The following is a 106,256-nucleotide window of genomic DNA, read 5'->3' as shown; positions in this document are numbered from 1 at the left end:
ATCTATCAATCTCAGTGACCCAACATCCCAGCCTTTTGGGGGAGAGAGTTTCAGATTTCCACTATCCTGTGTGTGAACAAGTGTTTCCTAATGTCACTCCTAAATGGACTAATCCTAATTTTAAGATTCTGTCCCCTTGTTCTGGATTTCCCCACCAGAGGAAATAGTTTCTCTGTATCTACCCTATCAAATCCTTTTATCAATTTAAACACCTCAATTAAAAAAAGAACTAGTATCAGTAATGGTGGCCATGAGGCTACCACATTGTCGTAAAAACCGATCTGGTTCACTAATGTCCTTTAGGGAAGGAAACCTGCCGTCCCTTCCCGGTTTGGCCTATATGTGACTCCAGATGCACAGCAATGTGGTTGATTCTTAATCGCCCTCTGAAATGGCCTAGCAAGCCACTCATTTGTACAATCTCACTTTTTAAAAAAAAGTCAAAATAAGGATAAAACCGGACGGACCACCCAGCATCGGACCACTAGGCACCGGACATGACAAAGGCAAACCAGGCCCAGTCGATCCTGAAAAGTCCTCCTCACTAACATCTGGGGACTTGTGCCAAAATTCGGAGAGCTGTCCCACAGACTAGTCACGCAACAGCCTGATACAGCCATACTCACAGAATCATACCTTTCAGCCAATGTCCCAGACTCTTCCATCACCATCCCTGGGTATGTCTTGTCCCACTGGCAGGACAGACCAACCAGAGGTGGCGGTACAGTGATATACAGTCAGGAGGGAGTGGCCCTGGGAATCCTCAACATTGGCCATGAAACTACCACATTGTCGTAAAAACCGATCTGGTTCACTATGTCCTTTAGGGAAGGAAACCTGCTGTCCTTACCCTGTCTGGCCTATATGTGACTCCAGACCCACAGCAATGTGGTTGATTCTTAATCGCCCTCTGAAATGGCCTAGCAAGCCACTCATTTGTACAATCTCACTTTTTAAAAAAAAGTCCTAATAAGGATAAAACCCCATGAAATTACATGGCATCAGGTCAAACATGGACAAAGAAATCTCCTGGTGATTACAACCTACCGCCCTCCCTCAGCTGATGAATCAGTCCTCCTCCATGTGGAGCACCACTTGGAGGATGCACTGAGGGTAGCAAGGGCACAGAATGTACTCTGGGTGGGGGACTTCAATGTCCATCACCAAGAGTGGCTCGGTAGCACCACTACTGACCGAGCTGGCCGAGTCCTGAAGGACATAGCTACCAGACTGGGCCTGCGGCAGGTGGTGAGCGAACCAACATGAGGGAAAAACTTACTTGACCTCGTCCTCACCGATCTACCTGTCGCAGATGTAACTGTCCATGACAGTATTGGTAGGAGTGACCACCGCACAGTCCTCATGGAGACAAAGTCCTGTCTTCCCACTGAGGACACTATCCAGCATGTTGTGTGGCACTACCACCGTGCTAAATGGGATAGATTTAGAACAGATCTAGCAGCTCAAAACTGGGCATCCATGAGGCGCTGTGGACCATCAGCAGCAGCAGAATTGTATTCCAGCACAATCTGTAACCTCATGGCCCAGCATATTCCTCACTCTATCATTACCAACAAGCCAGGAGATCAACCCTGGCTCATTGAGAAGTGTAGAAGAGCATGCCAGGAGCAGCACCAGGCGTACCTGAAAATGAAGCTACAATTCAGGACTACATGCATGCTGAACAGGGGAAGCAACATGCTATAGACAGAGCTAAGCGATTCCACAACCAACGGATCAGATCAAAGCTCTGCAGTCCTGCCATATCCAGTCATGAATGGTGGTGGACAATTAAACAACTAACAGGAGGAGGGGGCTCCTCAATGATGGCGGAGACCAGCACGTGAGTGCAAAAGACAAGGCTGAAGCGTTTGCAACCATCTTCAGCTAGCAGTGCCGAGTGGATAATCCATCTCGGCCTCCTCCCGATATCCCCACCATCACAGAATCTTCAGCCAATTCGATACACTCCACACGATATCAAGAAACGGCTGAGTGCACTGGATACAGCAAAGGCTATGGGCCCCGACAACATCCCGGCTGTAGTGCTGAAGACTTGTGCTCCAGAACTAGCCGTGCCTCTAGCCAAACTGTTCCAGTACAGCTACAACACTGGTATCTACCCGACAATGTGGAAAATTGCCCAAGTATGTCCTGTCCACAAAAAGTAGGACAAATCCAATCCGGCCAATTACCACCCATCAGCTTACTCTCAATCATCAGCACAGTGATGGAAGGTGTCGTCGACAGTGCTATCAAGCGGCACTTGCTCACCAATAACCTGCTCACCGATGCTCAGTTTGGGTTCCATCAGGACCACTCGGCTCCAGACCTCATTACAGCCTTGGTCCAAACATAGAAAACATAGAAAATAGGAGCAAGAGTAGGCCATTCGGCTCTTCGGGCCTGCTCCGCCATTCAAAATGATCGTGGCTGATCGTCTAACTCAGTACCCTGTTCCCGCTTTTTCCCAATATCCCTTGATCCTTTTAGCATTAAGAAATATATCTATCTCCTTCTTGAATACATCTAATGACTTGGCCTCCACTGCCTTCTGTGATAGAGAATTCCACAGGTTCACCACCCTCTGAGTTAAGAAATTTCTCCTCATCTCGGTTCTAAATGGCATACCCCGTATCCTGAGACTCTGACCCCTGGTTCTGGACTCCCCAGCCACCAGGAACATCCTCCCTGCATCTAGTCTGTCTAGTCCATGGATAAAAGAGCTGAATTCCAGAGATGAGGTGAGAGTGACTGCCCTTGACATCAAGGCAGCATTTGACCGAGTGTGGCACCAAGGAGCCCTAGTAAAATTGAAATCAATGGGAATCAGGGAGAAAACTCTTCAGTGGCTGGAATCATACCTAGCACAAAGGAAGATGGAGGCCAATCATCTTAGCCCCAGGACATCACTGCAGGAGTTCCTCAGGGCAGTGTCCTAGGCCCAACCATCTTCAGCTGCTTCATCAATGACCTTCCTTCCATCTTAAGGTCAGAAATGGGGATGTTCGCTGATGATTGCACGGTGTTCAGTTCCATTCGATAATGAAGTAATTCGTGCCCGCATGCAGCAAGACCTGGACAATATCCAGGCATGGGCTGATAAGTGGCAAGTAACATTCGCGCCAGGCAATGACCATCTCCAAAAAGAGAGAGTCTAACCACCCCCGCCTTGACATTCAACGGCATTACCATCGCTGAATCCCCCACTATCAACATCCTGGGGGTCACCATTGACCAGAAACCTAACTGGACCAGCCACATAAATACTGTGGCTACAAGAGCAAGTCAGAGGCTGGGCATTCTGCGGCGAGTGACTCACCTCCTGACTCCCCGAAGCCTTTCCACCATCTACAAGGTGTAGTCAGGAGTGTGATGGAATACTCTCCACTTGCCTGGATGAGTGCAGCTCCAACAACACTCAAGAAGCTCGACACCATCCAGGACAAAGCAGCTCGCTTGATTGGCACCCTATCCACCACCCTAAACATTCACTCCCTTCACCACTGGCGCACCGTGGCTGCAGTGTTAACCATCCACAGGATGCACTGCAGCAACTCGCCAAGGCTTCTTCAACAGCACCTCTCAAACCCACGACCTCTACCACCTAGAAGGACAAGGGCAGCAGGCACATGGGAACAACACCACCTGCACGTTCCCCTCCAAGTCACACACCATCCCGATTTGGAAATATATCACCGTTCTTTCATCGTCACTGGTTCAAAATCCTGGAACTCCCTTCCTAACAGCACTGTGGGAGAACCTTCGCCACAGGGACTGCAGCGGTTCAAGAAGGCGGCTCACCAACACCTTCTCAAGGGCAATTAGGGATGGGCAATAAATGCTGGCCTCGCCAGCGACACCCACATCCCATGAACGAATAAAAAAAAATTAGATCACCCCTCAACCTTCGAAACTCAAGAGAATAAAAGCCAATTTTATGCAACCTGTCCTCATAATTTAACTCTTTAAGCCCTGGTATCATACTGGTGAATCCACGCTATATCCCCTCCAATCCTTCCTGAGGTTGGGTGCCCAAAGCTGAACGCAATACTGCAGATGGGGTCTAACTGAGGGGCTCTGTACAACTGAAGCTCAACTTCCTCACATTTGAATTCCAATCCCCTTGAGATAAAAGCCAACATTTCATTTGTCTTTTTGATTACTTTTTGTATCTGGTGTGCATCTTTTAGTGATGTGTGCACATGGACACCTAAATCCCTTTGCTCCTCCACAGCTCCTAGTCTCTCACCATTTAGGGATGATGTGGAGATGCCGGTGATGGACTGGGGTTGACAATTGTAAACAATTTTACAACACCAAGTTATAGTCCAGCAATTTTATTTTAAATTCACAAGCTTTCGGAGGCTTCCTCCTTCCTCAGGTAAATGTTCAGGAGCTCCTCGAAGCCTACGCATTTATACATATAGAACAATACATGGTGTTTACAGAATGCCCCTGCAACTGCCCGTTGCCAAGGCAATCACCGTGTTCAGACAGAGAGGTGTCACCTGCAGAACCCCCGAATACACATTCAACAAAAAAACAAACAGGAAAAAAAACAGAGAGAGGCAGAAACATCCGGAAGGCAGAGAAAGCCAGCAAATGACCCATTATATTAAAAACAGATAACATTTGTTCGCTGGTGGGGTAACGTGTAGCGTGACATGAACCCAAGATCCCGGTTGAGGCCGTCCTCATGGGTGCGGAACTTGGCTATCAATTTCTGCTCGACGATTTTGCGTTGTCGTGTGTCTCGAAGGCCGCCTTGGAGTACGTTTACCCGAAGGTCGGTGGATGAATGTCCATGACTGCTGAAGTGTTCCCCGACTGGGAGGGAACCCTCCTGTTTGGCAATTGTTGCGCGGTGTCCGTTCATCCGTTGTCGCAGCGTCTGCATAGTCTCGCCAATGTACCATGCTCTGGGGCATCCTTTCCTGCAACGTATGAGGTAGACAACGTTGGCCGAGTCACAGGAGTATGAACCATGCACCTGGTGGGTGGTGTCCTCTCCTGTGATGGTGGTATCTGTGTCGATGATCTGGCATGTCTTGCAGAGGTTACCGTGGCAGGGTTGTGTGGTGTCGTGGACGCTGTTCTCTTGAAAGCTAGGTAATTTGCTGCGAACGATGGTCTGTTTGAGGTTGGGTGGCTGTTTAAAGGCGAGTAGTGGAGGTGTGGAGATGGCCATAGCGAGGTGTTTGTCCTCATTGATGACATGTTGAAGGCTGCGGAGAACATGGCGTAGTTTCTCCGCTCCGGGGAAGTACTGGACGACAAAGGGTACTCTGTTGGTTGCGTCCCGTGTTAGTCTCCCGAGGAGGTCTATGCGATTTTTTGCTGTGGCCCGTCGGAACTGTCGATCGATGAGTCGAGCGTCATATCCCGTTCTTACTAGGGCGTCTTTCAGCGTCTGTAGGTGTCCATCGCGTTCCTCCTCGTCTGAGCAGACCCTGTGTGTTCGCAGGGCCTGTCCATAGGGGATGGCCTCTTTGACGTGGTTAGGGTGGAAGCTGGAAAAGTGGAGCATCGTGAGGTTGTCCGTGGGCTTGCGGTAGAGTGAGGTGCTGAGGTGCCCGTTCTGTCGCGACACTACAGACTTCCTACAAAAACTCAGTACCCACGGACCAGTTGAACCAGGAACACTTCTCACCACGATGGACGTCTCGGCACTATACACCAGTATCCCCCACGATGACGGCATCGCTGCGACAGCATCAATACTCAACACCAACAACAGCCAATCTCCGGAAGCCATCCTACAACTCATCCGCTTCATCCTGGATCACAATGTCTTCACCTTCGATAACCAGTTCTTTACCCAAACACACGGAACAGCCATGGGGACCAAATTCGCACCCCAATACGCCAACATTTTCATGCACAAGTTCGAGCAGGACTTCTTCACTGCACAAGACCTCCAACCAACACTATACACCAGATACATCGACGACATTTTCTTTCTATGGACCCACAGCAAGGAATCACTAAAGAGACTACACGATAACATCAACAAGTTCCATCCCACCATCAAGCTCACCATGGACTACTCCTCAGAATCAGTTTCTTTCTTGGACACACGAATCTCCATCAAAGACGGGCACCTCAGCACCTCACTCTACCGCAAGCCCACGGACAACCTCACGATGCTCCACTTTTCCAGCTTCCACCCTAACCACGTCAAAGAGGCCATCCCCTATGGACAGGCCCTGCGAATACACAGGGTCTGCTCAGACGAGGAGGAACGCGATGGACACCTACAGACGCTGAAAGATGCCCTAGTAAGAACGGGATATGACGCTCGACTCATCGATCGACAGTTCCGACGGGCCACAGCAAAAAATCGCATAGACCTCCTCAGGAGACTAACACGGGACGCAACCAACAGAGTACCCTTTGTCGTCCAGTACTTCCCCGGAGCGGAGAAACTACGCCATGTTCTCCGCAGCCTTCAACATGTCATCAATGAGGACAAACACCTCGCTATGGCCATCCCCACACCTCCACTACTCGCCTTTAAACAGCCACCCAACCTCAAACAGACCATCGTTCGCAGCAAATTACCTAGCTTTCAAGAGAACAGCGTCCACGACACCACACAACCCTGCCACGGTAACCTCTGCAAGACATGCCAGATCATCGACACAGATACCACCATCACAGGAGAGGACACCACCCACCAGGTGCATGGTTCATACTCCTGTGACTCGGCCAACGTTGTCTACCTCATACGTTGCAGGAAAGGATGCCCCAGAGCATGGTACATTGGCGAGACCATGCAGACGCTGCGACAACGGATGAACGGATACCGCGCAACAATCGCCAAACAGGAGGGTTCCCTCCCAGTCGGGGAACACTTCAGCAGTCATGGACATTCATCCACCAACCTTCGGGTAAACATACTCCAAGGCGGCCTTCGAGACACACGACAACGCAAAATCGTCGAGCAGAAATTGATAGCCAAGTTCCGCACCCATGAGGACGGCCTCAACCGGGATCTTGGGTTCATGTCACGCTACACGTTACCCCACCAGCGAACAAATGTTATCTGTTTTTAATGTAATGGGTCATTTGCTGGCTTTCTCTGCCTTCCGGATGTTTCTGCCTCTCTCTGTTTTTTTTCCTGTTTGTTTTTTTGTTGAATGTGTATTCGGGGGTTCTGCAGGTGACACCTCTCTGTCTGAACACGGTGATTGCCTTGGCAACGGGCAGTTGCAGGGGCATTCTGTAAACACCATGTATTGTTCTATATGTATAAATGCGTAGGCTTCGAGGAGCTCCTGAACATTTACCTGAGGAAGGAGGAAGCCTCCGAAAGCTTGTGAATTTAAAATAAAATTGCTGGACTATAACTTGGTGTTGTAAAATTGTTTACAACCTTTCAGGGAGGTGCTGCTCAGAATTCTATTGTGTGAATGGACATCTGCAGACTGAGCTGCATTTGTAATGCACAGCGGGAAGTTAACCAATGTATTTATGATTATATTACATTATCAAGGTTGATATTTTGCCACTGCATTTACTGCAACAGATGTGTGTCTTTTTTATCAGAAATACATCAGGTACAAATAGTGATATTTTTTCCTGATTGTATAACTCACTGACGCAAATTGTATCATGTCAGTGTAGGCCAATCACTTTCGCAAAGCTATTGCCCCCTTAATGAGTATCTTTGAGCCTGTAATTCATTAAGACAAAATTGAGAAATGCACAGCAGGTCAGTCAGTATCTGTAAAGAGAAAGGACAGGTTTACATTTCGAGTCTCATACCTAACATTAATCTGTCTTTTCTCAGTACAGATACTGACTGACCTACTATGTATCTCCAACATCTGTACTTTTTCCTGTAATCCATTGTACAATACTTGACAAGTTCAATAATAGATTCCATGGTCCACTCCATGAACTTTAAACAAATTAAAATCCTTGTTGCCCTTAACACTAGTTTAATGCTCCACTACTTTCAATTTGTTTTATTCATTCTTGGGATGTGGGTGATGCTAGCAAGGTAATTATTGCCCATTCCTAATTGCCCTTGAGAAGGTGGTGGTGAGCCGCTTTCTTGAACCGCTGCAGCCCATGTGTTGAAGATGCGCCCACAATGTCTGATAATCTGTTGTGTTAGAGTATTACAGCCAGTGTTGCATTTGAAACCAACAGCTCTGTGGCGTATAGTAATCAGGCTGTTCATCCCTTGTGTTCTTCATAATTTGTCGTTCCAGTAAAAACCGGATTAGATGAAGGATGCAAATTAAACTGGCATGATGCCTTTCTGAACACTGCTTTGCAAATAATAACCAAAGAACGGGAAGCTACCCAGAGAGCTGGGATTCAGGAGTTTCTGACTTAAGTTGAGGCAGAGATTGCTGCATGATAGTGCGGATCGAAAATAGTTTTTATTACTAGAAAGAGGAGAAAATCTTAAGCTTGGTACCTTTAATGTGCGAGAGTTGTTGCCATGATATTCATACAAGGGAGTGCTTTTTTTTTGAATCAAGAAATTATAGTGTCAGATGACCATATAATACATAAGTGACAGGAAACAAGATTATTGATAGTTATTTTCTCCATGTTAACTTTAATTCCATAAATTGCAAATGGTAACCTGCAGAATCTAACATGTAAATTTTACCTTCCTCATACTTTTGCTTAACAGACATAAAAGGGGACAACTTAGATTTTCATTAGAAAGAAAGCATTTATATCACGCCTTTCACGAGCTCAGGACGTCCCAAAGCTAACAGCCAATCAAGTACTTTAGATGTGTAGTCACTGTTGTAATGTAGGGAACGCGGCAGCCAATTTGTGCACAGCAAGATCCCACAAACAGCGCATTCTCAGTACTGCACTGGCGTGTCAGCCTGGATTTTGTACTCAAGTCTCTGGAGTGGGACTTGAACCCATAACCTCCTGACTCAGAGGTGAAAGTGCTACAATAATTTGTTGTACACCTGAAGTATTTTATATGGTGAAGCTGATCAGCAGATGAAATTGCGGAAATGAAGGTCTTCGAGTTGGTATTCCTTCAGTTGGAAAAACTGGGTAACAACCATGTTTTTCAAGCATTTTAATATGAGATGCTAATGAAATTGTGCAGCACCACTAAATGTTGTATTTATCTCCTGATCACTCGACAACGGTCAATATTACTGGAAAATAAGAGCATAGGACAATTGTGCGCATTACACATTACATAGAATTTACAGCACAGAAACAGGTCATTCAGCCCAACTGGGTCTGTGCTGGTGTTTATGCTCCACATGAGCCTCCTCCCACTTCACTCCATCTCACCCTATCAGCATGACCTTCTATTCCTTTCTCCCTCATGTACTTATCTAGCATCCCCTTAAATGCATCTATACTATTTGTCTCAACCACCCCCGTGGTAGCAAGTTCCACATTCTAGCCACTCTCTGGGTAAAGAAGTTTCTCCTAAATTCCTTATTGGATTTATTAGTGACTATTTTATAATTATGTGGCTGTAAAAGATATGTTCGGGATTGGGGGGGGTGGTGGTGAGATGGGGGAGCGAAGAACAATGTAGGAGGACTGAGAAATGTTAGCAAGAATTTATCAAGCAATGTATGAAAAGTGAAAATAGCAATTTGCATTATACATGGCATGATGGGAAAGAGAATGTACTGCAGGAAGGATTTTCCGCGGCCAGGTCACCATGTCTCAAACCCCACTGCCCTTATGTTTTTCTCTTGACAATTTTCTCCCCTCACCGCCTCTCTTTGAAAGTATTGATGTCTTGGTGGGGTGTGATTCCTTGGGCACCCTCTGTTACCTTACCCAAGTGGCCATTATTCTTGTGTGAGCCTAGACAGAGGGTGTTGGCAGGCTATTTAAGTGCGACGAGCACCACAGCTGCGCCCACATCCACATCTGTGCACTTCTGGCAAAGGTTACTGGACGGCGATCAGCACTTGGAACCCTGCCTGCTTTTCTCCCTCCCTACTCCAAGGGCACTGAGGATAATTGTAGCATCCTGATATCTGCTAACCCATAATAGATCAGGAAAAAAACTTGCCACTTTTCTGTATAGTTCAGCTACTCGCTGGATAAGCTCACTGAGCTATCGGAGGAGCCTTGTACTCTTATATTTCAAGGCAAAGCTTGCACGTAATAAATGGGCATGTTGTGTAACAGTTGGTGGATCCTGAGACCTGAAGGTACCGTCACTGAGCAAACAATGCTGCATTTATTTGGGAAGAAGAGTTTGCATAATTGGAGAATGTTGAACAGAACAGTACAAGTGGTAAGTCATTTACAAATCAGATACTCTAGGAGTTGCATGCTATGTCCATAGACACTGATTGCACAATAGGGCCTGTAATGATCATGCAGTACTGAAGTGAATGTTAGCTCATGTACTCGTAAAGTACCACCTGTTCTCTTCACAGAGCAAGGAGAACCCAGTATGTTCTCACCACAGCCAAAGACACATGACACAAATGCACACTAAGCATCACTACCTTCCTCCCCCGCCCCCCCCCCCCATCTCCCCTAGAAGTAGGTATCAGCCTAGTTACACAAAATGAGGTTGATGTAGAAATCAGTGAGAATGAGGAAGCAAAGGATCAGGTACAGTGCACTGGTGATGATGTGATAGCACTGGTGGTGGCTTATGAGAGGGCAAATGATGTTCCATGTCCCTAATGAGTTGTATAGCAATGCAGACCTCCATAGCCTGCTCTCAACTGGCAGTTGTTAGACTAGATAGACTGGATTGTGGGTATTGCTTTTCTCTTTATATATGTCAGAAGGTGATCTGGGTAGTTCAGAGGAGTTCAAACACACCCAATCTTGTCTCACATGAGAGATGAGCAGCACTGCAATCTGTCATTGAGCACTTAGCAACATCTGCAGTGGAGACCTTATTTACACAGACCACTGGCACTGTAGGAGCATCGCTCTCGAAAGTTCCTACTGCTGCTATGGAGGCTTTAGGGTCAAAACACTCTCATGATTACCTCTAACTCCTTGGAAGAAGAGCTACAGGCAAGCGTAGTGAGTTTGTCGGAAATCCCATAGTATCATGTTCCATGCATACATAGTGCGTTGTGAAGAGATGCCCCCCACTAGTGATCTGTGTGTAGTAGCACAAGTACAGCTGATTGACACTGATGTATGCAGCAGTTTTGAAGCACTATATAGCCCTATACAAGTATCTGTAGGCACTGCCACTGGGAGCACTGAGCTCACAGCAACAGAGACCCTGACACTGATTCAGATTCCTCAAGGTTAGTTGCAAATACTAAGTTAATGGGTTTTCTGTGTCTTCTGCAGCTCTGTGATTGTCTATATAATCATTCTGTTTACAGAGAGGGGGGCACTTACCAGAAGGGAACCTATACAATCGGCACAGAAAATGTTCACAATACAGAAGTTCACCAAAACACAGTAAACACACACATCACTAGCATTGTGCAATTTATTGTCTCTTTTGCAGTTTGTTGTTCTTTCATTGTGCAGACAATGAAGCATCAGTTACCCAAAGGTTAAATGAACAACATTTATGCAGTTACCAGCAAAAGCTAAACTGGGCTAGCAATACCAGGGATGCGATTGTAAATATATCCAAAATAAAATAATACAGGCTAATTTCAGAGCTCACAAGAAGAGTTGGGCAATATTTTTCTACCTCGTGATTATTGCCCCTTGACTCTTCCTCTCTACTGCCAAAAACCCTAATTTCTGCCTTCATGTCGTGGATTGATTCCCTCATTCATAGCCCCTTCTTCACCTCTTCATAAACCAGTTAATCCAACAATCTGTGTCTGAGTCCTCTATAACATACAACGGTCCTGTCCCGCCTCATTCTATCCCACCTCTCCCCCCCCCCCACCCAGTCCTTGCTAAACTCCACTGGCTCCCAGTTCCTTAGCATATCAACTTCAAAGTCTATTCTTTTGTTTTCAAATCCTTCCGCTATTGCACCCAACCTTATCAGAATGATCTCCTCCAGCCGCATGAACCAGCAAACATTCCCCTCCACTCATCCAGCTCTTGAGTACTGCTCATTCCCCCTCCGCCACTGCAGCAACGCCCACATCCCATGAACGAATAAAAAAAAAACACAATCTTTCAGTCATTATGCTTCTGTTTCTTTGGAATACGTTCCTCAAACCACTTTCCCTTGTTCTTTCTCTTTCCTCAAGAGCCACTTTTCAAACGGTGCCATGAGATCTTTAGCATCCAACTAGACAGGCAGAGCGACCTTGGCTTTAATCGCATCCGAGGGTGCCAGCACTGCTGCGTGTGACACTGAAGTGTCATCCTTGATTATTTGTTCGAATCCTGGAATGAGAAGGCACAAATTTCTAACCCCGAAGCCAGAATACCATCCCCCAAGTCAAACTGATGCACCTCAGTATTGAGCACACTTGTGAATCGACTGTGGTTGCATGTAATGTGGCAATAAAATCTCATTCACAAATTTCAGATGCAACTTAATTCCAAGTTTTTTAATTATGCTTCATGCAATTGTGATCAAAAAGTTGAACAAAGAACATCAAAATAAAAGCAAGAGATTGTAAAAGTGTCTTTGGCTATCAAGTCCAAGGCCAATTACAGTCTACACTAATGTGGCCTCACCTATTTTACCCTTTGGTGCCTCGGGCAAATGGACATCCTTGGGAGGGGTTCTTGCCCTTTTGGATTTGGACAGGCTTTTACTGACAAATATCTGGAAAGCTGCCCCTTCAAGGCAAACTTTCACCACTGAAACTCTTTAGCCCAGTGAGTAATCAGAGTTTTAAACATTTACAAATATTGAATGTGTTGCCAATGCAAATGTTGTTATTTTGAATACCAGAATTTACAGGTTTTGGCTTTTCAAAAAACAAACATTTGCTCCCCTTGCCTCTCAGGTATGGTATGCTAGCCTAGTAGTTATGGGACTGGACTTGCAACCCACAGCCCATGAGTTCATAATCCAACAGTTTGTGGGCTAGCAACAGATAAAGTTGTTAAAAAGTCAGTTGGTTCATTAATGGCCTTCAGAGTCGGGAACCTGCCACCCCTAGTCAAGGGTGGAGTTAGAACTGTGCAATTGCACAGGGTATTGAATGTGTTGATCTGGTGATAAGTTTAAGGATTGAAGTAAATCAATCTATTGCAAACCTTCCTTTTCACAATCATGCGTGTGAGGATTTAACACCAGATTAAGTCAGTAGTATTTAGTATCGTCGTCTAATAAAATGTAGGAGCCCCCAAACCAAGTCTTCGCATGGGCCCCCCGCAAGGCAAACGTCGCCCCTGCCCCTAGTTGGTCTGGCCTACATGTGACTCCAGCCCAAGCCATGTGGTTTACATTTAATTTCCCGCAGGGATGGGGCAATAATACTGTCTTGCCAGTGTCACCCACAACCCAAGGACAAATAAGAGAAAAGTGTTGACTCGCACTACAGTATTGCTCCAGAGCTATCCCACCTTTACCCATTCTCAGCTTTTCTGAGCTAGAGAATCTCAGCATGCTATTCAACTGTTAGTGGCCTCACAGCCGTGCCTCATCCTATCCACATTTGACATCTACACATGCACTCTTTCCAACAGGAGTTCATTGCCTACTGCTGCCCACTGAGATCAGCTAACCCAATAGAGACCAGGGATTGTACTTGGAATCTTTCTGGTCTGACGAGCTCATCAAAGTGCATTTGCTCACTGGACAATTGGAGAGTTGCTGGGCCTCCCAGTGCTACACTTGGCATGCAGCCCCTTGCCCAGACTCTCCCTCGGCTCACATCCTGACTGCTGCCCCATCTCGAGATGTTGGCAGCTGCCTACGCTGCTTCAAGCCCCAACCCCAACCCCGACACTGGTTTTCTGGGAGTTTTGTTTCTTCTTAAGCATCCATTGCACATGGGACTTTTGGTGGGCATGTTGGGATGATTTAATAGTCCATTGTTTTTCCAGTATCAACGACTGCACAAACTAAATGGCTGATATCCTGTGAGCTAATGGAATTAACGAAAATTACAAATGGTTAAAGGCACACCCTGAATTTCCCCCTTCAAATTGGTGTAAAGAAGCCATCATCGGTGCAAGTGGAACTGGGGTGAGACCTGGTTGTTTGGGGTAAACAATGAGCAGGAGGAAGTCCTACCTCGCCACACTATCCCTGGCAGAATGGGACAACAAAAACATTCAGCTTCAAATTGAGAATGAAGTTGCCTCAGGCGATAAATAGGTTTCTTGTTATTGTTTTGCCAAGGAATAATTTTAGACCAAAATGACAGTTGATAAGCATCTGAAGCAATTTCAAACAAAAGCCCATCTAACAGTTCCTCATAAGTTCTTTTATTAAGTTTTATTGATGACAATTTGACTTGGACTCATTGGGAGTGATTTTCATTTGCTACTGCCCCATTTATGCCTGGGGGACCTGGGGGTAGTAGCAGGACCAAAATTGCATGGACGATTAACCTGCCGACTTACCACCAGTTCCGATTTTCAGGCGGACTTCGATTTAGGCGGCCAGAGCTCCAACTGGAAACAGGCGGCGGTCTCATCAGCATATGCAAATTAAGATCAAATGTGGCCGTTAAGACCCCGCCGCCATTTTTCCCTCTACCCGCGTTGTTATTGCTAATCTCTCAACCCGCCCACAAAACATGGGCAGTATAAGATGGGAGGCAGTCATTTCCAGCAGCATTTAAAGAGATGCTCACCTGCTCTCAGCCAAAAACATTAGAATGATTTGGGAGAAATTCTGATAGTGCTTTTTTTTCGCTACTTAGTTCATTTTAAAGTGCGTGTATTGGTTGTACAACGTTCTGAGCTCTCAAGGGGCTTCAGGCAATATCCGTTTTTCTTCATAGGGGTGGTTCAGGCAATTCCACTCTGGCAAGAGGAAGAGGAGAAGGAGCAACAGGAGATATAAAACAACAGCCGCAAGGAAAGCAAATAGATGGAGGTGTGCTCGCAGGAATCCTTACCCTCCCAACAGAGTGTGTAGGCCCAGGGCCTGTAGTTCTCTGAGGAGCAGTCCATAAGGAGGCTTCCTTTCTACATGGCAGCTGTCACAGAGTTGTGTCACCTTCTGCAGCCTCCTGCCAATGGTAGCACAGCATTGCCTGTTGCAGTCAAAGTCACTGCCGCCATGGGCATGCATGTGAAGCTTGGAAAGAGCTGGGCAAGCAGGCTCAGCCATGGTTTAACAGGCTGAGGGGAACGTCCCTGTACTATGTAGAATTTGCCCATTAAGGACAATACTGGCTAGCCTTACCGTGGCAGACTGCTACACCTTTTTTCTTCTGTCCTCCTATGTTCTTTGGCCATTGGGCACAGTATTGATTCTGTCTGCCACCTTATGCCAAGCAGAATGAATGGAGCTGACGTGGGGAGAGTGCTATGAGTCTTTGTTGCATTTGTTGCCAACACATGTCCAAAGCAGCATTTCTTGGTTTATGCCCAACAGGGCTTAAGGATCCCTCCACGTACAACTAACGTACTCACGTCCTAACCTACGTGCAGCTAAGGTACTCAGGTACTAACCCTACAAATCTGACCTGGGAATGCAAGAGTAAAGAAGTCTTGCTGCAATTGTACAGGGCTTTAGTGAGACCACATCTGGAGTACTGTGCACTGTGATCTCCTTATCTAAGGAAGGATATACTTGCCTTAGAGGTGGTGCAAAGAAGGTTCACTAGATTGATTCCTAGGATGAGAGGGTTGTCCTATGAGGAGAGATTGAGTAGAATGGGCCTATATTCTCTGGAGTTTAGAAGAATGAGAGGTGATCTCATTGAAACATATAAGATTCTGAGAAGGCTTGACAGAGTAGATGCTGAGAGGTTGTTCCCCCTGGCTGGAGAGTCTAGAACTAGGGGGCATGGTCTCAGGATAAGGGGTCAGCCATTTAGGACTGAGATGAGGAGAAATTTCTTCACTCAGAGGGTTGTGAATCTTTGGAATTCTCTACCCCAGAAAGCTGTGGATGCTCAATCGCTGAGTATATTCAAGACTGAGAACGATAGATTTTCGAACTCTAAGGGAATCAAGGGATATGGGGATTGGGGGGGAGAGTGCAGCTTAGGTAGAAGATCAGCCATGATCTTATTGAATGGCGGAGCAGGTTCGAGAGGCAGTGTCCTAGGCCCAACCATCTTCAGCTGCTTCATCAATGACCTTCCCTTCATCATAAGGTCAGAAATGGGGATGTTCGCTGATGATTGCACAGTGCTCAGTTCCATTCGCAACCCCTCAGATAATGAAGCAGTCCGAGCCCGCATGCAGCAAGATCTGCACAACATCCAGGCTTGGGCTCATAAGTGGTAAGTAACATTCGTGCCAGATAAGTGCCAGGCAATGACCATCTCCAACAAAAGAGAGTCTAACCACCTCCCCTTGACATTCAACGGCATTACCATCGCCGAATCCCCCACCATCAACATCCTGGGGGTCACCATTGACCAGAAACTTAACTGGACCAGCCATATAAATACTGTGGCTACGAGAGCAGGTCAGAGGCTGGGTATTCTGTGGCGAGTGACTCACCTCCTGACTCCCCAAAGCCTTTCCACCATCTACAAGGCACAAGTCAGGAGTGTGATGGAATACTCTCCACTTGTTTGGATGAGTGCAGCTCCAACAACACTCAAGAAGCTCGACACCATCCAAGATAAAGCAGCCCGCTTGATTGGCACTCCATCCACCACCCTAACCATTCACTCCCTTCACCACTGGCGCACTGTGGCTGCAGTGTGTACCATTCACAGGATGCACTGCAGCAATTCGCCAAGGCTTCTTCGACAGCACCTCCCAAACCCACGACCTCTACCACCTAGAAGGACAAGAGCTGCATGTACATGGGAACAACACCACCTGCACGTTCCCCTCCAAGTCACACACCATCCCGACTTGGAAATATAGCGCCGTTCCTTCATCGTCACTGGGTCAAAATCCTGGAACTCCCTTAACAGCACTGTGGGAGAACCGTCACCATACGGACTGCAGCGATTCAAGAAGGCGGCTCACCACCAGCTTCTCAAGGGCAATTAGGGATGGGCAATAAATGCCGGCCTCGCCAGCGACGCCCACATCCCATGAACGAATAAAAAAAAAAAAATTGGCCTACTCCTGCTCCTATTTCTTATGTTCCTATGTTCTTAATGCTTGATCCAGACACTGGCTGTCTGAATTAGGAATTAATTCCATTTGCCAGTTTTGACTCATCAAAAAAATCCAATCATTTACCAGGAGGTAATGTTATTTTTCTCTCTAGTACAGAATGAGGCCAGTAATATTTGGCTTACAGACTCATACTCATGACTCCTTGGGTTCCAGTTCAATAAAGTATCATGAGATCAGGAGCAAAGTGCAATCATTTGCTATATGAGTACACAGGCCACATGAAATATGAAAGTAATCCCCTTAAATAAAAGTTAAACAACATCACATTTACTTCTTAGCAAAGCCTCATCGGTTCCTACGAATATTCAGCACAAATTTTAGCTATTGAGTGATCATAAGAATTCCAGCCTTTAGTGCCCAAACTCTATGATTCTACTTATTAAGTGAGATTATTTCAATGGTTTTCACTTCATACTTAAGCTCAACAGTTAGGAAGTTTGGATGCGTGCCAAAAAATGAAATTAAGAAAAGAATACTAACCCCCTGGGTGAGGAGGTTACAATCCAGTGGCCCCTGCTGAAAAGTGAGTGTGTGAGTGTGTGTGTGTGTGTCGATACTGAGTGAGGGCAGAGTTGGGATGCCCTCCATGGTTGCATAAGCTACCGGAATTCACGGTTGAGGGTCACACAGAGAGAGTATCCCTTTGGATGAGACACCAGAGGGCTGCTAGTGCCTGTGGAACATCTACCTACCGAGATTCCTGACTTCAGGAAGGGAGGGGTGAAAAAAAAACACTGAACTTAGCGAAAACTCACAGAGATATGCAGGCACATATGGCTGGAAGTTTCTTTTGCATTACATTTATGTGACGGACAATTCCATGGGAAGCACTTGACTATGACCATGGGATAAATGTGATTGTGACAAAAATTAAACATTTTTGTCCAGGACCGTAGGAACATTAGGAACAGGAGTAGGCCATTCAGCCCTTCCAGCCTGCTCCGCCATTTAATTAGATCATGGCTGATCTATACCTCAACTCCAAGAAAATGGTTTTGTCAGAAGTGGGATTCGAACCCATGCCTCGAGGGGAGACTGTAACCTGAGACCGCTTAGCCATCTTATCTAGGATGGATTCTTTCTTGGTCACAGCATTAGCAGGATTAAAATTGGTTACTGCCAATCATTTCTGCAAGTTGCGGAAAATATAAATTAAGGTCTGTTGTGCCGAATGCCTTGATAGGTGGATCAATTGTCTTTCATTGGGGACTCACCTTGAAAATCATTCAGAGTGTTTGCAACTGATCCATGGACCAAACTGTTCAGTTACAAGCATTTGGTGGGGCTGTTTACAGTCCAGGTTTGTTTGGCAGCTGTATTTGTGTGGGTAAACTTTGTTTAGAATCCTATGACTCTCTGAACATCAAAATGTATTTATGAGATATAGTTTTAGTGTCCTTTGTCCTGGGATATCTTCAAAGGAATTTGGAGCTTTTTAAAAAAAATTGTTCTTGGTATGTGGGCAACTCTGGCAAGGCAGTATTAATTGCCCATTCCTAGGTGTCCTGAAGGCATTAAGAGTTAAGCACAATACTGTGGGACAGGAATCACGTGCAGGCCGGATGGGTAGAAGTGATTATATAAACATGCATTGTGCAGCTACGTTGATAGAGAAGGAAAGTAGAAATGCAGAATTATAGGCAACTACTGAGGGGTTGCTAATGATGCCCATATGCCGAGAATGAATAGAAAATAACTGATCAAACCTGGGACCTTCTTGATTACTATGGCTCAGTACCACACTTTACTAATGGGCAGACGCTTAGTCGATCATGTCATCCTCCATGTGTTCAGGAAAAAAGAACAAATCACATGGAACCTGTAGCTTGCAGGAGTCCAGTAAGATTTCTGACTGTTTCTGCCATTCAAGGGCCGCAGAGGCCGAGTTTTCCGAAAGTGTACTCCCAGTTAATACCTCGCCCGCTGGGAGTGTATATCGTAAAATTGCGGGCGCACTCACTAAACTTAATGGATTGCAAAATTGTGGGGTAATCGCCCTTGATTTGCCGATTCATGGGGCCCGATTTTAGCACCCGCTACCGGGTGCGTTCTCGGCGGGGGGGGCCCGAAAATCCCGAAATCCAGGTGCGGGACCGAATCGCGCCTCGATCCCGCCCACTTCCGGGTTCCGCGCTGACGTGCGGGGGTACGTGCGCAGCCCCCGCTGGTGGGAATCCCGCAGGCAATTAAAGCCAACGGGATGCCACTTGAGTGTATTTACTTTGCTTGTTCAGGTCATTAACTGACCTGATTAAGGGACTGTGTGTGATTTTGGATAAACATGGGACTGTTTCACACACTGGGGGAAACACTCCCAGCTGGAATGGGCGTGTTGCAGCTGTCAGCCTGTGGCAGCTGCAAAGGTCCATTTGACAGGTGGGGTGGGGGGAGACCCTCAGCCATTGCAGGAGGCCACTCTGTCACTTGGTACAAAGTTTGGCCTCCACCACCCTCCTCCTGATGGTCGAGGTCACCAACCTGCACACTTACCCCGGGGTCCGGAGACATGTACCTACCTTGCGGACCCCCTCAGATGTACATCTTGCGGATGGGGGCCGCCGTAGCTGCAGTCATGACCTCCTCGGAGGGCGAACAGCATCACCAGCCTCGCCATCCACGCCGTCCACCTCTGACACGTGGAGCTCCACAACAGAGTGCTGTGACACATTTACCTGCACAGCAGGAGGGAGGGCTACCGCAGAGAGAGATGCGTCGCAGAGGGCACTACCCTCGCCACACGTTCCACAGACCGAGGCTCAGCCTCCTGGACCTCCCTGAGCAGCAGTGCACACGGAGGCTCAGAGTCAGTTGACATGTAGCCGTGGACATCTGCAGCCTCTTTCATGCCGAGCTGCTCCTGGCTGGCCCGTGCACCATCTTCCTACCTGTCGCTGTCAAAGTCACCACTGCCCTCCACAACTTCTCCTCCACAGCCTTCCAGGCTGCAACCGAGGACATCCCTGATGTCTCTCAGTCATCTGCGCAGAAAAGCCCTGCAAATACACCTACACCCACTCTGCAGTGACACACTGGGTGGCATCAGTGGTGGGTCCTCATAGGGATACCCAGGAGCGGGCATTATTGCACAAACCGGACAGGATTTGCGAAGACATGGCAGTAGTGGTGCCAATATAATGTGTGATGTGAGTTGTTCTTTAATTCAATAGAAGTAAGAACCATGACGAACCCGCAAACACCCTTGTGCATCCCTTTCATGCTCACGACACGTTTGCCTTACGCTGCCTACTGCACATATCTGATGCATGCCCTGTGGCTGCAGCACAGGTGGTGGCAGGTTGAGTGAGGCTGGCCGTGAGAGAGATGCACGAGAGGGTGAGTATGGGATAGAGCCATGAGATTGTATGAGGATTGGGTTGCGTGGTAGTGGCGGGATGAGTACTGGCGAGGTGAGTAGGTGCAGGTAAGATGAGGATGAGGTTTGCGTGGGTATGAGGGGTGATGCGACAGAGTAGTGTTGGCAGTGCCGAAGGAGATGTGGGGTGGGGGTAGTGTTGTGGCAGACAGAGTGTAGGGGAAAGACTACGTGTGCTCACTGTGGCTGACCTACTGCGGTCATTGGAGCGCCTCCTGCACTGTATGCAGGTGGACGATATGTTGGTGGTGTAGGTGAACCCCTCTGCCACCTCGAGCCAGGCCTTCTTGGTGGCAGAGGCAGGCCGCTTCCTCCCGCCCGCCGGGGGGAAGATCTCTGTCCTCCCCCTCCTCCTCACCCCATCTAATGATACCTGGGGTGAGGCATCATTAAACTGGGAGCAGCCTTCCCCCTGGGCTGCTCCATGCTGTAATTTTTGCTGTTTGTGGCAGCATCTGTCAGTGGAGGACTGCCCCTTTAAATAGAGCGCCTCCAGCTGACATGCGCAGCCCGCCCGACGCGCAGATCAGCGTTGGGGAACCCGGAGGAGCAGGTAAGTGGCTCCAATTAGTGTGTTGCCTGCTACGATCGCGCGGGCAACCCACTAATTTCAACGGGCGCGTTTTCAACGCGCCCGCTGGCCTACCCGCCGAGAACCCGCACCCCTGGTAAAATCGGGCCCATGCTCTCAGCAAGGCTGATAGCACATATTAATAAAAATCAGCCCCTCTGTGTCGAAAGGTTGGCATCACACGAAACAAAAGGAGATAACTTCAGGAGAGAACAGACCCCGGCAATCAACATTTGCTGCTGGAATGGAAACAAAATATCCTAGAAATGCACAGTGGGTCCGTCAGTATCTGTAAAGAGAAACGACAGGGTAAGTTTTCAGATGTAAATCCTTTCTCTGAGCTTCCTCCGTTCTAAGGGTTATACATTGAAACAATAACCAGCCTTTTGTTTTCTCTCCAGATGCTGTGCATTTCCAACATTTTCAATTTGTGTTTCAGATTTCCAGCAGTTGCAGTTTTTTTTCTTTCTTATTTTATTTTGCTACTGTTAAATTTTTTGGATTCAATCCAAGTATACACGTAGTTCCAAGAAAGCAAATACTGGACTCATTGTTTGTTGTTCGTTAATCAGTGATAATGAAAAAAAAAGCAAAGTCTCTTCGGAATTCTTCAGTTTTCTGCCTTATAGCGAGAGGTCATCATTCTCTCTGAGGAGCACACAAATTGAGCTAAGGTAGGAGGTCAAGTTTATCTCCTTCTTGAGGTTCCTTACTGCAAACTTCTCTCTGTCAAGACGTACTGTTTATTATCCTTTTGATGTGATATAGTTGTATTGTTGAGATTGATTTTTTGCAGGAAATGGAAAACGCACAAAAAGAACCATTGGTCACACCACATCATACTGAATCTTCAGTGATGGAGGAGAACGCACCACATCACACTGAATCTTCAGTGATGGAGGAGAACGCATATCGTACTGAACCTTCAGTGATGGAGGAGAACGCACCACATCGTACTGAACCTTCAGTGATGGAGGAGAACGCACCACATCGTACTGAACCTTCAGTGATGGAGGAGAACGCACCACATCGTACTGAACCTTCAGTGATGGAGGAGAACGCACCACATCGTACTGAACCTTCAGTGATGGAGGAGAACGCACCACATCATACTGAACCTTCAGTGATGGAGGAGAACGCACATCGTACTGAACCTTCAGTGATGGAGGAGAACGCACCACATCATACTGAATCTTCAGTGATGGAGGAGAACGCACCACATCGTACTGAATCTTCACTGATGGAGGAGAACGCACATCGTACTGAACCTTCAGTGATGGAGGAGAACGCACCACATCATACTGAATCTTCAGTGATGGAGGAGAACGCACCACATCACACTGAATCTTCAGTGATGGAGGAGAAGATACCACATCATACTGAACCTTCAGTGATGGGGGAGAACGCACCACATCACACTGAATCTTCAGTGATGGAGGAGAAGATACCACATCATACTGAATCTTCAGTGATGGAGGAGAACGCACCACATCACACTGAATCTTCAGTGATGGAGGAGAAGATACCACATCATACTGAATCTTCAGTGATGGGGGAGAACGCACCACATCACACTGAATCTTCAGTGATGGAGGAGAAGATACCACATCATACTGAATCTTCAGTGATGGAGGAGAACGCACCACATCACACTGAATCTTCAGTGATGGAGGAGAAGATACCACATCATACTGAACCTTCAGTGATGGGGGAGAACGCACCACATCACACTGAATCTTCAGTGATGGAGGAGAACGCACATCGTACTGAATCTTCACTGATGGAGGAGAACACACCACATCACACTGAATCTTCACTGATGGAGGAGAAGATACCACATCATACTGAATCTTCACCGATGGAGGAAAGACTCTCTTGTTTTAATAACGTAAAGGTAATCAGACCTAAATCTAGTGACTGCCCACATCTCTAATGGTGTCCAATAGGGGAGATTTGTTTTTCTTTTTGTTTCAGCTTCAAAAGGTCACAGGTTAAATGTGAGTGAGACCCATTTTAGTTCAGCCATCCAGAAAAGCCCTGCAGTCCTTCCATTATGACATCCTACTTTTTTCAAATAACTCCAGGGCTTCTCCCTCTAATACTCTCCCCATTCCGAGCATTGACCACTGTGTGAAGAAAAGCTTTCTGATATCACTCCTAAATTTGCCTTTTACTAGTTTGAACCTGGGTCCCATTGTTCTAATCTCACCCTTTAGTTGATTTATCTTCTGTATACCATTTGCTACCTACTGCTATAAGATCACCTTCTCAGATCCCCCTGTCTTTAGGTTGTGAAGCCCTGGTCTCTCCAGACTTTCCTCATACTTGAAGAATGGTGGTTAGACATGTTGAATGGCAAGTCTACGAGGAACCTTTGATCTTTTTGAAGCTAGGGATCAGCCTTGTGACTCTTTTCTGAATTGTCTCCAGTATTTGAATATCTCTCTTGTACCTCAGTGACCAGAACTCGATACAGTAATCTACCTTTGGTTTGACTAAAGGATCACACAATTTGAGCATAACTTCCTCTGACTTGTACTCTACTGTTTTGATGATCTAGTTAATCATTTTATTGGCTGTGTTGATTGCTGCTGTGCAATGATTTGAGCACAAATCCACTAGGATCTGTAGATCTATTTGAACTGCAATGGCCCTAGAATTCAAGAATTCCTGAAACTGAAAGTACAGGTGAAGACAGACCTTGATCTGAGATCACCAAACATAGCGAGACATTCCCTCCATCTGCTTAGTCCAGAATAAAATAAATGGACAGGCTCTGTTAAATCACCAGGATTCAGATATGTATTTCCCATTGGGTTTAGATAACACTGCTTCCTGTTACATTGAATTGAGGTGATAAATGTTGCTATATTGTTGTATATGCAGGTACAGAACGGCATTTAAAGCAATGGGCGCTATTCATACATGTTATGTTGATGCCCACTGCTCAATGGTGCCAATTAAGGGCTTGTTATTAAGAGCAGATTGGCTGGGTTTTTCCAATGGGTGCAGTACGTTCTCAGATGGCGGCTGGTGCTTCTGACCTGAATTGGAGCTAATGGGGGTGATTTTCGTTTGGAGCGTTATTTGGGTGGATGGTGTATAGGCGGCAGCTGCCCAGAAGAAACAGTGTAGGTCCTGATACATTTCAGTTCGGGGGTCCTCATTATAATATGGCCAGTGAGCTGCCAATGCAAAACATGCTCCCCAACAGGCAGCCCACCAATCTGGAGGTGGGAAATTGGGCAGGATGGACAAATGCGAAGGCCCTGCAGCAGCACCTTAAAGGGGAGGGTGTAGAATCCTCTGGGGTGAAAACAAACAGCACTTCAGAGTGATGGGCAATGTTTTTGCAGAAACTGTAGCAGCAAGGACATTAAATTTGGACGCCTTTAAGGCTCAAAACCCACGAGTGACTGTCATAAAAATGTGTCTCAAACCTCCACCCAGCTCTCCCTGATTGCAGGTGAGGATCCTTTAATTTAAGCCAACAATGGCCGCTTCCCAACTTGTACCGTCCATGGTTAGTAGACGGGAGCAGGAAGCAGCAGTAGCAATGTGGGCAGAGAGGTAAGTGGCATTGGTGGTCCTGGCTGTCCAAGGAAGGTTACCAACCTGTGCCATCTCCTGGATGATGAGCCCCAGAGACAGTCTTTAGTCAGCATTGTCTTCCCTGTGCCAGTCTAATGACTACACTGAAATTTCTATTCTAACTTGCAGGCCATTACAAGGATGAGGGCTATTAGCTTGGCAGAGCCATGTAACAGAGGACCTCTGTGGTGGGCTTGGGGACAATTCACTACATTAAAGATGCTAAATAAATGCAAGCTGTTGCTGTTAATGATTGTTACCTTCTTCCCCTGATCTAATGCACTGGGACATTTGCGTTTTAGTGGCTGCACTGATGCCAACCCTGTCTGCTTGTTGACTGATGTCCTGCACCTACACAGTAACTCATCAACATGAGTATGTGCTGATACCTCTTTGTGTGTTGCAGACATATTTTAACACAATTATCTTCCATAAGCATTGAGTGATTCAACATGACATTTGTTTGAGCTGAACCAGACAGAGCATTGATATATCCTCAAATTGTACATGTCATATATGCATGAAAGAAACTAATTGCTTTTGGCGCTATTATAATGCAAAATATATTTGCAGTTAGTGAATCGATGACCACTTCCTGGTACAATTGTCCTCCGGTAACATCCGTTTCTGAATGTGTTTTATTTTCAAAGCTATTTCTGGCAGCCTTGTCCTTCGCTGTCTTTGCGAAATTGTTCTCTGAGGGCTATATGAAGAGTACAATCACACAGATAGAGAGACGCTTTGATATACCAAGTTCCCTAATTGGTATTATTGATGGAAGCTTCGAAATTGGTAAGTGTTGAATTTTGAAACGTAGCAGTCTAAATCCAGGATTAGAAATCAGTTACAATTAACTTTTGCATTTGTCGTTTTTGGTTAAAGGGAATCTGATGGTGATTGTCTTTGTGAGTCACTTTGGAGCAAAGTTTCATAGGCCAAAACTAATTGGAGCTGGAATGGTGGTCATGGCCATTGGGACATTTATAATAGCTTTGCCCCATTTCATCATGGGACGGTGAGTTTCCTAAACCAAGTGTTTATCTATAATTACTCTAGATTTTATTTTTAAAATGTTAGGCATATTACTGAATGTTCCATTTGATATATAAAATTGTTGACATTTGCACAGCTATGACTATGAATCAGCAATTAAATCTTCGCACAATTCGACATCGAATGTGTCCTTGTGCTCAATAGATCCTTACAACAAGCTGAAGTCAGAATCCATGGATACGTCGTCACTAATACCTAAACTGGGCAAGTAAAGTTCTGTCAGATTTTGAAGAGTTTATTGTTTTATTCTACATTGTTACTTATATCCATTTTACCTGGATGAAGTATGTATGTTGTTGTCTCAGGTTGTGAAAACACAGTCAAATCTGCCCTGTGGATATACGTATTCCTTGGAAATCTCTTGCGTGGAATTGGTGAAACACCAGTTCTTCCTTTGGGTGTCTCTTATCTCGATGATCATGCCAAACGGGAAAACTTTGCCTTCTATCTGGGTGACTATGGATTTTCCGAATGAATCGTTACAAACAGTACTTTTAGATGCAAGGTATAGTAGTGCATTGATTGGCTTCTAACTAAACAATCCTGTTCTATTTTAGGATGTATGTACACATTAGGATTTTTGGGACCAACATTTGGCTTTGTGCTGGGATCATTTTGTGCCACGCTGTTTGTGGATATTGGATTTGTTTCCTCAGGTAAGGACCATGAGACTTTTCTAAAGTTTGACAGCTAACTTGATTTCTAAATGTAAAAGCCTTGGCTACTAAATCTAAAAGAGGGACGGTTTTCTACATTTAAGAGGAGGTTTGATGCATGCACAAGGGAAAAGGGAACAAAGGGATATGGGGGCAGGTTGGGAAGAATTAATTAGAGTGGGAGGAGGTTGATGTTGGGCGTAAACACCGGCATAGACCTGTTGGGCCGAATGGCCTGTTTCTGTGCTGTAGATCCTTTGTAATTCTATGACGATACAGACTGGGTGAGCAGCAACCAGGAAATTGGGCAAGAAGGTCGTTTCATTCCTTACCCAATGCACGGAAAGCACAATTTTCCAACAGAACAAGCTGTCTATGCAGCAAAGCTCTTGCACAAAGGCGGGAGTCTCCGCCGATTGACCATAAGTGGGTAAAAACAAAATCTAGCCTGAAATGAGTGAAAGCTTCATTAAGGGCCACAAAAGCACACAAATGAGTTTAAATGACCTGAAGGTGTGATTTCCTAGATTTCTCTCCAGGAATGTGCTATGTGATGCCTCATCCCATATAAAATGAGTGTTGCTGAGCACGCACATAACACCCTTTGAGGTGTGTTCTTAAAGATGTGCTGGAGTGTTTCTTGCTGGCATTTTGCTTCTCGGAGTTATGATTCCTGCATTTTTATCGCACTTTTCCGCTTTTCTCTTCATTTTCGGATTTCTGGGAGCTTTGTGGGCACATCCTTACAGATGTAACTGCAACCATAGTTCCAGACTTCCATTGCCACTACAAAGATTGTCCCACGTTAAGTTTGGCTTGCATGTATGTTGGCACATTCTGTGCCTTGTATGCAACCTCAGGCGAGCTATACATGCAGACCCTGCTCCTTTACTCTGTGCAGATAAACACTGAATAATCTTATATTGGGAGGTATCCTATCGCTGTCAACCTTTTTGCCTCATTTGTTTCCACCTCCTCCCTTGCGTTGTGGAAAGCTCTCTCTGTTAAAGGCCTAGTGCGGTCAATTAAAGGGCAGGTGAGCATCATTTGGGCAGTCACAAAATCTGTTGCTGCTAATCTTGCAAATTCATTTAGCCATATGGAGGAAAGGAGTGGGGGAAACTCAACTGCTGGGCATCTTCTTCAAATTTCCTTTCCTACTCCAGCAGTTCAGTTCTACTATCATAGAATCATACAGCACAGAAGGAGGCCATTTGGCTCATCGTGCCTGCGACGGCTCTTTGAAAGAGCTATCCAATTAGTCCCACTCCCCCCACTCTTTCCCCAATAGCCCTGCAGATATTTCCTTTTCAGATATATATCCAACTCCTTTTTGAAAGTTGCTATTGAATCTGCTTCCACCGCCATTTCAGGCAGTGCATTCCAGAACATAGCAACACGCTGCACAACAAAAATAACTTCATCTCCTCTCTGGTTCTTTTGCCTCCTCTTTCTTTCCTCCATATGGCTGAATGGAATTGAAAGATTTGCAGCAACAGATTTCGTGGGTGTCCTGCGTCGCTGGGTCAAAATCCTGGAACTCCCTACCTAACAGCACTGTGGGAGTACCTTCACTACATGGACTGCAATGGTTCCAGGAGAAGGCTCACCACCACTTTCTCAAGGGCAACTAGGGATGGGCAATAAATGTCAGCCTTGCTAGCAATGCCCATATCATGAGAATGAATTTTTTTTTAAATGAAAACCATTTGTCCCTTTAAACAGCAGCAGTAGCCCTTTAACAACTGTTGCTGAGGCAGGCAACAGTACTCCTGCAGTTGGTGAGCACCCAGGGCCAGTCCCCACATGGGTCAGAACCTTGCGACTAGTATTTAAATAGGCTGGCCTCAGGAGGTCGAAGGAGGTCACATTTTCTGAAATCCTGTGAATACAATACTTGCTACGTCCAACCAGAGTTGCCAAACCTACACAGTTGCATCTAGCCCCGTCTGAGGCTCCTCCTAAGCCTGACTGACTGTCTATTCCACAGCCGACAGAAATGTATGTTTAAGAGCGTTCATTGTAGAGCATGTTCTATTTGGACTTTGCATGACTTCTATTTGCGGCAAAGCAAACAAACAAAAATAGCATCGGAGCTGCCGTGTTGGAATAACTGGCCATCGTTTTGCACGGTGCTGTGCCACAAAATGGTAAGAGATAGGCTTGTGCCTCGAGTTCCCTACCAATCTCCAACCACAACATTTGATAAGGCGTTGGGCACAGGCCAAATTCTTCCCTGGATAGAGCGAGAGGAAAATGAAGGAAGTGGGGGGGTTCCATTCTGTAGTGCCACAGGTGTAGGCCTTTCTCTGATACCCAAGTTAAGCTGCCTTCCTCCAAGCCAGGAAAGAGGCAGAACATGGAGGAAAAAAGTATTCAAATGAAGATGATATAAAGCAACCTGCTGTGAACTCACAAGAGGCCTTAATTGGCCTCTCCGTGTTTATTTGCACTGTGGTTGTCTGGCAGGGATATCAAGAGGTACATTGTGCCGAGATGCTAAAGAGAGCTTTTATAAAAATAAGGTAAAGTACGCACCCCCCCCCCACAAAAAAACAATAAACTGTGCACTGCGGACAGTATCTGTACACAGAACGGTCTTTTCAAATGGGAATATGTGTCCAGTTTAAATTATTTGACAGTACCACACAGAGTGCTTGATGCTGCTGTCAGACAAAGCAAAATGATTCTATTAATGTGGGTTTAACACGTATTCAAATGCCAGCTATTGTTGTAATGCACAAACAAAACAAAGCCAAACCAAAATCTTAAATGGTATTTGACATCGTGACAGGGATACAGACAGACAGCCCAAACAATTTAATTCGAAAACCTGCCGGATTAAAACCTGCTGGTGTTCAGAAATAAAAATATGTATTTGTGATTCAAAGCCATGCAGCATGATAGGGAGCAGAAATGTCTGTGGGAGGCAAGTCACATTGAGTAATTTTATTCTTTCTTTGTCTGAGGAAGTTGGCAACTCACCAGATAGAAACCTAACTGCTTTCTGTGATTCTGTGTTTCACTATAAATGTGCATCTGTTTTCCCAGGCAGTCTAACAATTACTCCAAAGGATACTCGATGGGTCGGTGCCTGGTGGCTTGGCTTTTTACTGGCCGGAGTGATATCCATTCTTGCTGCAATACCATTATTTTTCTTTCCTAAAACCATGCCTATAGAGGGAAAAGGAAAGAAAAGACTATGCAGGTCCATGAAACGGGCAGAGGAAGAGGACTATAGTGGGCCTAGCCACACTTCTCCTCGGTCATCCAAGCTTTCATCAGTGGCAAAAGGCAAGTCGCTGTTTGTTCATTAAAGAAAACAGCAGGATTTAATAATAAAAACAGAAAATGCTGGAAATACACAGCAAGTCAGGCCACATCTGTGGAGAAAGAAACAGAGTTAACGTTTCAGGTCGAAGACCCTTCGTCAGAACAGTTCGTCAGAGTTCTGATGAAAGGTCATCAACCTGAAACGTTAACTCTGTTTCTTTCTCCACAGATGCTGGTGGACTTGCTGAGCTTCTCCAGCATTTTCTGTTTTTATTTCAGATTTCCGGCATCTGCAGTATTTTGCTTTTGATTTAGCAGGATTAATAATTTGTTCAGATTATATGTATCTGAAGTCTTTTTTTTGTTGAGATAAGCTGGTGAACTGCTCTGGCTATTATTGTTGCTTGATGAGGACTTTGGGACGTCCTGAGGATGTGATAAGGTGTTTTCTTTCAACTTCCTACCTACTGGTAGATCTCCCATGGCATTGCTCACAGTGAGACAGAAGACACACTAAAATATAGCATCTAAAGTGTGACACGGAGCGAGACCCTAGCAGGAAATGCACGTTATATGCAAGATTTTTAATATGTTACAGATGACGTGCTATGGTTAGGATCCCAGTGAGTGCTATGGCCCATTATTATAATCATAAACTAAAAGGAACTTTATGATAGCTGAAGTTTATAGGGAAGAAGACAACAAGTGATTATTTTGCCGTAGTAACCTTGTGTGACTCAAGTTCCTCCACAATCTATTTATTTATGTCTTGATGCTAACAATCTACTGCCCTCAGGGTTGCAGCCTACCCCCTTGTTCTTCCAGTCAGTGGACAGAATTTAATGCTCTCTCGGTTGAGGCCAAGTGTAACAGCAATCTTTCTGTTTTAGTGGAAGGTTAATGCTGTCATCTCAGATGCCACAAAAGATCTGAAATGTTCCACCGTTAAATTTTTATTAAGTGCCATTTGACATCAGTACAAGGATACGATTTGATACTCCAAACAATTTCATTCAAAAATCGTCTGGATTGAAAGACATTGGAGTAGAAAAGTCCATTGGAGGCAAATCAATTCGAGTAACTCTCAATCAAAAGCAAAATACTGCGGATGCTGGAAATCTGAAATAAAAGCAGAAAATGCTGGAAATACTCAGCAAGTCAGGCAGCATCTGTGGAGAGTGAAACAGAGTTAATGTTTCAGGTCGATGACCTTTTGTCAGAACTGGAAGAAATTTGAAGTTTAAACAGTTTTTAAGCAAGTACTTGGATCAAAACCTCTTTAAAGGGAGGAAATAGCAGAATATTGTCCAAAGGAGATGAATTGGAGCTCCAATTTTCTAATGAGGATTAACTGTGGCCTTGACTGTAGACTAGGTAATTTGCAACTTTTCTTCCCACTCCCAAACTAGACCTAACAGTAGCGATGACTGTTGGTACTGACTGTGGGATAGACCTGTATAACACAGGCCTTCTATACAGTGTGGTGACTGTGGGATAGACCTGTATAACACAGGTCTTCTATACAGTGTGGTGACTGTGGGATAGACCTGTATAACACAGGCCTTCTATACAGTGTGGTGACTGTGGGATAGACCTGTATAACACAGGTCTTCTATACAGTGTGGTGACTGTGGGATAGACCTGTATAACACAGGCCTTCTATACAGTGTGGTGACTGTGGGATAGACCTGTGTAACACAGGCCTTCTATATATTTGTGCTACATGGTAACTTGATTTTTTTCCTGACATATTCATTCAATACCAGTATATTAAAGATCAGTAAATTTGAGGTTTCCATAGATTAATTTGAGCTGGCTCTCTTTTACTTTTTCCCACTTTCAAATACTTTCTCAAAACCTGTTTGGTCAACCGTGCATTTGGTCACCTCTTCTAACTTCCCCATTGATGCTCGGCATTCATTTTTCTCCTTTGTAAAAGGTTTTGTGTTGTTTTTCTACATGACAGAGGTGCGTTGATTCTGATAATCAACTTTAAATATTGTTTGCTACTACCGTTAATGGCAGAAATATTGAATAGTTACATAACATTAGAAGAAGAGATCAAAAAAACATTTAAGATAGAAAGAGGGGAGATAATTGATAAACTAATCAAACTAAGGAAGCATAAGACCCCAGTCCGGATGGATTGCATCCACGAATATTTAAAGAAGTAAGGGAAGAGACAGCAGAGGCACTGTTTCACTAGAAAAGGGAATAGTGCCAGAGAACTGGCAAACAGCTAATGTAATTCCTATATTTAAAAAGAGAGATAGAAAACGTTCAGGGAACTATAGAGCAGCTAGTTTAACATCGATGGCAGGAAAGATAATGGAATCTTTATTCAAAGATGTAATCGAAAGATATCCAGAGAATGAAAATATAATAAAGAATAGTCAGCATGGATTTCAGAAGGGAAAATCATGCTTGACCAACCTTATTGAATTATTTGGAGAAGTAACAGAAAGAGTAGACAAGGGTAATGCAGTAATGTAATATATTTGGATTTTCAAAAGGCCTTTGATAAGGTACCACATAGTAAACATTATGACTAAGGAGAGAGCATGTGGAGTCAGGGGACTGGTAGCAGAATGGATAGCAAGTTGGCTACAAAAATCAGAAAACAGAGAGTAGGGGTTAAGGGTAGCTACTCATACTGGCAAAAGGTGGGAAAATGTACCACAGGGATCGGTGCTGGGACCACTGTTGTTCACAATTTACATTAACGATTTGGACTCAGGAACTAGAAGTACAATTTCAAAATTTTGGTAGGAAGAATAAGGAGGCCACTTACTGCTTGGATAATAAGAGTCTAAATGGGATCGAGGAGCAAAGGGATCTAGGGGTACAGGTCACAAATCATTAAAAGTAGTAAAGCAGGTTAATAAGGCCATAAAAAAATGCAAATCAAGCACTTGGGTTCATTTCTAGGATAGAATTGAAAAGCAAAGTTATGTTAAACTTGTATAGAACCTTGGTTAGACCACACTTGGAGTATTGTGCACATTTCTGGTCTCCATATTATAAAAAGGATACAGAGGCAGTGGAGATGGTACAAAAAAGATTCACAAGGATGATACCAGAATGCGAGGGTATACTTATCAGGAAAGGCTGAACAGGCTGGGGCTCTTTTCTCTAGAAAAGAGAAGGCTCAGGGGTGACCTGATAGAGGTCTTTAAGATAATGATAGGGTAGACGTAGAGAAAATGTTTCCACTTGTGGGGGAATCCAAAACTAGAGGTCATAAATGTAAAATAGTCATTAATAAATCCAACAAGGAATTCAGGACAAACTTCTTTACCCAAAGAGTGGTTATGGAACTCGCTACCACATGGAGTAGTTGAAGCAAATAGCATAGATGTATTTAAGGGGAAGCTAGATGAGCATATGAGGGAGAAAGGAATAGAAGGATATGCTGATAGGGTTCGATGAAGTAGGGAGGGAGGAGGCTCATGTGGAGCATAAACGCCGGCACAGACCAGTTGGGATGAATGGCCTGTTTCTGTGCTGTAGTTTCAATGTAACTCAATGTATTACTACTTCTATTACTACTACTACTCCTACTATTACTACTTCTATTACTGCTACTACTACCACTGAATTCCCATCTGTCAGCTCAGTAACGACGATGGGGCCAAACTAATTCACTCCACTGTTGTCAGTTCTGAACCAGCCCTGGCCGTGTCAGTCACCTGTATCCCTTTCTGTGACAAGTAACTCTTGACATTGTCTATCCAGCACTTCCTTGGTCTTCCTCGGCTTCTTGTTCAATGGACCTCTGTGTGCAGGGACATGAAAGGTATTCTAGCTGTTTCCATTCTTGAAACATGCCCAAACCATCGCAGTCATCTTTCTTGGATCTTCTGTGTAAGCGACGTTTTTGTCCACGCCATGTTCTTATTTTAAATTATATTCAATTAAACATTATATAAAAATTATGAATAAAATAGAGGAGATATTTACATTATTTTTCAAACCCTACTGCAGCTCATCAGCCATTTCAAAAGATAAAAACATTTCATTTTTTTTGGTTGCTAATATCTCTTCACTTGGGTAGTAATGAAAAGCGAAAACTCAAATACAAATTTCCAGTTTAACTGAAAATATTCTAGACCTTAACATGCCATGTTTAAAATCCTCACTCTTTTGTTTTATCTTTTAGTTTCTTATATACAATATTTTTTCTCCAGTAAAAAGGTATTTTGTTTCCATGTCATCAGTACAGAAATAAAAATATACTGCAATTTTCCTATAAAAATTTATTTTTATTTTTATGTAAAACTTTCATTTTATTATTTTCAGATTTCTTGCCATCTGTGAAAAGCCTGATATGCAACCCAATCTATTTTTTGATTCTGCTGCAAAGTGTCCTTCAAGTCAGCAGTATTATGGGGATGTTAATTTTCAGACCCAAGTTTATTGAGCAGCATTATGGCCAGACAGCATCAAGAGCCAATCTTTTAGTAGGTTTGTACTTTGTATTTGTTGATTTATTTTGTTCTGTTCAGCTTTACCTGTTGGGAAGCTTGGACTTTGATAGTGCTGTTTAAAAAAATGTTCATTTAATAAAAAAAGTAATTAGCTTCAAAATCACAAGGGTCAGCTGCCGATGTATTGGGGGGTAAATTTTCATTATTCCCACCTGGGTCTTGTGCATCAGCTGGGCAGAAAAGAAAATCTGGCATAGAGGCTCTAATTGAATGGTGGAACAGGCGCGAGGGGCTGAATGGCCTACTCCTGTTCCTAATGTTCGTATGCCGGATTTTCCTACCACTAATTTCAACGGAGAGGAAATCAGGCAGCTTCTGTTTCTAGTAAACGGTCCTCACTACCAGAGTTTTCTTTCTGCGTTCCGCCCAAGTGATGCTTGATGTCCATGCCGTAAAGACGAAAATCTACTCTTTGCGATCGGATCGAGGAATCGGGCGCAAGAAGTCAGTGAACCCGATTTGCGATACTCGCAATTGAGAACTTTAACAGCCAGGAAATCGGGTATTGCAATGAACTGAATGTCTTGCATTTATATAGCGCCTTTCACGACCTCAGGACATCCCAAAGCACTTTACAGCCAATTAATGACTTTTGAAGTGTAATCATTGTTGTAATGTAAGAAACAGAGCAGCCAATTTGCCCACAGCAAAGTCCCACAAACAGCAATGTGATAATGACCTGATAACCTCTTTTAGTGATATTTGTTGAGGGATAAATATTGGCCAGGACATCAGAGAGAACGCCCCTGCTCTTGTTCAAAATAATGCCATCAGATCTTTTACACCTGCCTGAGAAGGCAGACAGGGTCTTGGTTTAACTTTTCATCTGAAGGAGGCACTCTCCAACAGTGTAGTACTCCCTCAGTACTGCACAGCAGTGTCAGCTTAGATTACATACTCAAGTACCTTGTGTGGGACTTTGAACCTACAATCTTCTGACTCAGAGGCAAGCATACTGCCACTAAGCCACGGCTGACTCTAAGCCCCATGCTCGGTTTTCCAATCTGCACTCCTATTGCGCGAGACTCCATACCAGGAGTGGAGACTCACGATTTCAGGGCTCTTGTCCATTAATGAGTAAGGCTTTATTCACATTCCTTATTAAATTATTGAGCAAAACTGTTAAGTATGACTCACAGCAGTGCAATCATAGAGTTTTTTTTTTAAAATGCAGGCATTGCAATCAGATGCCTGGAATACGTATGTTCTATGAAGCTGTTAGGCAATCGAAAAAAGAGTGCCCTCTGATGTCGAATGAGCAGGCATACTCACAAACAACATGATGCTGCTGGCACTGCCTTGTTCCTGTACAGTTGAGTGGTCCTTAAGCAGATACTTTAACGAGTGAAGAATATTCTGTTTGGAGAGAGGGGAAAATCAGGGATTAGGTCTGAGGATTTAAAATTGTAGCATTGGGTCCACTGATGGTCAATACTTCGTCCAATTCGCACCGCTCTGAATTTTGGAACCTTGGGATTTGCTAGACAAGAAGATGCTGCACTTTAAGTAAGCCATAAGCCTAACTTCAATTACATTGTTATGTTAAGTAGAGCTCTTGCTCAACTTCTTGGCCACAAGCGTTCTGCTGGACAGTATGCTAGCGGAACCCACCAGAGAAGGTTTAGGGACCTGTCTACGTCGGGGCTCCATCAACTCTGAGAGTTCCCGGTCGTCTGTGCAAGGGGCGGAACCTTATTCCAACACCTGCCCTGCTCATTAGCAACAGATTTCTTGATGGTGTTCTTCAACAGTTGCTAAGCCCCCTGTTTTACATATTGTTGGGGTTTAATGCCTGTTTGAAGCTTCCTCCCAGGCCGCCTAAAAAATGAGCCCCACAAATTTAGCAGTGGGACCAATGCCTGCCTAGATTGGGTGTAACCTGTCCCACTGCTAAATTAGTATACTGTCCGCCCATTTTGCACCCAAAAACAAAATTTCCAATGGAAATGAAATACATGAGTTTTCTCTCCAAAGAATGTGCAGCAGAAAGCCTGCTACTGAAGCTAAGCTGCCACCTTTCACCAACCCCAGCCCCCCTCGTTGTTTGTTACTGTTCCATGGCTCTTTCTAACTAACACCGATATTTACATCAGTGACGTGCCTTAATTCCTACACCAGGCTTCTCTTGCTGACCCTGTATGGCACTGTGCAATCTAACAGTAAAAACCCAACTGGTTCACTATAGGGAAGAAAACCTACCCTTCTTACCCAGTTTGGCCTGTTTGTGACTCCAGTCCCACACCAACATGGTTGACTCTTAACTGCCTGCTGAAGTGGCCCAGCAAGCCACTCAGTTGTATCAAAAATCATTTTTCAGGAACACAGCTCACCACCGCCTTCTCAGGACAACCTGATCTGGGCAATAAATGCCGGCCTTGCCGGTGACGCCCACATTCCGAGAATGAATTTTTTTAAAAACTCCCTTCTGAATGCACACTCAATCCCTTCCCCATATAGCGAAGAAACACTTTGGCTTTCAGCCCGACCTGCCCTTTCCTGTTGCTCTCCTGCCGCCTTCCCTAGCTCCCCTTCGCTTGAAAGTGGTGCATCACCTATTGTTCCTTCTTCAAACTCATTACCTAGATTCCATGGACTGCTAGGATCTGTGCTGATGCTGGTGTAGTTTTGGCACAAAATGCGATGTGTTGTACTTTCGCTTCTATCCTTGTGTTGATAAGAATCTATAGGAAAAGAGAAAAGAATTAGAATGGGTCCCTGCAGCAGTCCTTTCAAACAGAAGTTTACAATACATAACAGCAATAATAATGTGCATTTATATAACATCTTAAATGTAAAGAACTCCCAAGATGTTTCATCAAAAGGCATAAGGATTCCGAGCCAGGAGGGGAGCAATTAGGAAGGGTGACCTAACGCTTGGTCAAAGAAATTAGTTTTGTGAAGGTTTTTAGAGAAGGATAGAGAGTTGAAGAGGCATAAAGTTTCAGGGAATGAATTTCAGAGGGTAGGAGCCAGACTGAAGGCCCTGCCACCAATGTTGGGCAAAGGGATCCAAACCACCAAACAAAAAATTATTCCTTGAAGCATAACATCTAAAATAATGCAGCTTCCACTTCAAAATTCAGATTGTCAAAATGGGTAGTGCAGCTTTAAGTCTGCACTACTTTAAAGTGCATATGTGCTAGCCTTGGCTCAGTGATAGCACTCTTGTCTCTGAGTCAGAAGTTTGTAGGTTCAAGCCCCATTCCAAAGACTTGAGCACCTAATCTAGGCTGACACTTCAGTGCAGGACTGAGGGAGTTTCACACCGTTGGAGGTGCCGTCTTTTGGATGAGACATAGAACTGAGGCCCCATCTGCCCTCTCAGTTGGATCTTAAAGATCCCATGGCACTATTTGAAGAAGAGCAGGGGAGTTCTCCTGGTGTCCCGGTCAACATTTATCCCTCAACCAACAACACTTTTATCCATATTATCTGGTCTTGTATCTCATTTGCTGTTTGTGGGACCTTGCTGAGGGCAAATTGGCTGCCATTCCTTCCACAGATAATGTACAATGTAGCTTTCCATAGATCTACCCTAGGCATTTAATCTCCCAAGGCCAAGTTCTGCGTACGTACTTCTGTTATGTTTGAGGAGTGTAAAGAAATGTCAATGCATGGACTCTTAAAACTAGCTTGACGGGCTGGCTGTTGCCTTTGTAGTGGCTGTTGCCTCTGGGACCTGTGTCCGAAATCTAGTAGAAAATACTCGGAATCAGTTGTAAGTTATTGAAAAATAACTTTGTGGTTTTATTTATTTAATTCCTGACTGTAAGACATATTTCCACTGATTCCTGAAGCAGTGCAACATCTTCAGAGTTTTTGACTTGCTAACACAAGTGATTGTAGTTCTGTAATCGAAATTCCATGGCGTTTTCTCCCGTCTCCTGCTATGGTCCCAGCAGATCCCCCAGAAAAGGGGCGGAAACCCAGCCTAACGGGTTACGCAGTGTCATCACCATTTTTAGAGTGTTCTGCTGGAATTCCGACAGGAGACTGGGAGAGCCTCATGGAATTTTAGGGCCATTGTTCTTTAGTTCTCCACATCTCTTCAACTCTCCTTCATAACATTCTACCTCTTATGGAACAGCTAGCTTATAGATAATACAGCGACGAATGCTGAGAGGTAGATTTTCTGTCCCTGGTGTGAACTGTGGAGGAAGTGGGCATTGTGGGCTTTAGGCCCGATGATTTGCTTCCAGGCAGGCCACATTCAGACCTCCATGGCCTGCCTCATTAACATTGAGCTGCTGGCATATGCAGCAACTGCATTGGGAACTCACAAACTTATGAGCAGAAAATCTGGTATGCTACAAGCTATCAGTATCTGCAGCTGAGTCTTAATGCTTGTGGAGGCAATCTTGTTTCACCTTATCATCAAGATGTTAAGGAGCATGAAAACAGATGAGGTTGCCCAAAGCTTTACAGCTGCTACCATGAAGGTGCTGCTTGATCAGGAGGGCGACAGTCTTTGGAACATAAGGGCATAGGTCTAACAGATGTATCATGCAAAATGCCTGGCAGGAAGTGGCAACACAACACTGAGAACAACATGTGATTGCAAGTCAGAAAGAAGTTAAAAGATCTCACAAGATCTAAAAAGGTAAGTCCAAGAATAATTTTATTCTCTAAAGTATGGTAGCAAAGTATGCATGGCACGATGCATTGTTTCAAGTCTCTCACCCTATCTGTCACTCATATTACTGTTTAACATGTATGTTCCCTTAGCCACAGGGAACCCTTGAAACCCTCAGTAGCTGCCTATAATTCTGCATTTGGTCAGAACCTTGCACTCTACTTTCCTTCCCTATCAATGTAGCTGCATATTTATATAATCACTTCTATCACTGCTTGTACAATTACCCTAACTTATTCCAGTATCATCTTCTAACAGTATGAACTTCTTACCTCTGCTTTCTCCTTTTTAAAATTATTCTTGCGGATCTGGCCATCACTGGCAAGACCGGCATTTTCTTGCCCATCCATAGTTGCCCTTGAGAAGGTGATGGTGAGTCTTGAACTGTTGCATTCCGTGTGGTGAAGGTACTTCCACAATGCTATTAAGTAGGGAGTTGCAGGATTTTGACCCAGCGATAATGAAGGAATGGCCAATATATGTCCAAGTCAGGATGGAGTATGACTTGGACCTTGTAGGTGATGGTGTTCCCATACACCTGCTGCCCTTGTCCTTCTAGATGGTGGAGGTTGAGGGGTTTGGAGGGAATTGTCATTGCAGCACAATGCTGTGCATAACCGCTGAGTACCCAGATATGTAAGGGATGAGGGCCACGCGACCTCAGTTGAAGAGACTACTTTGTAGCTACTTGGCATGGGATGTGTAGAAGGGTTGGGGTGATGGGGAAGTTAGAGGCCCCACCCTCAAGCAGAGGAACAGTACCATTTTTATCATGCTCTTTAATCTCACTCAATCTGCTCACTCATTGCTACCAATGCATGCATTCAAGCACAAGAATGTGTGCTAAATTCTAACGGAACTCACTTTGCATGCAATTCAACCATTGCAATGTATCTTCTTATTTTTTTTCTCTAGACGTACAACAGGAACAATCTCAACAAACCACACCCCAAACCTCTCAAACACTTCACAGCAGGCAGTGCAACTGAACCGCACCTGCCTAAGCACCAGATCAGATATGTCCACTCTGGAGATTTATTTAGGGAAATTTTCAGGGTGCCTCTGGTGATTCTCAAAGCACAGGCGAGAGGGGAGATGGTGGGGTTGATGATGGATGCAGAGGAGGTGCAGGAACCTGCAATCTGAAGGGGCAGCTCAAGTCATCCCTTAGCTGAGGAGCCAAGTGATGAAGATTCAACAAGGATGCTTTCTGAGCACAGAAAGAAAGAAAAAGAAAGAAGGACTTGCATTTGTCTAGTGTCCTCATGACCTCAGGACGTCGCAAAGCGTTTTACAGCCAATGAAGTACTTTTGAAGTGTAGTCACCGTTATAATGTAGGAAAATGCAGCAGCCAATTTGTACACAATAAGATCCCACAAACAGCAATGTGATAATCACCAAATAATCTCTTTTAGTGGTGTTGGTTGTGGGATAAATATTGGCCAGGACACCGGGGAGAACTTCCCTACTTCTTATTCTAAATAGTGCCATGGGATCTTATATGTCCACCTGAGAGGGCAGATGAGTTCTTGGTTTAACATCTCATCCAAAAGATAGCACCTGAGATAGTGCTGCACTCCCACAGTATTGCATTGGATGCCAGCCTAGATTTTGTGTTCAAGTCTCTGAAGTGGGGCTTGAACCCACAAGCTTCAGACTTCACAGTCGAGAGTGCTACCACTGAGCCATGGCTGACACCTATTACAAGTATGATACAGTCAATGAACACTGCGGCCATCAATGTGGAGTAGCTAAAGGGCACTATATATGAGTCCTCAGGCTTCCTCTGTATAAGGATGATGGTTCTGTTCAATATGTTATAGTCCATTCTGGATTGTGTGGCAATTCCAGAGACATCTGTAGTGGGGACCCCTCAGACACAGGCCTGCCTTGGCCTCCATTAAACAACCATTCTCTCACCTGGTTTACATATGCTGGCAGTTTAGATTGAGAAATGCATCACCAAGTGCTTCACAGTTTTCATTGGTACCATTAGGTTTGCGCCACGCAGGTCAGCGGGCACGGTGCACCCCAGGGACCAGCAGAAGGGACATGGCTGGAGCTCGGTAGAATGAAGGCGCAGTCTTTCTGCACAGTTCCACGGCCGGACTCTCCCACTCACTCACCATATGTCAGAAAGTGCACAGGACCAGGCAACCCCTACATCCATGGACATAGCCAGTAGCTCAAGACCTCAGTCCCAAGAGCCTTAAACTGTGCACTCAGCCACCTCACTGGCATCAGCCACTGGGGCTGCATGTAGAAGGAGCAGCAGATTAGACTCAAGGACACATAAGTCAGATAGCACGGTGATGCGTGGCAGTAAGGCCATGCACACAACCCAGGGAATAAATATTTAGTAGAACTTAAGCAAAGAATATTCTTCCTATTGCCTTGCATGATGGTTATCAGAAGGAAGGAAGGAGATAAATGGGACTTTAGATACGGTCAATATTGGGCAGGGTCTGCTTGGCTATTGTATGGGGCAGATAATTGCTTGCACACTGGGATCAAGTTGGACCTAGCATACACCTATGAATGGCAGATTTGTGTGACATCCTCAGTGGGGGCCTGGAAAGATACGGACATGGAGAAATTGAGGGCAGTGGTGATCTTCATGTCACTGGCAATGGTGGACCATGGCTGGACGTCTGATTGAAGTATGTGATACAGCTCTGTTGTCACCTCTGTACTGAAGCTGTTGCCTTCTGATGCACTGTTCCTCAGGTAAATTGAGGTACTATCGCCTCTGTCAGCTTGGAGGGTAGTTGATGGTGTGGTAAATGTGTTTGCGATATCTGACCTGCCAGGCATCCTGGCTTCATTCTTCCTCTTCTTCCTCCAAGAAATATAAGTACAGTGGGATTCCCATAGGAAAGCCCAATGCTGGCATTTTAAATTAAATTGAAAGGAAAGAGGTGCAAACTGCACGTTAAATAACCCTTAGCAAAGATCCACCATCCAAGCAAAAAATTACTCCTTGGAACATAACTTCTAAAATAATACATTTTCCAACTCGAAATACAGATTGTCGAAATTGGGGAGTGCAGCTTTAAGAGAAGTCTGCACTCCTTTTATACTTTTAACGTTCTTAGACACTGTTCTCAGCAGGGGATGTGAGGTAAAAGATGAAAGTACAGATGCTGCCTGCCGTGAGCAGATACTTGTACTGCGCGGCACCAGATTAAAATGACCCTCCTGCTGGTTTTCGACAAGACCACCTTGGGCACATCGTAAGGCCCGAGTGGAAGTGATATAAAATGAGGGAGAAAATCGTCATTGCTCATTCCTTCCCACTCTTCAGAGCCTTAGTGCTGACTTTACACTGCTGAGGCTGGTGTTAAGAGTGGGGAGAATCTGAGCTTGTGCATTCTGAAAGCACTCAGAGTCTTGCATAGATTTACATAGGAAGTACAGCACAGAAACTGGCCATTTGGCCCAACTGGCCTATGCCAACATTTATGCTCCACTCTAGCCTCCTCCCACCCCTCTTCATCTATCCCTATCAGCATACCCTTCTATTCCTTTATCCCTCATGTGTTTATCTAGCTTCTCCTATTCGCCTCAACTATTCCTTGTGGTATCAAATTCTACTTTCATAGAATCATGGAATCATAGAAAATTTACAGCACAGAAGGAGGCCATTCGGCCCATCGTGTCCACACTGGCTGAGAAACGAGCCACCCAGCCTAATCCCACTTTCCCACATTTGGTCCATAGCCCTGCAGGTCACGACTCTTCAGGTGCACATCCAGGTATTTTTTAAATGAGTTGAGGGTTTCTGCCTCTACCACCCTCTCAGGTCCCCACCAACCTCTGGGTGAAAATAAATTTCCTCATTCCTGCTCTAATCCTTCTACCAATCACTTTAAATCTACTACTCTTTTGGTGAAGAAGTTTCTCCAGAATTCCCTATTGCATTTATTGGTGACTATCTTATTTTTATGGCCACTAGTTTTGGTCTACCCCACAAGTGAAAACATCTTGGCCCAGATTTTCCTGTCAAAATAACGGCGAGGCTAACGGCTCTAACCGTTATTTATGGGCAAATCGCACAGCAACTTCAGGCGAGGGCAGATGCGCGGTTAAACACGAAAATCCGGAAGTTGCCGTCCGAGATGCGCCGTTCTGCTGTCAGCTTTGTGAAAACAGCATCTCGCTCTCTGACTCACCATTCAAATGCATTGAATGGCCTGAAGTTCCCGTACTTGCACAGTAGATACGGACTAAACAGAAAGTTAGGGCTTGTCCATTTCAGTCTAAGTATCATTTATAATGGTGAGATAAGTCTTAATTATTGCCAAACAACCTCTCTAGCACTGAAAATTAATATTACAACTGTGGAGTCTCATTCCTTCAGCTTTTAATTGTTCGAGATTTTAAAAAAATTAATTTACTTTTTTTTACTTTTTCTTTTTTCTCTCCCTCTCTTAATCTAATCTTTCTTTCCCTCTCTTTATTTCGCTTTCTGTACCTGATTTGACATTGAATTCACTATTCCTGGTTCAGACGCTGCGCTGCACGTATCACAATCCTTAAATCTGATTGGTTAAAGAGATACACAGTTGCTTGCCCTGTTCACACAGATCCCAGATGTCCTGTCGGGGGCACCCACACTGTTTCCATCTCCCACTTCCAGCAACTTCCAGTGCAAGATCTCATGGAGATTAAACGGGCGAGGGCGAGTCTGACTAACGGCTCGTTCACCGGCTACAGCATATTCTGGCCCCTTCTCTAAAGAAAAGAGCCGCAGCCTCTTCAGTCTTTCCTAATAGTTATAACCTCTCAGTTCTGGTATCATCCTTGCAAATCCTTTTTGCACCTTCCCCAGTACCTCTACATCCTTTTTATAATATGGAGACCAGAGCTGTGCACAATACTCCAATCAGAGCATGGAGCGCTGCCATTTTCAATGAGCAGACTAGATTCAAATCGTCCAACCTATCAAAATTTGTGATGGAAACAAAAGACACCCTGTTGTCAACTGTCAACTGAATGGTCAGTTAGTGAAGATATTGACATGTGGTCAATGGGTTTTGATAAAATATTTCAAACTATCGAGATGTGTGAAACGCAATAAATGTTGAACAAACGAGTGCAAAGTGGGTCAAAAATCCAAAGTGTCCTATAGCTATAATGATTATCACGTGAAAAGCAATTGAGAACACAATTACCGGATGAATAGGCAGTAAGCAGGAATAGTCCTGTTGGAGTAAATTGCGAATCTCAATGTAACGGCGCTGAATGGAATAATGATGGCATGTGATTGATTTGGCTGCTATTGTTCATATCACAGAAAGTGTACAACCCAAACGGAGTGATAGTTGGAATTTAACGACAATACAATATATAAAGGAGTATTAGAACATTAACTTCCTCTCAGTTGATGCAGTCAATGGCCCTCAGCTTCTGTGTTTGTTAACCCACGATCTTTCATCAATTGACTTCACAGGGTGGATGATGGTGGGCTACCGACCGCAAAAGCAAAGAAACCCCAACCGTTATTTTCTATCCCTTCTAAACGTCGCAGTCACTGATATTTGGCAACCGATCGGGCTCTGAGAAATCAATTTTTCAAGGAATAGTGTAAGGAAACAAAACCACGGGAAAGAAACTGTAATGATTGGAGTAATACGGTACTAACATTGCGCATCTTTTCCCAGGAATTGTCAGTGTTCCTCCTGTGGCGATTGGGATTTTCTGCGGAGGGGTTGTGATGAAAACATTCAAGTTAAATGTGATTCAAGCAGCTAAGTTCTCCATCGGGGGTTCTTTTGCTGCGTGGATGCTTCTCATCTTATTTTTTGCAATGGGTTGCAAAAGAGCCCCAGTGATGGGCTTGACAATCTCCTATGAAGGGTATGTATTTTTCCAGATAAAATTAAAACAAGGGCAAGGCAGTCCCAGTCCATGTGAGTGTGTGTGCACACATGTGTGTATGGTCTGTGCCTTTTGGCATGTTACGTGCGTGTGTCGGTATTCAGTACTCATTGTCCATTGTTTTTTTAAAATTAATCAGTAACCATGGTGAATGGCCAAGGCCTATAGTGCAAGACTCCACCGAAGTCGAATAAAGTAGAAAGAATTAGTAGCAAGATGACAGCAAGCTTGCTTTAAGAAAAAAAGAATTTATACAGCGCCTTTCATCCCAAAGCACTTGACAGAAAATGAAGTACTTTCGAAGTGTAGTCACTGTTGTAATGTAGGAAACACAGCAGCCAATTTACAAACAGCAAGCTCCCACAAACAGCAAAGTGATAACGGCCAGATAATCAGTTTTTTAGTGATGTTGGTTGAGGGATAAATATTTGCCAGGACATCAGGGATAACTCCCCTGCTTTTCTTTGAAATAATGCCATGGATTTTTTAAGTCCACCTGAGAGGGCAGACAGGTCCTCGGTTTAACTTGCCATTTGAAAGATGGCACCTCTGAGAGTGCAGCACTCTCTCAGTACGGCACTGGAGTTTCAGCCTAGATTTTGTGCTCAAGTCTGTGGAATGGGGCTTGAACCCACAACCTTCTGACTCAGAGGCAAGAGTGTGACCACTGAGCCATGACTGACACAGAAGATGGCTGTAGATTGTAGGAGGGAGGAATAATGGGAGAAGTAAGAGGTTCCACAGATTTGAAGTACTGGGCAAGAATGAGTTAGACAGCGAGGCAGTGCAATGGTCTTGGTGATAACACTGTGAGGATGCAGGGAAGAAGTAGAGTGTTTTGTGCAGGTGTTTTCAGCTTAGCAGGAACGAGGGGGCATATTTACTGGAGGATTGGCCAGAGTTAATTTAAAAGGGGGAACAAGAAAGGTTGTGATAGTCAGAGAAAGAGAGAGGTTGAAGGTTGAAGGTTAAAGGTGAAAGAAAGATTGCTTATGAGGTCACAAACTTCTTGAATCCTGTGTGAATGGTGTGCTCCGATAAAGGAGCAATGCTGAGGTCCTGGATGGATTTGAGTAAAGAGATGGTTCTTTCTCATTTTCTAAATATTTCTTTTATATAATCTCTGTGCTCTCGATGGAGTAGGTATCTTTCATAAGGCATTATCACGCTGCTATTACTTACCATTACTCTTGGGGTCGTTTTCATTTTTATTACTAAGCATGTTTCACTTTCATACTTTACAACTGACAGTACCAGTGATCTAGGTCACGTTTTGTAGAAACAAGAACAGCAAATGCTGGAAACACTCAGCAGGTGACACAACAACAACTTGCATTTATATAGTACCTTTAATGTAGGAAAACATCCCAAGGGGCTTCACAGGAGCGTAATCAGCCAAACACTGCCAATGAGCCAAAGATGACAAATAGGTCAGCTGACCAAAAGATTGGTCAAAGAGGTAGGTTTTAAGGAGCGTCTTAAAGGAGGAGTGAGAGGTGGAGAGGGAAGTTCAGAGTTTAGGACCTAGAGGGCTGAAGGCACTGCCACTAATGGCAGGGCAAAGGAAGTGGGGGGTGCATAAGAGGGCAGAGTTGGAGGAACACAGAGTTCTAAGAGGGTTGTAGGGCTGGAGGAGGTTACAGAGATGGGGGAGGGCATGGAGGGATTTGAAAACAAGGATGAGAATTTTAAAATCGAGGCATTGGTGGAGCAGGAGCCAATGTAGGTCAGCGAGCACAGGGGTGAATTGGTTCGAGTTAGGATATGAACAGCAGAGTTTTGGATGAGCTTAAGTTTATGGAGGGTGGAAGATGTGAGGCTGGCCAGGGGAACATTGGAATAATCAAGTCTTGGAGAGAACAGACAAGTTAACATTTCAGTATGGACCCCTTGTCAGAACTACAGAAATGTAGAAATCTAATCTGATTTCTGTCTTCTGATCAAATTTCATGTCATGACTAATGTTCTTCATTTTCTGTGCACTACTGGCGTGCAACAAGACACCATTACCTCTAAGATCTGCATCATCTGCAAATCATCAACTGTTGGATGGTCCACCCACAAGTGACATTTAAACATGTTCCCCCATTGCATTCTTTTGTAACATATTGAATAAATATGGTGACGATTTGGAACCTTGCTATTTTGCTCAATTCTCAGTCAATAGGTTTGCTGTACTTATTTCTCATCAAGTTTAGAACCTTTGAATATATTAGCACAATGTAGGATACTTTTCTCCCCAATGTATTTCAGGATAACACAGAGCTCACATGAGGAGCGCAGTTTATTCTCCGAATGTAATGCTGGCTGCATGTGCTCGAGGACACAGTGGGAACCTGTTTGTGCTGAAAACGGGATGACATATGTTTCTCCTTGTCTTGCTGGTTGCCGATCATCGAATGGAACAGGGATAAAGATGGTGAGAATATATTGTATCCATTTGATAAGATAACTGTAGGTTCATTCCAAGAATTAGTTTGCGAAGTAATGGAAACTATTTGTGACTGGATTCTAGAAGGCCAAAATGAAAATGCATAGATTTATTCTTTAAAAGTAAAATGAAACGTCACCACTTCAGGTCTTTATAAATTTTTTTGATATGTTAAAGAAGAGTAGTAACTTCAGCATTTGGAAAAACAAACTGTGAGTGTCAGGGTATTGATCAAAGGAAAGTTAATCCCTGGCTTTAATAAGATAGAGTTTAAATGAACACTGAGGGATGAAGTTCCCCTTAATACACAGGAGTGTGTTAAATGGAAGTTAATTTTTCTCACACTTGCAAGAATGTGCAACTTCATTCAGTGAGCTTTCTGTAAACAGACTATATCTTTATCTGCTGAAATTATTGTGTGAGGGAAAGATGAAACCCCTTCTTCAGGGCTGAAGAGCAAACAACTAATAAACATAATGTGGAGATGCCGATGATGGACTGGGGTGGACAAATGTAAGGAATCTTACAACACCAGGTTATAGTCCAACAGTTTTATTTGAAAATCACAAGCTTGTGATTTACAAATAAAACTGTTGGACTATAACCTGGTGTTGTAAGATTCCTTACAACTAATAAACATAGGCAGACATGGAGCGATGATTCTACAGAGGGTGAGTTCAGAGGCTACCATCCACTGCCCTGTGGAAGAATAGATGCAAGAGGCTCTCTGAGTTGAACAAAAGTGCCACAGTAAACGATGAGGATTACTGCCAATTATCTTATACTGCTATATATGGATGTCCAAGGAGGTTGTTGTGTATCCAAGAAGGTATCAAGCATATTTGACTGAATTGCTTCATAAAACCATATTGTATCTGAATTTATCTAGGATCCTGTTAGTAATGGAGCACCAAAAAGAAGTAATGAAGATATTTTAGAAGTAGTAGGCCATTAGAAAAAAATGTATTCTCGGGATAAGGGCATTGCTGGCAAGGCCGGCATTTATTGCCCATCCCTAGTTGCCTAGAGAAAGTGGTGATGAGCCTTCTTCTTGAACCGCTGCAATCCGTGTGGTGAAGGTGCTCCCACAATGCTGTTAGGTAGGGAGTTCCAGGGCGATGAAGGAACAACCGATATATGTCCAAGTCGGGACGGTGCATGACTTGGAGGTGATGGATTTCCCATGCACCAGCTTCCCATGTCCTTCTAGGTGATGAAGATTGCGGGTTTGGGAGATGCTGCAGAAGAAGTCTTGGTGAATTGCTGCAGTGCATCCTGTATGCCGATGGTAGAGGGAGTGGATGTTTAAGCTGGTGATGGGGTGCCCATCAAGCGGACTGCTTTGTCCTGGATGGTGTCAAGCTTCTTGTGTGTTGGAGCTGCACAAGAGAAGAGTATTCCATCAGACTCCTGATTTGTGCCTTGTGGGTGGCGGAGAGGCTTTGAGGAGTCAGGAGGTGAGCCACTTACCGCAGAATACCCAGCCTCTGACCTGCTCTAGTTGCTCTATATGGCTGCTCCAGTTGAGATTCTGATCAATGGTGACCCCCAGGATGCTGATGGTGGAGGTTTCAGTGATGGTAATACCATTAAATGTGATGGGGAGGTGGTTAGGCTCTCTATTGTTGGAGATGGTCATTGCCTGGCATTTGTGTGGTGCGAATGTTACTTGCCACTTATCGGCCCAAGCCTGGATGTTGTCCAGGTCTTGCAGCGTGCGGAGGAATTGCAAAAGTAGCTGAACACTGTACAATCATCAGCGAACAGCCCCACTTCTGACCTTATGATGGAGGGCAGATCATTGATGAAACAGCTGAAGATAGTTGGGCCTAGGATGCTGCCCTAAGGAACTCCTTAGGCTGAAATGATTGGATTCCAATGACCACAACCATCTTCCTTTATGCCACATATGGCTCCAGCTGGAGAGTTTCCCCCGAACTTCAGTCACTACAGTTTAATTTGGATTCCTTGATGCCACTCTCAGTCAAATGCTGCTTTGAAGTCAAGGGCAGTAACTCTCATCACCTCTGGAATTCAGCTCTTGTGCCTATGTTTGGACCAAGGCTGTAATGATGTCTGGAGCTGAGTGCCGCTTGATAGTATTGTTGACGAGTCCTTCCGTCACTTTGCTCATGATCAAGAGAAGGCTGATAGGGCGATAATTGGCTGGGTTGGATTTGTCCTGCTTTTCGTGGACAGGACATATCAGGGCAATTTTCCACATTGTCAGGTGGATGCCAGTGTTGTAGCTGTACTGGAACAGTTTGGCTGGAGACGCGGCTAGTTCTGGAGCACAGGCCTTCAGCACTACAGCCGGGATGTTGTCGGGGCCCATAGCCTTTGCTGTGTCCAGTGCACTCAGCCGTTTTTGTGATATCACCTGGAGTGAATCGAATTGGCTGAAGCCTGGCATCTGTGATGTTGAGAACCTCAGGAGGAGGCCGAGATGGATCATCCACTCGGCACTTCTGGCAGAAGATGGTTGCAAATGCCTTCTCATTTGCGCTCATTTGCTGAGCTCTGTCATCGTTGAGGATGGGGATGTTCATGGAGCCTCCTCCTCCCGTTAGTTGTTTAATTGTCCACCACCATTCATGACTGGATGTGGCAGAATACAGAGCTTTGATCTGATCCGTTGGTTGTGGGATCGCTTAGCTCGGCCTATAGCATGTTCCTTCCGCTGTTTAGCATGCATGGAGTCCTGTGTTGTAGCTTCATCAGGTTGGCACCTCATTTTCAGGTACGCCTGGTGCTGCTCCCGGCATGCTCCTCTACACTCCTCAATGAACCAGGGTTGGTCATCCGGCATGATGGTGATGGAGGAGTGAGAGATATCCCTGGCCATGAGGTTACATGTTATGGTGGAATACAATTCTGCTGCTGCTGATGGCCCACAGCACCTCATGGATGCCCAGTTTTGAGCTGCTAGATCTGTTCTTATTCTTTCTCACTTAGCATGGTGGTAGTGCCACAGGGCACAATGAAGGGTGTCCTCAGTGTGAAGATGGGACTTAGTCTTCACAAGGCCTGCGCGGTGGTCACTCCTACCAGTGCCGTCATGGACAGACGCATCTGCGACAGGTAGATTGGTGAGGACGAGGTCAGATAGGTTATTCCCTCATGTTGGTTCTCTCACCATCTGCCACAAGTCCAGTCTGGCAGCTATGTCCTTTGGGACTCAGCCATCTTGATCAGTGGTGGTACAACCGAGCCATTCTTGGTGATGGACATTGCCTTTCCACCATCTACAAGGCACAAGTCAGGAGTGTGATGGAATACTCTCCACTTGCCTGGATGAGTGCAGCTCCAACAACACTCAAGAAGCTCGACACCATCCAAGACAAAGCAGCCCGCTTGATTGGCACCCCATCCACCACCCTAAACATTCACTCCCTTCACCACCAGCGCACTGTGGCTGCAGTGTGTACCATCTACAGGACGCACTGCAGCAATTCGCCAAAGCTTCTTCGACAGCACCTCCCAAACCCGCCACCTAGAAGGACAAGAGCATCAGGGACATGGGAGCAGCACCACCTGCACGTTCCCCTCCAAGTCACACACCATCCCGACTTGGAAATATATCGCCGTTCCTTCATCGTCGCTGGGTCAAAATCCTGGAACTCCCTTGCTAACAGCATTGTGGGAGAACCTTCACCACACGGACTGCAGCAGTTCAAGAAGGCGGCTCACCACCACCTTCTCAAGGGCAATAAGGGTGGGCAATAAATGCCGGCCTCGCCAGCGACGCCCACATCCCATGAATGAATAAAAAAAAATGTCCCCCATCCAGAGTATATTTTGTGCCTTTGCTACCCTCAGTGCTTCTTCCAAATGGTGCTCAACATGGAGGAGTACTGATTCATCAGCTGAGAGGGCAGTAGGTGGTAATCAGCAGGAGGTTTTCTCACCCATGTTTGACCTGATGCCATGAGATTTCATGGGTTCCGGAGTCAACATTGAGGACTCCCAGGGCTAGTTCTCACCACCCCCCCACCCCCCCCCTCCGACACTGTACTACTGTGCCCCCACCTCTGGTGGGTCAGTCCTGCCCTAGGGCAGGGCATGGGATGGTGACGGAGGAGTCTGGGACATTGGTTTATAGATATGATTCTGTGAGTGTGGCTATGTCAGGCTGTTGCTTGACTTGTCTGTGAGACAACTCTTCCAACTTTGGCACCAGTCCCCAGATGTTAGTGAGGAGGACTTTGCAGGGTCGACTGGGCTGGATGTGCCTTTGCCGTGTCCTAATTTGATGCCTAGATTGCAGCTGAGTGGTCCGGTGGTTTTATTCTTATTCTTTGTAGCGGATTATTAGTCCAGGCCTCTGGATTACTAGTCCAGTAATGTCACCATTACACTACTGAACACCATTTAATGGAAACAATGATAATTAATTTTTATTCACAGATATGTTGACAATACAAATGTAGTCACATCTGCTCTTTGAAGTTCAGCAGGCAGTGTACTTGAATTTTTTACAATATATTGATTATCAGGGTGGTGTGGGCATCACTAGCAAGACTGGCATTTATTGCCCATCCCTAGTTGCCCTGGGCCGCCGCCTTAAACCGCTGGTGGTGGTTTTTAATATAACTGAGTGGCTTGCTAGGCCATTTCAGAGTGCAGTTAAGAGTCAACCATATGTATGAGGTGAACTCCAAAGTTGAATTGAACTACAATGGCCAGTGCATCTTCAAATGGATTTCCTGAAAGTTGCCCACTTTGGATCAGTAAGGACTTCCATGCCCTTTGTATGTGGGGGCAGTAATAGATGTTGTAACAGTTAACACAAGAAGCTGTTTAAAGAATTACACGGTGAAGAAATCTTGATCGAAAGTAGTATTGTGTAGTATTGTAGTATTGTATTGCATCAAATGGAAATTTTATCATCATTTGTCATCCACTCTTTTCTCCCAGTAATATCTTGGCTTTGGTCCTTTTCTACGCAGGAGTTCCATAACTGCAGCTGTATTTCTCACTTGACATCTGCCAATTCTGCTGCGATTCTGGGGCAGTGTCCAATTGATGACGACTGCACCAAAGTCTTTCCATATTACTTGGCGGTAACAGCGATCGAATCTTTCAGCTATTCAGTCGGAGCCATGGCTATGATTGAGATACTGTTTAGGTAAAAACTTTATTGGCTAAATGGTTGGAATTTGAAATACTGAACAAACAGCACCAAAAAGACTTGCATTTATCTAGCACCTTTCATGACCTCAGGAAGTGCTTTACAGCTAATGAAGTGCAGTCACTGCAGTAATATAACAAACACAGCAGCCAATTTGTGCACAGCAAGGTCCCACAAACAGCAATGAGATAATGACCAGATAATCTGTTTTATGGATAAATATTGTCCAGGACACAAGGGAGAAAACCCCTGCTCTTCTTTGAAATAGTGCCACGGGATCGTTTACGTCCACCTGAGAGGGCTGACAAGGCCTCAGTTTAACATCTCATCTGAAAGAGGGCACCTCTGATAGTGCAGCACTCCCTCAACGCTGGAAGTGTTAGGCTGGATTTTGTGCTCTCGTCCCTAGAGTGGGACTCTGAACCCACAACCTTCTGACTCAGAGGAGAGAGTGCTCCCAACTGAGCCACAGCTGACACTTGTATTATTGGAAAGGGAAATAGACATAAGGGCTGCAGCTGTTCTTTTCCTCCAGCTGTCAGAAATGCATAACACAGTGGCAGAAACTTACCCACTCTTAACACTTTTAGTTGAATTTGGACTGAATTAATTTATCCGACCTCACGTCAGCTCCCAGTGTAACTCAGTCCACGACATGAAATAATCTAAACCTTGGCCTTAAAAATGGCAGTAACTGAGTATAATCTAATGCAAAGATGCCACAAGGACAGATATGAATTGAAATTTCACGAAGCAATTTAAAGCGTTAAGGACCTTTTTCTGAACTCGCCAATGAACCCAAGGTTGGCACTTGGCTGGAGTTACGAGTGTAAACATTCTGGGTAGTTGACACTTTCATTGCTACACTTAAAGCAGTCCTGGTGCTTGACTCTTCTTTGGCTGCTGGAGATGGTGCCATTCTGACTGCCTCCCTGTTGAGTCCTGGTCTCCTGCTGCACAGCTCCTTAGAGAAACCCAGATAGCTTTGGCAGGTATGATAGTTATGGTGCAGATGTACGGTCAGGTCCTTTGCATCTATCTGTATCAACAGCGACAGATTGCACTTATATGGTCTCTTTAACATAAAGAGCATCCCAAAAGTGTTTCATAGATAGGCACAAGAAAAACAGGTGTAAGTCAGGAAGGGACCTAGGAGGGGTAACCAAAGGCATGGTTGAAGAGATGGATTTTGAGCAGATTTTTAAAGGAGCGGGAAGTGGTTGAGGCTGAGCGGTTAGGGGAGAATAATTTAGAGATTTGCAATATCCTCTTCACTGTTGGGCCATATTCTTCTGCGTAAGTGTCAGCCGTGGCTTAGTGGTAGCACCTTTTTTTGTATTCGTTCATGAGATGTGGGCGTCGCTGGCAATCCCTAATTATGCTTGGTGAGCTGCCTTCTTGAACCGCTGCAGTCCGTGTGGTGAAGCTACCCCCACAGTGCTGTTAGGTAGGGAGTTCCAGGACATCCAACAACCACTACCATCTTCCTTAGTGCTAGGTATGACTCCAGCCACTGGAGAGTTTTCCCTCGATTCTCATTGACTTCAATTTTACTTGGTGCCACACTCGGTCAAATGCTGTCTTGATGTCAAGGGCAGTCACTCTCACCTCACCTCTGGAATTCAGCTCTTTTGTCCATGTTTGGACCAAGGCTGTAATGAGGCCTGAAGCTGAGTGGTCCTGGCGGAACCCAAACTGAGCATCGGTGAGCAGGTTATTGGTGAGTAAGTGCCGCTTGATAACACTGTTGACGACACCTTCCATCACTTTGCTGATGATTGAGAGTAGACTGATGGGGCGGTAATTGGCCGGATTGGATTTGTCCTGCTTTTTGTGGACAGGACATACCTGGGCAATTTTCCACATTGTTGGGTAGATTCCAGTGTTGTAGCTGTACTGGAACAGCTTGGCTAGAGGCGTGGCTAGTTCTGGAGCACAAGTCTTCAGCACTACAGCCGGGATGTTGTCGGGGCCCATAGCCTTTGCTGTACCCAGTGCACTCAGCCGTTTCTTGATATTACGTGGAGTGAACCTTGCCTCTGAGTCAGAAGGTTCTGGGGTTAAGTCCCACTCCAGAGACTTGAGCACATGTTTGTGGGACCTTGCTGTGCGCAAATTGGCTGCCACGGTTTCTACATTACAACAGTGACCACACTTCAAAAGTACTTCATTGACTGTAAAGCACTTTGGGATGTCCTGAGGTCATGAAAGGCACTATATAAATGAAAGTTCTTTGTTTCTTTCCCAATCCATAAACAACATCAAATTGAGGCTTGCAGAGACAGCCATACTTTCAGGAACAGAACTCCTGCAATTGCACTCCAGGTCCGTACCCTGGTTGCCCTACAAAGAACACAGCTGCTCCATCTTTTATTAGTGCACACAAATCAAAAGGGGTACAAAATAGGGAGAGATTTTCACATCCATTTAACAAGCCTTTAAACAAAAAATAAATTGCTTTCTGGATCCTCATTATCACCAAAGTGGAACTTCTAGACAAATATTAGCAATGCTGAAAAATACATCAAAAGCCCCAAATGGCACGGTGATAACTCTAGATTATACTGATCCTTAACATTGAGGCCATGTGTAAATTGGGCCCAATGGTGTTAGAGGGGAGAAATATATGAATGGTCACAGTAGGGTGTGCTGTTCTGAAGCCATTCTGTAAGTGATGCCGAATAATTTTTTTTAGATTTGTTCTTCAAATGTGGGTGACAGTGGCATGGCAATATTTATTGCCTCTTGACGCCCTAGCTGACTCTTAATGCCCAACTTACCCTGGGGGCATTAAGAGTCAACCGCATCATGTGGGACTAGAGTCACATGTAGGCCAGACCAGGGATGGGCGGCAGCTTCCTGTTCCTGAAGGACATGAGTGAACCAGTTGGGTCTTTATGACAAAACTGCTGCTTTTATGGTCATTTTCATGGTGCCAGCCCACAAATTACCAGATTATTGAATTTAATTTCATAATTTGCCATGGTGGTATTTGAACTTATGACCCCTTGGTTACTAATCAAATGCTATAACCACTAGGGGAATATTCAATTTTATATGCCATTGTTACCATTCACTATGAACAGAGAACATAAATAGAAACACAGAGTGGATGTGACCTAACAAACTTATTTGAAGGATTTTAACTGTTGTGCATTATTTTGTGCTATTATTGTGTTCCCATAGTATCCTAGTTCACATATATTCCCACATCAAACAGCAACCCGATCAAAATTTAAAATTATTTGGTGAACACATATATTAAAAATAAACTAAATGATAATTTTTTACACATATAAGCATTTTAACAATTGTATAATATTTGTGTATTAAGCATATTTAGAACTATATATGTAATCGTTAATATGATTCTATCGTTTGGTTTTATTTTTGCATTGATTGAGAATTGTTTGGGCAATTTTATGCTTTGTTCTGACGTCCACTAGGAGACTGCATAAACTCACTTCACTTAAATTAAACCCGTTAACGCTCATCAAACAGAGTAAGCTATCATCCCCTATATACTGATTTCACTAATTAATTCCAATTCTCAAAGTGGCACTTTGCCCAATTAACATATTCACATCAGGTGCTTGAATGACATTGTAACCAGTAATTACTTGCAAATAAATCTATCAGCTGCAACATGGATCCTTATACAAATAAAGGAAATATATTTTGTTCACATAAATTGTCATTGTAGTAATTATATAAATTATATAATTATATAACCGTTCCGGCAATGATGTTTATGTAAAACTGTTTTAATTACATGTGGATTAATCTATGATATAATGCGCTCTTAATTGTATGACTAATGATTTTGCACTTACCTGAGTTCACTCAAAATGATTAAGTATTGTACAGCACAAAAATTAATTTAGAAAAATGCTGCTTTGTAATTATGATAATAGGCTGGTGTGGACAATTTAAGAACTTTGAAGTGTGGTATTTACAGGAGCCTGACTCTGGGTGAGTGAGTGATGAGGTACTAAAGGAACTAATTATAGATGAGAATTCATAGCAGTAGTGAAGATCAGGTTCATTAACATGTTGAAGTATGCACATGTGTGTGTGTGGACTGCAAACGAACAGACCTGGAAGGAAAAAGAATTTTACCTGTTCTACTCTTGACAGTAACTGTAGAAAAGAAGTTTGGCTTTTAAAAACAGTGTCAGCTGGGGCTCACTCTCACTTCTGAGGTTGAAGATTGTTAGTTCAAGTTTCACTCCAGAGACTTGAGCACAAAATCTACTCCAATTCAGCACTGAGAGTGCCGTCTTTCAGATGAGACTTTAAACCGAGGCCCCATCTGCCCTCTCAGGTTGACGTAAAGGATCCCATGGTATTATTTTGAAGAAGAGCAGCGGAGTTCTCCCTGGTGTCCTGGCCAATATTTATCACTAAAATAGATGATTTGGTCATTATCACATTGCTGGTTGTGGGACCTTGCTGTGAGCAAATTTGCTGCCGTATTTCCCTACATTACAACAGTGACTACACTTCAAAAGTACTTCACGGGCTTTAAAACGCTTTGAGAGGTCCTGAGGTTGTGAAACTATAATAGTAAAGTTTGTCACTGGTGGAAAGCTAGCAAGAAGTAGAATTGCATAGAATTACATAGACTTTACAACACACAAAGAGGCTATTTAGCCCAACAGGTCAATGCCAGTGTTAATGCTCCACATGAGCCTCCTCTCACCTTATTTCATCACAGCCTATCAATATATCAAGACTAAATGACATTGCTGTAGAGTTTGGGCAGTATTTCATTGTCTTGATACAAATCTGTTGCTTCCATCAGGTCCATTGAACCAGAGCTGAAACCGCTGGCATTAGGCATGTCCAATCTGATTGTAAGAATGATCGGTGAGTCTGGTCATGTTAACTATATTTTGAAAGGAGTTTTTGATAGAAACAAAGGCCCTGATTTTAGTCAGCCCGGCGAGGCAGACACACGATTTACGTCCCGCCTGATTTTACACTCTATTGAAATCAATGGTGTGTAAAGTCAGACAGGGCGTGAATCAGGCGTCCAACTCGAACCTTTCCTGTTCACACCAGGCAGGTTAGATTAAAATCGGGGCTAAACAATTTCACATTACTTGTGGTCAGCTGTATTTATGGTCACATTATGTGTAACCATAAGTACAGCTAAAAAAAGGTGACTGTTGCAGGTAAATATGTTTATGAAGATTTCCACTTGTATTTTTTGGATAAAATTGTTGTTTCTTATCTTATGCTTTCACTAGAAATAATGAGCAGAGGATATATTCGCAAACATTTAAGATGTTTATTGATCATTATCAAAGTCACAATAAGCATCTGAAAGTGCTTCAGACATCTGATCAGCCCGTGACTGGGGGAGTGCGTAGTAGTCCAAAAACTGAGGGGCATTAGTTTTTCTGTACACAAAACAAAACGTTTGCAATGAAGAAGATAAATTATTGGAGTGTCCATGGTCAGGAAAAGGAAGCAGAGAACAAAGGGAAAACATCGGATTAAGTTGATTTAGATAAATACTGGTACCCATTATACTCAAGGCAGAAAAAGACAAGCCACAGTCGGGCACATAGACTCTCACCTTTGAATTCGTATAGTGGTGCTTCATGCTTTATTCAGTTAGGACTTCAGGACGGCTGAGCTTTATGAGCATTGCAGCTATTTGAGCTCATCCAAAACTCTACTGCCTGTATCCTAACTCGCACCAAGTCGCATTCACCCATCACTCCTGTGCTTGCTGACCTACATTGGCTCCTGGTCCACCAACACCTTGATTTTAAAATGTTCATCCTTGTGTTCAAATTCTTCCACGGCCTCAGTCCTCCCTATCTCTGTAACCACCTCCAGCCCTAAAATCCTTCTAGAACTCTGTGTTCCTCCAACTCTGGCCTTTTGTGCATCCCCCACTTCCTTCACCCCACCATTGGCAGCCGTGCCTTCAGCCGTCTAGGACTTAAATTCTGGAATTCCCTCCCTAAGCCTCTCTGCCTCTCACCCCTCCTTTAATACGCTCCTTAAAACCTACCCCTTTGACCCAGCTTTTGGTCACCTGTCCTTATCATAGAATCATAGAAAGGTTATAGCGTTGAAGGAGGCCATTTGGCCCATCGAGTCCATGCTGACTCTATGCAAGAGCAATCCAGCTAGTCCCACTCCCCTGCCCTATTCCCCATATTCCTTTCAAGGACTTATCCCATTCCCTTTTGAATTGTCTCCTTCTTTGGCTTGGTGTTAAATTTCGTCTGATTACGCTCTTGAAGTGTTTTGGGACATTTTATTACGTTAAAGATGCTATATAAATCCAAGTTGTAGTTGTTGTTTCAAATATTACTTTCAAAAGTCCATATAAAAGCTGGAACTCTTTCCAACACTGAGTCATAGAGTCATAGAGTCATAGAGTTATACAGCACGGATAGAGGCCCTTCAGCCCATCGTGTCCACGCCGGCCATCAAGCCCTGTCTACTCTAATCCCATATTCCAGCATTTGGTCCGTAGCCTTGTATGCTATGGCACTTCAAGTGCTCATCCAAATGCTTCTTGAATGTTGTGAGGGTTCCTGCCTCCACAACCCTTTCAGGCAGTGAGTTCCAGACTCCAACCACCCTCTGGGTGAAAAAGTTCTTTCTCAAATCCCCTCTAAACCTCCCGCCTTTTACCTTGAATCTATGTCACCTTGTTATAGAACCCTCAACGAAGGGAAAAAGCTCCTTAGTATCCATCCTATCTGTGCCCCTCATAATTTTGCACACCTCAATCATGTCCCCCCACAGCCTCCTCTGCTCCAAGGAAAACAAACCCAATCTTCCCAGTCTCTCTTCATAGCTGAAGCGCTCCAGCCCTGGTAACATCCTGGTGAATCTCCTCTGCACCCTCTCCAAAGCGATCACATCCTTCCTGTAGTGTGGCGACCAGAACTGCACACAGTACTCCAGCTGTGGCCTAACCAGTGTTTTATACAGCTCCATCATAACCTCCTTGCTCTTATATTCTATGCCTCGGCTAATAAAGGCAAGTATCCCATATGCCTTCTTTACCACCTTATCTACCTGTTCTGCCGCCTTCAGGGATCTGTGAACTTGCACACCAAGATCCCTCTGACCCTCTGTCTTGCCTAGGGTCCTCCCATTCATTGTGTATTCCCTTGCCTTGTTAGTCCCTCCAAAGTGCATCACCTCGCACTTTTCCGGGTTAAATTCCATTTGCCACTGTTCCGCACATCTGACCAACCCATCTATATCGTCCTGCAGACTGAGGCTATCCTCCTCGCTATTTACCACCCTACCAATTTTTGTATCATCAGCGAACTTACTGATCATACCTTTTACATTCATATCCAAGTCGTTAATGTAGACCACAAACAGCAAGGGACCCAGCACCGATCCCTGTGGTACCCCACTGGCCACAGGCTTCCAGTCACAAAAACAACCTTCGACCATCACCCTCTGCCTTCTGCCACTAAGCCAGTTTTGTATCCAAAGTGCCAAGGCACCCTGGATTCCATGGGCTCGTACCTTCTTGACCAGTCTCCTGTGCAGGACTTTATCGAAGGCCTTACTGAAATCCATGTATACCACATCCACTGCGTTACCCTCATCCACACGCCTAGTCACCCCCTCAAAAAATTCAATCAAATTAGTCAGACATGATCTTCCCTTGACAAAGCCATGTTGACTATCCCTGATTAATCCTTGCTTCTCCAAGTGGAGACTAATTTTGTCCTTCAGAATTTTTTCCAATAATTTTCCTACCACTGATGTTAGGCTCACTGGCCTGTAGTTCCCTGGTTTTTCCCTACTCCCCTTCTTGAATAATGGTACTACATTAGCGGTTCTCCAGTCCTCTGGCACATCCCCTGTGGCCAGAGAGGTTCTGAATATATGTGTTAGAGCCCCCGCAATCTCCTCCTTTGCCTCACACAGTAGCCTGGGATACTGTGTATCCCAGGCTACTGTGTGAGGGTACTATAACAAGGGGACATAGATTCAAGGTAAAAGGCGGGAGGGTTAGAGGGGATTTGAGAAAGAACTTTTTCACCCAGAGGGTGGTTGGAGTCTGGAACTCACTGCCTGAAAGGGTTGTGGAGGCAGGAACCCTCACAACATTCAAGAAGCATTTGGATGAGCACTTGAAATGCCATAGCATACAAGGCTACGGACCAAATGCTGGAATATGGGATTAGAGTAGACAGGGCTGATGGCCGGCGCGGACACGATGGGCCGAAGGGCCTCTATCCGTGCTGTATAACTCTATGACTCTATGACTCTATTTCGTCCGGGCCTGGGGATTTATCCATTTTTAGGCCTGCTAAAACCGCCAATACCTCCTCCCGCTCGATGTTAATATGTTCGAGTATATCACAGTCCCCCTGCCGTATTTCTATGTCTACATCGTCCTTCTCCATAGTGAAAACAGATGCAAAAAATTCATTTAGAACCCCTCCTACATCTGCCGGCTCCACACACACATTGCCATTTTTGTCCCTAATGGGCCCTATTTTTTCCCTAGTCATCCTCTTACCCTTAATATACTTATAAAACATCTTAGGATTTTCCTTTATTTTGCTCGCCAGTGTTATTTCATGGCCCCTCCTTGATCTCCTAATTTCTTTTTTAAGTATCCCCCTGCACTTTTTGTACTCCTCTAGGGCTTCGTCCGTCTTTAGCCTTTTGTATCTGCCAAAAGCCCTCCTTTTTTTCCTAATCCATTCTCGTATATCCCCTGACATCCAAGGTTCCCTGGAGTTCTTGGAACCACCCTTGACCTTTACGGGAACATGTTGCCATTGTATGGTCTCAATCTCCCTTCTGAAAGACTCCCATTGCTCCGATGCGGATTTTCCTACAAGCAGCTGATCCCAGTCCATTTTGGCCAGATCCTGCCTTATCCTATTAAAATCGGCCTTCCCCCAATTTAGAACCTTTATTTCCGGCCCCTCCCTATCCTTTTCCATGACCACCTTAAATCTCACCGAATTATGGTCACTCTCACCAAAGTGCTCACCTACTAGCACTTCTTCCACTTGGCCGGCCACATTCCCTAGAATTAGGTCCAGTACCGCCCCCTCTCTTGTAGGACTTTCTACATGCTGGCTCAAAAAGCTCTCCTGGATGCACGTTAAGAATTTTGTACCCTCTAAGCCTTTTACACTCTGAGTATCCCAGTTAATATTGGGGAAGTTGAAATCCCCCACTATTATTACCCTATTATTTGCACAATTTTCTGAGATTTGCCTACATATCTGTTCCTCTATCTCCCCCTGACTGTTTGGGGGCCTATAGTACACTCCCATCAAAGTGCTTGCCCCCTTTTTGTTTTTAAGCTCCACCTATATGGCCTCATTAGAGGAACCTGCTAATATATCATCCCTCCTTATGGCAGTAATTGATTCTTTAATTAATATTGCGACCCCCCCTCCTCTTATACCTCCCCCTCTGTCTCGCCTGAAGATTCTGTACCCCGGAATATTGAGCTGCCAGTCTTGCCCCTCCCTCAACCATGTCTCTGTGACAGCAACAATATCATACTCCCATGTGTTTATCAACACCTTCAGTTCATCCACCTTATTCGCAAGACTCCTTGCATTAAAATAGATGCCATCCAGCCTTGCCCTCACATATTTGCCCTGTCTTCCAAGCTGACTTGTTTTTTTCTCTATATTTGGCTGCACATCACCCCCTATTGTAGCTCCACTCTGTATCCCATCCCCCTGCCAAGTTAGTTTAAACCCCCTCCAACAGTGCTAGCAAACCTCCCCGCAAGGATATTTGTCCCGCTCTGGTTCAGGTGCAACCCGTCCGACTTGTACAAGTCCCACCTTCCCCAGAAGCAGGCCCAGTGATCCAGGAAACTGAAACCCTCCCTCCTGCACCAACTCTTTAGCCACGCATTCATCTGTTCTATCCTCCTATTTCTATACTCACTAGCCCCTGGCACTGGGAGTAATCCAGAGATAACAACCTTTGAGGTCCTGCTCTTTAATCTGCTACCTAGCTCCCTAAATTCTTGATGCAGGACCTCATCTCCCTTCCTACCTATGTCGTTGGTCCCAATGTGGACCACGACCTCTGCCTGCTCACCCTCCCCCTTGAGAATGCCCTGTAGCCGCTCAGTGACATCCATGACCCTGGCACCAGGGAGGCAACAAACCATCCTGGAGTCACGTTTACGGCCACAGAAACGCCTGTCTGTTCCCCTTACGATAGAATCCCCTACCACTATAGCTCTTCCACTCTTTTTCCTCCCAGCCTGTGCAGCAGAGCTACCCCTGGTGCCAGGAAGTTGGCTGCTGCTGCCTTCCCCTGATAAGTCATCCCCCTCAACAATATCCAAAGCGGTATATTTGTTTGAGAGGGGGACGGCCACAGGGGACCCCTGCACTGCCTGCCTGCTCCTCTTACTCTGCCTGGTGGTCACCCAATTACTTCCTGCCTGTACAACCTTTACCTGCGGTGTGACCATCTCACTAAACGTGCTATCCACGACGTTCTCAGCATCGCGAATGCTCCTTAATGAATCCATCCGCAGCTCCAGTGCCGCAATGCGGTTTGCCAGTAGCTGCAGCTGGATACATTTCCCGCACACATGGTCGTCAGGGACACCGGAAGGGTCCCTGATTTCCCACATAGAGCAGGAAGAGCATAACACGGGGCTGGGCTGTCCTGACATGACTTACCCTTTAACTAATTAATTCAAATTAAATGAATCCCACCAATTTCACTTCAATTAAAAGGTATACTCAAGGGCCCTTGCTGAACAGCAGTCCCCCACTACACAACAGAGACCCGAGAATCCACAAACTCTAACCTTAGACAAATTCAGCAAGAAAATACTCACCAGCCAATCACTTACCTCTTCCTTGGTGACGTCCCACTTGGATTACTTTTTGCTTCTTATTTATCTTAGGTCCAGGAGTTAAGTCCCTGTGATGTCGCACAGTAGTTGTCTCTTGGTGCAGGTCTGCTGCTGCTTTTATTCCACAATCTCAGTCTTCTACTCTCAGATCCACTGCCGCTCTGCGGGAAAAGTTAGGAAAAGCAAGGCAAAGCAGCACCTCCTTCCCCCCACTTCACCGAACTCCCACACTTACCAAGCTCTCAGCACACTGTGTATCCGCACTGACAGGCCCCTGTATTTCTACAGTTGAGACTCAGATGAGTCAGGCCTGCCCCACCTTCAAGTACCAGTTGAATCTAGCTAACCAATTAACTTGCTACCGCAGCTCTCTGCTGAAGCCTGACAGAAACTTAAAAATTTAAACTTTTAAATTGACCTTAAACAGTTGAAGCAATATGCACTAGATTTAAAGAGATTAACCCTTAAACTCCCACACTTACCGAGCTCTCAGCACACTGTGTATCCGCACACGGTGCAGTCCGCACTGACAGGCCCCTGTATTTCTACAGTTGAGTCCTTTTCCTTCCTGTTCCAGCTGGAATTCCCGCTCCTATTTACTTCGGAGCTTTGATAGACACAACATGTCTGAAATGGGGAACCAAGAGGTGTGGCGGACGAGGGGCCTGCAGGATGTACGACTTGGATGCGTTCAGGTTTGTTGTTATTTCCAAAAGGTTGTTAGGCCTAGTGTAAATGATGGTGACACAGCAGCCAATCGTTACACTGGTCTCTGAGTAGCTGGTATAGCTTTAGTTCATTTAGATTAAGCCTCACAAGAATATAGTGACCGTGTCATGATATTATCAAACCTCTGTAATAGTCACATTCACTGCGGTTGCCATTTTCACTCTTAAAGGAGTGATGGGGGCTGAATTTACTCAGCCGTTCTGGTGAACTCTCGTTATAACTAGGTGGAATTCGGTGGAACAGCCTGGATACACCAAATCCCAACATGCTGGGAGTTCTCGCTCAGCCTAGTAAGGGACAGAGCGTCCATCCACCCCTCACAAGGCCAGTGACACAAAGGGGGAGGAGCGGGGACTTTCTAAACTGAGAATTCCCACTTCCTCGACCTCAGTGAGACCCGGCATAAGATTGGAGATTGCCAATGAGGTGAGGCAATCTGATCTCCAGAAGGGTGCAAATGGGCCCAACTGGGGTAAGCGGTTTCATGTCAGGGCCCCCAAAAGCTGAGTTACTTTTTCTTTTAAAGGAATTTTTAGTATCAGCACGTTTCTCTGAATAGTAGGGGGTGGAGGGGAACTGGGCACTGGAACCAAAATGGCAGCCTGGCACCAGAATTTCTTTCAGCATGGGGTTGACGGATTTCTGAGATGCACCTGCAGTGACAAAGATGCCCACCAACCTCATGTAAATGAGGTACCCTCCTACTGGCCCCGCATACTCTGGCAGGGTCAGCATTGAAGGGTAACTGCCTTGACCACGGGCTGAAGATTTTTTGGGCCCTAATGTTTCCATAGTAACAATTGGATGTAAAGAAATGAATCTGGGGCTGGGGTGTCCAGGCTTTTGTCTTCATGGACCATGTCACATGGAGCCTCAGAGGCCGCACATAAAGTTTAAATCCATGTTCCCATTAGTTTGTAATGTATCTCAAGTTACTGACATAACTTGACTGCGATCACCCTCCCCGAGCCCTCCAATTAACTTACCCTGCGACGGGGACCATTCGCTCTGGTGTCCGGCAGTGGCCTCTGAACTGTATGATTTTAACTGCCAGGCAGCTACTTCCCACCGACTTCCTGGCCGTTTTTGGTCGGGATGTCGGCCAGCGTCATGCTAATGAGGCCGGACGGTAAAATCGCCTGAGCCTCCCTGATACCCCTCCCGGAGGGGCCTGCTGCTCTCTAGGATGCGATCCCACCCAGGAGTAAACATCGACCCCATTATGTCAGTTTGTTCAGGATAAGACCTACCATGCCTCGATTAACAAGTTCCTTTGATTTATTTTAAACCCCAAACAACTAGATGAACAAGCGTATGAGGTCATATTTTTAAACTCTTTCTGATATCCTTCCATATTTGCAGGTATATCTACTTTGGAGTGGCTGCAGGAATTGAAGGAATCTGCTTTGCTCTGTATATTCCTTTTTACATGCAACTGAAGAAACATTTTCAATTGGAAGATAAGAAAGCACTGGGCAATGAATGTACAGAACTGGCAATTATGAATGAAGATAATGATCACATTGATTGTGATCTTTAGATGAGTGCAGTAGATCATGATCAATGAGCTGACTCATGAAAAAGATGGAGTGTACAGACAAAGAGAAGGCCGTGAAAGAAATTCCAAATCTGTTTTACATAATGGTAACGTTTACAATTTAGCGTTCCTAGGAAGTGCTCAAGATTAATGGATGCTGGTCTTCTCACGCAAATTTGGTTACGCACTCTGCATTGGGCATGTTAAACTGTAAAGTTTACCCGATAAGAAATTTTCTTAAGAGTTATCTAGGACATCTATAAGGAAAATTCTCAGTTAGTCTGTAAAACTCTTACTTGAAATTAGTACCTATAAAGCTATATTTGGTAACCAGCTGGCATAGTGGGTTGGCACACTTTCTGACTGGCTGGCACAGTGAGTGAACACACACTATAGTTGACTGGAACACTGGATTATCACACCCGCTGATTGGCTGGCACATTGGATTAGCACACCTCTGATTGGCTGGCACACTGGATTATCACACCCGCTGATTGGCTGGCACACTGGATTAACGCACCTCTGATCAGATGGCACACCAGATTATCACACATGCTGATTGGCTGGCACACTGGATTAACACACTCTCTGATTGGCTGGAACACTGTATTAACACACCTACTGATTGGCTAACATAGGGTACGGTAGCATAGTGGTTATGTTACTGGACTAGTAATCCAGAGTCATGAGTTCAAATCCTGCCATAGCAGCTGGTGAATTTAAATTCAATTAATTAGTTTTTTAAAAATTCAATTAATTAAATAAAAATCTGGAATTAAAATACTAATATCAGTAATGATGGCCATGAAACTACCGGATTGTCGTAAAAACCCATCTGGTTCACTAATGTCCTTTAGGGAAGGAAACCTGCCGTCCTTACCCGGTCTGGTCAACATGTGACTCCAGACCCACAGCAATGTGGTTGATTCTTAATTGCCCTCTGAAATGGCCCAGCAAGCCACTCAGTTGTAAAATCTCGCTACGAAAAGTCATAATAAGAATAAAACCGGACGGACCACCAGGCACCAGACACGACAGCGGCAAACCAAGTCCAGTCGACCCTGCAAGGTCCTCCTTACTAACATCTGGGGACTTGTGCCAAAATTGGGAGAGCTGTCCCACAGACTAGTCAAGCAACAGCCTGACGTAGCCATACTCACAGAATCATACCTTTCAGCCAACGTCCCAGACTCTTCCATCACCATCCCTGGGTATGTCCTGTCCCACCAGCAGGACAGACCCACCAGAGGTGGTGGTACAGTGATATACAGTCAGGAGGGAGTGGCCCAGGGAGTCCTCAACATTGACTCTGGACCCCATGAAATCTCATGGCATCAGGTCAAACATGGGCAAGGAAACCTCCTGCTGATTACCACCTACCGTCCTCCCTCAGCTGATGAATCAGTCCTCCTCCATGTTGAGCACCACTTGCAGGAAGCACTGAGGGTAGCATGGGCACAAAATATACTCTGGGTGGGGGACTTCAATGTCCATCACCAAGAGTGGCTCGGTAGCACCACTACTGGCCGAGTCCTGAAGGACATAGCTGCTAGACTGGGCCTGCGGCAGGTGGTGAGCGAACCAACACGAGGGGGAAACTTACTTGACCTCGTCCTCACCAATCCATCTGTTGCAAATGCATCTGTCCATGACAGTATTGGTAGGAGTGACCACCGCACAGTCCTCATGGCGATGAAGTCCCGTCTTCGCACTGAGGACCCCATCCAACGTGTTGTGTGGCACTACCACCGTGCTAAATGGGATAGATTCAGAACAGATCTAGGAGCTCAAAACTGGACATCCATGAGGCGCTGTGGGCCATCAACAGCAGCAGAATTGTACTCCAGCACAATCTGTAACCTCATGGCCCGGCATATTCCTCATTCTACCATTACCAACAAGCCAGGGGATCAACCCTGGTTCAATGAGGAGTGTAGAAGAGCATGCCAGGAGCAGCACCAGGCGTACCTAAAAATGAGGTGCCAAGCTGGTGAAGCTACAACTCAGGACTACATGCATGCTGAACAGCAGAAGCAACATGCTATAGACAGAGCTAAGCGATCCCACAACCAACGGATCAGATCAAAGCTCTGCAGTCCTGCCACATCCAGTCGTGAATGGTGGTGGACAATTAAACAACTAACAGGAGGAGGAGGCTCTGCAAACATCCCCATCCTCAATGATGGTGGAGTCCAGCACGTGAGTGCAAAAGACAAGGCTGAAGCGTTTGCAACCATCTTCAGCCAGAAGTGCCGAGTGGATGATCCATCTCGGCCTCCTCCCAATATCCCCACAATCACAGAAGCCAGTCGTCGGCCAATTCGATTCACTCCACGTGATATCAAGAAACGGTTGAGTGCACTGGATACAGCAAAGGCTATGGGCCCCGACAACATCCCAGCTGTAGTGCTGAAGACTTGTGCTCCAGAACAAGCTGCGCCTCTAGCCAAGCTGTTCCAGTACAGTTACAACACTGTCATCTACCCGACAATGTGGAAAATTGCCCAGGTATGTCCTGTCCACAAAAAGCAGGACAAATCCAATCCGGCCAATTACCGCCCCATCAGTCTACTCTCAATCATCAGCAAAGGTGTCGTCAATAGTGCTATCAAGCGGCACTTACTCACCAATAACCTGCTCACCAATGCTCAGTTTGTGTTCCGCCACGACCACTCAGCTCCAGACCTCATTACAGCCTTGGTCCAGACATGGACAAAAGAGCTGAATTCCAGAGGTGAGGTGAGAGTGACTGCCCTTGACATCAAGGCAGCATTTGACCGAGTGTGGCACCAAGGAGCCCTAGTAAAATTGAAGTTAATGGGAATCGAGGGAAAACTCTCCAGTGGCTGGAGTCATACCTAGCACAAAGGAAGATGGTAGTGTTTGTTGGAGGCCAATCATCTCAGCCCCAGGACATTGCTGCAGGAGTTCCTCAGGGCAGTGTCCTAGGCCCAGCCATCTTTAGCTGCTTCATCAATGACCTTCCCTCCATCATAAGGTCAGAAATGGGGATGTTCGCTGATGACTGCACAGTGTTCAGTTCCATTCGCAACCCCTCAAATAATGAAGCAGTCCAAGCCCGCATGCAGCAAGACCTGGACAACATCCAGGCTTGGGCTCATAAGTGGCAAGTAACATTCGCGCCAGACAAGTGCCAGGCAATGACCATCTCCAACAAGAGAGAGTCTAACCACCTCCCCTTGACATTCAACGGCATTACCATCGCCGAATCCCCCACCATCAACATCCTGGGGGTCACCATTGACCAGAAACTTAACTGGACCAGCCATATAAATACTGTGGCTACAAGAGCAGGTCAGAGGCTGGGTATTCTGTGGCGAGTGACTCACCTCCTGACTCCCCAAAGCCTTCCCACCATCTACAAGGCACAAATCAGGAGTGTGAAGGAATACTCTCCACTTGCTTGGATGAGTGCAGCTCCATCAACACTCAATAAGCTCGACACCATCCAAGATAAAGCAGCCCGCTTGATTGGCACCCCATCCACCACCCTAAACATTCACTCCCTTCACCACCGGCGCACTGTGGCTGCAGTGTGTACCATCCACAGGATGCACTGCAGCAACTCGCCAAGGCTTCTTCGACAGCACCTCCCAAACCCGCGACCTCTACCACCTAGAAGGACAAGAGCAGCAGGCACATGGGAACACCACCTGCACGTTCCCCTCCAAGTCACAAACCATCCCGACTTGGAAATATATCGCCGTTCCTTCATTGTCGCTGGGTCAAAATCCTGGAACTCCCTTCCTAACAGCACTGTGGGAGAACCGTCACCACATGGACTGCAGCGGTTCAAGAAGGCGGCTCACCACCACCTTCTCGAAGGCAATTAGGGTTGGGCAATAAATGCCGGCCTCACCAGCGACGCCCACATCCCAGGAACGAATAAAAAAAAACTGGATTAACACAACCTCTGATTGGCTGGCACACTGGATTGGCCCACCCTCGTATTGGAAGGCCTAGTTGGTTAACACACCCTCTGACTAGTTGGCCTACTGAGTTAACACATTGTTTTTCCATCTCAAAGAGCCCAGACCAATAGGATGACAAATGTTGAATTCCTGCTGTGAAATATTAATAATGGACACATTGATGTGTTGGTATGAAATTTTTCTGTCTGCTATTTTAACATTTAAAATAAATAGCTTAATACATTTGTTAACATATCAGATAAATAGGAGGGTAGAGACTGCTCAATAGTTCCAAAGCTCTCAATCCTGTAGGATAGTGTGTAATATAACAGGTTAACAGCTTGACATATGTAAAGTACCATCGTATATAGGGGCCCACAGTGAAAATAGAGAGAGAGAGACAGAGAGAGAGCAAGGCTAACTGAATTCTGCTGTATACACAGAACAGGTTGCTTGAGAAAGAACAAACACCAAACAGAACTAAATCAACAGGCATAGATGTAACTAACCACAGTACTGACCAAAGCTAATTATGGATAAGTAAGAGGCTTAGCTCCAATGGCATTTGAATCATATGACTATGGTCGTGTAAGGGATAAAGTACTGCCATGGATACAGAATCCAGGCCTGGCATAGCAAGTCACAGAAGCAATCCTAGGTTCAGCAATACGTTGGCAGGAGTTTGCACTGAAACAGATCATGTTTGCTGTGGAACCAGAAAGAGCTGGTTTGAGTCCATTTCAAACCAAGCAGAGAGCACATGGTGCTATACTGCAGCTTCGAAGGTGTAAATTGTTATCAATTTCAATGAAGATGAGCTCAGATCAGAGGTGTGAGGAAGCTAAGACCAATAAGAGAGGATTAAGAATATGATAGACAAGATTGAGCCTGGACCTGGAGGCCCAGGCCCGTAGAACTGGTTTAATCAGGTTTTGCCAAAGGAGGAGACCCAACATTCATGAGAAGTGAGGATATGTAATGATAATTAATGTTAATGGAAAGACTAGTTTTTACTATAAGTATGTGAAGCCTGTAAGGGGCAGTAGCAGACCCTAATGTGAGGAGCTCGTAAGGAGGCAGACCTTGGTTCTTGGAAAATTCCCAATAGGTATTCCATTTGTAAGTAACTAGACGTAGTGTGTAAACTGCTTAACTTAATAAAATCGTGTCAGAACTCGCTTTGGCCTCTGAACCTTATTTGGAATTCCGCATTCCAACAGATCCTATTCCTGGTGGGTATGGGCCCACATTGCAAACTGCCTGCCTGTTTGACACCAATATGACTACTTCATTTAGAAAAGTCATGAGGATATTTGGTACAGGAAGTGGATACGTTCCCACTATTCCAGGAGAGGGTGGTCTTCTGAGCTTGGGGCAAAGTCACATGATGAGGCAAGGCGGAGCAAATGTTACTGTGCTACTGGCTGTGCTGTATCTAGCCGGCGAGTGTTTGATGAAGTACCTGAAATGAGGAAGTACTGTTACCTGTCACCTCGAGCACAAAGGCTTAGCAAAATAGAATTTTATTGAAAAGACAAGAATTCCTGTTAAACTGTGGGAAAAGTCCATCTTTTGTGGAAATAGAGCATCAATTTACTGATAAAATGGGCGGAAGTAGGGATAATTACTGTGTTAGATCGAGGATAGTTTTAGCTCCTTTGAGAATAATAGACTCGCGGGGACAAGTTTGCAGGCATGGATCAAGAAGGCCTTTAACAGAAAAACTATTCATGGAAGGCGGACAATGTACAAACTCATGGGAACGCTGTAATTTCCTCTGGACAGCTCTATAATGTCTGCTATTCTTTAGGTTTAGCAAACCAATCAACTTTACATAGGAACAGGAGTAGGCTATTCAGCCTCTTAAGCCTGTTCTGCCATATGCTGGCATCTACGCTGGTAGATCTCTTGACTCTGAGTCAGAATGTTGTGGGTTCAAGACCCACTCCAGAGACTTGAGCACATAATCTCCGCTGACACTCTAGTGCAGCACTGAGGGAGCGCTGCACCATCTTTCGGATGAGATGTTAAATCCTCTCTCTAAAAGATCCCATGGTACTATTTGAAGAAGGCCAGTGGAGTTCACCCCGATATCTTGGCCAATATTTATCTCTCAACCTACGTCACTAAAACAGATTATCAGGTCATTGTCACGTTGCTGTTTGTGGGAGCTTGCTGTGTATTCCCTTGAGTATAGGAGATTGAAGAGTAATCTGATCGAGGTGTTTAAAATGTTGAAAGGATTTGATGAAGTAAAAACTATTTTCTCTGGTGGGGGAATCCAGAACAAGCAGGCATGATCTTAAAATTAGAGCTAGGCCATTCAGGAGCGAAATCAAGAAGCATTTTTTCCACACAAAAGGTAGTGAAATCTGGAACTCTCTCCGAAAGACTGTGGATGCTGGGACAATTGGTGCTTTCAAGACTGACGTTGATAGATTTTTGTTAGGTAAGAGTATCCAGGGATATTGAGCAAAGTTAGTTAAATGGAGTTGAGGTACAGATCAGCCATGATCTAATTGAATGGCGGAGCAGTCTCGAGGGGCTGAATGGCCTCCTCCTGTTCCTAATGTTCCTATCCCAAAGCACGTCACATATAATAAATTACTTTGAAATGAACTGACTTGTTATTTAGGCAAGTGTGCACAGCAAGATCCCACATACAGCAATGAGATGAATGATCAATTTGTCTGTTTTTGGTGGTGTTGGTTGATGGAAAAATTAGCCAAGGGCATCAGGATAATTCCTGGTCCCCTTTGAATGCTACAATGGAATTTTTAACCTCCATCGACATTTGTGTCACGTTTACAGATACCCTGACTGTATGTGGTATCTGGAGATAATATTAATTCTTTTTAAAAACCTCTATTAGTCACAGTTTTGTTGTCCTCTAATGCACGACTAGTACAGACTGAAAAACATTCTAAGTGCTATAACTGTGCCTAAACCTGTGACTAAATTGGGATGTAAAATCTACAGCTTGAAAAGATGAATAATAAGGCCTGTAGTTTGATGTCTCAATTTTTATAACATAATGAGTTGGATACGATTTTTGCATTAAAATGGGTCCGAAAGCAGGGTTACACAGTATATGTGACAACGAACAGCATCCTAAAGGTTAGTGTCGAACAAGTGCAGAATATTGGGTGGACACGATTGATGCATTCTTCACTTTAAATGTTAATGATGGAAAATATAAAAATGACAAATGTGTGCCAGACCCATTTGTTAGTTGTATCAGAGAGGAACTAGTTCTGTATCATTGTTTCTATCACCATGGAATAATCTATACATTTCCGCAACAAATGAAACGACATGGAACATGTACAACACAATAGATGCTCTAACCATCTTTGATTGCATTCCACTGATGGGCATCTGAATTGGGAATCCGTGTGTCTGCCATCTGGTCTCTCTTTCATCCATCTTATTGTTTTAGTTTCTTTCAAAAGTGATAGCAATTACAGTGTTTCACAAATTTAAACCAGGTTGCTGTTAACTTTATTTTTGTTACCTCACAAAACAGGATTTGTTTTTTTTTAACATTGCCCAGTACTTTTACACTATGCTTTGTGATGAGGTGTACATCCACTCCTGACGTTATGGGGCACTTGTAAGGTGGGGAGAGGATGGTGGCAGCCATCTTGGCTTCAAATAAGTGGGCACAGGTGTCCCTGATTAAGCAAACAGGCAAGGGGGGTTTATATAAATCAAATATTTCAGATTAGGGGCAGACTGTCAGCATGGAGAGATATCGGTCTGGGACAAGTTTTGACTAAGTGTATTTTGTTTGGTGAATCTAATAATAAAGGTGCACAGGAGCACTGAATTGCCTTTGCTTGACTGGATCCAATTGATTAGGAGAACACAAAGGGCTGGCCATCCTGAGACATGGACACTTGATCACAGTTCGTAAAACCAATGTTGGCAGAATAACTTCAAATTTATACAACCAAGATCCGGTTGTTTATTTTGTACAGACAAGCTGTGTTCCCTGGATTACTTCTTCCTACAGATCTTGTAAAAAAAATTATCTTTGAAAGTGAAAAACTAGTGACTAATAACAGATGAGACGCAGTGAGGAGTACTTAACTCTCCACCGAACATTAACATTACTATAAAACTAAAACAAAAACACATTACCTTACCTCAGAGAAAAATGTCAAATGGGATAACTGATGACATTTATTCTTCATCTTCCAATGAACTGAATGTCTTGTGTATCAGAACCAAAACCGAAAGATACTGCAGGTACACAGAAGGTCTATCAGAATTTGAGAGACAAAAATAGAAAGAAAAAAACTGCAAGAGCAAGGAATCTGAAATATAAACAGAAAAAGATGAAAATTCATAGGAGGTCAGTCAGCACCTGTTAAAAGAAGAGTCAGGTTATGATGTTTCAGATTGTAACTCTTCATCAGATCTGGGGACTGAACGATAAGGAGGCATTTTAGTGTGGTTGGAAGAAATGAAGAAGAAAATGGAGGGAGGGGAGGTGACGAGAACAAATCACAGAGACAGGGACCTGCACACAGCTCAATAGAAAACAGTTAGCGGATATAAAATATCATCAGTGAGGTTATGGTTGTTGTTTTTGTATCTTCACACTCTTCTGTTTGAGAATAGTGTGAGGTAGCGGAAGGATTTGCAGGCTGATTAACAGTCTGACAGGCGGCCACATGAACATCCCTTCCATGGCCGTACCCATCGTTATACCAGTCGATAGGAGGGTTAGATCGGTGAGGTGATGCAGAGACATAAAAAGGGCAAAAGAATGTGACAGCAGTGAGGGATGAAAAGACACAGGAAAAGTTTTTATAAACAAAAACGTAAGAAAAATAAAGGAGTAAAAAATAACAAGTTACAAACGCAGCACATACGGAATTAAAACAGGAATTGCAAGTAGCACATGGTGGATCCACCAGTCGTGAGAAGAGACGAACAGGTCAACAGCACTGGCCCAGACCCCAGCCCCGTGCTCTGATGAAGAGAAAAATAGATTAACATTTCAGTACATTTCATCACTTTTGACAGAGGGTTCCCCTGAAACATTTGCTCGATCTTTTTTGCCCTCATGAGTTTCATATCCAATAAGGTACTTTTGAAAGTCCAATCATTGTTGTTACGGTCAGGCATGGCAGCTAATTCGTGCGCCGCAAAATCCCACAAACAGCAAATGAATGTTAATCCACTTTTTTGGTGGTTTTGGTTGAGGGAGGAATTTTGGTCAGGATACTGGGGGAATTCATAGTGCCAAGGGATCCACCTTGTAACAAATTTGGATTCTGCCCGTGTTGCCTGAGCTGATTTTTTTTAACTTATAATTTATTAAGTTCAGCATTTTTCTCAACAATAAGCCATCAGTCTGAAACCAGACAGGTTGCCATGGTGATTTAGAATGTTAATTAGTAAGCTAAGGTAAGATCATCATGTACCATTCATGCCATTGTGAGAAAATTGCTTCCTTGTGAAACCTGAGAGCCCAGGCATCACTCCATCGTATTTGCGTACTAGGGACTTAGCAAAGATGGACACTGACGAGCCCCAGGCTCACACACCAAAGTGTAGTAACTTTGACTGACAGCTCAGTGGGCTGAAGTCCCCAACTCACACACTTGAGGTAGGTGACGAAATGTCATCAAAAAGGCTAATGGAATGTTCGCCTTTATCTCAAGGGGATTGGAATTCAAAAGTGAGGGAGTGATGCTTCTGTTGTACAGAGCCTTGGTCAGATCCCATACTGCATTCAGTTTTGGGCACTGAATCTCAAGAAATATATATTGGCCTTGGAGGGGTACAGCAGATTCACCAGAATGATACCAGAGCTTAAAGGGTTAAATTATGCACAGGTTGCATAAACTTGAGCTAAAGCACAGAGCGAACGGAGTGGATTGCGAACAGAGTGGGAACTTGAGAATTTGGTGAGGGGGAGATTAGGTGTAGAGGGGGAAGGACAGTGAGCAGAGAGGAAGAGCTCTGAGAGGAGCAGAGGCGGGAGCGGGGACCAGAGCGGCAGAGGCAAGTAAATAAAAGTCGGGGATCAAAGTCCTAAACTCACTTGGAGCAGCGGAGGTGGTAAATCTTCAGGATAAATTCAGTGGGATTGAAAAAAATCAAGGAGTGACGTCGCAGGACAGCAGGTAGGTGATTGACTGGCAGAAGGCCCAAGAGCGAGAGTGGGGTGAGAGTGGGAGGCAGTAAAGTGGCGGGAGACACACAGCTTACACGGTTAGAGTTAACTCACCACAGGCAGAAATTGAAAGGCAGACGTCACAGGACAGCAGATAGGTGATTAGTTTGGTGAGTACTACTGTTTTTTCTCTCTCTAAGTTAGGGCAGGGGTTGAACTAAGAGCTTAAATCAATAACTTAAACTACATAAATTAATTAGTTAATAAAACTAAGAATAGCGAGAGATTAAAAACTCTAATAAAGTAAATAAATAAATTCTGGTTCAACAAGCGATGGCAGGGCAGGTGATGTGTCGTAACTGCAGCATGTGGGAGTTGGTGATGACCAGTGTGATCCCCGGCAACCACATCTGCAGTAAATGTCTGCAGCTCGAGGAACTTCAGCTCAGAGTTGTTGAGCTGCAGACACTGCGATGCATCCGGGAGGAGGAGAGTTACCTGGACACTTTGATCCAGGAGGCAATCACACCCCTTAGGTTAGGTAGTTTTTTAGATTTGTTCAGTGATCAGGGACAGGAGGATGTGACTGCGAGTCAGGCAGGTACGGGGACCCAGGGTGTAGTGATGGAGGAGCCTCAGCCCTTGACCATGTCCAACAGGTACGAGATACTTGCTATCTGTGTGGATGAGAGCAAAGGCTGCAGGGAGGATGGGCAATTTGATCACGGCACTGTAGAAGGAGTAAAAAGGAATGTGGTTGTGGTTGGGGATGGTATAGTCAGGAGGATAGACACTGCTCTCTGTAGCCGCGACCGAGAGCCCCGAAGGCTGTGTTGCCTGCCCGATGCCAGGGTTAAGGATATCTCCTTGCGGTTGGAAAAGAACTTGGAGCATGAGGGGGAGGATCCAGTTGTCGTGGCCCATGTAGGACCCAAAGACATAGGTAGAGCTAAGAATGGGGTTCTGCTGAGACAGTTTGAGGAACTCGGGTCTAAATTAATAATCATAACCTCAAAGGTAATAATCTCTGGATGCTGAGCCAGGTGCAAATTAGTATAGGGACAAACAGATCAGAGAGTTAAATGCGTGGCTCAAAGTGATTGGGAGACAGGGGTTTCGATTCATTTGGCATTGGCACCAGTACTGGGGAAAGAGGGAGCTGTTCCATTGAGATGGGGTCCACTTAAACCGGGCTGGGACCAGTGTCTTGATGAATCAAATAACTAGGGCTTTAAACTAAAAAGGGGGTGGGGGAGGGGTCAGGTGAGGGGTGAGGGGTAATTTAGAAATCTAATGAGAAAAGTCAAGGCAGCAGAGCAGATTTGGGTGATAAGCAGTGTGGCAGGAAGGGACGGAAAGTTTACCAATAATAGAGCATCAGCAAGTAAGGTCAAAGCAGGAAAAAATGGTAATAAGTCAAAATTAAAGGCTCTTTATCTGAATGCAGAGAGCATTCGTAACAAGATCGATGAATTATTTGCACAAATAGAGATAAATGGGTTTGATCAAATAGCCATTACAGAGACATGGTTGCAAAGTGACCAATATTGGGAACTAAATATTCCAGGGTACATGACGTGTAGAAAAGACAGGCAGATTGGAAAAGGAGGGGATGTAGCCCTAATAATGAAGGATGACATAAAGACAGTAGTGAGAAAGGATCTTGGCTTGGAAGATCAGGAAGTAGAATCAGTATGGGTGGAAATAAGAAATAACACGGGGCAGAAAATACTGGTGGGAGTAATTTATAGGCCCCCTAATAGTAGCTATACCATTGGACATAGTATTAATCATGAAATTATGAGAGCTTGTAACAAAGGTAATGCAGTAATCATGGGGGACTTTAATTTTCATATAGACTGGGCAAATCAAATTGGCAAAGGTAGTTTGGAGGACGAGTTTGTGGAATGCATTCGAGACAGTTTCCTAGAGCAATACGTCATGGAACCAACCAGGGAACAGGCTATTTTAGATCTTGTGTTGTGTAATGAGACAGGGTTAATTAGTAATCTCACAGTAAAGGATCCTCTGGGGAAGAGTGATCATAATATGATAGAATTTCATTGAGTTTGAGAGTGACATACTTAAGTCTGAAACTAGAGTCTTAAATGTAAATAAAGCCAATTACACAGGTATGAGGGGTGAGTTGGCTAAGGTAGATTGGGAAATTAAATTAAAGGGTATAACGGTTAAAAAGCAAAGGTAAATATTTAAAGAAATATTTCAATATTCTCAACAAACATACATTCCATTGAGAAATAAAAACTCCACGAGAAAATTGATCACTATGGTTAATTAAAGAAGTTAAGGAAAGTATTAGATTAAAAGAAGAGGCCTATAACGTTGCCAAGAAGAGTAATAAGCCTGGGGATTGGGAGAGTTTTAGAAGCCTGCAAAGGGCGACCAAAAAACTGATAAAAAGGGAGAAAATAGAAAATGAAAGTAATTTAGCAAGAAATATAAAAATGGATTGTAAGAGCTTCTACAAGTAGGTAAAAAGGAAAAGAGTAACAAAAGTAAACATTGGTCCCCTAGAGGCTGAGACAGGAGAAATTATAATGGGGAATCAGGAAATGGCAGATGCGTTAAACAAATATTTTGTATCTGTCTTCACAGTAGAAGGCACAAAAAGCATACCAGAAATAATGGGGAACCAAGGGGCTAATGAGAGCGAGGAACTTAAAGTAATTAATATCACTAAAGAAAAAGTACATGAGAAACTAATGGGACTAAAAGCTGATAAATCCCCTGGACCTGATGGCCTACATCTGAAGGTTCCAAAAGAGGTGGCTGCAGAGATAGCGGATGCATTGGTTGTGGTCTTCCAAAATTCCCTAGATTCTAGAATGGTCCTAGTGGATTGGAAGGTAGCAAATGTGACCCCGCTATTCAAGAAAGGAGGGAGAGAGAAAAGAGGAAACTATAGGCCAGTTAGCCTGACATCAGTCGTCGGAAAATGCTGGAATCTATTATTAAGGAAGTGGTAACAGGGCATTTGAAAATCATAATATGAGTAGGCAGAGTCAACATGGTTTTATGAAAGGGAAATTGTGTTTGACAAATTTTTTAGAGTTTTTTGAGGATGTAACTAGCAGAGTAGATAAAGGGGAACCAGTGGATGTAATATAGTTGGATTTTCAAAAGGCATTCGATAAGGTGCCACTTAAAAGGTTGTTAAACAAGATACGGGCTCATGCGTTGGGAGTAACATATTAGCATGGATAGAGAATTGATTAATGGACAGAAAACAGAGAGTATGGATAAACGGGTCATTTTCAGGTTGGCTGGCTGTAACTAGTGAGGTACTGCAAGGATCGGTGCTTGGGCCTGACTTAGATGAAGGGACCGAGTGTAATGTATCCAAGTTTGCTGATGATACAAAGTGAGGTGGGAAAGTAAGCTGTGAGGAGGACATGAAGAGTCTGCAAAGGGATATAGACAGGTTAAGTGAGTGGGCAAGAAGGAGGCAGATGGAGTATAATGTGGGGAAATGTGAGGTTATTCATTTTGGTAGGAAGAATAGAAAAACAGAATATTTTTTAAATTGTGAGAAACTATTAAATGTTGGTGGACAGAGCGACTTGGGTGTCCTTGTACAAGAAACACAAAAAGTTAGCATGCAGGTACAGCAAGCAATTAGGAAGGCAAATGGCATGTTGGCCTTTATTGCAAGGGAGTTGGACTACAAGAGTAAGGAAGTCTAACTTCAATTGTACAGGGCTGTGATGAGACCTCACCTGGAATAATGTGTACAGTTTTGATCTCCTTATCTAAAGAAGGATATACTTGCCTTAGAGGCAGTGCAACAATGGTTCACTAGATTAATTCCTGGGATGAGAAGGTTGTCCTATGAGGAGAGGTTGAGTAGAATGGGCCTATACTCTCTGGAGTTTAGAAGAATGAGAGGTGATCTCATTGAAACATATAAGATTCTGAGGGGGCTTGATAAGGGAGAGGCTGAGAGGTTGTTTCCCCTGGCTGGAGAGTCTAGAACTAGAGGGCATAGTCGCAGGATAAGGGATTGGCTGAGATGAGGAGGAATTTCTTTACTCAGAGGGTTGTGAATCTTTGGAATTCTCGATCCCAGAGGGCTGTGGATGCTCAGTCGTTGAATATATTCAAGGTTGAGATGGATAGATTTTTGGACTCGAGGGGAATCAAGGGATATGGGGATCGGGCAGGAAAGTGCAGTTGAGGTTGAAGATCAGCCAGGATCTGATTGAATGGTGGAGCAGGCTCAAGGGGCCGTATGGCCTACTCCTGCTCCTATTTCTTATGTTCTTATATTCTTATCTTATGTGCTTAAACTTCTCTTGTATTCCCTTGAGATTAGAAGGTTGAGCAGTGTCGATGTATTTAAAATGACTCAGGGATTCGAAAGGGTAGATACACCAAAACTTTTACCTCTGATGGGAAATCAAGGACAAGGAGGCATAATCTTAAAATTAGAGCTAGGTCACGTAGGAGTGAAATCAGGAAACATTTCTTCACACTAAGGGGAGTGGAATTCTGGAACTCTCTCAAACGACTCTGGATGTTGGGTCAATTGAAATTTTCAAGACTGAGATCGATAGATTTTTGTTAGGTAAGAGTATCAAGGGATTTGGATCACAGTCAGGTAAATGAAGTTGAGGTACAGATCTGCCATAATCTAATTGAATGGCTGAACAGGCTGGAGGGGCTGAACGGCCTACTCCTATTCCTATGTTCCCATGTTTCTATGTTTTTATTAAGTCCCTCTCTCCCTCTTCTTTCTCGGACACAATGGATGAGTTGTGGCATAGAAAGCAGCAACAGGAAATAACTTGGACATTAACATACTGGACCAGCTAGCTTTAAATAGCTTCGCTAGAGAAGTTAGCCTACGTTTATAGAATTAGTAAGTTGCACCTTTATTATTTTCCAATACTGAGGAGTACAGGAAAATTGATAGTTTTCACACTGAGTACAGAGTACTAGGGGGTGTAAAGTCCGCTTTCAGGAGTAATCGGTGGCACTGAATCCAAGAGAATATCTAGCGCAAAACCCTGAAGATGGAACTTTCATTTATTGTCACATCCAAAAGATGGCACCTCTGACAATGCAGCACCCCCCCAGCACTGCAGTGACGTTTCAGCCAAGATGATGTGCTGAAATCCTGTTGGTGCTTGAAACCCACAACCTTCTGATTCAAGCTGACAAATCGTGTTTACTAAAATTAATATAATATTTCAATCAAAAACAAAATAGCACAAAGCCAAATTCCCTCTCGCCTGCGAGCAAGTCTCATTGAAACATATAAAATTCTGACAGGGTGGATGCAGGGAGGATGTTTCCCCTGGCTGGGGGGTCCAGAACGAGGGGTCAGAGTCTCAGGATACGGGATAGGACATTTAGGACTGAGATGAGGGGAAATTTCTTCACTTAGAGGGTGGTGAACCTGTGGAATTCTCTACCACAGAAGGCTGTGGAGGCCGAGTCACTGAATATATTTAAGAAGGAGCTAGATAGATTTCTAGACACAAAAGGCATCAAGGGGTATGGGGAGACAGCAGGAATATGGTATTGAGATAGAGGATCAGCCATGATCATATGGCGGGTCAGGCTCGAAGGGCCGAATGGCCTACTCCTGCTCCTATTTTCTATGTTTCTATGTTTCTAAGTCAGGCAGAGTACACCAAATGTGTGATAATCCTGACATGACCTGAACCCACTCTTTTCTGAATCCAAATCACCTTAATAGTCCAGATGTTCCCCATTGGTGCAAGTCTCGCCCCTGACACAGCCTTGTACGTGGAAGTGGGGGAGGAAGCACAACTGCCCAAAACAGGAGCCAGAAAGCCTCCATCCCCAAAAATGTTGCTGGGAGCCTGCAAAAAAAAACCAGGAACACACCTTTTTCCAGCCACATCTTCTTGCTGCCTGTTCCTTCTCAGATCATCTGATCCTCAGGACTGCTGGAGATGGGCATCCACCCAAAATGTGAGAGAAAAATGGTTCAGGAGGTCCCTCCCTCTTCATTTACATGTGATTTGAAGGCTTGCATCCGCTCCAGATGTAAGTGCTCCTCACTCCCCAGCAGAAACCCTGGCAACCCCAGGTGAGCCGCGAGGAAAGATTGAGACCTGGCATCACCCCTTTTCTCCTCTGCTTTGCGCCCAGGAAACAAAGATTTCTCCCGCACAAAGCAGAGGAAAATCAGCTCCCACAACTTTCTCTTTCAGGACCGTCTGACTCTTCTTGCATTTCTATGTGCGAATGTACTCATGCAAACTCGCCATTCAAAACCTAAGAGGTATAAATCGATGGGCGATGGATGATTAGAATGAAGGATGAAGAATGCTCATTGTATGAAGGATGAAGGAGGCACGTAAATGTGTCTGTTCGTTGTTTTATTTAATGCTGAGCCACATCATAGGGCCCTACTTTAAAACCTTGGACCTAAAAGCTTCTTTGGTATCGTTCTTTCTGCATATGTATTTCCAAGGTTCTAGCACGAGTTCTGAAGATGAAGGGTTGAACTGATTGAAGGCGGTCAAATTTGGCAGTGTTCATAACAGCAGTTTTGCATCGGTGGATGTTTCAGTGATGGGCAGTTGGAAATAAAAAGCAAAAAAAGCTGCCAATTGTGGAAATCTGAAGCAAAACCAGAAAATTCTGGAGACACTCGGCAGGCCAGTCAGCACCTGTGGAGAGAATAGTCCAGTTAAGTTTCCCTACAGCACTGCAGTGACTACACTTCAAAAGTACTTCATTGGCTGTGAAGCAGTTTGGGACATCCTGAAGTCGTGAAACGGACTATATAAATGCAAGTTCTTTTCTTTTTTCTTTTCTTGTCTTTACTTTTTTTCTTTCTTTTTTTTGAAGTGTAGTCACTGTTGTACTGTAAGGAAACTTTAACTGGACTGTTCTCTCCACAGGTGCTGACTGGCCTGTCGAGCGGTCTCCAGAATTTTCTGGTTTTGCTTCAGATTAAGGGATGATTTGATCAAAGTTTTCAAGATATTAAGGTGAACTGATAGGGTAGATAGAGAGAAACTATTTCTACTGGTTGGGGAGTTTGGGACTAGGGGACATAGCCTAAAAATTAGCCAGGACTTTCAGGAGTGAAGTTAGGAAACACTTCTACACGCAAAGGGTGGTAGAAATTTGGAACTCTCGTCTGCAAATGGCAGTTGATGCTAGCTCATTTGTTAATTTTAAATCTGAGATTGATAGATTTTTGTTAACCAAAAGTATTAAGGGATATGTGGCTAAGGCGGGTATATGGAGTTAGGTCACAGATCAGCCATGATCTTATTGAATGGTGGAACAGGATCGAGGGGTTAAATGGCCTACTCTTGTTCCTATTTTCCTATCTTCCTATGTTTCTTGCACAGACTCTTCATCAAAACTAAAAAAGTGAAATAATGAACAGCATTTTATTATGCCTAGAACAAAAGATAAGAGGAGTGGAAAACACACACACACACACACGCACACGCACACACCCACAGGACGTATGAGCAGAATAGCCTGTAATGTCCTTATAACTAAAACAGGAGGTGGTCAAATGGCTGAGTTATACTAACATGAGGCAGACGGGAAGAAGCGTGATAAAAGAAATTAAAGACACAAGAGAGACAAAGAATGTGTGAACAGCTGACACAGTTGGGGGAGAGGGGAAGTCAGGTCTGAAACTGAGACAATGATACAGGATCCAACATGAAGAAAAGCAGGCTGATACGGAGGGCAAAGATCTCCCTTCCTCCCGGCAAGGTGTTTTTTAATATTTGTTCTTTAGCTGTGGGCAACACTGACAAGCCAGTATTTATTGGCCATCCTTAGTTGCCCTGAAGGCATTAAGTGTCAACCAGGTAGTGTGGGACTGGAGTCACATATAGACCAACTCAGGTAGGAGTGACAGGTTCCCTTCTCCTGAAGGACACAGTGAACCAGTTTTCATGGTCCTTCTCTGGTTCTAGCCCACAAATTGTCAAATGTATTGATTTCAATTTCACAACTTACCATAGTGGACTTTAAACTCACAACCTCTAGGGTTGCTAATCCAGTAACATAAACCTCTAGGCTAATGTACTGATAGAGGAACTCCACCCTAAGCTTTGATGTTATCCAATATCCAATTGTGAAGGCTTTCATGAAGAGTAATGCAATGAAAAAAAGAACCTACGGTCATACAGCACCTTATCGCTTCCTCAGGGGGTCCCAGAGTGCTTCATACATAACTAAGGGTCCAATTGTTTATAAATGTTAATCTAGAGATGGGTCAGTTATAACTTTAGTTAAAATGATGTGTAAAGCATGACTATGTCCAAGAATCAGAATGGTCTCCATTAGAATAAATAACAGACCCAAAGTTTGGGGTGTGGGGGAGGGGGGGGGGAATAAGTCAGTTAAGTTTATTTAATCAGCATCATATAACAAACATATGTTCAATAATCCAAGAAATAAACATTAACCTGGTTTCAGTTTTGACTAAATTACACCAGAAGCTTGGATAGGAGCAAAAAACAAAGGAAGAGCAAATATTCAATTATGAAAACATTAGAATAGAAATAACCTTCTTAATAAAAACTGTGATCCTGAAATTCCCCAGGTGTTCTCCTGATCTCCCACTGTAATTCCGACGAAGGACCCCCAGGACCCCAAAAAAAGAACAGCAGAGATCCGGCATTACCTGTTTTTGGGGGGGTGGAAGAGGGAGCTTACAGCAGGAGACCAGGAGGAAATCTGCAGAATTTCAGGGCCTCTTAGTGTAAATGATTATACACAAGGCTTTTAGGGCATTACAATGCAAAACAAAACAAATTATAACAGAAAAGAAAAATTACCCAGCCAGGTTAAACTCAACAGTAACATTAATTAGTGTAGTTAATGTCAAGTGCTGAGCTTATGCGAACAACTACGGGTTTCAATTACATTATTCACTTCAAATAAATGATTCCTCTGCGATACATATAAATAAAACACACACACGCATCTTTATGTTGCCTGACTGATTTGTGCGTGTATGTCTTGTGCATAGCATGCACTTCCTGTAAGTATCATGCGGACTTCTTGTAACTCTTTTCCCATCACATTTTGCAAATAACCCCCCTATTGTTACAATGCAGGGTATCCTCTGACTCAATGTGAGCAGCACCACGGGAGATCAGCTAGCACTACATTATGCATCAAACTGTTTACACGCGATGGGGTGGAATTTCTGCAGGAGTTCCCCGATCTTCTGCTGAAGTTACAGCAGGAAATCGGAAGAACACCCACGGAAATTCCTGGCTTGTGTGTGTGTATATATGGCGGGCAACCATCTGTACCGGACAATTATCGCTAACCATTTTCCATCACTTTAGAAGTCAGTTACAAAGGTGCTGCTTACAACGTATTAAGCACCCCGGCTATTTCGGGCAGACTCAGCTGTTCAATAAGCCCTTTACACTTCGCTAAAGTGCAATTACCTTCATTACTTAATCCCCTGTACTTGCCAATTTAAAAGCTCCGCTGATTTCAGGTGAACTCAGGTCTTCCAGCAGTCGTTCAATAAGATCTCCGCACCTTATTAAGATGTGATCACCTTGGCTACTCACCTTTGAGTCTGTTAATCAACCTGCAATATGAAGCAACCTATTAGGTTTTTACCGTCCAACTGATATAGCGGGCAAATCACGTTAACACTGACTCCCCCGCTATAAGCGGTGGGGATATATATATATATATATAGACTTTTTGTTTTCAACACAAGCAGAAGCAACAGTAATTATGATACTATAATATTCACATATACATGAGATGCATTTTTGTGAATACTGACTCAAACTCTATTGACTTGTCATCTTACTAATGTCAGACCTTTTTCATAACTAAATTATAACGAGAAGTTGCAATAAGACATGCAAATGTTAAATTTAAAAATGTATATATAACCAGCACTGAGACCCCATGTTCGCTATCTAAAGAGGGGGGTGGAAAATAAAGCAGGGGAAAGCTGCTAGTGTGAGATCTTGGTTAAGTTATGTACTGGCTACAACATAATTCTACTTGTAACAATTGCTTCAATTAAAATAGCCAAAGTGATGACAATAATATGAATATTTATATTTTCAACTGAATGCAGTTGTTTAATATAACAAGAATAATTAATATTACTATCATTCATATGCTGTGGAATTGTTTTGTCACACTCCTGTTAAGGTTGCTATATTTAACTATTCGGGTATTTTCCAGATGACCAATGTGTTTAATTTATTTCATTGAATTGTAAGAAACATGAAATGCCAATTAACTTTAGTGTTTAATCAAATGTGTAAGCAATGACATGGTAGGAATGCCAGAATTTGAATGCTTTTGAAACTTTATGATCTAGCTATACACATTTCACATTTAACAAAAATTAACAGATGATATTTTCTTTCAGTGTGTTTTCTCATCTTTGTTATAATAGTACAATACTGGGGGCATGAAAATAGGGGAGAGGGCAAGAATGAATGAGAAGAGGTAGAGCTAGAGCTTGAGTAAATTAAGAGTAGCATGACAGAAGATTACAAAGTAGGTTCAGATGAGGGTCCTTTGGAGCATTTGATCTGTGCTCTGCAGACTATTCCCAGGGATGCACACCGAGACAAACATCAACTGCTGCTGGAAGACCATCAACTCGGTGAAAGACGTCCTTTGGTGTGCCCGAAACTTGCTGGTCTTCCAGTGCAAGGAGCTGTCCACGACTGAGTGTTGCAGACTGGCACATTGCAAGGTCCAGAACTACAGGCTGAGGGACGCACTGAAGCTGGGTACGGCCCCCGCAAAGGCTCTATGGGGAAAGGCCATAGTTTAGGGCCTCCTGCCATTTAATACCAAGGGGCTGGAATCAGAGAAACCCCCCCATCCCATGCTGAATGTAATGTATCTGTAATCTGTAATGTATCTGTAATCAATAATCTGTACTGATTGTAATGCAATGAGGTACCCTAAAGTGTTATGAACTGTAACTATCATGTATGATCGGTAATTTTATTGTTTGAATCATATTTGAACTGAACTGTATGTATCTTGCAAATTGTATGACCTGTATTGCTTTTGTTTGAAATGTGATATTGCAATTGTACTGTATGTACCTTTACAAATGTTATGATTAAAGTATATTTTTGAAACAAAAAAAAATTGATCTCATTCTGCCAGGGTCCCACGCTACTGTCTGACCATTGGAGCATTCAGCTGCTGGCTAAATGAGTCCAATGCCCTAGCCTCAGCAACCCTTCCCAGCTGATGATTGCCCGGCGCATAGAGATATAGGGCTTAAAATTCCTGCTGGGATTCTGTGTTGCCAAATGTGCGGCAGGGCAGGACGTCCACGCGCCAGTCTGCCCCAGCTCTGATGGCAGTCCAAATCTTGGGGATGGGGCTCATTAGCATAAAGAAGACAGGTGCTCACATTTTGTGGCAATCGTTGGGCATGTGTGGTCCAGAATTTTGGAGCAGCAGCTTGCCAACTCTTTTGGAGGGTGGGAAGAGTAGGCTATTAAATACACTGGAATTTTTTTTTAAAATTTCATTACACTGAATTCATTACATAAATTCAGGTTTTGCTGGTAATTCTCACTCTCGTGGATAAATCTGCTTTCAATAGATGTTTGAGTTTTTAGACATAAATCACACATTTACGTGCTTGGGCCTCAGCTATTTACAATCTATATTAATGACTTAGATGAAGGGACCAAATGTAATGTATCCAAGTTTGCTGATGATACAAAGCTAGGTGGAAAAGTAAGCTGTGAGGAGGGCACAAAGAGTCTGCAAAGGGATATAGACTGGTTGGGTGAGTGGGCAAGAAGGTGGCAGATGGAGTATAATGTGGGGAAATGTAAGGTTATTCACTTTGGTAGGAAGAATAGAAAATCAGAATATTTTTTAAATGGTGAGAAACTATTAAATGTTGATGTTCAGAGAGTTTTGGGTGTCCTCGTACAAGAAACACAAAAAGTTAGCATGCAGGTACAGCAAGCAATTAGGAAAGCAAATTGCATGTTGGCCTTTATTGCTAGGAGGTTGGAGTACAGGGGTAAGGAAGTCTTACTACAATTGTACAGTTGTAAACAATTTTACAACACCAAGTTATAGTCCAACGATTTTATTTTTAATCCCACAAGCTTTCGGGGGCTTTCCCCTTCCTCAGGCGGTGTGGAAGTACACTAGTTCGATAGATTTCTAGACATTAAAGGCATCAAGGGATATGGGGATGGTGAGGGAGATGGCGTTGAGGTGGAAGATCAGCCGTGATCAGCCGTGATCTTATTGAATGGTGCAGCAGGCTTGAGGGGCCGGATGGCCTGCTCCTGCCCCTATTTCTTATGTTCTTATGATGGATAAATTACTGATCTTCCAAATGAATAGTTCAATTTTTCACTTTTTTCACGTGGTTGAGGTATTTTTCTTTAAGGTTTCTCCTCATTCTTTACTAATGCAATTGTTCCTCTGCTGTCTAATAAAAGGGAGAGGTGTTGCTTTCAAATGAAAGAGATAGGTGGAGAAGGTGCATGAGGAAAATCGGTCTGAGCATTTTGATGTCTCTCAAATTACCATCACAACTGTGTCTGATCTAAGTGTCCTGCACCATCACCCTCATACGAAAGCTAGGACCTTTGAGATCATTGTGCCTTCATTTCAGACACTAGGACAACATTATGCAGATTCATCCTCCAAGATGATGTCAACCTATGCTGAGACTTTTGGAGGAGCGACAAAGGTGACCAGCTGTATCCAAGACCTTTGCTGCCAACAATTTGTGAGATTTGTGGAGGAAAATTGTCAGTCTTAGTGCAGGATACCTCTATATACCTCAGAATGGTATTTACCTTATTTTTTACTGACTGACAACAATTTTAAAATATATTGGTTTCCATTGTACTAATTTTAGTCCGTGAGCATATGTTAAGGCTTTGTTCAAGTGCGATTTATAACTCTAATTCAGCATGCCATTTAACTGCTTAGAATTTGCAGAGGATTTGGAGAGATGGAACCTAGCCTCACTCCTCTAGAAAAATCAGTTACCTGTCTGTGTCAGAGGAGCAGTGCCTCAGAGGGTTTACATTCAGGATGGAACTCATGCCTGAACAATGTCAACTGGCACAGTCTGATCTGCAGAGGCCTTCAGTGATTCCTATTGACAATAACTAGACATTTCCTTATGATAACTGGGCATTCCAGGCAGCAAGGGGGTGATTTTGTTGGCAATATTCAGAGTACATGCATTGATGCATTGTCCTGGAAACTTTTTTTCAAATAGTCTTAAGAGACCGTTGTACAGACTGTGTGGTTTTACTGCCTATTCTAGAACCCTGGATGTGATAGTCCATGCCAAAATACAGTTTTGGATGCTGCCATTTGAATCAATGGCAGATATCAACTTTAAGGGTTTTTGTTCCCTCAATGTGCAAGTGACCTGTGATGCTGAGCACATTCTCCTCCTGGTGAATTACTTCTTCATCATAAACTGATCATGTGTTCTCCAGTTATATGAACAAGGTGACTGACTGAAAGGCTGTGGGAATGCATTAATACGTTGGTTAATGAGACTAACCAGCTCTCAAATGCTAGTTGACCAATTGATATAACCAAGTGAATAATTGTGGGCGCAACCTTGTTAAGCCAATCTTTGGCTGACTCAAAGGTTTTTTTTTGGTTTTGCTGCCCGCATTGCATTCAGATCGGAAAGAGGCCCTGCAAAATCAGAGAAACGGGCAACTTCACACTGAGGTCTGATGCAGAACATTGGCATCAGGAAGGGTGCTCATCTGGACATCTGGAATGCATCCAAGCCCTCCAAGGATGATACAGAGATTAAATGGTTTGCTTTGGGAAGAGGGGAACATTTGTGTCAGCAAGAGAGACTGAACAGCATTACAAATAGTTCTTCAATTTAGAGGCCTACTCATCTCAATGCAATTTGTGTCCTGCCCACAGTTGCTCCTATATCCTTTCTGAATTAATTACCGTAACCTCTAATGCCGAAAATAATAGACCTCCTCATGTTATTTTAGTTGTTAAGAAGGTTGCTAGATTATTTCAAGCAATAATCTATGCCTTACCCATACTTAGGAATGTAGGAACAACAATAGGCCATTCAGCCCCTTGAGCCTGTTCTGCCATTCAATTAAATCATGGTGGATCTGCACCTCAACTCCATTTACCTGGCATTGCCCCATATCCCCAGCATCCACAGCCTTTTGGGGGAGAGAGCTCCAGATTTCCACTACCCCTTGGGTGAAAAAGTGCTTCCTGATTTCATTTCTAAATTGTCTAGCTCTAATTTTAAGATTATGCCCCTTTGTTCTGGACTCCCCCACCAGAGGAAAAAGTTTCTCTGTATCTACATAACATCTACTGTAACATTCAAGCCAGACAAGTGCCAGGCAATGACCATCTCCAACAAGAGAGAGTCTAACCACCTCCCCTTGACATTCAACGGCATTACGATCACTGAATCCCCCACCATCAACATCCTGGGGGTCACCATTAACCAGAAACTTAACTGAACCAGCCATATAAATACTGTGGCTACAAAAGCAGGTCAGAGGCTGGGTATTCTGCGACGTGACTCACCTCCTGACTCCCCAAAGCCTTTCCATCATCAACAAGGCATAAGTCAGAAGTGTGATGGAATACTCTCCACTTGTCTGGATGAGTGCAGCTCCAACAACACTCAAGAAGCTCGACATCATCCAGGACAAAGCAGCCCGCTTGATTGGCACCCCATCCACTACCCTAAACATTCACTCCTTTCACCACCAGCGCACTGTGGCTGCAGTGTGAACCATCCACAGGATGCACTGCAACAACTTGCCAAGGCTCCTTCGACAGCACCTCCCAAACCCGCGACCTCTACCACCTAGAAGGACAAGGGCAGCAGGCACGTGGGAACACCACCGCCTGCACGTTCCCCTCCAAGTCACACACCATCCTGACTTGGAAATATATTGCCATTCCTTCATCGTCGCTGGGTCAAAATCCTGGAACTCCCTTCCTAACAGCACTGTGGGAGAATCTTCATCACACGGACTGCAGCGGTTCAAGAAGGCGGCTCACCACCACCTTCTCAAGGCAATTAGGGATGGGCAATAAATGCCGGCCTCGCCAGCGACACCCACATCCCATGAATGAATTTTAAAAAACCATGTCAAATCGCTTGATCATTTTAAAGACCTCAATTAGATTACCCCTCAACCTTCTGAACTCCAGGGAATACAACCAAGTTTATGCAACCTGAGGTGCGCTGCCCAAAACTGAATGCAGTACTCCAGATGGGGTCTGACCAAGGCTCTGTACAACTGAATCATCACTTCATCACTTTTGAATTCCAACCCCTATTTTTTCACATACAAGATGGTGCTGGATTTGAGAGAGAGATTTCAAGTAAGTGCTTCATCACCTGTAACTACATCGAGACAATTGACATAGCAAAATTGAATGGGAAAAGTTCACATAGCAATTTTATCAGTGAAGTGTATCCAAAGAACTTGCCTAGGGGAAGTAAGGTTTATGGACAAGAACTGCTTGCCCATGCAAGAATTTTAGTATATAGATGAATGCAACAAAAGCACAGAAGTAGGTGTATATTAATGTTGCTATTATGTGTATTTCCATTATTTCCATCATTCCATGATTCATTACACTTTTTTCCACACTGGATGGCTTTGTGTTGCTGTCCTTATCCCTTTACCATAGGAGGAAGGAGTCACATACAAATGGAAATGTGGAGTGGCATAGGAAGCATCAGCTAGTGCCTTGGCATCAGGAGAGAAGGCGACTTGAGCCACATCAAGGGAGGTCTCAATCTTTTGGGGGCAGTCACATAACAAGACAATACCAGCAATGGGTATTTAACTTACTGAAGTAGGCGCTGACTGTCAGTAGGGAGAACTGCAACTGCTCCAGTTCATAGAATCATAGAATCATACAGCACAGAAGGAGGTTATTTGGCCCATCGTGTCTGTGCTGGCTCTTTGAAAGAGCTCCCAATTGGTCCCACTCCTTTGCTCTTTTCCCATAACCCTGCATTTTTTTTCCTATTTAAGTATTTATCCAATTCCATTTTGAAAGTTACTATTGAATTTGCTTCCACCATCCTTTCAGGCAGTGCATTCCAGATCACCACAACTCACTGAGTAAAAAAAATTCTCCTCATCTCCTCCCTGGCTTTTTTGCCAATTATCTTAATGTTGAGTCCTCTGGTTACCCATCTTCCTGCCAGTGGAAACATTTTGTCCCTATCTACTCTATCAAAATCCTTCATAATTTTGAACACCTGTATTAAATCTCCTCTTAACCTTCTCTGATCTTAGAAAACAATCTCTCCATGTAACTGAAGTCCCTCATCCCAGGTACCATTCTAGTAAATCTCTTCTGCACCCTCTCCAAGGCCTTGACATCCTTCCTAAAGTGTGGTGCCTAGAATTGGACACATTACTTTAGCTGAGGTCTAACCAGTTATTTATAAAGGTTTATCATTACTTCCTTGCTTTTGTACTCTATGCCTCTATTTAGAAAGCCAAGGATGTCGTATGCTTGTTTGCTTTACTCCTCAAGGGTTTGCTTGACGTTGGTGCTACAGAAGAGTTGCTCTCTTAGCTGCGGTAGTACAACACTAAAAGTGAGTGTTCGTAATGAATCAGATACCGAGCTGTAGAATTGCAGTGACTGATGTATTTTACAGATTGCTCTATGTTGGACTGACGTAGTGCAATATCTGTCTGTAGGCGCTGCTGTTGATGATTTGATGCCTGGGTTGCGACCGGGGCACTGACCCATTGCTTTGCCTTCATTTATCTATGGGGGATTTATCAAGTGAATTTTCCTAACTGGATATCTCCTCAGCAGGCTGACGTCAAAAAACATTGAGAGGTGTTGGGCTTTATAAGAGCAGAGTTACTCGCCAGCAATGGAAAACCAGGGAAAGAGAGCGAAAAACCAGCCCGCTGCCGAGTGAGAACCATTACAGGACTTTCTGAATTCCGATTGAGCCTGCCTTAGGGATACGACGCCGAGATACTGCCATACTGCAAGTAAGTGGGGAGCTTGCAACCCAAGGAAGTAGCATTTTCAAATCGAAATTGTTCCCTTTTCCAACATGCTGTCCTCAACTCGGATCCTCAAGTTGAACTCAAGGGGGCAAATTAATAGAGTTTTAAATCACTTCTTGTCTAGAAAAGGTGTCGCCCAGCCTTATATTATAGCCATGTCAATAATTAGAAAGTTACCTTGTATATTTCTTTCTATTTGTTTGTAAGTATAGTGTTACGGAATTTTAACAAGAATAGTTTTCTTCCCAATTGTATACTTTCGACATGCAACATTTTGAGAAACTAACAAAATTTGAAATGACTGTGGAATTGGAGCAGCTCCAATCGGAATCGGAAAATATACAAGCACAAGAGCATTTTTTTCCCGTCCAATGCGTGCAACCAAATTGGTTTATGACCTCCCGCTTCCCGATTAATCGGTTTACATTCATTGCAGTAAAATAAAATGGTCCATGGTGATAAGAATCGTTACAGTTCGTGCTAAAGAGACGGGAGGTATTATCGGTGAGAGTTTCCTATGTCTTTGTGTTCATTTGCAGGTACGGGGAGAAGTCATGCACTGTCTGAAACTCTCCACCTTCTTCCTTGTCGCCTCCGTGTCCCTGAGCTCTTTGGACGGATTACAGGCTGCCCCAAGCAGGTCTGTGTGTAAAAACACGTTTTTAAAAAAAACTTACTTGCCATTATACTTTTATCTTATTAGATTATATTTTGACCGACGATACTTAGCACGAATTCAATCAGCACAGCTGCAAATTATTACTAATGTGCAGTTGATGTCGTGAATTGGGTAAATATTTGCCTCTTTAAAAATATAATTATATACTACAAGGTGCTTAATTTCTAGGTTAACCGTGTAAGTTCACAATTGATCGGTTACTATCAAACAAAGGGATGCAGGGATTTGGTCGCGAGAAATCTGTGCTCATGGAAGCCACTCCAGATCAGAGCGTAGGGAAACCATGTTATACTGTTTATATCGTGAGAGTATAACTATTTTCATGGTATTAATGTTTTCTTTTTAAGCTGTGGGTATTGTCCCGAAAAGGCCTTATGAGATGTACTAATCAGTCTAATGGCTTTTATAGTATAAATAGAGGATATCGACTATTACAGCATCTGCCAGAGAGACAAGAAGGTTATTGGTGAAAATATTCTTTCTCCTTTTAATTCGCAGGTACAAAGAGAAGTCATGTACTGCCTGAAACTCTCCAGCTTCCTCTTTGTTGCCTCTGTGACTGCCATGGCTCAGTGGTAGCACCCTCACCTCAGAGTCAGAAGACTGTGTGGTTCAAGTCCCACTCCAGAGATTTGAGCACATAATCCAGGCTGGCACTTCAGTGCAGTACTGAGGGAGTGCTGCATTGTTGCAGGTGCTATCTTTTGGGTGTGACCTTAAACCGAGGCCCTGCCTGGCACCTCAGGTGGATGTAAAAGATCCCAAGGCACTACTCAAAGAAGAGCAGGGGAGTTCTCCATATATCCGGGCTAACATTAACCAACATTACTAAATCAGAGTAACTGGTCATTTATCTCATTGCTGTTTGTGGGACTTTGCTGTATGCAAATTGGCTGCCACATTTCAAAAGTACTTTGTTGACTGTGAAGCACTGAGGCCATGAAAGGCGCTATATAAATGCAAGTTCTTTCTTTCTATGCACCTGAGGTCCAATCTGATATCATATTTAAGCAGTGAATGGGCCTGACCACATATAGTGCATAAGCAAGAAAGTTGCAAATATGTCACATCCAGTTGGGTCCAGCCAATTAAAAGTGGGACCGGGAGCGTAATCAGGCAAAAACTTGCTGGACCAGGAGCACAGAGTCGATGGGTGAATGGGACTTGATGCGAGTTAGTATATGGGCAGTAGAGTTTTGGATGAGTTAAAGTTCATGGAGGGTGGAAGATGGGAGGCCGGCCAGAAGAGCATTGGAATACTCGAGTCTGGAGGTAACAAAAGCTAACAGAACACTGCTCTCCAAGCCGCATCGCAATGTATGTTTTCTTTTTTATCTTTTTTTTTATTGTTTCCCACCAAATCAGATACTCTGCAGTTTCCAGAGACCGAGGTGCTGTACCCCCTGAGTGGAATTCCTGGTTGGTCCCAATGCTGAGGAAGAGGTCCCTAACTGGCTGGCCAGCTGCTTTACCTATGGAAGAGCTTTACAAAGCAATGAGGTACTAATGACCACACATTACATGACCCCAAATAAAAATAATCTTCAGCTCAAATGGCTAGCTTCACCGCACTATGCAGCATCCTGAACACTTGCTGAGATGTGAAAAGAGCTGCAGGTACTGGAAATCTGAGATAATTAACAGAATATGCAGGTGAGTCAGCATTGGAAAAAAGAAAAGAGAGGTTAACATTTCGGTTATGGCCCTTTATCATAACTGAAAACTATAAAAGACAAGCAAGCATTTTAGTAAGGTTGAAAAACAGAGGGAAAAGAAATGGAGGGGAGAGAATGTGCACAGTTCTGGTCTCCATATTACAAGAAGGATATAGAGGCACCGGAGAAGGAGCAAAAAAGATTTACAAAGGTGATACCAGAATGAGAGGTTATAACTATCAGGAAAGACCGAACAGTCTGGGGCTCTTTTCTCTAGAAAAAAGACTAAGGGGTGACCTAATAGAGGTCTTTAAGATTAGGTTTGATAGGATAGACGTAGAGATGATATTTCCACTTGTGGGAGAATCCAAAACTAGGGGCCATAAATATAAATGCAGTAGGGAATTCAGGAGAAACTTCTTTACCCAGAGAGTGGTAAGAATGTGGAACTCACTTCCACGAGGAGTGGTTGAGGCAAATAGCATAAATGCCTTTAAGGGGAAGCTAGATAAGTACATGAGGGAGAAAGGAATAGAAGGATATGCTGACAGGGTTAGATGAAGTAGGATGGGAGGAAACTCGTGTGGGGCATAAAAATACCAGCATAGACCAGTTGGGCTGAATGGCCTGTTTCTGTACTGTAAATTCTATGTAATTCTGTGTATGTAAAGAATGCTGAACTATAAAGCCAAAGCAGTAGAATACAAGTCAGAGGAAGTCATGCTGAAACTGTATGGTGCTCTGGTCAGACCACATCTTCAGTACTGCATCCAGTTCTAGTCCACGAGACACCAGGGAGATAGATGGTGAACCACTGGAGGCAGTTTACAGAAGAGCCACATGGTTGACCCCTCTTGTCAGAAGTCTGACTATTGAGGTAAGATTGGAGAGATGTGGGGTTTTCATCCTTGAAAACAGAACAACAGAAACATTAACGTACCTCCTCCTGAAGAGTGGTTCCTCCTGATCGGCCAGCATTCACACTTTCTGATGTTTATCATCTAATGCTAATATTCATTCTGTTTCAAGACTACAATTAAAAATTTCATACTCTTCTCAAATAACAAAATTAAAATTACATGATCAGTTAGGATCTTTTGATGCTTGTCTGTGCATATAGTGCAAATGCAAACAAAGGAAAACTAAAATTTAGGGTAAAGGACCTGAATGCTGATAACTAACAAAATATTGGCCCAGAGATTGCACTGGATGGGAACTAACGTCGTCCGCCGCTCGTTAGTTATAAACTCCCTCACAAACTATTTGCGGGCTTTTTAGCAGCAACTTGCTTCAATGGTGAGTTGCAAAAAGTTTAGCGTCCTTTCCCGGGCTTCCCTGAGCTGTGAGAGAGGGGAAAGGATCTCGCTCTTCCCTCAACCAATTAGTTTGAAGCATCCTTGAAAAGCCATGCAGAGTCAGAACCAGGAAGTGAAAGTTACAACCGTAAATTCAATGTAAAATCAGTTAGAGAAAGCGTAATAAACTGAGGGTAAGAAATATCAAATTAAAAGACAGAGATAAAAGAGACAGACAGAAAAAGTTTAAAAATTTTAAATTTTCTTTTAATTTTTTATAAGTGCCCAACAACAATTAAAATTGGAAGTAATGAGTCACCACATTTTTAAAAGTTAACTTTCAGTACCAGAGAGATTGTTTGGCAGTTATTAAGACTTACTATGCTGTTAAAAGTTAGTTTATACCTAAAAAACCCAGAGTACCTTTTCTATGGAGAGACTAATTCATTTCCAGCTGGGATATGTAGCAAGTTTGCTCTGGTCCATTCATTCAGCCGATGAGCTGTCCTTCCCGTGCAGCTTTCAAACGAGCAGGGCAAGTGATAGAGCAATTTCCGGATTTCCGCGTTTGACTGCGCATGTGCGCTCGCTGGAGCTCGCTCTTCCATTTGCACCGAAATAACGGTGAGCCCTGTTAGCATCGCCATTATTTTGTGAGCAATTTCCAGGCCATAAGTGGAGACTTACATTGTAATATTGATTCACTCATTCGCGCGTGTATTAAAACTAATTGGATACAGCAGCAGATTTGTATTTTGGAATGGCTGCTGGCTTTTGATGAGGCAAGACAGTCAGAGACCTGAAACAAATTAAGGGATGGGTGAAGGAGAATATTAACACTTAGATGTTCATTTTATTGAGTGGTAGATCTTTTTAAACTCAAGCTTTAACCCCAGTTTTTAAGGATGTTTCGATTGATACTATAGTAGTGAGAAACATGATTTATTTATCTGCTTATCACTGTGTAACTGGTCATGACTGGAGTCTCTCAGTCCCTCCTTCAAGGTGGGATTTGAGCTCTGTGTTTCAGGGAGGTGTTAGCGAGAATAGTAGAAGTTTAACATTGGCATTGTGCTAGCACAGTAAAGGGGAAGTTCTGCAGTAACCTTGACTATCACACTGCTTTATTACACTGTTAAGTAAAGTTGCAGTAGTATTTCCTTTCCAAGATCATCTTTAGTGACATAAAATCAGAGGAATGAAAAAGTGTCATTTGTTCGGTGATTGATTTTTAAAAAAAATCTTTGTAATCCGCTGATGATGCTGAATATTCACTGCATGAAATTGACATGTTAGGTTCACGACTAGCAAAGCTAATAGAATTCTGAACTACTAAGCCAAACAAGTCAGAGGAAGTCGTGCTTAAACTGTATGGTGCTCTGCTCAGACCGCATCTTCAGTACTGCATCCAGTTCTGGTCCTCGAGACACCAGGGAGGTAGATGGTCAAGCACTGGAGGCAGTTTACAGGAGAGTCATTAGGTTGGTGCCTTGTGTCAGAAGTCTTACTTATAAGGTAAGATTTTCATTCTAAAAAGCAGAAATCTGAGAGGTGACTTTATTGTGATATATAAGATAGTAATCAGTAGGGAAAAGGTAAATGAAATCCAGAAAATTACTTCAAACTAAATTGTGAGTGTAGGACAAGGGGACACAGATTCAGACTAGTATAAGGCACATTTGGGACTGATATCAGGAAGTTCTTCTCACAAGGAGAGACCAGCACTCCCCAATATAGTAGTGAGGCAGAAACCCTGGATTTAGTGAAGAAACATTTACATGCCGTAATGGGAGCTCTCGCGTGTTTCTAAATAACTGAAGTGAGATGGGCCAAAGGGCCTCCCTAGTCTTAATTATCTTGTGATTTGACCTTTAAAGGGATATAAGGCTGGGTGTGGTATAATGGGACAGATGATGATTGACAGCGTAGGTCTTGAATGACTGGCTTCCAATTGGATGTTTTTGGTTCTCTAATTATCCCTAGGGTTTAACCCTGTGAACACCTTGTTGGAAAGTAAGCATTCGTGTCACAGGGCTGCTGATGACTGGAGCCTGCATGTCACTGTTGGGTGTAAACCTTAGGCGCATTGCTGAATAAAGTGGGCATGTTATGATGGGAGGCCTCATCTGGTAGCAGGGGAGAGTGTTCCCTAGTTATTTTGATCCATTCTGTGGTACCTCCCATTGACTAATATCAGTATCCTGTGTTCATGGGGCTTCTAGAAAAAGCTGTAATTTAGATTCTTATCCTCCTAGCTGAAGAAATATTAAGTGGCATCTGTGAGAATGGAAAAATTGTGATTTCAAAATGAATTTTAAAGCACTGACAAATATTTTTACATCTAAATCAGTAAGAATATATTTAATCTTGAACATCCAAAACAATATAAGGTATTATATTAATCCTTTTAAAATCACTTTTGTATTGTTATATTTGCATACCATCCAGGACCAATGTACCCACTGGTTTACAAGGCTATCTGAAGCTAAGTGGGAATAATCTCAGCCCCCAGTGACATGTCTACCCCTTCAGGTCCCATCAGTGAGTCAGGCCGGCTGATCATTTATCAAATGACCTAGAATATTGCAGATCTGCCTGGGTCAAAAAAAAAATGAATATTGTCTTAAAACAGCTATAGGATTAACCTTGGATGTATCTTTCATGCAGTATTATTCTTGACAATATTTCTCTAATGGAACTGAGCTGATATTTGGACAATGTTTCCGTGTGACTCACAGTTTGATTTAAAGTTCCGTTAATAGGTAGCACTTGAGTTACTGGTTGGTTGCCCGTTGATATTTCCAAAACATTCTCTCTTACATAAGATCTATACATAGGATTGGCAATTTTGTTTGCATTCAGGAGTGAAATCAGGAAGCATTTTTTCACACAAAGGGTAGTAGAAATCTAGAATTCTCTCCTCCAAAAAGGCTGTGATTGCTGGGCCAATTGGAGATTGCAAACAGAGATCGATAGATTTTTGTTAGGCAAGGGATATGGAGCAAAGGCGGGTAAATGGAGTTGAGGTACAGATCATCCATAATCTAATTGAATGACAGAGTTGAGGGGCTGAATGGGCTATTCCTGTTACTAATGTTCTTATTACGCAGTCACAATGACATTTTTCTCATGGTATTTCCTGAATAAGCTGAAGCTTTTATCTTGTTCCTTTGTGCCACAAAGTACAGCGACCCTAACAGAGTCTATTATTTATTCTATTTACTCTTGAAGCTTTCACGTGAGGAAGACGAAATGTAACACTGCCACCTGCATGACACAACGCCTGGTCGACTTTTTGAGTCGTTCCAACAACAACTTGGGTGGTGTCTACACGCCAACAAATGTGGGGTCAAACACTTATGGCAAGAGAGACGGCGAGGGACTGTACAGCAGACAACTCCTGAGTTATCTCCAACCCTAGAACTCCGAGCAATCCAGGGCCATTTTCTTAAACTTACTAGATTCTTGCTGTAGCTCCAATGTCGGTAGAGGATGATAATGCTCACCTGTTTTAGAAGTTTCAAGCGGTGGTGCCCTGTTTCACTGTTCCTGGCCGGTTGTGCTTTGGAACGATAGTATGGAAATGACCAGGTTCATTGCTATATGTATGAAGTTCCCTGCATGTTTTTAATTTAAAGAAACCTGCTGGTACTACATGAATTAATTGTAATAACTAAGTTATTTGGAATCTATTAAAGACAAATATTGAGAATTTTTTTTAAAAGCTGGACTATATTTGAATTTCTGTGTAGATATCATTGTTGAATGAGCATGAAATATATGTTTTCTGGTCCGTAAGGTGTATGACATGTGCAGAAACCCATCGCTATGCTTAGGAATCTCCAAACCAAACTACTGAGAAATCCATATAAACTAATATCCATTTCGCTGGTGTGGCATGTACAATGTCTGCCTGTTGGGATGCACCCCACTTATCTGAACTCAGAGAACTTAGATATAGGTTGGTAAGAGGTGAGGCTTAGTGACACACAAGTGTGAATAGGAGTACTCCTGGAGTGTAACCAGCTATACCAGCATAGAGCACTGGTAAGCTTCATGCAGCTTGTCTAGCTAGGAGCAAACTAGCCATCAGGGCTCTAGTTTTCAAGGCTATCTGAAGCCGAAGGGGAAGGTTCTCAGCCCTCTGTGATACGTCTACCCCTTCGGTGAGTCAACAGCAAAGGGGGAACTTTTCCTAAGTCTTATCAGGCAACTTGCTCAAAGTGCAAAGAACTTGTCAAATCCCATTGGCCCAAAAGGAGTCTTCCAAGTGATAAACAAACTCAATTTTTAAAAAATCTTTAAACTGTGATTCAATAGCAACAAATCATTTCCTCATGAACGACAGTAGAGAATTGGGCCCAGGTTCAGTAGTTTAGTTAAAGGGTTTGACGGGACACTCAATCAAACTGTTGATATTGACTTATTACAAGGGAGGAAATCTTTACCACTTTGTTAATTTTAAAGGCAGTGGCCTAGAACTCTGGGGTGCAGGAAACAATCACTGCACCTGAATGGTGAGGCGCGAGGTGCCCCCAATATTGGGCTCCGGGCCCCATTACCATCGAGCTGGTGAGCTGCGGAAATTAGCGGGCAGCTCACCGGCGAAGTGTGATTGAAAATCGGGCCCCTGCTGGCGTTGCAGCAGCCCACAAGTAAGTGAGATGGGGGGCCATTGGGTCGGGAAGGAGTGGTGGCAATTGGGATGGGGGGGAGGGGCAGGCGGCAGCAGCCCGTGTTCTTTTAATGTGGGGTCAAGAGAAGCACTCCTGCTCCTCCCAGCTCCACATTCAGTAAGTTTTTTTTTTAAACTTACCTTGTAGCTTACGGCCTGCAGCGGTCCCTTTAAGGACTGCCTATTAGGCCACGTGTAGGCCTGGTTTTCCTGAGGGGCGCTGGCTGCCTCAGGGCAAACCAATCTTGCAGTGGGGGCCTCAAACAGGCGTAAGGCCTCTTATTTTCATATGCAAAGGGCCTAAAGCCTGTTTCATTCATGGACACTGCACGCCGATTTTTTAGCCTATACCAATAAGGCCAGCAGTACACTTCAGACTCGTAATGAGCGTCCGTTTCCTGCCCACCAGGAAGCTTAGGAGGCCATTTAAAGCCCAAAAATCGGGCACTGCATGGGCGAATATCAAGGCCACTAAATCTAAGGGAGAACACATTTAATGTAAATTAACCCCATATAAATTATTACTTGAAAAAGACTCATTCCAGGTTTAAAATTTAGTATTATTTTCCCTTTCCCCACATCGACCCGAAATGGTGGTTGAGCAGGTAGTTGCATAGCTGGAGTCAGCTATGAGACTCAAGCGATTCCATGGGAAGTAACATGAACCTGTGCCCTTTCTGATCCTGGATAATGGAAGACATCCTAGCATGAAAAACAGCAGCAGGTAAGTACACAGCAGTATTCATTTAGTACTGAAGTCCCATATTTCTGTCTACTATCAGTATCCAGGATTGGTAAGGTATGTTATTTCCTATGGAGCTGCCTATTAATGGGTCTCAGAGCTAATGTCAACAGACCAGTTCCCTGCTTAACATGGAAAGCAACATTGGTGATGACAAGGTGGCTCGTGTGGAGCGTAAACACCAGCATAGACCAGTTGGACCGAATGGCCTGTTTCTTTGCTGTAAATTCTATGTAATTCATAACAAGCTTGTATAGTCAGACCCACTCCAGGCTGGGGACTCACCATGAATATGCAATGAAGCCAGTCTTGGGAAATCCCGTAAGATTGGTTCACTACGATTTCCGAAATATTACATTCACTCCTCTGAGGTCCTGCCACTTCAGCACCAGGATTGAAAATGTCCCCTAATATTTTCCTCATCATCTAATAATTTCAATTTTTTTCACAATGGAAATATCTTACATTGACAATTATAGCACTTAGTACGAAATGAGAGGCTGGGCCAAATCCTGGGTTCACATGAGGGACATAGGTTATTTAATGCTATGTAAACTTGTTACTGCATTACAATAATGTGGTATTATATGGCATTAGAGTTGTGTGGAGTATCCAGTTTGATTTGAGCTATCTTGATGATGTGAACATGTCATTGTGCCATTGTTGCATCCAACAATGGTTCAATATTCATCTGAGATACTTTTCCTGTAGAATATTATCTCATGCATTTGTAAACACTATTGATTGTTCTATTTCACAGTGACGTTGTGTGCCAAAGGCTCTGAATGATGTTATCCATGAAAAACAGCTAACAACCAGCATTGTATGGTTCTGTCCATTTTTATAACTCCACTTTACAACACTGTTGAGACTATATTTTGAGACACTTTTGCGACAGATAAATTGCGCATGTTAACAGCTGGCAAATGGTTCAAGTCGTAAACATGAGTTTATTGGAAATATCTTTATGAAAAATGTAACCTTCTTTGGTTATCAGGTGGCTCTTCCTTATCAATACAAATTATTACTGCAGTACTGAATACATGCTCAAACCAGAAGGTTCAAACCATTTGGTGCACAAATCATATGTGATGTTTTTTCCATTAGAGCCATCCAAGAAAAATCCGTCCATTTCAAACCTATTTGGTTAGATCTCTTAATTACAAAATGCATTGATTGATATTTATCATCTAGAACAGAATTTAATTATAAAACAATTAAGAAAAAAGTGTTGATTAGCCCAATTTGACATTAATTTAATATACTAGTCGATCTCCCCAGAATTGCAAACAGGGGGATCCAATTTTAACTGCCCCAGCCTGGCGTAAACGGGGTGTTAGTGGCCTGAAAATGGCATCGGGTCACTTAACACCTCATTCACGCTGGCGCTCCACTGTCATCTTGGGTAGGGTCCTGAGGAGGACAGCCGGGATGCCTGTCTGCTCTAGGATGGGAGGTCACTTGTAATATGCAAATCGGCATCCTTTGACATACATAGGACCCTGATTGCAATTTTCAGGTGCAAAATGTTCCTATGTTCCTAAATGGGACCGCTGGAGGCTGCTCAATGAATATCTTGAAGAAATGATTAACTTTTGTTTTTTTGGCATGTACCTCCTGGCCCCACAAAAATACTCTGGCTCACTGCCAACCTGTGTGCAGCCCCCTCCTGGATCGCCTCTTAGCCCCACTTCCCAAGGCTCCAACTGTCAGATAGCTCCATGTAGGAGCTGGTCGATGTTCCACTCTCCCCAACTGGAGTGTTTAGATGTGTACATCTATATGAAGAGAATATTATTGTCTTATCTACACAGGCCTGATAATGGATTGATGTAATAACTAAAACGGAAACCAATTTATAAACATCACTTATTCTACAGGACAACTCAATTTCTATTATTTCTCCGAAAATGCATCATTCATAGCGTTCTCTGTTTATGACTAATGACACTTTTCAAAATGAGGGCTATTTGACATAGATCAGTAAGTACTTCAAAATTTGTAGCACACAGGCTTCCAGAACTGTTCATGAAAGGAGGTATCAGGGTCAAACAGAACTGTTGGATCTTTATTGGAGTTGGCAGTGGCCGCATTTCCATTTGTTTCAGGTTGGCATGATATAGCGTGGGGTAATATTAAGATAGCAGGACCACTGTGTAGTGGTTTCCACCTTGCGCTGTACAAAGTGGCACTAAATGCCTGATCTTCTTGACCTTTGTCTACAGTGAATGCCTATTCCTCAGTCCCAAAGATCAGGAAAAGGGGAGAAGACCCTTCACACCAGGTCTACGCCCCTTTACATTGCCCCAGGAATTCTGAGGCCCACAGGAGTGCAGAACTCGGCCTGCACCTGCAATAGGCGTAAGTCCAATTATGTCATTGAGGTAGGAGAGGCTCATTTTCAGGAGCACCCGAAGAAGATGACACTAGCCCGTATTCTGGTGACTACCTCAGACTCTGTTGGGACCTGACAGCAAGGACGAAAGGTATGCGGCCATTTTGTTTGGCAGGCAAATGTTGATTTTTGGTTCCAGAGACTCTTGACCCTGAAGTAAGATCTACAGCTGTACTCTATTTTGCTCCCCTGTTTCCCCACGCTAGGCTCTGCCTGCGACAGGAGTGCACCCCGAGGCATTTCAATGACCCCAGGACACCAAAAGCAGCCACAAACTCAGCCATTACAGGTCCAGCACACTTCAGTTGTGCTGCACTTGTCCAGCACTGAGGTAGTGGGGGACAGATATGACTGAAGAGACAGATTCTGATCTGACAAATTTCACAAGTCTACACTAGATATTCTCTGGTTCAGCATTACCAATCACTCTTATAAGTAGACCTTGAGTCCCTTATGATCTGGAGTGCCCCTCTACTGCCCAATTCCTAGATATACAATAGTGTGGCCCATCCCTACCCAGGAACTATTGTAAAAAAATATTTTAAATGGCCTGTGTATCTCTGGGAATTAACCCCTTGTAAGTTGAAACTGAGTTTATATCTGTAACACAGCATAAATTAAAGCAAAATCCCAGGCCCTTTAGGTATAAGTTCCAAAATGGTAGACCTTCTTGTGCAGACTATCTTACGCCAATTAGGCTTGACATGATGTGGAGTATAATTCCAATACAGTGTCAAATCTGGTTTAAAAAGTGCTCAGGGGGCTTGAACTAAATATTTTGTTGCCTGCACTCTCAAAATGTGTCAAATTTAACAGCCAGTAGCAGAGTTCTGCACAAACTGTGAGAATTCAATTCAGGCACAGACAATATAAACAAGTTGCAGACTGGCTGGAACTGAATCTGTAGCTATCAGTCCCAGATGGGTATTTATAGTATGAAGAAAATATATACACATGTATATAAATATGGCTTTATCATTGAACAGACACAATGACCGTAATATTAACCTAACTCACCGGTCGGGAAACTCATGGGATTGGGTACAATGCTGGTTTTACACACAATTTTAATCTCCATTCCCGATCCCTTCAGTTTGCAGCCGACGAGTTAGGTTAAAGTTGCCCCCAGTGTACAGAATGACTGTGGCTTGTTGCCTATTGAGAAGTGGCTGCTCAACTCACAATGGAGAATGTGTCTATGCCATGGCCATGAGGATCAAGGGTTTCAACTGCCTGCGCCAGCAGACGTTGAAGTGAACAATGCACAGGAGGTTAGGGTTAAGGTGATCGCCTGAACTGGAATGGGTGGCAATCTCCAGTACCAATATGAAAAACTTCATATACTCAGCTGGCTGAGACCAAGCTGCCTCTGACCCATTGTACCCACAATTTATCAGGCAAACTTGTAAAATTGTTGAAAGATGAAATTAATTATTTACTGCTGGTCAGCTTGTCTTTCTCCTATCTAGCAAATTGGCATCCATTCCCTTTACGAGAAATTGCTGTTAACTGGATCCCTGGTCAGAAGTGGCTCCAACAGAGGGGACAAAATGGTTTGAAAAATGTTATTGGGTCCTTTGACTGAATGGTAAATGTACTCAAGGTGTGTACTTCATAAACCTGTACTTCTCAACATGTGACTACTCTGTGATGCTGCTTTCTACACTCCCTGTCTCGTATGGTGGAAAATGGCTCATCCAACTGGGGTTTTCCACTTTGTTATAAGGGGATGATGCAGGGAGCTTTCACACAGCTCACTATCTACATTCAGATTTGCTTTCTGGTACAGACCAGGTTGGTGAAGCATAGCCATTTTGGCCAGTACATACTACACAGTGGTACGCACTTCAGTGTCGATGAAATGGATCTTTTGTGTGGTTTTGTAAGCAATAATTGTCAAATTCTGAGCATTAAATATGGATTACTGGACAGTTCCATAAGGACCCAGTTGTTTGTTTGGATGCTAATCTCTGATTATTTTGGTTGAGCTTTAAACAGCTTAAATTTCCATTTTGGTGGAAGAAACGGCTGCATTCCCTCACATTCATAAATTGAGCAGCTTGCATAAACAAGTCCTTCACTAAGGGTCCCAAAGTCTGATGTGCAGTAATGCAAACCTCATATTTCTGATTTACATCAATGTAGAAGGGATTGCTTCTCTTTAAAGCTACATTTTGAACTGATGCTCAACTGCCTATTTGTCACCAGTTTTAAGAACAAAGTCTTTTTTTTATTATTCGTTCATGGGATGTGGGCGTCGCTGGTGAGGCCAGCATTTATTGCCCATCCCTAATTGGCATTGAGAAGATGGTGGTGAGCCGCCTTCTTGAACCGCTGCAGTCCATGTGGTGACGGTTCTCCCACAATG

At 43.9% G+C, this 106,256-nt stretch overlaps 2 protein-coding genes across 2 annotated transcripts; both read left to right on the top strand.

The window, feature by feature from the left end:
- The first annotated feature begins 22,526 nt into the window (after positions 1 to 22,526).
- On the top strand, positions 22,527 to 65,367 carry LOC137341467 (solute carrier organic anion transporter family member 1C1-like). The gene is made up of 14 exons (XM_068004570.1): positions 22,527 to 22,977; positions 25,325 to 25,466; positions 25,557 to 25,689; positions 25,804 to 25,931; positions 26,033 to 26,179; positions 26,285 to 26,383; positions 29,435 to 29,677; positions 33,956 to 34,120; positions 44,441 to 44,636; positions 46,911 to 47,076; positions 52,038 to 52,216; positions 57,024 to 57,088; positions 63,652 to 63,769; positions 65,166 to 65,367. The coding sequence occupies exons 1-14, from the start codon at positions 22,555 to 22,557 to the stop codon at positions 65,341 to 65,343; spliced, it is 2,382 nt and encodes a 793-aa protein (XP_067860671.1). The 5' UTR covers positions 22,527 to 22,554; the 3' UTR covers positions 65,344 to 65,367.
- A 26,980-nt stretch (positions 65,368 to 92,347) lies between these two features.
- LOC137341466 (calcitonin gene-related peptide) lies at positions 92,348 to 99,616 on the top strand. The gene is made up of 4 exons (XM_068004569.1): positions 92,348 to 92,429; positions 92,987 to 93,087; positions 94,492 to 94,626; positions 99,308 to 99,616. The coding sequence occupies exons 2-4, from the start codon at positions 93,002 to 93,004 to the stop codon at positions 99,495 to 99,497; spliced, it is 411 nt and encodes a 136-aa protein (XP_067860670.1). The 5' UTR covers positions 92,348 to 92,429; positions 92,987 to 93,001; the 3' UTR covers positions 99,498 to 99,616.
- The last annotated feature ends 6,640 nt before the right edge of the window (positions 99,617 to 106,256 follow it).

Source organism: Heptranchias perlo, chromosome 24 (assembly GCF_035084215.1).
Source record: "Heptranchias perlo isolate sHepPer1 chromosome 24, sHepPer1.hap1, whole genome shotgun sequence".
Lineage (NCBI taxonomy): Eukaryota > Metazoa > Chordata > Chondrichthyes > Hexanchiformes > Hexanchidae > Heptranchias > Heptranchias perlo.
This window is presented reverse-complemented; position numbering and strand designations above follow the sequence as displayed.

Coding starts and splice junctions, on each gene's coding strand:
- LOC137341467 (XM_068004570.1), top strand. CDS start 22,555: ATGGAGGAGAACGCACCACATCACACTGAATCTTCAGTGATGGAGGAG. Junction 25,690..25,803: donor CCCCATTTCATCATGGGACG/GTGAGTTTCCTA, acceptor ACATTTGCACAG/CTATGACTATGAATCAGCAA. Junction 34,121..44,440: donor AAGAGCCAATCTTTTAGTAG/GTTTGTACTTTG, acceptor ATCTTTTCCCAG/GAATTGTCAGTGTTCCTCCT.
- LOC137341466 (XM_068004569.1), top strand. CDS start 93,002: ATGCACTGTCTGAAACTCTCCACCTTCTTCCTTGTCGCCTCCGTGTCC. Junction 93,088..94,491: donor TTACAGGCTGCCCCAAGCAG/GTCTGTGTGTAA, acceptor CCACCAAATCAG/ATACTCTGCAGTTTCCAGAG. Junction 94,627..99,307: donor GAGCTTTACAAAGCAATGAG/GTACTAATGACC, acceptor TTACTCTTGAAG/CTTTCACGTGAGGAAGACGA.